At 37.7% G+C, this 140,614-nt stretch overlaps 4 protein-coding genes across 7 annotated transcripts; 3 read left to right on the plus strand and 1 right to left on the minus strand.

The window, feature by feature from the left end:
- Positions 1 to 395: 395 nt before the first annotated feature.
- Positions 396 to 25,715, minus strand: LOC149076768 (NADP-dependent malic enzyme-like). Its single transcript, XM_089242298.1, has 15 exons — positions 25,669 to 25,715; positions 25,447 to 25,581; positions 24,452 to 24,689; positions 21,499 to 21,657; positions 18,954 to 19,084; positions 15,863 to 15,938; positions 12,801 to 12,962; positions 9,657 to 9,760; positions 7,939 to 8,048; positions 7,556 to 7,653; positions 6,624 to 6,737; positions 5,568 to 5,679; positions 2,306 to 2,451; positions 1,398 to 1,568; positions 396 to 599 (listed from the first exon to the last, which is right to left on the minus strand). Exons 1-15 carry the CDS (start codon positions 25,713 to 25,715, stop codon positions 396 to 398), a joined length of 2,007 nt encoding a protein of 668 aa, XP_089098424.1.
- Positions 25,716 to 37,255: 11,540 nt separating this feature from the next.
- Positions 37,256 to 46,919, plus strand: LOC149076769 (fatty-acid amide hydrolase 2-A-like). Its single transcript, XM_089244430.1, has 7 exons — positions 37,256 to 37,589; positions 39,041 to 39,260; positions 40,519 to 40,728; positions 42,396 to 42,515; positions 43,402 to 43,556; positions 44,505 to 44,603; positions 45,180 to 46,919. The coding sequence occupies exons 1-7, from the start codon at positions 37,407 to 37,409 to the stop codon at positions 45,786 to 45,788; spliced, it is 1,596 nt and encodes a 531-aa protein (XP_089100556.1). The 5' UTR covers positions 37,256 to 37,406; the 3' UTR covers positions 45,789 to 46,919.
- A 4,526-nt stretch (positions 46,920 to 51,445) lies between these two features.
- Positions 51,446 to 88,887, plus strand: LOC149076770 (fatty-acid amide hydrolase 2-A-like). 4 transcript variants are annotated; one of them, XM_089244431.1, is made up of 8 exons: positions 51,446 to 51,572; positions 66,283 to 66,481; positions 70,054 to 70,273; positions 73,372 to 73,581; positions 75,500 to 75,619; positions 76,625 to 76,779; positions 79,001 to 79,099; positions 84,500 to 85,215. In XM_089244431.1, exons 1-8 carry the CDS (start codon positions 51,556 to 51,558, stop codon positions 85,097 to 85,099), a joined length of 1,620 nt encoding a protein of 539 aa, XP_089100557.1. In that variant the 5' UTR covers positions 51,446 to 51,555; the 3' UTR covers positions 85,100 to 85,215. The 4 variants fall into 4 exon arrangements, with proteins under 4 accessions (XP_089100557.1, XP_089100559.1, XP_089100560.1 ...); XM_089244433.1 differs by lacking the exon at positions 51,446 to 51,572 and adding an exon at positions 54,749 to 54,860; XM_089244434.1 differs by lacking the exon at positions 51,446 to 51,572 and adding an exon at positions 59,879 to 59,980 and having other exon boundaries at positions 84,500 to 88,887.
- Positions 88,888 to 98,207: 9,320 nt separating this feature from the next.
- Positions 98,208 to 116,194, plus strand: LOC149076771 (uncharacterized). Its single transcript, XM_089244435.1, has 4 exons — positions 98,208 to 98,457; positions 110,660 to 110,817; positions 112,421 to 112,740; positions 115,080 to 116,194. The coding sequence occupies exons 2-4, from the start codon at positions 110,662 to 110,664 to the stop codon at positions 115,312 to 115,314; spliced, it is 711 nt and encodes a 236-aa protein (XP_089100561.1). The 5' UTR covers positions 98,208 to 98,457; positions 110,660 to 110,661; the 3' UTR covers positions 115,315 to 116,194.
- The last annotated feature ends 24,420 nt before the right edge of the window (positions 116,195 to 140,614 follow it).

Genomic DNA, 140,614 nt, shown 5'->3' on the forward strand with positions numbered 1-140,614 from the left:
CTGCCAGGGGCAAAAGGGGGGTGGCAAAACGTTGGGAAGGGCGAAATATCTGAGGCAAAATTTCCGGTACTTTAGGCGAGTGTCTTGTCGACCTGGGTTAGCGCACCCGTTCTTGTCCTTTTTTCAAATATGCAAAATCCCACATATTTCTGCCCGATTTCACACGTAAAAATAATCATCTCGAGCCCATAAGTGGTCATATAAAAGAAAATTGCTCTCCAGTCAATTTATCACATGATAAATTTCTATTGAGATCTTTAATACTTCTGCGCATTCTAAAGTTTCCTAATTTATCGCGCACAAAAAAATGCAGAAATGAAGCGCGTGGCAATTATCATCCGCATCGTTTATTTCGGAACAACATATATTTTGGGGCTCGTGAAATTTTAAGCAGCTCAGTTGTATTTATGATTGTACTGAGTAGACGCCAAGAATTTCTCGAGGTTCGATGGTGTGGGCCAATGTTCCGCTTGTCCCGAATCGAATAGACTTTTCGCTACTTTGGTGGCGATTTTCATCGAGACTTCTCTAATGTCATCTAGAGGTGGATACACGCGGCCTTCGTCCATGTGCTTTTGGGTCACCATCTCGGAAAGTGCCTACGATTGAGAGGAAAAATATGTATTTACATAAGATTAGTATACCGTGAACTGGGGTGACTTGGGTACAGATTTTGGTCGTTTTTTGTATTATCGTCCTTATGACACTGACCAAGAGCTGGAGAAAATAATTTTTTGTTTTACCTAAACATTCCTAGGAAAGTCATTGCTAAAGAAGCGCTACACACATATGGGTCGTAGCGGCTATTACAGCCCATTGTGAACTGGGCATGGAAATTTCTTTTTTGACAAAGAGGGAGCTTTCTCACCTCCTACATCAAGGGTACTTAACCTTTTGGAGGGTGCAGGCCACTTCATTGGTTTGAAAACGTGGCGCGAACCACTTACTGTAAATGTGCCCGCTTGATTCATTTTTACAAAATTATATGTGAGATTGCGGACCAAATGAGATGACTCCAAGGGTCACATTTGGCCCTTGGGGCATGGGTTGAGCATGTATGTCCTGCATAATCTAACGACAAATTGTAAGGAACAAATGAGTCTCGTTCAAACATACCTTCGAAGTATGCAAAAAACGTTCTCCGGCAGAAATTGATAACATACAATGAACTCCTGATAACAATAAACGATTTTTTTTATGGTCTGTTCCGTACTTAGCGAAAGTGGTAACTATACGCAAATAAGATTAGCGAGTATAGTAACATTCGCGCCTATAGAGTCAATTCATGAACAATCACAATTTCACGTGTATATAGAGATACAAAGTGTGTTGGCACGTCCTCTACGTTCAATTGAGTGCATCTAGGGAATGAACAAAACAAAAAAGTAAATTCTCACCTTGGCTGCCACCAGAAACTCGGTGTTTCCAACTTTGGTTGCTTCACAGGCCGTAAGGGCTAGCGCCATCCCGGGGAATATGTATGCGTTATTTCCTTGGCCCGGATGAAAAGTTTTACCGTTCAACGTTACAGGTGGAAACGGGCTCCCACTCGCGAATATGCATCTCCCCTGAGAAATGAACAGAAAAGGAAAAATGAAGTTATTTTTGCGTTCATTAGTTTTCAACAGGAATGGTTGCAAAAACTAAATAAAAAACGTGTGGGGCCGCTTCATTCATTTCAAAATGCGCCGGGGGTCACGTAATTTAGTGATCTCTAGAACAGCGTCGTGGCTCACTGAAGTGCTCTGGAACTGTACCGCGGTGAATCATAAATATGCCGTGGGTCCTTAGTGACCTGGAACTGTGCGTTGGTCAATCAAGTGATTTGTAAATATGCCTCGGATCACTTAAGTGATCTTTAAATGTGCCGTAAGTGCTTGAGTGATCTGCGAATGTGCCGCGGGACAATCAAGTGATGCTAAAAAGGTTCCTATCATTTTCAAAAAATTAGGTTTGAGATCGCAGGCCACATCAGATGACTCCAACGGCAACATTTGGCTCACGGGCCATGGGTTGAACGTGTATGCTGAGAACTTTCATGAATTTTATACGTTTTTCATTAATTTCAGGAACTCAGTTATTATAGAAGATGATGTCACTCTCCGCGCCACTACTACGAATGTTTCGACAGCTGTGGCTGATGAGAAGATAAATTCAGGAAAGAAAATTCAATTTGCTCCTTTGCGGGAATCGAACCCACGTCCTCTCACTTGACACATCTCACTCATCTCAGTTATTTAATGAGAAATTCATTATCTCAAACCACATCTATACAATTAAAAGAGAACGTACAAGTAGGTACTACCTTGGTGAAGACGTAAGCGTCCTGCGCTGTACACTCAGACTTCTCGTTCGGATTGCTGAGCGCAAAAATGATCGGTTGTTTGTTGTTCTCCGTCATCATCGTTTCCAAAACTTCTTTCGTAAATACTCCGGGCTGTGCAGATACACCTGAAATAAGTGGCCATTTTTCATCCTTAACATTATACAGTAATATACGCAGTGGCCACTTCGTTATGACCACCTGACAGTTTTAAGCAATTGATCTATGACGTCTTAGGGGCCGTTCAAGTATTACGTAAGTAAATTTTTAGCCATTTTCGACCCCCCCCCCTTGTCAGAAAAATTTCGTCATCAGCTCTGCCCCTCTGAATCCTAACTCATATTTTCATAAAGGGTGGTTGATGACGTAAGCATTATCCAAAACCTCCCTCCCCCCTTGTCATCAAAAGTCAGCAAATCGGAAACCCCCTCCCCCCCCCCCCAATCGATGATGACGTAATACTTGAACGGTCCCTTACTGTTCATTAATTTCGTTCTGTAATTTTGGGCATGTAAACATAATGCTTGAGAACTCAGACCTTTCAGATTCAGTCACGAATGTTTTTCATCTCCGCTCATTCGCATTGTGCTGCGGGGCTTATTCTCGAAATAATCAAATGACTGCAAGTAATCACAACATTGATTTCTGGAGAATTCTTTATGCTATTCTGAGGAAGTAACTGAAACTATTGCTCACTGTATCGCTGATATATTTCTGAATTTTTGCGACATTCAACTGGAATTTTTATCTTAGTTACAATATATATCTAACAACCAATTATTTATCATTATCTCAAACCATATCTATACAATTAAAAGAGAGCGTACAAGTAGGTACTACCTTGGTGAAGACGTAAGCGTCCTGCGCTGTACACTCAGACCTCGTTCGGATAGCTGAGCGCAAAAATTATGAAAAAATGAAATTGATATTTTCTGCGCATGCGTAATTAGAAATCATCCATCTGAAATGTGCTCATATCTTATCGAATACTGAATTTTTGCATTCTAAATTTCTTTACAGTGTCTTAGAGGGTGTCCCACAAATGGCTTCCCTGACTGTAAAATGAAATAACTTGGAAACGGTAATCGATAGAAGAATAAAAGAAGTAGCGCGTTTACACTTTGAAACCCGCAAAAATTTGATACAAAAGTTTAAGAATTAATTACAAATGCCGCCGACAGTTGACGCTGTAAGCTGTAGTTTCAAACGGATCCCTAATAAAAAGAGCGTTTTGCAACACAGAGCGATCAGTCATCAAGGTCAACATTTTGAATCGATGGCAAAGACTACTCGCAAAAGACAATTAATAGCCGATTTCTCGCACTCCGTAGTGTGACCACAGCGTACAGCGTCACCTGTCGGCAACATCTGTAATTAATTTTTAAACTACACTGTCAGATTTTTACGGATTTCAAACTAAACATACCACTTGATTATTTCTTCTATCAATCACCGTTTCCGAGTTATTTCGTTTTAAAATCAGTTGGTCCTTTGCATGACACCCTGTATGTATAGTGTCAAATTTCTGAAAGTTTCATAAAAATTTATTGAAAACTCCGCATATGTTATAAGCAAGAAACATGACGCTTTAGAGGTGTCGCGAGTTCGATACCTGATTCGTCCTTGTCAGAAAAATTTCCTGACACAGGGGGTACAACAAAAACGACGACATGACCGCAGGAAAAAATTACTACTGCAGGGAGTCCCCCATCCAGGGGTTAGCGCACCAACCCCTCGATAATTATAAAACAAGCCTTCCGTTTGGAATCCGCAATAAATTGTACATAGGTCCCGGTCTAAAATTAGCCCTCGTGTGCAGAAAATGACTATGATGCGACAAAAATGATCAATGAGGAATTTTTGTAAAACATTTCTGTCTGCTAATATATGTGCTATTTTCGTCAAAATGCATGCAAATATAGTAGAGATAAAATAAAATATTTTGTGAAAGTTACATTTGCAGCTTTTTATGATACATACAAGGCTTGATCAAAAAATAAATTTCTAATTTTTTGTCGCCCCCCCCCCCTAAAAACATGCGTGGCTGAAAGTGGGAGTTCAAGTATCATGTTTACATGCCCGAAATTATAGAACTGTGTGTGAATAAATACAAATACAAATACAAATACAACGCCACAACAGGCAAATTGCCCAACGAGGTGGCTGACTTAAGAACATCATGGATCCCCGAGCCATTTTTTGGAGGCCCCACCTACTACTGCTACACCACACATGCACCCCCCCCCCCCGCGGAACCCCCCAACGAACCCCAACGAATCGGTACCTGCGGGAATGTGCGTGAAATTTCGGTTTAGAGAAATTTCGCCTCCGACGTTTCGTCCCAGATATTTCACTCCTGGTACGTTTCGTACCCGGTACATTTCTCCAACTTAAATTTCACCCCTGACCGTGTGAGTGATGAAGTGAGTGGGTGAGTGACACCGTATGGAGTAACCACACTCACTTGGTGTCTCATACGGTCACCCATCCATTTGTTCACTCATATGGCCGCTCACTCCTCAATTGGTCACGCACCCACTCATATATTCACTCACCCACCAACTTGATGTGGTCACTCATACGGTCACTATGAGTGAATGACCGTGAGCCTGTGCAAGTGGGTGAGTGAGTGACAGTATGAATGAATAACCACAAAAGACTGACCAAGTGGGTGTGTGGATGAGTGAATATATGAGTGGGTGCGTTACCATTTGAGGGGTGAGCGGCCATATGAGTGAACAAGTGGATCGGTGACCGTATGAGAGACCAAGTGAGTGTGGTCACTCATACGGTCACTAATGTGGTCACTTAAACGGTCACTCACCCATACAGTCACTCACACTCACTCATATGGTCACTCATGTGGTCATTCACCCACCAGTATAGTCGCTCACACTCGTGCGGTCACTCATTTGGTCATTCACATAGTCACTCACCCAATCGTTTGGTCACTCACACAGTTAGTCTCTTGCTTGGTCACTTACTCTGTCACTCATACGGTCAGGGCAAGAGAAATGTACCGGACACAAAACGTCGGGGGCGAAATTTTCGGATCACATGACTGTAGCCATAGCTCATTTGCTTGAAACTGCCAGGTGGTCATAATAAAGCGGCTACGCTGTGTATAAATCTGTAGTTACAGAACACAGTTTACTCTTTCAATATTTCAAAAATTTCAGTTGGACAATGAAGACTGTAATCTCAGTCCGTTTATTTTTCTAAAGCATGAAACTGAACCACTCACCGATAAGGACCGATGGTTTGATGTCGTACACCATTTTCAATAGCTCTTTCAAGTTCCGATGTTGCTTAACGTATTTCTTCTTGTGACTAGTCAGCGTCTCTTCTGGTCTGTTCTGCAATGATGAACGATATGACTTTGTTAGGAAAATTATAGGTCATATTATTATGGGAAAAATCTATTAATTTCAACTATGAAACCTTGAATTTTTTGTTGATTTCTCAACTTTAAAAAAGGCATACAGGGCGCATGGCTAACAGCACGCATAGCGTTTTACTGAGGAACCTTTGATCCTAGAGGCCTAACTACGACAACAAAAGGTGTTCAAAAAGCGTGTAGAACTCAGATATATAAGAAATTTGTGTTTTGTAAGGGGTTGTACAGTTATTGAAATAAAAAAGTTAGCTTTTACACGGACGACCTTTGATCGAAAACCCAAATTAGAAAGTTGTTACCCTGTATCTCCTGATGCCACCAAAAAACTCACGTTTCTTAGTGTGATATTCATTCACTAAAATATTTTATTTTTAAAAAAAATTGGAAAAAAACAGCAAAAACTAACGGAAAACGCTTTTTATTTTCATTTATGGGGTTCCCCCCCCCCCCAACTTCTCTTCGTTTTTCAATTCAATGAATATTGCACTTTGAAACGTGGAATGTTTTATTTTTGTACGCATGAGGAGAGACAGGGCAACAACTTTTTAATTGGGTTTTTGGGCACAGAATATCCGTATAAAAAGTTATTTTTTTACAACTGTACATGAATGATGTAAAATCTGTGAGTTCCACTCATTATTTGGATACTTTTTCTTATTGGAAGTAAGGGACCAACAGTTTGCCAGTAAAATGCTGCGCGTGCTGTTAGCTATGCACCCTGTACTGTATAACCCAGCAACCAGTGCACAGTGTGCTACAAAATTATGATCATTTAGGCTTTCTTGTGAATGAACTGCTTCTGATACTATTTTCAGAACTGAAACTTTTCAAAATGAGAAAGTACGCACGCATATAATACATGAAAGGAAATAATGTACGTAATTATTTTCATGTTGGACATACTTCTACCACGAGTCCATGCGAGTCTACCAGCCAAATATGTGCGACTGCTTCTTCTCTAGATGCTCCTTGCTCTTGCATTTCCGTGACGAGTAAATCAGCTATTCCCAGTGCTGCCTAAACAAAAATAGGCGTATTATAAATACGGAAGGTACGCATAAACACCACTACTAAACTGCACATGCACCTCGTAAATATTCGTCTCAGGAACTTCAATTGGAGGCCTCTCGGTGTTCTGAGCCTAACGTGAAGTATGTTTCTGAGGAATGCCTGTTATGTGTATCAGAAGTGCTGCAATTCATCAGTGATAAAAAAAAAATTAATTCGAAAATCACTGAAAATGAAGGAAATAAACTAATATTTTTCATAGTTTCTCGAGGACGAAAACTTGGGATCTTTTCCTTGTCGATGAATATTGCACTTAAAACATTGGAATATTTTTTTATCTCAAGAGAGACAGGGAAGCAACTTTCTCTCTAATTGGTATTTTTTTAAGAAAGGGGACTAAATAAAGAGTTTTAATTTATTAATTTTAATAGCAACACAATAATTTGGATATTTTTTCTAATTAAAAGTATGCATGTAGGATCAACGGTTCGCGAGTTATTCGACGACAAAGGAACTTTCCTATGCACCCTTGAAAACACAGAACAGTAGTCAAGCTCTTCACGAACAGATAGCATTAAACTCAATATAGTTTTCAAAATGCTTTTTTCACTTCTCCGTGTTGAGATAAACATTTCCTTTACATCCGAATAAGTGGAAATCCATCTGGGGTGGGTGTTGGGGAGGGGGTGTTGAGCTCGCTATTTCCATGCATAAAATTACAAAGTAAGAATGCGATAAAAAATTAATTATGCGCACGATTACTTCGGATAAAGAATAACAATAATTGTATATAAATAACTATTAGAAGAATGGGTGTAATTTCATACCTCACCAGCACCGTAAAATAGAAAAACATGATCGGAGACTTTCGTGTTCGTGATTCTCGTACCCGCGAGTATTCCAGCAACAGCTACTGATGCCGTACCTTTCGCAAATTTAAAAAATGTCAATGTAAGTAACACAAACTTTTACTTACGTTCTCATTTACATGAAAAAAATTACGCTATATAAAACTTACCGAACGCGAAAAGAAACTTTGTATTTTCTAAGAAAATTGTTAATTTATAAGATTTTTAAAGAAAAGATGCCCTACAATCATTTTTCTATGGTACCATTTCAGAGAAAAAAAAGCAAACAGAACATTCAATCACTACAACCAAATTATTAGCTAATACAACGAAAAATTTCAAAATGCAAAAAAGTTGTATACCTTGAATGTCATCGTTGAAAACGCAATAGTTTTCATTATACTTTTTGAGTAGTCGGAACGCATTTTTGGTCCCTATGTCTTCGAACTGGATCAGGCAAGTGCGACCAAATCTATAGAAAGTACAGTTATATTCATTTTCAATACCGTTCGATTCTAAGAACTGAATTCGAAATGCAAATATATTTATTTTTTTCGAGGTATAAGTTTATATGCATAAAATATCCAATACCTGCACCAAAACTGTATATGAGTTGAGAAGTACGATCCTTCTACCTCGGATTATAAAAACGATGGGATATTGTAAGAATTGGGAAATACAGTAGACGGCCACTTATTGGAATCACGGATAATGTTATCATTTGTATATCATTGTTATCACTTTTACTTACTATGGAACGGACCAATATCCTACCAAAGGAAAAAATTCGTTCACAGTTATCAGGACTTTGGCAATTTATTTTCTTCGGAAGTTTTTGAAGCTAAGGATGATTCAGACTCATTTTTCCATATTAGTTATCGTTATCAGTCTGCGAGACTACGCTTTGACCCATATACATGTAGCACTTCTTTTGCAATTCTTTTACCACTGTGAAGGCATGTGTAAGACTACAGAAAAGTCCCTTTCTTCAGTTTAAGGCCAGTTTTTTTCAACTGACTGTACTCACTGTTCCTCGGATGGAAAACTTTCATAAGGAAATCTATAGAACGTACCGCACTCACATTATAGAAAGTATCGTAATTCGATATGCACATTGAAGTTTTACAGTTTTTATTCTATATTTTCATTTTCCGCTCGATCGGAAATTTCCTAAAGATGTGACCAAAATACCTGACAGAGCGGTTAGCGCACCAACCCCTTAGTGAGATCTTCTTTCTTTGTCTGCATCCTGCGCTGTCGTTTATGGTGATACATGTACTGTTCCAACGCCATCTATGGTTTTTTATTGCGCTAATCATTTTGCAATACATAAAAGTATGTGTTGAAATTTGAATTTTTTGAAATTTTGTTGCTATAACCGGAACCGCAAAAGATAGATTTTTGTTTCTCATTTCATTCTCGAGCACATATTCTCAAAGACCTGTACCTCGAATTTCATTGGCATAAGTTGATTTTCGCGGCCGCCAGGGGATCGTATATCAGCAAAGTTATTTCTCATGCGCACCCTTTTTACAATAACAATACTTATTTTTTTCTTTGTGGGGTAGGAGTAAACCTACTACAACTAAACCTTACATGCACCTCATCCACATTACTCTGTGGGATTTCTAACGAATTGGTACATGTTGGATGTGCGTGTACGTGTTGTGCACCTTACGTGAAATTTGTTACTATGTGATGCTTGTTGTGTGTGGTTCTGCCATCAATTTATCTAACTATGAGTGAAGTGCAATGATTGAATAATCGTACTGTTATAGGCCTGTTGCTCTCTGTAGTAAGACTTTTTAAAAGAAATATCGGATCGCATTCGCGTCTCGAAGTAAAATTATGCTTGATAGGAGTGAACATGAAGAACCTCATCGTCACCCAGGTTCCCATCACTTATATGATTTCGAACCTTTTCGAAAGATGGAACATAGAAAATTTTACCAGCCACCTTGAAACCATTTTACCCACCATCAAGCTGGGATGTTCGAATGCATTGAGAAGAAAAAAAAACTAAAACAGAGAATTAATATTGTATATTATGAAGATTTTTAATTTTTCGTCATAAGGTTACCTGTCAACTACCGCGTTCATGAATTCATCAACCAATTCATCGTATTTCACTCCAGTCACGCGTCTTTGTTTCAGTCCGATGTACATTTTATCTTTCAACAACGCCTGCAAATTACAAAACATAAAAGTTACAAGAAAACTAATGCCAGAAAATAGTAGCTTCTTGCTTCCCTTTTCAAATAGCGGCATGAAATTTGAGCTTGGTACCGGTGCAAATTCCAAGAGATATCTATAAGTTATCAATAGAAATGGAACGAATATTTGGCTGGTATTCAGTATTCTGCCTATTCGGCTCTTTTGCCGAATATTCGGTTCAGCCGAATATCTGAGTAAATCTAAGTACATCAAACTAATTTTAAAAGATTATATTAATTTGAATTTTTCTCACAAATTAAAATTTACTCATCATATCTTATTTTGTGTGGTGTATGTATATGCCTTTCTGTGAAAGAGGTTATGTCGGGATGAATTTCTAGGATAAGGAAAACATGAAACTGAAAATAGAATCTTACTGCAAAGGTGGAAGTGAGCATGAACTACACAAGTCAAGTTCACTAACTGAAGGATTTAACACTTATAACACTAATAACACTTATCTAGACAAGATAAGTGTTGAGCTACTGAGAAAAAGGTAAAAGGGGCATAGAACATCTAAAGAGGAAAAATAAGAAAATGAGTCGTAAATTTTACGAGGCGTTACTAGTCGAGAGTAACTAATGTAGTTGGCATTTTCTTGATTAGGTGCAAAATTGTAAAAAGTGTTGAAATAAAAATTGATTCTATAAGTAATATTAAAATACAATGTATCATTAAATTTGATTATCATTACCATGGCAATGAAAATATTTCAATTTTACTAGTTTTTTTTAATACTTATTTAAATAATAAATTCCATAATTAAAATTCGATATCAATAATTTGAAATCCCCAATAGTGTTGTTTTCCATTAAAAACAATTTTATTTATATAATCGTGATGAATTTTAAGAAAATTTACATATTCGGCCAAATATTAACCGAATATTCGGTATTAAGCTATTCGGTCAAATGACTATTCGTTCCATCCCTAGTTATCAACAAAAGATTGCACAGTATATGAGAGTCATATAACCGCTTTTGTGTACAGGGTGGTTCCATAAATCCCTTTTCCCCGCATTTTACTGGTGAACCTTTGTTCTTAGAGGCATACTTGCAACTAGAAAAAGTATCCAAATAGCATGTAGTACTCCGATATGGATATTCATGTTGCAAGGGGTTGCATAGTCATTAAAATAATAATGTTAACTTTTTATACAAGCACCATGTGTTCAAAACCCCAGTTACAAAGTTGTTGCCCCATCTCTTCTGAGGCCAACAAAAAAATTCCAAGTTTCTAAGTTCAACATTCACTGAAATACTTGAATTCAATTATCTTAAAAAAGTTCGGAAGGAACAGCATAAGCTAACGGACAACGGTTAGGTTGTTCTTTCCTAACTTTCCTTCGATATTCGAATTTGAATATCTCAAGCGAATTTTGCATTTAAAAACTTGGAACTTTTTTGCTGGCATCAGGAGAGACATGGCAGCAACTTTTTAATTGGGTTTTTAAGGATAGGGTGTCTGTATAAAAATTTAATTTCCTTATTTTAATAATTACACAACCCCTTTGCAACATGAATTAGGTACATATGTTCTCCACGTTATTTGGATACTTTTCCTGATTAGAAGTATGTCGCTAGGATGAACGGTTTGCAAGTAAAATGTGGCAAGGAGATTTATTGAATCACCCTGCTTAATGATTTTGTACAGCAGCGGTGCACAACCTGCGACCCACAAACACGTTTTACGCGACCCATGAAAGGTATTCATAAAAGAAGTACCAATCCTCAAAAGAGATATGCGCCAGTTGGTGACCAGTGAGCAGTAATCATCTCGCATATCTCTCAAGCGGACTAAAAAGGCTGCGCACCCTCTGTTGTACAATATCCACGACCGCCACTGTATGGTCGTGCGAACATCGTGCTTGACTCTCATCGTGAGGATTAGGTTCGAACCCCGTTGAAGGCATAATGGTAGCCGGGTGAAGTTGGTTTTCTGCTGTTTTCCAACTTCGAGGTTCGAATACGAGCCGGTCATCCATTCGAAAAAGTCTCTCCACAAAGAGCAGACAGTAGACCTTCTACACGATATTGACATAATATGAAAATGCATGCATCCACCATTTTCGCTTAAAAATATGGAAGAAAGGTGGCATCATACACCAGTGCAGAAAACAATCATAATTTCGAGAACATAAATGCATTAAGACCGCAAAATTACATGCTGTCCAGCAGATGTCTCTGCAACCGTTGACTTTAGAAACATACTTTCCAGTATAAAAAGTTTCCAGTTACTTAAATCTGTTTGAGGGGTCGTATACATAGAAAAATAAAGAAATATACTTTTTATGCAGTCCCCGTGTAATAAAACTTCCAATTATTGGCATGTAGATCCCTCTTTCAAGTCATTTGCAAAAAAAATCATATTTTTAAATGCAATATTTATCGAGATATTAACCCTTTAATTGGCAATCAGTGTAATATCCAGAGGAGAAAAATTTCGATGGGCTATATATTAAGCAAATGAGGTACCCTGAATGCTATTACATAACAAAAGAAATTATTGTCAATATTTTTATCACATCCAGGTTTTGTACGGTTCCACATAAAATGCGACACCGCTTTTAGCCGGATCAGCAACAGATTGCCAAGAAACTCGAGGTTTGAACTAAGCACACACACGATCAAACTAGGCGAGGCAGGCGATGTAAGTAACTTAATTCAACTTTTAATTTAACATTGAATTAGAAGATCTCGGACCAGCCGGAACAAATTACTGAAAAACAAAGCAACCGAACAATGTATGTAACATAACAAAAATCAACTATTTTAGAGAACACTTGACGCATGCGCATCGCACGACACAAATCGCCACAAATCCGCCACAATTTAAAAAAATATAGGATATTGCACTTCACAGGGAACACACTGTATTTATATCATTTACATAGATTTGAATAGTATAAAAAATGTCATTTATTGTTTGCCACCTTACTTTTCTGCACAGTCAGACATTCCATGAATTTCCCCGAATATTTTCCTGGATAAAAGAAAAACTTAAAACTCACCTCGTTATTCGTGCCCACATCCAACATGACAGGCATTAAAGCCGATGGCTGTATTCCGGCAAGTGCGGTGTATAAAGTAAGCTTGCCAATCGGAATGGGCATACCATTAGCCCCAAGGTCTCCCAGACCGAGTATCCTTTCGCCATCTGTCACAACTATCGCCTGGAATGACGAAAAAAAATTGTGGAATGAACCACATCTCTGAGTTTACATTATTTCCTATGGGGAAGTTTCATCCGATAAAATACGGTATATGTACGAGCGATTCAGATTACGAGCACTTTCAAGGAACGGATTTCCCTCGAAATTCCACTGTATAGTATAACACAGCCCCAAATTTGATTTATTTATTTGATTTGATTTATAGATTTTTTTCTGAATTAAGAGGTATCCGAATACGTACGAAAGCATATTTCTATAAAAGGGTTCTGGAGGGAACTTTAATGAAATTTTTTGATAGAAAGTGTCTCAAAAAATGGTGAAAACAATCATAAATTTTGGACTACCTATGTCATTTTCTATGAAAAAGTCATTTTTGTGTCGAAGTTAAAGCAAAATTTGTATGGTGTTCGATTTATTAATATTTCCAAAAAACACTAAGAATGGAATGTTTTGTTATTTTCATAATGCATTCAGATAGTGATGATGCCAGTTATGAAACAAAATTTAAAGGATTGTATGATATGCTTATAAGTTACACTCAAATTAGTTGATGTACGTGCGAGTTTTTTGAAATTTCATTCTAGACATCGTCTATAAAATAGTGTAATTAGACAAATATATGTGATAGACCTTAGATTTTGGTTCATAATCTCAACAGTGTATCATATTGTAATTTTGTAATGATACAATGAATAGATTTTTAGAAATCATGCTTCAAATTCAAGTAAAAAGTCAAAGATAGCATTTTTAAAAAATGATATTTTTCAAATTTTTCAGAAAATTTCTTATAAAATGTGAATTTCATTCGAAAAACTCGTTTAGTTTTTATTCACGGATTACTTCTATGTTAAAACGCAACGCTAAAGTGACTGTAAATTTGATTTTAAGCGTTATATAAAGAAAACAAGGCGGCCTGTTTCGAAATCACAACAAACAGGGCCTTCATGAAAAAATAAAAATCTATATTTTCTTCCAAAATTATGTTTTTAACGTGTAGTCGGGCGCCTTAATTCACTTTTTACAGCTGAACTTGTTATTGTCTTGCTTTACAAAACTCCGAAGCACTTTAAATCGAATGGAACTGATAAACTCCATCCGAGAGTTTGAACCAATATATTCCCATGCAACGTATTGTGTGGAAAATTAAAAGAAAAAAATTACCCCTCCATTTTTATTTCAATTTATCTCACATGTTATCTCAAACTTTTTTGATGTACCTTATATATTGATGTGTACGGGCTCGCAAGAAGTTGTGTGCGCATGTATATATTCTCGTCAAGGGATATAATTGGATCTTGGGGTTGAGTGGCGTATTTATGATCAACGGATGGGTTAGTATAATTTAGGTAAATAATAATAACTCTTGGAACTGTGCCGGATATTCTTATCGCAATATCGACCTTCAGAGTTATGAACGCCCTAAGGGGCAGGTCATGTAACTACTACTTGCTTATCTCACACATCTGAGTTCTCATGATTTCATGTGACAAATGAATGAGAGCCAGTTATTTAAGGAAAGCGCTCGAGTGGTGTGCTGGTAAGATGCTCGTCTACCACCGTGGAGGTCGCGGTCCCAGGTTCAAACGAGAGGGAGGATATGGATAAGAAATTTTCCCTAGCGAACTTGAGGCGACCACCGGTAGATGGCAACCCATCTCATTAATGGCGATATGGCTAGAGTTGGTGAAGTACACTGGTGAAATAAATTAAGAGAATTTGCATATTTTATCGAATTTCATGAAAAGAACTTAACTGAATGTAAAACCACTGCTTTTAGACAAAAATGCAAATCTTGTACGTCAAATACGTGAGCGTGCACGTGTGTGTAAGCGGAGCCAGTAGAGAAACAGGCTTTATAAGCGCCCGTAAGTTAAGACGCATTTCGTTCGCTAGCACACCTCGGCGAATTTCTTGGTGTTATTTTGCAGCAATCGGTTAATTTCAAATTGTAACAGTAAAAATGAGTAACCACCAACGTTTAGATGATGGAATGAGGTGGCGAATTGTGGGGAGGCTAAAAGCAGGCCAATCTCAAGTCCAGATTTGTAGAGAGTTCAATTTAACGCCCAGCGTCGTGTGTAACTTATGGAAACAGTTCCAGGATACCGGATCCCTCCAATGTCCGCGAAATCGACCATTATGGCGGAGGAGGTTTAACGGTCGGGGCAGGCATCATGTTGGATGGCCGCTCACCTCTCCATGTCTTTGAAAGAGGCACTGTGACTGGTGTGAGGTATAGGGATGAGGTCTTGGAGCCCTATGTCGCCTTTTCAGGGGTGCAGTTGACCCTGAGTTCATTTTAATGGACGATAACGCGAGGCCACATAGAGCTTTTCTGCTCGACGATTTTCTAGAGAGTGAGGATATTCGCCGGATGGATTGGCCAGCCAGATCTACAGACCTTAACCCTATAGAGCATGCCTGGGACGCTCTGGGGAGGGCAATTGTAACTCGCAACCCCCCTCCAGGAACCATCCAGGGAATGAAAACAGCGTTGCTGAACGAGTGGGACCAATTGCCACAGGAAATGATAAACTGCCTTATTGCAAGTATGAAATCACGCTGCGAGACCTGTATATCTGTAAGAGGGGACCATACCCCCTATTAACCCATCTATTAACCAATTTTTTTGTTTATTCTGCAACCGCTGTTTCATACCTTCCGACTCCAACGAGTGTTACGCACGATCATGCGTGTATATTACAATTATTGAATGGTTATTTGTTTTGTATTGTATCAATGTATGTACATATCAAATTTCATTAAAATCGGTACAGTAGTTCTAGAGATAATCTGCAAATTCTCTTAATTTCTGGCACCAGTGTAATTATTTAAGGAACGATAAAATGCAATTGCCGGCTGATGAACGCACACGTTCGTATGATTTACCTAAAAATTACCTTGACGTTTTCTTCTGGCCAGTTTTTCAGGACTTCGTCGACTTTTCCGGCGTCTCTCAAAGATATATACATTCCCCTGCAAAATTAAAAAATTCCCCGTGCTTTCAATGAATAAGAATGTCTTTTTCTCATAACTTTTCAATTCGTTTAAGTGTTTAGTTATTTAAAATTCTGTAAGACGGTTCAGCTTATGGATAATTGAGGAACTAATTTTCAAAAGAGAACATTTCCAGTTTTTTTTTTCGAAATTCACTTTTCAATGGTTTCTGAATCTTCGGGATGAATTCTGTCGGATTATACAATAGGATTTATTCAAACATATTTATATAAATTACAATATAAAGTCAGTCGTTTTTATCAAAAGGGAACATTATCACCTCGTTCATTCACTTCGGTATTTTTCATTCAAAAAAGAACACAACAAACGTGTTAACGTTTCCTACTTGTGTTAAGGGACTTTTTCAAAACGGTACATTTTTCAAAAGCGCTTTCGAAGTCGCATTTTACAGTAGAACCTCTTGATGACGGACACCGATGAGGCTGAAAATATTTTTCAGCTAATGACGAGTGTCCGTTGGTGAATAGTAAAATACATTCAGTCCGGTCGACGTAATTCAAAAGAATGTCCGTTATAGTGAGTATGCCCGCTAACGGGAGTGTTCGTTATGGTTCCACAGTAGAATGATCATGTTTCTTATGTTACTCACGATAGGACAGTAAGGGCACCTTCCTTGGATGGGTGAAACCTTCTGGAATCAACAGATAATGTAGAAATTTTCAATTTTTCAGATTTATTACCAGCTCTAATTTGATTGGTCGAAAAGGCAACATTTCCACTAATTTTCTTTTAAACCTGATCATTTTCAAAATTTAAATATAGATAATTCCCCTGAATATTGATCAAGAAAAATATATATATTTAATATTAAAATATCATATATTTAAAGATATTATTTAAATATTCGCTTATACCGCTTCCCATATGCTACGTGTTGTGCTATTTTCCGCTTTTGTAAAGCAGTCTATACCGACAGAATACGTTTCTTACCTCTATTGTAAGTTTTGTTTTTGTGAAAATGTTTTCTTTTGAAAATAAGCTCCTCAATTAGTTTCTGGTATGTTCCTTGTTTTCGTTAAAAATTCTCCAAACATTTCCGAAGAGTATTGGAGGTTCAGCCTATAGTAGCAAATCTTTTTTTAGCATGTTAAAGTAGTAGGTAAAAAAGCCCACCAAACCGTTTGGCCCACCAGTAAAGAGAAAAAATTGTAATAGAAATTCCCAAAGGGTGTGTTGCGGCACCCTGGGATGAATGAGATCGGTCAGAGGCCGTGAGCTGTCTTGAAAATATAATTCTATTGAAAGTAGTAATAAAGCTGTCTGTGATTTCTGAAATATGGAATGAATGATTTCTGCATATTGGCAGTTTTAGAGTTTTGCTTATGTGTCTCAAAAGCAGACAGATTGCCGCTATATATATTTTAAAATTTCCGAGTGACGTGAAAGTGAAAAGTTTGGGAATCCATTCCTCTCGGAATCAGTTCCTTATGAAAATGTTTATTATTTCTTTAAAGTATCCCACCAGAACAAATTTCTAACAAAATAGCCAATGTAGTAAAATCCCTTTTTACCACACGATATTTCAATGGTACTACAACATACATTTATCATATGCTTGTTGGACAGTGTGGCTGAGAATTCAATCGATGATACTCATAAATTCTTGGTAACCCATAAATTCGTAAATAGTGTAATAAATCGCAAAGTTAGCGAAAAAATAGTTCAAAAAAATCATAGAAAAGGATCATTATTTTTTTATCATTTTTGTCGTCGCGCCACGGTCATTTTCTGCACACGAGAACTAATTAGACCAGGACCGACAATTTATTGGCAATTCGAAGCATCAGCCCTTTTTTTATGCTCAATGAGAGGTTGGTGAACTAATTCTCGTTGTGGAACCCCCTACGGTAGCAATCGTTTTCTGTGGTCATATCACCGTTTTTGTTGTACTCCCCCTGTGTCAGGAAAGTTTCTAACAAGGACGACCCGGGTATCGAACTCGCTACAGCTCTAAACACCCTTTGGTACTTCAGCCGAGTATCTTATCGACCTGGGCAACCACACCTGAAAATGGAAGGAATTGGTATACTCGAATATTGTTTCTGAAAAAGTTGTTCTCGCAAAAGGAATTTTTTTTCTTTTAACGGGGGGAAAAATAGTTCGAGTGTTTTTGCCGGTAGATAGCGCTGAATGAAGAAAATCATTGGAAATATGTACATCAGAGTCCTATAAAATGCAGGGTGTACGATTAAAAGCCCATTTCTGAATTTTCTTGTTACTGTCACTTAAGTGGAATTTTCATTGCGATGTTGACATTTCTGGATAAAGCACAATTGGTGAAGTTGTTTTACCTCAGCCACGAATTGCCGGCTGGAGTCCCACAAACGTTCTGGACGCAGAAGGTATTAAAGAAAGGTTCAATCACTCGTGATTTGCTTTCGTACAACGCCTTCTATCAACAAAAATTTTAAAACCAGTTTTTCCCGCCCCAAAAATAATCCCCGCTAGTGGGAATAACTTTTTCGCACAAACGGTATTCATATATACCAATTCTTTCAATGTTTTGAATTTTTAAACTATTTACGAATTTATGAGACACCCTATACCCATACATGCCATTCTTTTTTTTATTTTTAGTGCTAATTCTCAAACGCAAGCTTGAGCTCATAATTCATACACCTTTCACAAATATACGTTCTCTCAATTATTTTCTCCCAAATACTTTTGCAAGAACTTTCGAAAAATGTGTTTCATCAGTTTTTCTAATTAAAATTCTTCCCACTCTTTGAATAAGTTTTAGTAAAAGGAAAACCTAATTATATCCATCATATAACAGTCTTGATCTCAAAGATAAATAAGGACCCATCGTGGCTGATTTCGCTGAGATCAAGTGAAAAATGTTTTGTAACCAACATGATGTATAATCACGTTATGGCCATTAAGACTGTCTGTGTTAGTGCAATAAATATTCCTGGAAACATCGTGCAATCAAAATTGTAGAGACGTTTATAAGTGAACACAAACAGAACTAACCTCGGTCTGCTGAATATTCTGCTGTACTCCATGCAGGCTTGCGCAACAACTGGCGTGTACACGTAAGGCATAATCTCTTCCGTACGCTCGCACAGCAACCGGTAAAAAAGATGTTCATTCGTTTCCTGAAAAATATGAATTCAGTATTACTGTGTTATAACCCCTTCACGAACAGACTTGATTTAAATGATCTGCATTTGAAGTAGCGGCGGTAAAACTAAATAAACTGGTTTCCTTGTTTTCATGTTGGAAATAGAAGGGGAAAAATATTAGGCAGTAGATTTCACTTTCGTGCTCACTTCTTTCTCAACTTCCCCCCATTTGTGTGCTCTTTCCTCTCTCTCTCTCTCTCTCTCTCTCTTTTATAAATATGCTGGGCGATATTAATCTTAATTCCTCTTGCCGCAATTTATTGAAGAATCGTTGATTCTACTTCTACGGACATACTTCCAATAAGAAAAAGTACCCACATAATGTGTAGAAATCAGAGACATCATACATATTGCAAGGGGTTGTTTAGTCATTGAAATACAAAAAATTACTTTTTATACAGACACCCTGTACTAAAAAACCCAAATTATAAAGTTGATGCTGTGTTTTTCTTGAAGCTAACAAAAAAATTCCACGTTTCTAAGTGCAATATTCACTGGGATGTTTTTGAATTCAAAACTCGGAAGAAAAATGGGAAAGAAAAGCATAAATAAGGGGAAAAGAATCGTTGTCCGTAGATTTTTGCTGTTCTTTCCCAATTCTTCTGCAATTTTTCAATTAAAATATCCCAGCCTTTGTAATAAAGTTGCAGCTTCTACAGGGCTAACCTCTGAAGCCTTGGTATACTATTCACTTTATGTTCATTGTCATTGTACATATATTTTCAAAAAAAAATTCAACCTAAATTTTTAAGGAATATTTTCATCCCCAAAGAAAATTTTGAGGAGTATTTTCGCCCCCTAAAAATATTTCGAGGGGTGAAATACGCATCTACATGCGTATTGGCGAACGCTGGTGGCACCCCTTCCTCGTAAATTTGAACGAACAAAAAATAAATTGGCACTCTCTTCCTGTGGTCCAGTACACAGAGAGAGGGCACCAGCCCCCCCCCCCCACAAGACCCCCTACCCCAGTTGTGGTTTTGCATACGACTGTGCAAATATTCAATCGCTATACTTCATTTCACAAATCGAAATACAAATGGCAACACTAACTTCACGCACAACACTAGTTACGCATGCAGACGGTTAGGCATATCATGTATCAGTTAAGTATAGGACATATACACACTTTCGGCACAACTCTGAAAGCGGACAAAATGGTGGTAAATTGCCCAATGACGGTAGACCGGATTTGTGCTCGGCTCAAAAGAAGAACCGATGGTACCACTGTGTATTATTTTGTTAAATATGTCATTAGCGAGGACTGAGGGATTTTCCATTTTTGAAAAAACACAATTTTTTCAAATTATTTCCCCGTCAAACATATTTGAAATCACTGCACACTTGCTGTGTATCACTGTATTTATCGCCAAGGATTGTCTGTAAGCAATATTTGGTGATTTCGCCGACAGTTAGTAAAGAATTAGTTGGTAAAAAATTTTTAGCAAGAATTGGCGATGTCTTGTATTTATGATCCCAATATTTCCCGTACTTCCCTTGGTCAATTATGTGATCAGCATAATCACAACAGAATAACAATTCTATACACAGTATTTGATTGCATCTGATTATTCTTATGTTTTTCATCGAAAATGCCTTGAAAGCGTCAACCTCGGTTGGAACGACGAGTCGGTTACGACAACATTTAAAACAATCTTCGATATCGCTATAACCGACTCGGACAGTATACCTGCCGCGGTGGTCGAGTGGCCATAGTGGTGGACACGCATCACGACTACCCGGGTTGGAACCCAATCGTTGTGACAGTGGTGGTCGGCTGAAGTTTGTTTTCTGTGGTTCCCCAACTTCGAGGCGCGAAAATGCAAGCCGATCTCCTCGTTAAAAAGCCTCGCCACAGAGAGCAACAGTCCTACAACAATAGAATTATTCAATGATTACACTTCACTCATAGTTAGAAAAACTGATGGTAGATGGCGGCACCAATCACACACAACCAGAATTAAATAGGAAACAAACTTCACGTTAGGTTCACAACACATACACGGGCAGGTCTTCGACCACCTGCTAAAATCTCTTCGTTGAGACAGAGCGGCGGGACATGATCTGGTTAGGAGGAGTGAAACGCATATGTTTTATTTGTCGTATTAACAAATGTACGTTTGTCAAACATATCATTTGTTTCTATGTAATGCTTGTTATATGTAGCGCTGCTATCTGCCATTAATTTTTCTAACTATGAGTGAAGTGTAATGATTACATAATCGTAGCTTTGTAGGCCAGTTGTTCTCTGCGGGGGAGACTTTTAAATAGTGTAAATGCATCCGAGCATATATAAATGCAAAATCATTTTTAGTTGAGATTCCAAAGTTTTTTCGATTATTTCCCTTCTTATACTATTCAGATCGCATTTATATGAGTCATTTACTACTCACCTGTAGTTCTCGAAGAAGAAGATATCGACTGAGATCATCGTCTTGTTTGTTCAAGTTTTCGACTGTACTCTCTATTTGCAGGTCTACAGGCCTGACGGCCGCGGGCAGTAAACCCCGTATAAGCAACCTCTCCCTCTCCGCCTCGGTGTATGCCAATCCCTGCGATATTCAAAATTATATTAATAGTTAATACTCATAATAATTATTTAATTATTAATCCATATTTTAATTTTTTAAAAAAACAATTTTATGTATAATTGTATTATATGTAGAGAAAGATGTCCTCTCCACACACTTCTTATCACAAAATACACAAAAAACTGGTTGTTACGTAGAGATGCTGATTTTTGGAAAGAAATATTCATCCCTCTGCCTCTACGGGGACACGGACTGACGCCCTGCCGCATTCCGGACGATTGTGTATATATGTATATTCTAGCTGCTGCTTTGTGTAGTGGTAGCACACTCATCCGGAATGCGACAGAGTGTTTGAGCCCCTGTAGAGGTAGAGGTGAATTTTTCTTTTCAAAAATTAGTATCTCTACATAACGACCAGTTTCCTGAAAATCTTGCAAAAATTACATTACCTTGTAATGTATTTTTTGGAGCGAAAGCACAATAAATACTAATACTAAACACATGTTGGTGCATGTCCGAAATGCACCAACACGATCTTGTGTATCTTACAACATAGCTGTAAAACAGATTTAGCCAGTGAGCCCGAATTCCTCCACCCCCCCCCCCCATACATTATATGCCACCATCTCCATAATACCTATTAAAACATTCGGTTAGAGCCCCCCCCCTCCTCAATATGTTCGAACCCTCCCAATATTTATAGTAACTTTACACCCATGTCTCACAATGGAGGCAGGCTGTGTAAATTGTTAGTCGGTTGATGGCTCGACAAATTTCTGTTAACCCTTTAAGCAGTTTTTTTTAATTTCCCTGACCCGCGTTATAACTGACACAGTGGAAATCACTAAGCCTTCTGAAAAATGCTGCACGTTTTTTTTTAAAGAATAATTATTTTATGATTTTGTGCCCCCCCCCCCCCTGAGAATAATAAAAAAAACCGAGGAAGAGAAATACTTCAGCTTTTTCTATTATGTATTTATAATGTGCGGATATTCCTTTACTACACCGAAGAAAAAGAGAAGAAAAGACACCGTCTCTGTCCTTATATTATCAAACTTTGAAAAAAGATTGCTACCGCAAGGAGCCCTACATCAAGGGGTTAGAGCACCAACCTCTCGATGAGTATTAAAAAAAAGGCTGCCGTTCGGAATCAGAAATAAATTGTATGTCCTGGTCTAATTAGCCCTCGTGTGCACCGTGAGTTCCGTGAAAATGACCGTGGTGCGATAAAAACGATCAATAATCAATCAAACTTTGAACAAAATCTAACTTCACCCACTGGCAGTTTAAAAGGATGAAAAAAATGCTCGTGAAAAACGCCTGCTTCTGAGATCGGCATTGCCGTACCACAAAAAAAAACCAGTCGAAAGCCAGTAAAGTTGACAATTACTACCAAGAAAATACTCAAAGGCAAGTAAAGAGTTGCCATATATTGAACAATGAAGGACCGGACATACACCCCCACATCTCGGGGAGATATCGAAGCAATCTAATGCTAAGATTGCTAAAAAAAAAATCACTAATGGCGGAAAATAAAGGGCTATTCCAAGTCGCTGAGTAAAACAGTAATTCACCAAAAAAATATATCTTACAAATATGTAAGATGGATATATTTATATGAATATAATTAACTATGATAGAGTTCATAATTGTCATAATATAATTTATGAGTCATGAAAATAATCTTAATTCTTCATTTCAAAAATCCAAGTAAGCTGAAAATAAGGAAGAAAAAGAAAGGGACATTTTATGAGAAGAAAAAGTTGGAACAGTCAAAATTATATACGGCAATGTCCCGCGAAATACAAATCATAGTATGATCACTCTGTATATGTGTTACAGCCAAAGCCTGATGTGCGGCCAACTCACGATGGGGCAGGCCACTTCGCGAATTGGCCAAAAGTTTTGGCTAAATTCCGAATTGCAGAAATTAATCGAACTTTGGCCTGCCATTGCACGAAGTGGCCGGAGATCGATGTGAGACGGATAGGTAGGAGCCAAATCCATTTTTTCTCAATCGCCAGTGTGTGGATACATGTCTATATATAGCAACTGTATTGGATTAGCTCCATGTGACGAGAGAAAATAAAAGTGAAATTTGATTCAAAAACTGTAAAAATATAATTACATAAACATATAGTTTCTACTGCCAAATTTGTGGGGAATGATTATCGCATCGTGACTGCGGTTTGATGGGATGCTATAACTAAGGGTCATTCAAGTGTTACGTCAGCATCGAGGGGGGGAGGGGGGAGGGGGGGAGGGGGAGGGGGGGAGGGGAGTCAGTGTTTTGCTGACTTTTGCTGACAAGTGAGGGAGGGGGTCATAAATGGCTGAAAATCTGCTCACGTAATACTTGAATGGCGACTAACATGAACATAATTATCATGAAAAAATACTCTAACTCCGAATGATCCCGAATCATGTTTTTTGTTATCGGGCTTTGTCCAGGGATCATCGGCCACTTTGCGAACTGGCCGAAAAATGTCAAAAATTCGACATTGACCGGGTCAATATTTAACGAAATTTCCCCAATTCGCGAAGTGGCCGGCCCAGTGGCGAATTGGCCAATTGGCAGTGACCAAAGCCCAGTGGCTTTGGCAGTAACATGTATATCATACATCCAGCCCGCGGACTGAAAAAGTTGTACACCCCTGTTTCAAACTATAACCCAATCCGTTTTGTATTGGGTTACGAAATGATTGTAATTAGCAAATAAATAATCATCCCACAACACTCTGCACTCCATTCCACCTTTTTCCCTTGCTACTACAATAGACACCGCAACTGACGGCTGTAATTAAATATAATTTACCTTGAATACTTTCGGGTTGGTTGTCAAAGCATATCCCGTTACGCCTTCCGTCTTAGACTTTCCGAAAAGTATTCCCATTTCTTGTCCTTTTTTTACGCTATACGCGACTCTTACATTACGACTTACATTACATGACTCTTTTTTTATGACGCTAACCAGAGCGATTCTGAACATGATACCGGAACGTTCAGAACTTACACACGAGTTGCAGCCGCTGGTAGAAATGTCTCCTCGAGACCTGAAGGTAAATAACAAATTAGAAATGTTGAGGTCGAAATCCGACAAAAAGGCATCTCAACTGAGAAGGAAAACCGATAAAAAAACCAAAATCAATTATGTAAACTTATTTCATGTCGGGATACGGAAATTCCACCTCCGACATTTTGCAACCCCCCCCCCCGGACATTTTGCCCTTGACATTCCACTTGCCCTGACTGTATGCGTAACCATGTAATTGGGTGAGTGAATGTTTGAGTGACTATATAAGTGGGTGAGTGACTGTATGAGGAACAAGTGAGTGTACAATTGACGGTGCGAGTGAGTAAGTAACCGTATGAGAAACCAAGTGATTGGCCAACGGAGTGACCATATGAATGACCAAGTGCATGACCAAAGCTGTATAAAGATCTGTATAAATCTCGAGCCGCTTTGTGCATGACCGTATTTGTAACCAATGAAATGAGCGACCGCGTCAGTGAGAGAGTGAGCGAGCGTATGAGAGACCAAGTGAATAAGTGGGTCATCATGTGAGTGAAAAAAGGAGCGAGCGAGTCACCTCACCGTATGAGTGACCAAGTGAGTAAGTAACCAAATGAGTGATCAAGTTTGTCGATGTGTGACAGAATGATTGACCAAGTGAGTGGGTGAGTGTTCGTAAAGATGAACCCCCCTCCTCATATTCCCTCAGTTGGTCACTCACACTGTCACTCGCATGCTCATTCAAACAGCCGCTCATTCACTAACTTGGTCACTTATACGGTTACTCACCCACTCACCTGATCACTCTTACGGTCAGGACAGATGAAATTTCCGGGGGAATGAAACGTGCCAGGGACGAAACGTCGGGGGCCAAATGTCGAGGGAAAAGACTCAGAAAGCCTTTCATGCCCAGGGTTGACAACAGCTGTATCCTGCAGTCAAGAGAGAAGGACATATAATAAAAATCGATTTAACTTGAACTGATATTAGTTATCACCGAAAATTTATGAAGGACCCACTTTTGTTTGATATTCGGAAGGTCAGACATGAAAATTTTGACATTCATGTTAATTAATATACTAAATCATCAAAAATTCATTGCAACCAATCAATATGGTTTCCAAAAAAACAAAAATGCGGAAATGGTAATTTTAAAATTAATGGGCCTGATAAATAATGGAATAAATAAAAATAAATATCCACTAGTAGTATTTTTGGACCTAAAACGAGCATTTGACTATGTGGATCTAAATATCCTAACAGAGAAACTATATTTAGCCGGTATAAGGGGAAATATCTTGGAATGGTTTGAATCTTACTAGTACAATAGACGACAAGCTGTCGTAATAGAGAAAGAAATTAACGAATTCCAGGAAGTAAAAAAAGGAGTCCCACAGGTTGTCGGTTTTGGGGGCGATACTGTTTTTAATTTACGTAAATGAATTACGTAAATTAAATCTCAATGGTAATATTATATCTTTTGCAGATGACACAGTTTTATATGTTGAGGATACAGAAATAAACAGTCTGATTAGAAATACAGAAAAAGATCTATCAAAAAGAAATCACTGGCTAATTAAACACAAATCAAAAATAAATGCACAAAAAACTAAATTTATTTGCACGAAAACAATAAATATAAATGTCAGTAAGTACAGAAGTCTACGTAAAACTGTACCCCACTGCCAATCTCAAACTCTATTAAAATGTGATTGTGAAGAAATAGGTAGAGTGTGTGTTTAACTATGAATACTTAGGAATAGTTATACAAGATAATCTAAAATGGAACATACACATAGTGAGAAAATGATTTAAAAACTCAGAATGTGTTCAGGAGTCTTTTATAAACCTAAACACATAAGTTGACAATAATTTCTTAAAAGATATCTTCTATGCATGGGTTTACTCAAATATAAATTATGGAATATGTGTCTGGGGAGGAGCGTATTATGAGAACATACGCAATTTAGACAATCTTTATAATAAAGTAAGGGAATTAATAAATGTTCCCCAATAGGTAACAAAAAAATTCAGTGCAACATATTCACACTGAAACAGAACTACATGTACAGAATTTTTAAATTTATATTTAAAAATGAAGAATGGTGAGTAAAACATGGAAATAGAACCTCGAATAAGAAATATTTGTCAAGTGCCTGAAAGTAATAAAACATCATTTCAAAAAAGTTTTTGTTACATCTCTCCAAAAATAATGAAAACTTCATCTACTCTAATAGCCCCACAAATAGTAATAGAAACACAGAATACAATACCTCTAATATGATCAAAAACACAGATATTAATGCAGTTAGTTGAAATTAATTATTGTCTCATGCATGTTAATAATAATAATAATATATATTAACAATTATATATATATATATATATATATATATATATATATATATATATATATATAATAAATATATAAAAGAGCTGTTGCTGAAGGAAAAAAAATCAATAAAATAAAAATCATATAAGCCTGCTGGAAAGATCTTACCGTCCCTTAGAACCCAGTAATGCATGTAATATATTTGTGTAATTTGTGTAATTATGTTTATATTTGTATATTGCATTTTGTATTTGTATCATGCAATTTGTGTGTGTGTGTTCATAACAGATGAGGGTTCAAATCTTGACAGAACCATGAGTATTTGAACCCGTTTAGAATGTACTTTTAGCTACTACGTGCCTTGATCTAGTTCATCCGTATGCATACCTACAAGCACACTTTACTGAAGAACATGTTGTTAGTCACATACCTAACTGCGGCACAGTCTCGAGGCACGAATGCGAGCTAATTTCGCCGATAAAAAGTCTCACCGCAGAGAGCAACAGACATTTTTTTCACTTCTCGTCGCGACTTCATGCTGTGAGGATGTGTGTGGCTAGCGCTCCTGAGCTTTGGTAAAGAAACGACGATAGTATCATCGAGTGAGAAAAATACTATTTCTCGCGCCCAGCAGCTTAGAGCGTTGTTAGTGTGTAAGTCTCTACTGCTGGTAATCGACTATTTTTCGGCGGCCGCTACGATACGCAGCTTTGCTGTTGTTGGACGGCGGTTTTCGAAGCTGATGGTGAATCGACTCGACTGGGCTGTCTTTACGAGACAACTGTGTCGGCTTGGATATTTACATCTTCTGGAGACGAACCCTGCGGCGGCACAGACATTCAATTCTCTCGACATTTAAAATATAGATGGCAGCACTGACTTCACACAAAATGCTCTTTGCGCACACAGACCGTTACGTATGGACCCACACAAACGCAGTACAACTCACTTGACCCTCGATGTTGACGTAATACTTGAATGACCCCATGTTAAAAAAACACACACACATCATATTTTCGCAATTTAAGTGGTGAAAAATTGAAGCTGAGACTTGGTTCATTTTTTCTTTAACCGTTTTAACACTTCTGGATTGAATTTTTCAGCCAGAATTGTTGAAAATGAATAGCTCAGAAGATTGTGTTATACTGATTGCTCCTCGAGGTTGGGAAAACACATAAAGCCAACGTCAGCTAACCAGCACTGCAAAGATCGAACTCGGGACCATGCGATACGTGCCTATCACGATGTGCCCACGATCACACAATGGCTAAAAATCCAAATGGCACCAAATTCAGACAACAGGCACTTCAAGTAATACTCTCACAGTTTATTAAATAAAAAAATTTAGCGCGAAAATTCGTCGATAGCTGATGCCACCCTTTGAAAAATCATTCAGCGTGTTTAGAATATACCTTCTTCTTAGTTAACAACTACGTTTCAAATTCGAAAAACTGCGTTTTCGGTAGCTGAATGAGTGATTCTGAATTAGAACATGAAGATGAATATTTTGTTTCAAATGCGACAAAATTACGGATTGTTCTCGATGGAGCTCCTTAAAATACCAGGCTGACTCATCCACCATATGATCCCCGCCTGCCTCCACTATTTTCGCAGCTGAAGATGTCTGTCTTCCCTCCCTTCGAAGCTCAAGATATCTGCCTCCACTCTACTCTATTCGTAGTTGAAAATGTCTGCCTCACCTTCATGTAGGAGACGTATATATATATATATTCTTTTTGTATCCTGTGTATATAATATGGCAAGTGTAAGACAACAGATGAGATGGCATGGGGGGGGGGCTCAATTGCTTTATGGAGGTATGTTTTAATACCTCCATCCTAATATGTGTATATTCTTCTTAACTAAACCCCGAAACTTCTCCAACTCCTAATCCCATCTCGTCTGTAATCACCACAAAATTTGTTAATCGTGACAGCACCCAATTGTCCGGGGAAAATATGTTGTAAAAGTTTGTGTGTTTTTTTTTTCTTTTTTCTGACACAAAATAAAGTGTTCCAGACTCTGCCACAATGCTGGGCTGGAAGAGATCTCGGCAACGGGATAAGTCCAGTGGCAAAGTTCTGGCGTTCATTCATTCATTGCCTCATCTTCATTCGCATCTAAAGATGCTTGGCTCTGCTCTATTCAAAGCTGAATAATCCTCTACTTCCTTTCCATTCGTAGCTTAAAATGTCTGCCTCGGCTTCATTCGCATCTAAAGATGTTTGCCTTCGCTTCATTCGCAGCTGAAGATGTTTGCCTCCACTTCTTTAGCTGCTGAAGATGTTTGCCTTCGCTCAGACGCGGAACCAGGAAAGGGAGGGAGGCGATCGCCCTTCCCAAGAGTAGAATAATATGGCAAAAAAATTCGTCTGTTCCCCTTAAAATACGGGACAATCCAACGAACCTACACAATATGTTGCCCCTCTCAACCCATCGCCCTGGATCCACGCCTGACATGAGGAGACAAAAGAAGTAACGGTAATGAGTGAAGTCGAACACATTCATTAAAGTGAGAGTAACGAACGGAAAAGAAACTTTTGAGATATTTAAAGAATAATTATGTTTTTATTTTTTTTGTTAGAAAATAAACATATTTTTTTTCGCACCTTAAACTTTGACCTTTGTATTCACCCGCTCAGTAATAAGATACAAAATACGCGTACTAATCGGTGAATTATCAAACAATTATACAAGTAATATGTCAAACGTCAGGTTCCAATGTCTCTCTGATATGTATCTATAATCATTTATCTTATTGAAATGCCGTTAGAAGGAAAATAAAGCAGAGAAAGAAAACAGCAGAACCGGATTTTACTGATAGCTGAATTATTGACTGTGCGATATCGAAAAATTATCTGTTTTTTTTTCACTTTTCTTTGAAAGATAGCCTGCATTCTTGTGTATATTATGATCGATAGTAATCAAATTTATCGATGGAAGGGAAAAAAAAGAGGACTTCTGTCTTCTTCATCGCTGAGGTCACATAAGGATGCTTGCGTAATTCTGTCTGACAGTCACAAGCTTTCATTATCGTCCGAAGAAGTCATAGTACGAAGGCATAAATTGTACATGATTCATGCGTGAAAATGACGAGTGTGTACTATTTTAGGAATTATTTGCATAATCGAACAAAGTTTATGTTCACTATCTGAAATCACATCTTTGACCAGATATCAAAATATTGAGATCATTTCATGAAACGGAAACTTTTGAAAGCCATATACACCACACCCCGAATTATGTTACCCCGTGTTACGCAATTTTTTGTTCAAATTAACATTTCTCTAATTCGGGCATAATCACAGGAGAATTTCCAAAAAAAATTGATTTTATTCAGTATCGTTAACGGATGTGATAACAGAACGGCACCGAGTCAAACAGGCCCCACTTCAAATCATTAAAAAATATATTTATCCGTAGTTTTTGGTTTTTCATTCCCCCCCCCCATTTTTTTTGCAGTAATTTATTGCCTCGAGCCGATCTCCCCGTGAAAAAGTCTCACCACAGAGAGCAACAGACCTGCTACTACTACTACTACTACTTAACCGTACATGCACCTCGTACGCATTCCTCTACACAATTTCTAACGAATTGGCGCATGCCGGAATGTGTGTTCTGAGTGTATGTGTGGCCCTGACGTATTTATGTTATCGAGTTGCGCTTGTTTCGTGTTCACGCTGCTATCTGTCTTTCATTTACTGAAGTAAAAATGTAAATGCTTGAATTTTCGTGTTATATCAGTATCGTGTTGTAGGTCTGCCTGCTGTCTGCGGAGAGACCCGCTCGCATTAGTGCCTCGAAGCTGGAAAACCAGCTTCAGCCGACCACCACTGTGCCGTCAACGTGGTTCGAACCTGGATCCTCTGAACGAGAGCAACAGGCCTAGAATGGTAAAATTATTCAAGCAATACACTTCACTCATAGTTAGAAAAAATTGATGGCAGATGACTGCACTACACAGAAAGAAACGTCACGTTAGGTTCACTATACGACAAGTACATCCCAGCATGTATCAATTCGTTAGCAGTTCCACAGAGGTATGTGGCGACGTGCATGTGTGGTTTAGTAGTACTTTATTGCGTATAAAAGATAGGTTAATTCGTACGTGAAAATTTTTGGCTTTGTAATCTGTCTACAAAAATCTGTATCCCCCCACTAATGAAATCTTATGATCAACAAATCTATATTTGTTGATCAGAAAGAAATAGTAAAATCATTTTCTCTCATCTACGCGTCATGCGATACCTTTAAAAAATTATTTTTCACGAATTGTTTATAAAAAATACTCGTTTTATTTTTTATTCTAACTTCTTGAAGGAAAAAAGTTCGGAATAATCCACACCGTAGCCTAAAATCTACACAGAAATTCCGATATTTTTTTAATGAATAATCCCTAGATTATAAAGGGTCGAAAGCACACGCACAAGAGGTATCCGTGCAATCTATACATATAAAATAGCATGTCCTGAGCGATTTATTGAGTGACTGATTCATCATCGCTGAGCCGAAACGGCTGAAGCTATATATACGACTTTTGATTAGTAGGTTTATTACTACATGATGTAAAGATTCACTAAGAAGGGGTTTGCAAATTCGAAATCTAAGGGGGTTCATGGAGGATAGGGGGGTTCAGAGGTTATACAAAAAAATCATGCCAAGCTGAAACCGCTGGAGCTATATTTATAAAATTTGGTCAGTAACTTTATTTCTTGATGTGACGATTCACCAATGGGTTTTTCAAACTTCGACCCCTTAGGCGGTTCAAGTTTATACATAGAAATCATGCCGAACCGAAACCGCTGAAGTGTGAAATTTGGTTAGTAATTTTGTTTCATGATTTCATGACATAAAACTCACTAAGAAGGAGTTTTTCGAAAAATTCGTCTCCTAAAGTGGTCATGACAGTTATATTGGGCAAATCATCGCTGAGTCGAAATCACTGAAGCTACGAATATGAAATTTATCAGTAGTTATATTTTGTAATGTAAAAACTAAAACTCCCTAACGAGGGATTTTCAAAATTCATACTGTAAAGGGTTATGGAGGGAAGGGGGTTATTGAAAAGTTATATGGGACAACCATCGCTGAGCCCAAACCACTGGAAGCTATAAATATGAAATTCGGTCAGTATTACATTTTATAATATAGAGACTCGCCAAGACAGGACTTCTGGAAATGCAATGCCCCCCCCCCCCCCAAGAATGTCATGAGAGATTCAAATGTTAATGGAAGTAATCATCTCCAAGCAATTTTCAGATTACCAAATTTACGCGAGCAAAGCCGCGGGTAACAGCTAGCATTAAGTATATGAGTTTTACACCCCTTGTGCTCTAAACCCCTGATATATTTTTTAACATATTAATCGCGAATTATGCACAGAAAATTACCATATTACAATATTGAATTTCATTTTAATATTTGCAATAAAAAATTTAGTGTTTCACCACAAAAATAAATTTTCACAGAAATTGAAAAAGAGACCAAAATTATCTAGTCCACCGGAGACTCTGAATTCGTTAAGACGATTCTGCTCGTATGTATCACCTATTTTCTCAAATTGTCCAAATCATACAAAATGTCCTTTGCGTCTTCGACGGAACACCACGAACACATAAGTCGTATCGATTTTCATTTTGTAACAGAAACAGCAAGAAATTAAAATCCAAAATATTCTAAATGTTCGTAATTTTGAAAGCAATTTGCGCAAAGACCCCAGTGACTACAGGGGATGGTGGGGATCCGCTGGTGTTGTTTATTAAATTTTAATTATCTCGGATGAAAAAAATTATTTTTATGGAGAATTAAAAGAAGATATTTAATCATGAAAGAAACGCCGTCACTACCTTGTTGCTCCATTCCAACAGAGGAATGCTTTCGTAATTATACTCTGTTTTTTCTTTTTCTTTTCTTAAGTGAATAATGCGTGCCATTTAAGTAAACAGATCTTCACATGATATCACATTCAAATCAGAAAAAGGCATTTACGAAGATGCTTTCGTTGTTCAATTTCACTCGTTTTTGTTTTTGTTTTTTTCTTCTTTTTTTTCAAATATAAAATGCCATTGGAGTGAGAGAAAAAAAACAATTTAATTAGTTTCTGCATCGAGTCGGAATTTTTAGCCCAGGGAAAAAAACCAGAAATCATTGTTTAATGCAACTTTTTCTTTTCCCACTTACTAAAAAGCTTTCAAGGAAACGCCATTCCGATCAAGTAATAATCGAGTTTTCCTTTGGTCTTTTTCAGTTCATTTAAAAAAAAAATTTATTTTCTTCTTGATCTTGTGATTATCTCTAGATCTCATTTCTTTTTTTCCTCTCCACTACTCTTCTTTATTCACAGAATCAGATAAATAGTTAATTTTCTTTGTTAATATGTAGTAAACGATAATATTCTCCATTCCGCTTTTGTTTAATTTCTTTCTTTAATGAAATTTTCAGTTTACCTGCCCTCCCCCCAAATCCCGCTATTTCTATACCCGAATTATCAGTTATTGCTCCCGTTAATGCATGCATTATTTTTATTCAGTTATTTTGCATATTCTTTTTATGTAAATTTTATAAATAAATGAGCATTCGGTCCGCGTCCAAGATTTCTACTCTAAACCGATTCAGAAATTCATTGGTTAGCATGCAATTCGTAGTGTGGTTCTAATTGTTATTGCTAGAGCTAGGATTTTCATGAACCGCTGTGGTCGTCGAAGTGATGGACTCGCATCGCGAGTTCGCTGGTTCAACCCCCACTGGTGCCACGGTGGTGGTCAGCTGAAGTTGGTTTTCTGTGGATCCCAACTTCGAAGCGTGAATGTGAGTCTTAAATTAACCAATGGCGATAGAGCACGAGTCCATGATTTCAAAGTCTAAACTTTGATTCAGGAGTCTGTTACAACATCATGGTTGTAGGGGTTGGGGGATACCTATAGGTCAATAGTTCAGAAACCTTTATCACCCACGACTCAATTGCCCTGGTCAACAATGATCCACGGCTTCCCAGAATAGCCTAACAAAGAATCACTTCAAAGCAATGAACAGGCACACACTAATATCGCCAGTTCGCTGCGATGCTCCTTGGCAAAGGTTGGCGACGCTCCCTAGGAACCGCGACGCAAACTTTGAGAATCACTGGTGCAGGGTGTGATCCATCCCTTTTGAAATATGGAGAAATAACTACCATATATGAACATAATCAAGTTTACTGTACTATCAATTTGTTCTCTTCCTGAATGAAAATACTTATTTATTTCCCCCAAATAAATTTCTGGAAACGGTTTTGTATATGCTGTTATTTATATTAGTTCGGCCCATCGTAGATCTCGGAATATTTATGAAGGTAGGATTGACGAATCCTTTGGTTAAACAAGACATTAAATATACTTGTTAGTCAAGAAAATATTTCTAGACGAGTGAAAAAATAGATTGAAATCAAACTTTTTGGTTTAACCCCTTCGAGTACATCTGTTGGCGATAAATTTGAATGATCTGCATGAGACCTATGAGCGATAAATATAGAAGCCATGTTCCACGTTAAAAGGAAGAAAGGGAAAGAAAGAAAAGAAATAAGGGTGGAGAGGAACAGTACATAGATATATTGGATAGAGAGTATTAGTACAGTGCCTTGCTGTTTTCGCCCTCACCAACAAACTTGTTTTGTTGTTTCTTTTTACTTTTTTGTGTTTTCTTTCTCAACTTCTATATGTAGTATATAATAGAAAGATCACAGTTCTGAGAAAGATACATTATATGTGTCTGTGTGTGTGGTGGGGAATGCCGTAGAGAACGGGGGGGGGGATAACGCTGAGGAGAACCACCACCACCATTGTTATTCAGTTGACCGTTATCTCGTCGGTGGTGGGAGAACGGTGGGGAGGGGCAAACACAAAACTTTTTTTCTAGGCCTACAATAAACCTTCGCGAACAGGGGAAAAAAAATTAAGAAAGAGTCAGTTCGATTGAATTTATTCCGCTGGCATTTGGACGCAATATTACGTCCCTGATCGTAAAGGGGTTAAAAACAAACGTTTGAAAGAAAAGATCAGTCCTAGGGAGACTTTATGATGCATATTTTGTGAGAGTTTCCAGCATTTTTGACCATCCAATGACTGATTGAAACGAAGCAGACGTAATTCATCAACTTCCCTGGAAAAATGAATACAGATAATTTGCATAACTCTTACTAAAATTACAACAAATGCTATATTAAACTTTTTGTATAAAATCCATCCTAACAAGGGTGATCATATGACGCATATTTTATTGATTTACAGTAGCTTTCTATTTCCAGTCGCTTATAAATTTTAAACACGGATTGGTAATTTTTCTCAATGACAACTGGCTCTGCGAGTCGCAAATGCAATCCGAACCATCAAACCGCAGAGAACAGGCAGACCTTCAACAGCCAACACGATGCTTACCCAACGTGAAAACTCAGGCATTTGTCATTTTCACTTCAAAATATGGAAGACGGAATACAGCACCAGTATTACCCAAAAAACCAGAATGTTGCACGTCACACCATGGAGGCTACCGTCAGATCCACGGGTTCATTCTCGGGGAAGAACATAGACAACAAGTTCTTTTCCCACCGAACCTGAGACGACCACCGATAGATGACCCCTTCCTTTCCGACCCAACTTAATCGGTAGTAAATTATTCAATGGCGATTTCACCGGAGTTGTTGCGCGGTAAAGTAGTACTATAGTAGTATGCATAGTCCAAAATATGCATAATTCTGAAAACATAAATACGTTAGGGTTAAGACCACGCATGCACTCTACACACATGGCACGTTTTCGGATAAAAACCAATTCTTCAAAAATTCCCCAGAAGAATGTTCACGAGGTGCGTGTACGGTCGAGTAGCAGTAGTTACAAATGGCAGCACTAGCAAGAACATGTAACAAGCACAACTCTAACATCACAAATACGTCAGGGCCACGCATATACATATACAACACATCCCGGCGTGTACCGATTCGTTAGAAATTCCTCGGAGGAATGTGTACAAGGAGCATGTTCGGTCGAGTAGCAGTAGTGACAACTGACAGCACGAAGGTTTCACCAGGTGACTGATGCGAAGGTGAATTTAAGAAAGAAAAAAAAATTCAACTGTCCTTGCAGGGGAAACGAACCCATATCCTCTCACTTACCAGATGAGCGCTTTAGACCCACTACGCTACAAGGGTAACGAACCTCGATCTTTCCTTAGAGCTCGTGACCGCTGAATGGATGTTCAGGTGGTCGTTCCCCGGAAGGGCAGTTAATTTTCTTTCATTACTAAATTCATCTTCGCATCCACCAGGTATTGAAACCTTCGTATGGATATAGCGGAGATTGACATCCAGGGCCGCAACTAGGTGGGAGCAGGCGGGTCTCGTGTGGCGGAACTTCACCAAAGCTTGGCGTTAAAAGTGACCACGCAGATTACGCTCGCCAAGCGACTGGAAGAAGAAAAAATATATAGTTGTTGCGTGTTAGTTGTAAATAACATGTTGATGTCTTTTTGTGTGTGTGAAATAAATTAATGTGGTGATTATTGACAGGGCCGTCTTAAGAGCATCATGGGCCCCCGGGCCAAGTGGTTTTTCTGAGGACCTACCAGGTAAATTACAGAAAATTTCAACCACATCTAATTTTTGTGAGGCCCCTCTTCTGTCGAGGCCCCCGGGCCGTGCCCGGGTAGGCCCATGCGTTAAGACGGCACTGATTATTGATAAGTCGTCTTATAATCAGATCAGAGTGGAGTCAGATATGCGTTATCAAATCAACTCGATCGACATACCAAATTCGAGCCCCGGGCGCTGGACCGGAGGGGGGCGCAAATTTTATTCTCAAACCACTCCTTCAACATTACAAGGGGGTGTCAAAATGAGCACTTGCCCCGGGTGACTAAACATCGAGTTGCGGCTCTGTGACATCATCCTTGGACAACTGGCAATGCCGCCAACTTTCCGATGTGTTTGAGTTTGAGATCTCAAATTTCCTTCTTTTTTTATTTAATTATTTACGAGAGAGCTTCTGTTGCGGAGGAGCTTGAAATGAAGTTGTAGTGTTTTTCCTCTCTCATTAAAATTCAGCTGTTTTTCTAGTGGTGGTTGCATATTTCAGCTACTTTAAGTAAAATATGAGATCATTTCGGCAACAATCGGCTTCAAAACCGTATTTTTCCCTATTGAATATGGTCACAGCGGTGCAGACGGAAATCTCTCGTTCCCACCACCATCCAAAACATCAATCGCGGAAATTGGTAAATAACATTATGCCCGAGTTTCGTTATCTGCTGAAATAAAAATGTCACAACGCTATGTCATAAATACTATCGTTTGTGGGATCGGCGGGACCTTGATCCACTGATGCTGACGATCGACGCCATCAACGACGACGACCTCGCATCATTTGCAAGAGCTTCCTAGAGCAGACGACGACGACGATGATGTTCGTGAAGCGTTTGCTTATGGTTTTCGGTCGCATTTTGCGACTGCTGCTTGATACCGTTTCGGACAAGATCTTCGCGTATTTCTATCGCGACAAACAGGAAGCTCTTCCGCCGATCCGCGATGCCATCTTATTGGAACCAGCTGTGAATTTAGCTGCCAAAATTCGAACCCAAGAGGTAAATTCATTTGTTTATTGTCAAATTATAAAAATATCCTTTTAATGCAAGGGGTTCTCAACTTGTTGTCCCCTGTGTGTCCTTGGAAAGCTTTCAGGGGTTCCGTGAGCTTGGAGGGGAAACAGTCAACTCTCGTTGGTTTCAAGTCAGAGGGTTCTTAACCTTTTTTTTTCAGCCGTGGCTGGAAGTCAGCAAGATCAACTTTGAGTCCCATGAGACCGTACATGAAAAACCCGCGGGATTCTGCCCTTGGAGTCATCAAGTATCCTGTGACCTCAGAACTTACTTAAAATGAACCTAGCGGCAGATAAACAGATCACTCAAGTGAGCCGTTGTGCAAATTCCACATCATCTGAGTGGCCCGTGACATATTCCCAGATCATGTAAGTGAGCAGCGGCGCATTATAAAAATATCACTTGATCAACATTCAGCACAGTTATAGAGCATTTAAGTGGAACATGGTACATTTATAGATCACTTATAAATGATCCCGTATGTGAAAAAATTTGAGTTAAAAGTAAGCAAGGTTTGCCAACCCATGTCCTGCCAGTGTGCTACTGTTAGAACAAGCCTTAAATAATTGTTTTCGCCTATTCCTCGGTTTATATCACTCTTATAGTCTCTCAGTCCCAAGCGTGGGTGGAGATACGGGAGAACATGGGAGGGGGGGGGCATTGCCCTCCCAGCATCAAAGGTGGAGTTGTATATGCGTATATATGAATTGACATCATCATCGTGTCCCCCAGCAATAATGACCGTGCCCCCCCCCCCCAGACTTCCAAGTCTATCTCCATTTATGGTCCCAAGTCTGTGCTGTATGTGGGGTGGGGGGGGGGTATAATTGCTTGCTGCTAGTCAAAAAATTTTATCAGAGCTTAAATTTTGTCTGTAGTAGGTGGTAGCTATGTAGTTTTGCATCTTAACAAAGCAACACAATTTCAGCAGTCAACATGCCGATATGTTTATTTCAGTTCATGCAGCAAAGTTTGGATTGTTCCTAAGATCTGACAATATGCAACATTGTTTATTGTTGTCGCTTGCGGCCCACCAACAAAAAAAACTGAAGAGGGCTCCACTCTTGGAAGCATGAATAAATAGAACAAGAAGTCAAGATGGTACTTTTTGGTTATGAGGTTCATAGATTTTCAGCAAATTAGTTTGGGACAAGTGAGGCGGAAAAGTCGCCAAAAAAATTACAGGCCAAGTAACACTAGTTCAGGAATTGGCATCCTATCAGGCAACATGACTAAGTCTTGACAAAAACATGACCTGAGCATGACAAAAACGAAGAAACAACAAATACAAACTCAAATAAAAAAATTAATCAAAATGTCAAGTAGGTTTTTTTTGTTTCTTTTTTTAATTTGGTGCTTATTTCAAATTCTATAAGTTTTAAAAGAAGAAAAATATTAATTTCTCTAATAAATTAATTTTGTTTCCCACTTTTCAGATAAAAAGTGTGGATGTTGTAAAGGCATACATACAGAGGATAAAAGAAATCCAGCCAATAGTGACTGCAGTTGTAGATCAGCGATTTTCCGAAGCCTTGAGAGAAGCTCACCGTGCGGATGAGTTGATTGGGTCGGGAATAAAATCCATAGAAGAATTGGCTTCTGAACAACCTTTTCTGGGTGTACCTTTGTCTGTGAAAGAGGCTATTGCTGTCAAGGGTAAAATTGTGTTGCTATATTAGTCTATCGCACTGACTATTCTATTGACTTCTAATCCATTCTATGAAAATTCTGACATCTACCATTTTCACTTTAAAATATGGAAATGGCCAGCATCACTAAAACTTGACAGACGTATAACTCTGACAATATAAATTTGTTAAAGCCACTCATATATTCAGAACTCGTGTTCTGGCATGTAGCAATTCATTAGAAATTCCCCAGAGGAATTTTTATGAGGTGCATGTATGGCAACGTAAACACACCAAACTTTAATTCAACAGGCTCGGGTGTGGATTAAAATCTCAGCTTTCACAAAGAAAATTTTGAACAGCTATTTAATACAGTAAAACTCCTCTTAACGGACACCCTTTAGATGCTGTCACTCCTCTTAAGACCAAATAATAATTTCCCCTTATATAATAAAAGTTTGTATTTCACCCCTGAATATGTATGTATAAACCCCTGGTTGATGGTCACCTCTCTTTTACGGATGAATTTTTTTGTCCCAGCCGGTGACGTCAAAAGACGAAGTTTAAGTCTTCAAACTTTCCTATATAAAGTACATTAAATCTACCCACTGTGGTGGTCGAGTGGTCATAGTGCGGACTCGTGTCGTGAGGTCCTGGGTTCAAACCCCACCCTCGCCACAGTGGTGGTCAGCGGAAGTTGGTTTTCTGTGGTTCTCTCAAATTCAAGGAGCAAATGCAAGCCTATCTCCCCTTTAAAAAATCTCGCCACAGAGAGCAACAGGCCTACAAATAGTACAAATGTAATTCAACCATAACACATCACTCACTTCACTTCTGAAATATATATGGCAGCATTGAAAATCAAACACTACACTACATACGCTCTCAGACTTACACACACAGTTACACTTCTGGCACAACTCACTGGGTAGTAAATTGCCCATAGATGGTGATAGACCTGAGTTGTGTTCAATTTGAAAGAAAGAAAGTACATTAAATCTGTGTTAACACAATTATGAGTGTAACACATAAAAATAACAGAATTTGTGAATTCATGAATGTCTAATTTGTGTTTTTTCTAGATTCAGATCAGCGATTTGTATTCTGTCTTAATAATGAACTCATTTTTCCAGAGATGTCCACATTTCAGTTTATCCATTTATTTATTTTTTTCTTAATAGTCAACGTACCGAATAAATGCAATAAAATGACAAGTATCTTTGCTCGCACTGTTTACTCAGTTAATTTTGAAAAATTATACACATTGCTATCTTTCGCTTGCATAGGTTGCCTGTTCACTGTGGGTCTTCCTGCCAGAAGAGGTGTCAGAGCAGATTCAGATTCTGATGTCGTCGCTTTGCTCAAGAAAGCTGGAGCCATTCCTCTCGCTGTAACCATAACACCAGAGCTCTGCTTCTGGTGGGAATCCTATAACACGCTGTATGGTCGCTCAAAGAACCCTTACAACACTACTCGCACAGTTGGAGGAAGCAGTGGTTGGTATTTTCAATTATTAATATTTTTTTAAAGACATTCTTTCTTATACTGATCCTTCTCAGTTATCGTTCTTATCTTCCCCATTTATTTTAACTCCAAATATTTTTTGTTAAAACGAAGTTCATCAATTGTTGACCTCATTTGGGTGCAATATACCCATAAAAAGTGTGATATAGAACCTGGCTTGTACCTGACAGATGAATTTTACCATAGAGTTAGTTTTACTCAATCAATTCAATTTCTTTCATAAATTTTTCTTCACGTTGACAAGTTAAAGATAGGTTGGCACATTGAAAGTTTTGGCGAAGATTGATTTTTTTCTTTTTATCAAATTATGTGTGGCAACCAATCAGAATAGAATGAAAAATTATTTCATTACTTGTTTAGAACAACTACACCAAAACCCAAAAATATAGAAAAAGTTACACCAAACAATATCAGGAGTGTATGGGTAAGTGCAAGCCAAATTACACAATTTGCTGGGACAAATTTCGGGCTTCAAAGTTGGTAACGGGAAGATTCGGATAAGTGTATAGTGAGTGCGAGCCATATGTTACACATTTTGCTTTGCTGAATATTGCTCTTCAATACTGACAGCAAGAAAGGTTTGAATGATTTCTTTCATCGAATGAAATTTTGAACAAAGTAGAGGTGTGATTTTGAAAGTTTATCAAAGAAAGATTATCAAACAAAATGTTCCAGCCCCCCCCCCATAAAACTAGCAGACATATGAGGCCAAGTGCATACAGCTTAATGAAGACTATTTTTGAAAAAACCTCATCCAGTTGGACTCTAACTAATGTAGTTTGTGAGTAGTAAAATCATTCTTATTCCTTTTCTATGACTACTTGTATTCAGAGTGCATAGGTAACTGGGCATATGGCATTTTACTAGTGAATCATTGATAGAGGCATACTTCCAATTAGAAAAGTATCTAAATAACATGTAGTACTCAGATATGCCGTTCATGTGGCAAGGGGTTTTGTATAGTTATTAAAATGGAAATGTTAACTTTTTGTACTGACACCCTGTGCTCAAAAACCCGATTACAAAGTTGTTTGCGCAGTCTTCTGATGCCAACAAAAAAAATTCTATGTTTCTAAGTGCAATGTTCACAGGTATTTGAATTCAAAAAATGGAGGAAAGTTGGGGGAGAACAGCATTAAATGCAAAAAAACATTTTTTACCCATATTTAATGCTGTTTTTTTCCCCAACTTTCCTCCATTTTTGGAATTTGAATGTCTGAGTGAATATTACACTTAGAAACATGGAATTTGTTTAGTTGGCATCGGGAGAGACAGGGCTCTGTACGGAAAAGAAATCTCCCTGCATAAAAATAACTTTTTTGCTAACCGCATTCAAATACACCAATTCCTTCAATTTTTATGTGTTTTCAAACTATTTATGAATTTATGGTACACCCCATATATGCATATCTGTAATGGCCATCTGCCAAGTGTTTCAATTCTGTCTTCATCTATGAAAACAACTGGGTCAATAAATGATCAATATCAAGATTACCATATCAGATGTTAGTATACAAAAAAAAATTTAAACAAGTGGATAATTTTTCAAAAATTTTTGTTTGTAAGTATGAAAATTTCAGCAATTTTTAATTCTAAATATAATTGATATTGATACAATCGTTGCATTTTTCTCTCACAGGTGGGGAAGGATGCATAATTGGTTCTGCTGGATCTGTCATTGGCCTTGCCAATGACATTGGAGGAAGTATCAGAATACCAGCTTTTTTCAATGGTGTCTTTGGCCACAAGCCAACAAGAGGTATTGTCAGCCTAAGCATTGATGTATTTTATATTATCTAACTGTGTATTGTATATACAGTCGAATCCTGTTTTAACAAATATCTTTATAGCGAAAAAATCTTGTTTTAACAAACACTTTTCTAATCCCAGATAAGTTTACATACGAACAGTATAAAAACCTGGAATTCCTTTATAACAAAGTGATTTCTCTGGTCTCACATTATAATGGGATTTGACTATAATATGTAAGCTAATTACTTTTGTAATTGCTCTTTTTTTTATGCTCTGAAATCTTGTGAATGTAATTGTCTATGATCTTTATGGCAGAGTTTTTGAAAATTTTAAAATTGTATGTGAATCGTTTAAGATAAGCATCTGTTATATCGATCTCTGAAGTGAACAGTTTATTTATACCAGATGTGTTGCAGTTACTCATGCAGGTTGCATGCAAAATGTATAATCAATATTATGGCCATATAAGTGCATATATCAGTTAATTTCACATAAGTGGAATGTTAAATTGGCTTCTTTTTTTTTCTTTGCTGATTTGTCTTTTTTTTCAAGTAGTACTCTCACAAGCAATTGCTTTTGGAAATTCACAGTAGTTTTCAATAATTTTGCATATATCTAATGAGACCCAGCAACATAATCTTAAGAAGCATTGGCTGTCATACAATGCTGGGGTGATTTTCTTGTAGTTACATACGTATCAAAGAAAATCAATCAATCTTGTCATATTTAGTAAAGGTGCATTGGATTTTTGGATGCACCCTTCCCTCAGGAGGAAACGCTTTGAAATATCTTCAAGATGTGAAATGAGGTGTTTCCAGTTAATGTCAATGTACATATCATAATCACTATCGACACATGTACAGTATCTCTCCTTTTTGTTTGTTCATATGTAGGGGTGGTAAGCAACGTGGGAGAATATCCATTAGCAGCTCCTGCAATGCAATCGTTTTTGATGACTGGCCCTATGTGTCGTTACGCTAAAGACATTCTACCTATGATGAAAGTTCTTGCTCCTGATAAAAAAGAAAAATTGGGTCTTGATGTGCCTGTAAGTAATTCACGTAAAATTTATCATACACCATGTAACTTTTCATTTCCATTTCTACTGCTCCTTCCTCAAAAATTGAATGATACTTATTTTAATTGAATAGTATACTTATGTAGTTCAAGCAGAGAAAGTTGTAAACAAGATGAGTTTCAAAGTCTGTTTGCAATTTGTATCATTTGATTGCATAAATCATAGGTTCAAAGGTCGGAATTAAAATTCTTTCAAACACCATGATATAAAGAAAAAGCTGTATCTGAAAGATGTGGATTATTACTTTTTTGTAATACATGTTATCAGCCATTGGAGTATTTTAGAATTTTGTGTCATTACTCATGTTGCCTTGATATATTTTATTGGAGTCTCTTGCGTGTGTGATAATACATTATTTTAATCAAATCAACTGCAATTAACAATATTAGAATAATAAATCAATATGTAGAATAGTTATTTCCGAAAACAAAAAGAAAGGTACACTGGTGTAAAAATATTTTAAACTTGTATTGATGCACAAAAAATTTACAATAAGCATTGTTATTTGAAGAATAGAAATTTATCCATAACAGACATTTTAACTCTTTAGCTACTGGATGTATATTTCTCCCAAAAATTATTCTTATTTTTTTTTCTGTCATAAATAGTTTTTATGGCCGCTTGTTCATTCAAAAAAATGTTTACTGTTATAATCATGCAAAGGAATGTGTACAGGGTTTGTGTATGGTTAAGTAGTAGTATCATGCAGTATCAAAAATGTTGGAAATTATACTCGTTTCATGTCATTTTGGTGATTATAAATTTATAGACTATGTTTATTTTCTTGATCAACTATTGGGTGTGAATAAAAGCTCAATACCCGTGGCCTGGTTTTGAGTTCTTAAAATTGTACCTACTAGGAAATATGTGAATGTCACTTATGTTGCGTGAAGCTCCATACTCTGTTTATTTTCGCAGGTTGACATTTCTCAAATCAAAATTTTTTATATGGAAAATGATGGTGGAAATCCCTTAATATCTGCAGTTGACCCTGAAATTGTTAAAGCACTAAGAAGGGTAAGATGGCCTGATTTTCTTATTTTTTCTTGGACAGTGGGTGTTTTCTGTTTTGTTTCTTTTTGTAATCATGCTCCATTATAATGTATAACTGTGTAATTGAAGACAAGAAATGATAAATGCTGTTAGTGGCAAATCACAAATTTTACAGGAGAGCAAAAAACAATTTTCAGGCACCATGGACCATCATGTTAAGTGGCATCTACTGATGCGTTTTTCAACTACTTAGGGTGAGTTGGAGACTCACATTATTTCCCAGGTTAATAACTGGTATTTACTACATTTTGACACGAGAGAAAAAAAAATATTTTGGTACTTACCACATTTATCTCACATTTCCGGTCTTCAATTAATATAATAGTTGTACAGAGTTTACCTGTTAACATTTTAAAAAATTTATAAGTAATTAAAAAGCACATTTAAAAAATTGGGTTTTCAAATTTTTTAAATATCATTTCAAGCAATTTTACTGACCAGATCATTTTCATTAATTTTAACTCCAATTTGTTTGAATTTTTCTTTTCTCTCTTTTTTTTTTTTTTTTTTCATCTCTTTTACTTATTTCATGTTTTGCAGGTATTGCAGTATTTTAACTCCACTTATAATACAGTTGCTGAAAAGGTTTGTTTGCCAAACATGATTCATTCTTTTCTAATCTGGGCTAATGTACTCACTACATCTGGCTTGAAGCCTGTTGCTGAAGAGATGACCGGGAGAAAAGGTGAAATTAGTCTCGTCACTGAATGGCTCAGATGGTTTTTGGGCATCTCCGACCACATTCTGCCAGTCCTATCATCTGCAGTCCTCAATAAATTTGTTACATCAACCGACGAGAAAAAAACTGTTAAATACTACCGCATGATGTCTGAACTTCAGCAGCAGTTTGAAATACTCCTGGATCAAAATAGCATATTCCTTTATCCTACCGGTCCAGACACAGCACTCTATCACAACCAGCCCCTCCTGAAACCTTTTAGTGTTGGATATACAGCAATTTTCAATCTCCTCGGCCTACCCATAAGTCAGTGCCCTCTTGGCTTGAGCAGCAAAGGGCTTCCCCTCGGTATTCAAGTTGTGGGTGCTTTGAATAATGATCGTCTAACCATAGCAGTTGCTGAAGAACTGGAAAAGGCTTTTGGTGGTTGGGTTAGTCCATCTCCGATGGTTTGCACTCCTGTGGAATAACCTTCGAAAAATAGTTATACATAGTTTCATTTCCGTTTTTTTAAACAGAATTCATTTTTCAACACATATCTGTTTCGCTATGTGTATTTAATAATTTATGTATGTTAATAACACATCCAATTTTACTCCTACACGAGTGTAGGTTTTAAAATTTTTATGTTGGTTTTTCTTGATGTCATAGAGAAAATCAAATAATATATGATGAAGTTGTTGAAACACAAAACATAATCTCTATATGGTTCTTGTATTTGCATTATGAAAAGAAAAACAGTATCGGTGGATATGCAGCATGGTTGATTATATTGTTACTTTTTCTTTCATGAAGCATCTTTTTTTTTCCAGCATTTAAACAAATTTCATTTAATTAATATTTATTATACTTATATATTACATATATATATAATATTAAAAATTACTTTTTAACATTTGTTTTCATAACCTATTTGAGACCTGATTTTGCTTTGCTGATTTGAAACCGTTGCTTTCCTTTATGTGTAATTAGTTGCTGCTTTGCTTAAAATATGCACATATTTACAAATTAAACATGAATGCATAAATATTGGCTTTTTTATTACCATTTGAGCAAAACATGTAGCAGTACTTTTATTTCATTTTTTCGGTGTAACTTTAAAAAAAAAATTGTGTTTTGAATACGTGTTGAGTACTTTCATCTGATATTCTCGAGTGTGTATTTTCCAGTCTATGTGTTGTGTTTTATGTACAGTTGAACTTGCTTTGTATGAGTTCACTGCTAACATAAGCATTTCTAAAGCTATCTGCTTCTTCATTTTATCAGTTTGGTGCTTAATTTTATCAAAAAATCATGTGATTTTTCTTTTTTAATTTAAAAGTCCATCAAAATAATCTGAAATCAGTTATTTTCTTTTAAATCATATACTGCATGTTTATGTCAAGGTTCAATAAAAGTTTATAGTGTATGAACCAGGGCTAGACAAATCTCCAGAAATTTACATCCCTCCGACTTGAAATAATATGTTTCTCAAATCTATATTTTGCTAGATTCTGGCATGTGGTTGAAAAAAATACATGACTGATTGAAATTTTTGCATGCCCTGGGCATGTGGGGCAATTAATTTGTACAACCCTGGCTTGGTACAATACCATACTAGAGTGTCATACATTGTAAGTGGATGATGCACTTTTATTTGTGCAGCACCGTTATTTTTTAACGCCATCATTTTTTATTCTTTCTGAGATTTTACAAATAACAGCTAACATAAGTGAATGCTAGACTTTTTTTTTATTTTTTTGTGTTTGCTGTATATACATATATGTATATGTATTCAAATGCTTATTTTACTCTTTTTTTTTTAATGTGACTGCATATTATTTTCTATTTTCACATCTTTTTCTTTACAATGCAATTTTTTGTCTATATACCTGAGGTAAAAGGCATTATGTCCATTTTTGTCAATATTGAGATAATGCTATTAATTTGCAAATTAACTTTGCAAAGGTGTACTTTCGTTACACTACACCAGGGCTGAACAAATCCCAGGGACCAGGTGACCACGGCAACTAAAAAATTGCTATTAGTGCCTGAAGGATTCTTTATGTAGTTACTAAAGTGCAGGCTGAGAGAAACACAAAATGTTTGAAATTTATAGCAACGTATTTTCAAACATGGAAGAGGGTTACTATGCCCTGGAAAAAGTCAAAAGAGCCATTATTTTGGACCATTTTCTTTGTGTAAGAATTTTTTGGAGTCTAGATTCTTTGCGATTTGTCCAGCCCTGCACTACACATAGGCATGGGACAGTCCTATTTCAATAATTGACGGAGATATTCACTTTATAAAACACGCGAGAGAACTATCTTTAAATAGTTCTCTGTAAAATTTCCTTTTTGTGACAAGTTGCCCTTTACCTCTGACATACAAATATTTCTTAGATAAATTGGAAAACATTATTGTTTATGGAACCTTGTACGAGGCAGAAGAGCTTTCCGTTTCATCACTTCGATTCATCTCTTCTTTTCATTTTTAATTCAAGAATATATGTGAAATGTTGATCATGTTATATAAATGTATATATTTAACTTTATATAGTTTGGTGAGAGGTGAATGCCAAATAATGGAAGTATACGAAACTAATTCTGAAAAATACCGGTACTTTGTTAATTGTTACATTAAATTGTGTAATTATAATTATGCGACTAAATTTTTAGAATACTTTCAGATTTCTCAAAATTTCTTATTTTGAAATCGATCATAAAGTGAAAAAAAAATTCAACAAACATGGTTTTTTCAACTAGTCATTAGAATAATTCATGGTAATTTTACTTTTCGACAGAATATTACTTTTTTCAGATATGTAATTATAATTCCTATATATGTTTAAGTGTTCCACACATTGTTTTGTTTGTATACAGAGATTTCTTTCAGAATATTGATGTTCCAGTTTATTGTGATTTTTTTATATTTATTTTACTTTTGATATGTTTCTATGCACAGCAAGCATCAATGCAATTTCGTTTGTATGTTTCATGATTTTTTATGTTTATATATCCTCATTTTTATTTGGTCATTTTACGTTGATAAAATTATATTGTTTCTTCCAATCTCTGTGTGAGTCTTGCTGTTTAAGTTTTCTAGTTGAAGATCTTGTTATATCAAAATTTTCAATTTTCTGTGTGATATGGAAGCATATCACAGAGCTATTCCATCTGCGAGACTGAATAGTCTGTCATAGAGAGGTTAGCATTGCATTGGCGCCCATTAGAGGCATTGGAAATGTTAAATATTTGCATATGAAATTGATACTGCGCAGCCAGAAATTTCGTTCGCTGGGGGACCTCTTTCATTTTGGGGGGGACCAGAGTGATAGAACAATAGATTTGGTCATCTTTTTCCCCTTTTTTCGGTCATTTTCTCACATTTCGGGGGGGGCCAGACTCCCCCCCCTCGCTACGCCCTTGCTACCCAGAACAGTTATTAGTAATACCAAATAGCTATATTTCAAATTAGCATAAATAATAAGTTTATTAATTTTTTTATGCAGTTTTGTGTAGATTTCAAGTATTTTTTTGCCACCAGGGTGTGGAAGGAAAAAGCTTGGCTTGTTCTATTTGGCTTAGAATTTTGAATTTTTCTTTAAAATGTTTCTCATCATGGCCCCTACAAAAGGGGCCCAGGATTTTTTTTGACACTATAAATTTACTATAGAGGGGCACGTGCCAAAATTCCCAGCCTAGGGGGCCCTGCCATAGCTCTAACATCCTGGAGCTGAGCCCTAGGCTGTCAGACCATATAAGACCTGGGCTCTGTCCGTTCCGGGATATAAGCCCTTTACCCATGTGGGTTGGGTCATGCTGGGGCTGAGCCCCGAGGCTGGGATCTTTTGCGTATCCTCAGACCAGACTCTCTTATGCCCCCCCCCCTCCCTCCCTATATATAATGAATTCATATCATGAAAAAACGAAAAATGATAAGAATTGTTTCTGGCCCCGGGGCTGGAGCCCTGTCAGCCCCACCCTTGGGGGGGCCATGGCAATACCTTCTAGAGCAGACAGTATTGACCAGACCCGCCTGCTCTACCGTAGTTGCTGCCCTGTTAGGGGAAACAAACCAAAGTGACAGGAGAGTAGACAACCATGATTCGTTTGTTCACATTTCTTGGGGTGGGCGGGGATGGCGTTGCTACGCACCCTATTATCTTTACGAAACCAAACCTTCGGGCGTAAATTCTGTGGTGTTTGGTCAGAACATGATAGCTCCAGAATCACATTTTTGAGATATAAGCATTTTCATTGTCATTTAAAATCCAAAATAAAGCATACACACAAATACAAATGAAAATATTATACATCAGCATGTGGTTTAGCCGCACGCACGTATTTGTGCATTTATCCCACTTCTAATTAGTTATAATTAGCAATGCTTACTTTTAGATCAAAAAGACATTTTTTGGAGATGATATGTTCTGACCAAACACCACAGAATTGCCTCTTAACCCCATTTTTGACTGCTGTTACAATTTGTGACCGAATCGCACAATTTTTTTTATAATGTATATGATTGATGACTGGCTGCTTAAGTAACACATTTTCGAAGTTTTAAAAAATTACATATCAATTTAGCATTTCTTTAAATAATGTAAATTTCCAATTAATTAACTTTTTAAATAATGTGAACTAATTATATTTGTTTAATCAAAAGAATTAATAATTATAATTTTGGAAAACCTTATGTAAAATGTGGTACAAAAAAGTTGGGGAAAGTTATATTTTTCTATTTTTAAAAAAATTATTTCTGTTCACGGTCGAGGAAAAAAAAATTCAGAAAATCTGAATAAAATTTCTAAAAATTTCATTTTTGAAAAATCATAAAAAATCAAATTTCATTGTAAAAAATAATATGACACACTCATTAGACCTCTTAGTTTCTTAAAATGTTCATTGCATAAAAAATTTTGAATGAAAAGTATTTAAAAAAAAAATTTTTTAAGAAGAGTGTTGCGCAAATATCAGTCAAAAATAAGTTAAGAGTTAGAATATTCTATTCTCTAATGGTAGGTGTCGCAATGGCACAGATTAGGGTTGTGAACGGTCAAGAGAGGAAAGTTTTTGCCTCCCTTGTTCGATGAAATCAGACTTCACAGGGAAGAGACTCTGGCTATTATGCCGAAGCGAACATCGGACAACAAATGTAGTTTTCTCCAATGGAAATCAAAAGTGATAGAACAACAGATCCTCTTGCCATCCGAGACAAGTACGCAAATATCAGTGACGTTCATCGCTAAAATTATCGTAGCATGACCCATTTATTTCATCACACATATATTCAATATCATTCTTGCAGATTTTGCAGCAAAAATATACACACACACACCATCTTTCCAATAACTAACGATAATAATGTAGGATTTCTCTCTTTTAATACAGTAAAAAAAAAATTCTTTTATTCAATGACAGTTTTTTCCCTTGAAAAATAGAAACGTATCCTCATTTTCTTTTATTTTGAATAATCGTATAACCACAATAGGCTTATGCAAGAGGAACATATTTAATATGGGAAGAAGAAAGTTTTCTTTGTAACCTTTCGACTTCATGAGTTATTGTCTACCGTGAATAAATTTTTTTAGGGCATTAGTGTTTTCTTTAGGTGGAATTTTTCCTTTTACGGGATAAATATCCGTATCATTGATGTATGGAACGCTTTTGATGGATCGTCCTATTTTTAAGCCCTTAATTTTGCTGTCGAGGGCATAACCATTGTCCGCCCAACGTTAGCCGTTCCTACATTCGAATGTCTCTCTCCCTCTCTCTCTCTGGGACTGACCTGACACATCTAATTTTGGCTTTTTAACTGACCGTCTGTCTTCGTCACTACATCCCTTTCTTTCCGTTTTTGACATTGATGAATGGATTACACCCCTGTCTGCTTCACGTCATGGTTTATAAGATTTTCCCACGTGCAAATAACCTGTCTAAATGTGAAACTGGTTTTCGCCGCTCTGTTTTCATATTTCACTTTGAACCGCATTAAAAGTTCGATGGGTATTCGATTTTCTTGAATTGCAGGTGCGTCGATGCATCTTAAATGTCTTTCATGAGAAACACAGATCAGGAGTTTCATCCAGGCAGGATTACTGTATTTTTTTCGGTTTTGGTTAAGTAGTATTTTGTTCTGAAAAGAAAATTCATCTGATATATATAAATTGGTTTTGGTTATTTCTATGAACCAAATCGATAATAAAACGTTGTTATAAGTATATCCTGGCATTGCCGGTGAATGTTCAACTGATAAATGACGTCATCCATGAAGTAAGAAAAATTTGACTATTATCGTTGTATACGATTTTACGTATCCCGCCCGCATCATCGTTCTTGGGTCCCATCACATTTTTTATATCATTAACGCTCCTTTATCATTCAACCTTCCCGTTTGGTACTTAGTACGTTACTCGTAGCTACGCAGTAGTGTCAGAGCCGCGCTTAGGGGTGTGCGACAGGTGCGGTCGCACCGGGCCCCGCACCTACGGTAATTTTTATTCATTAATTCTAAATTTTCAAAAATTTTGGAAATCTGCATTTTCATCCAGAGAAAAATACTTCTGGAATTCTGCATCTTCATCTAGAAAGTTTTAGAATTATTTCTTTCATAAATTCTGAATTTTCATCAATTTTGTGAATTATTTCTTTCATTTATTCTGAATTTTTATGGCTTCTGGAATTATCTCTCTGTTCTGTGTGTCCATTACTTCTCTTGTTTTCAATTCATCGATTCTGAATTTTCACGAGTGCTGGAATAGTCTTTGTCAATTATCTTATTTTCAATCATGATTCATCAATAATTCATAATTTAATTTCTTAAATTCATCGATTCTGAATTTTCGTTAGTTCTCAGAAAATCTCTTTCATTGGGTCCTAATTTCTATTCGTTTAGGAATTATTTCTTCCATCAACTTAAAATTGTCTTCTGCTCGAAATTTTATTTATTTATTTTTTGTTAATTAACGTTCGATTGCTTCTATATTTTTTTTATATGGATATTTTTCAGCATTCCTGTATATTTTGTAACAATGTATGAATTTTTGAATGTCGGATTCCCCCCTTCCAGAATATATAAAATCGGGGATAAGGGGGGAGGGGTTGAAGATATTAAGACACTTCTAGTCTTGCTATTATTTTCGCACCTGGCCCCACGTCTGGTAAGGGCGGCCTTGAGTAGCATTTCCCTATTTCAAATGTTTCTTTTTTAGATATCGAGAAATTGTTCATTCCAACTCATTTTATTCTAATTTCTTTGACAAAGCAAATGGTGTGAACAAGTGCCTTTTCGCACCCTTTCAATTGATACCTCTATGAAAAACTTTGTTAAATTCTGTCTCGATACTCGATGAGGGAGTACTTTGAACGCCCCTGCTCATCTGTCCACAGTAGCCACAGCAAATCCCCATTGCCCGTGAACACGGTTATGGAAATGAGCAGTGACTATAATAATTGAGAATCTTAATTGTTCATGGTCGACTAAATCAGTTTAATAATTCGGTGTCTTTGTATTCCGGCACTTCTTCATAAATTGACACGTATTCGTGGTTCATCTGCGTGCATTCCAAGCTAGATGCAATGCATCAGAAACTACAGTTTCTTCTGCAAATTATTCCATCCAATATAAATTTTAATTTCACACATTTTTTCCAAATTTTTCTGCAATGTTTTTAATTTAATTATTTATTGTTATTTTTTTTTACGTTGAGCTGGGTTCTCTTAAGAGCAGGTTTACACGCAGCTCAGAAAACCCGACTTCACCCTGATTTTGCACCCCTACTTTCGCGGCACCCCGTGTGGCCGGGCTCGACGAATTTATTCACCCACCGGCAGACTTCGAGACAAGTTATTTTGGGATAAAAATAATGTTTTTCTTTTATTATCTTTATTAAACAAGAGCCGGTTGCGTTGTTCGTTTCGACCATCCGCTCTGAGGTTATCCGGAATGGGTAAACACGTTGTTAGTTCCGAGATAAGATGGGCCAGCTTTCGACCAGGCGGACTATCTCTATATGTGGATTGATTGACTTCAGATTCACGCGCGACCTGATGCCCCTGTACATAAACAAAATTACAAGGAACCAGATTTGCGATACATGCAGTTTTATTAACTGAGCTATCTTTATTAAATATAATACCAGTCATATAGGCGTACGCAGAATTTTCTCGAGGGGGGTTTTCAGATTTTTTTCCTTCTGAGGGGGGGTCTTACTTTTTTTCCTGCAAAATAACACTATAATCTTGGCTCAGGAGAATCCCTGTCATAACGGCATCAGGTACGTTAATGACAGTAGTTCGGTTTGAAGAAGTGCCAGTCTGGTACATCGTAAAATGCCACAAACCTGCTCTCTAGGTCACTCTTTTGGTCGCTCACATGCTTGCACATTGTTTTAATCACAAACTCTCTAGGTCACTCTTTCAGGCGTTCGCTGACTTGGTCTTTTGCTCCCTAGGTCACTTACATGCTTACAAATGCTCTAGGTAACTCGTGTGGTCACTCACTGACCTAGTTCCTCGCTCTCTAGCAGAAGAAATTTATGGTTTTATCGCACGTAAGTAAAACAAACTTTGCCGCCCTACTGCCATTCTAATTTCCTTAAACGCTCATTTCTCAAAATTTGCCGCCCCCTCCGAATTTGCTACACTGGGCTATCTCGCTAAGCCCCCCCCCCCCCCCCCACGTAAATAAGCATCTGCCCATATGGGCCCCGGATGAGAACCCGCTATCTCAGAAGCAGGCTCAAATGAAAATTTTTTGAATTCGGTATCTTAAATTCTCTAGTCGCTATCATGACTCCAACTGTAAAGTTTTGAACAATAACATTCTATCTTGAGATTCGAAAATCGATTACAAAAGATCGATTAATCAATTCGGAGAATTTTGAAAACTATAGACAAATTTATTTAAGTCCTGAATAATTTTGCATCGCAACAGCGTGGTGACATACGTAATGCTGCACCTACCACGTGACAGCATATTCGTGCGTACGTTCGAATAACTTCTTATTGCGGTCGGAAGGGAGGGGGAAAAAATGAAACAGGCTGATCAACTTTCTTTGTTTTTCTTCTCGATTTTTCTTCTTTTCCCCTCCCCCCTCTCACAATATTACTGTTGGTCACACGAAGCATGGATTCTGTCTTCAGCTCGAGTAGACGCGGTCATCTCTGGCGGCGTTTTCCTCCATGAAAAAAAGAACCCCCTCTCATATACAACAACTTTCTTTCATAACTGCCCGCAGTCCGATCATTTCCTTATATAATGACGAGAAAACAAATTAAAAAAAACGAAGATTATAATATAATTAATTAAAATAATATATTTGTGGTGTGTGTGTGTGTATATGATACGGCGAATCAGGTTTCCAAAGAAGGAAAAATCATTTTCTTAAAGACTATAGAGGAAAGTTTTAATTCTCTTGCGGTTGCAGGTTGAACTTGAAGGGGGCCAAGCCGACCGACTCTTGCAACAGGAGGATAATAATATTTTTATATTGTACTTCATCCTTGTGTGTGTGTGTGTGTGTCTGAGGCTTTGTGTTTTCCTCAATAAAGATTCGAAAGGTAAGTGACACTCTTCACATAAGACGGCGATGTAACTAAATCTGTAAATCACTTTCGTACTCAAAGTGACGAAGGCTTTTACGTTCAATGCTATCAGGGAAAATCGCTTTTGAAACCAAATCATTCAATTTTTTTATTATTGGGGAAAAATTCAGCACCTTTTGTTTTGTTCACTTCGATATGTCCAGTGGTTGACCTAGGCACTCTTTTTAAAAAGCCTCTTAAAAAATAATACAAATACAACGCCACAACAGGCAAAATGTCCAACGAGGTGGCTGAGTGTCACAAAAGTGCCACAAAAAGTGTATATTTGTTCCTGCTACGCATTTATCTGTACTCTCCTCGTCAACTAGCACTACTAAACCACACATACACCTCGTCCATATTCTTCTGCCGAACTTCTAACGAATTGGTACATGTTGAAATGTGTTGTGAACCTGACGTGAAGTTTGTTTCTGTGTAATGCTTGTTATGTGTAGTGCTGCTACGGGGCCATTAAAGTATTACGTAAGCAGATTTTTAGCCCCCCCCCCCGTCAGCAAAATTTCGTCAGTAGCTTAGAATATTTCATATCTTCAAAAGGGGGTGGTTGATGACGTAAGCAACCTTCAAACCCCCCCCTCCCCCCTTGTCATCAAAAGTCAGCAAATCCGAACCCCCCCCCCCCCCCGATGCTGACGTAATACTTGAATGACCGCTATATGCCATTAACTTTTCTCACTATGACTGAAGGGTAATCATTGAATAATTTTATTGTTGTAGGCATGTTGCCCTCTGTGGCGAGCGTGAAATAGCACTACCTCCTACTTTCTTGAATAATATAAAAGGTAATGCAACTGCTTGTCGCAATTTTTGTAGATCATTGTTTTAGACCACGTACTTCGCAGACGAGTTCTGAGAAATTCTCAAAATTATTAAGCAGCTGATATAATAAAACAGAATACGGAATTACTATTCTTTATTCGGCGTCGATTTGTGTTTGTTCTCTAAATTTTACCAAATCTACAGTATGCCTAGATCAGTGGTTGTCAACCTGGGGCCACCTTGCGGTCCTGGGATATTCAAAGAGGACCACGGATGAAAATCATATGAAAAGTGGGGTCATGGCAGGTGGTGAAATGGCCACAGAGACTTGTGAAGAAATAAAGCTTTCCAGTTAAACATGGTGGGAAAAAATATGACTACTTACAGAATCCAGCAGAGCTGTCCATGGAACCAGGGCCATGCTGGCATTGCCTGAGCCTCATGTCCATGGCCCGAGGCTACATGTGTGTAAATATATAAGCTGTTACTTCCAGCTAAATATGGGACCCCAGCGCATCACTTGGCCCGATGATGTTTAGACGTCCATGCCCACAAGCCCACAAGAAGGAAGCTCACTGAACTTTAATCCAGGGCAGACGAAGACCCATGTAGATGCAATTTATTGTGTAGGTTCGTCGGATCGTCCTGTATTTTACAGACCTATTTTTCCTCATACAGATTTGGCTCATGGGAGGAATTATCAATCCCCTCCCTTCAGAAACGTGTCTGGCCCAGGGTCTCAGAGGATCTATCTTATTTATAAAAAAAATTCACTATAAATTCAGATTTTACTGAATTCATTCAATTCAATAAGTAGAAAGGGTGTTAATCCAGGAAGAGGGTGGAGAGGGCCCACAGAGTAAGAATAATAATTATATCTTTATATAATTATTATTCTTACTAATAATTATACCTTTCTATTCTTACTAATAATTATACCTTTAGTCTATGAGAGGGCCGGAGAAGAAGATACAGTCAAAAGAAAGCCACGGGCTAATACAGATTGCGATATACTGGTCTAGATCAGTGGTTCTCAACCTTTGGAAGACCGCGGCCCGGTAGGATTATTTTTTCTGAGTGGAAAGCCCGGTCATAAACACGACTAATGGAAAACGAACAGGGATGTATATGAAATGGTGAATCACTCACGGCCCGGTTTGACTCTTGTCAGGGCCCGGTAGCGGGCCGCGGCCCAGCGGTTGAGAAACACTGGTCTAGATGACGTGAACAATGCCAGCTTTATAATATTGATTGAAACAGCCATTTTCGGCATTCAAATGAAACTCGAAATGCGTTGCGTGATGAGAATTTTTTTTCTCGTGATCTCTCTCAAATAAAATGTCCTTTCCTGCAAAACCGAATCGCTTCAGTGGCTTTTTTACATCCTTCAGTACCAAATTCTTCCAAGTTTAAACTTTCTGCCTAACTTTCTTTTTAGTTTGTTAACTTTGATTTTTCACTTTATTTTTTGATTTGTATAATTTTTATTAGGATGCATTATATGCAATCTTTGACATCTCAATAAATTTTGGGTTTGCTGGGGATGCCCGAGTACCCCACCGAGGCCGAACTGCTTACGTTGCTGCTTGCGACAGAGTCTGGGTATTCTGCGATTTCCCCAGTTCTCCAGCACCCAATACTAGTTAAATAAAAGACAATCTATCGCAACAGGAGTTAGAATGGGGTGCTGCATAACTCAGCCTCTGCGCAACTCGTGTCTTATGCCTGGTACAAACGTTCAGGTTCACCCAATGTTCGCCAATACGCATCTAGATGCGCGATTCATGCACCAAAATTCAATTTTACGTCCCCAAATTTTGTGAGGAGTGAGAGAGAGAGATAAAATACTCCTTCAATATTCTTGATAGTTATTTCTCTGTTTTTATGTTGCATTTGCTCGAATACAAACGATCAGTTCATTGGTTGTATTTTTCAAGTTTTATGAAAGCACTTTTACCAAACTTTTACAGTGTAATGCCGCCCTTAGGATATTAAAAAAATGGTATTTTTTATTCATCATAGAAACCATTAAATTCCTCATCTTACACATGACAGTCACTAGTTCTCGCGTGGCTTGTGGGGTGTTATGTAGATTTGAGTTTTTATAAGAATTGAGTAATTTGTTAATATCAATATGTAATTCACTATGCACGTATAAGGAACTCGTTAATTTTGGAACGCGTCACTTTCATTTCGGGGGGGGGGGGACCAAAGTGATAGAACAATAGATTTTGCCATCTTTTTCCCTTTTTTTCGGTCATTTTCTCACATTTCGGGGGGACCAGACCCCCAAATCCCCCTCCCCCACTACGTCCTTGAAGGAACCCCCCCCCCCTCCCCATTTTTGGGGTAAAAGGGGTTCCTTTTACGCATTAAACTACGGTACGTGTACATGTTCCTATATAAAAGATTCGCATAAATATTTTTTTTTCCACTAAAAACACTTCTTTTCTAAGTGTTTGGCTGCTTATAACATATTGTGAATGTCCACGATTTTTATTTTCCCAGCACATACATAGATACAGCAGAAGATAATACGCGTCTATTCTATATTCCAGCGCAAGATATTAAGCGTCTATCATAGTAGTCAAATAAATGTACAGTGCCAATGGGATACACTCAGAACAAAAGAAAATAGCTCATAAAATATGTTTTCACGTTTAAAAATAGAGTTGGGATTTTTCTCTGCAAACTTAAGGCCCAATGTATCTAATTACGTCACTAGACAAAACAAAAAATGTCTCATCCTTTGCCATTTTTCACATACAAGGTAGCAAATAACGGTGTATGCTAAGTATTTAATTCTTACCTTGACCTGCTTTAACGCACATTTATGGATTTGTTTGTTTTTAATCTTGTTTTTTTTCCTCCTCCTAATTAGGCTGATCTTCTTTAATCCATTCGCGATGCGTCGAATTTCGATGAGTCGAGTATCTGTTCAAGTCGAAGTTTTCATGTATCCCCAGAACTATATGTTATGGATGCCTATATGTTGTAGACATATAGCGTAAAGCCATTTTAAATATTGGGGAGGGACTCGAAAATATAGGGGCAGTAGCTCAAACCCAATCAATATTTCAATTTGTAAATGGGTCAGTGGAAAATCTGATGGGGGACCCAGCCTTGGGCCCCTAATACAGGATGTGGGGGCCATGGCTCGGGCCCATGGGCCAGATACAAGTTTACACCTATGGTAATAAGATAGGGCGATGAGCCTAACTAACGCTAAGTTTTTCGTCGACTGTTGCCTACTCGACTAATCGAGTTTTGGCTCATGTGTATCAAATTAATAATGCCACATAATATGTAAATGAAATTGATCTAAACTCAAGCACACGATGAAATAATAAGTGAAATTATTAAGTGTTCGGGAATTCGCAATTTGACTGAATTTCCTCTCTTCATTGAACGACAATTTATGAATTTCTTTACACAAACCCATTCATCGCATCATTTTTATAGACGTAAAGTATGACGAGACTAGAGGTGGGTTAAAGTCAATTGAGGCCCCGGGCGTAGAAGAAAATATTGTCCCACCCCCCCCCCCCCTCCCCCTTGAATTAGAAGAAAGTGTAAACTTGGTGTTTTTCGGGGCCTTCAGAAGTCGGGACCCAGAGAGCGCGCCCGACACATCCGTCGTTATATCTACGTCTGGTGACGACTGATGAGAAGAAATTTTATGGCAGTGCATACTCATGCTTATATATTATTTCGTATGGAATAGGTAGAACCAGAGACCTCTAAACCAAATATTGTGACGGGGCTTTCTCGTTAACCCCGATAGTATGACTTAAAATAATGTAAATATTTTTTAAACGGTCTTCCGCAAGGACCTCAAAGTTTGCACGCGAGGTGTTTCTCGTGAATTTCACTTAGTACGTATAATGTTTCGTTTTTTTTCCGTGAATAATCGGCCTTGCCTCTTAGCGCCGAGCATTGATTGCAAAGCAAAAACAAAAATGTTATTTTCGCAATCGCGACATGATACCTTTTCCTTCACCTTTTGCTGGTTCCTCTTCTTCTCGTAGGCAAGGTCAAACAAAAAAAAAACACCTTTTTCTTTTTCATTATAGAAATTTTTCATGATTTTTCTTTCCCATTTTTTATTATTATGATTGTCGCAATCGCTAATCATAGCATAGGAAAAAGCTTCTGTCTTCCTTTTTTTTTTTATCACATTTGGTTATCGTTCGTGATAACGAAGAAAGAATGATGTTAAAGTTCAATCGCCGGTTTTTGTGACATATTTTCGTAGTACTACCTCCCTTTACACATTCCTTGTTCGACTAAGATAACCACGGACAGGATTTATTCAGGTAAGGCCGTAAAAAAACGTCCATATGTTACTGACCAAGTCCAAAGTCTATCGTCTTCGTGAAATAGCCGGCTACTTTACGCATTTCCCAGACGTCAGACACTGGCCACTACACAAAGACAATAGACTTCGGATCTAGTTATGTCCATGTTATCTGAGTTTTTGGCATCTTTGCCGCTTTGATTCAATTTTTTTATATTGCTGGTCCGATCAATTGTTAATCGCAGTTTAAAATTTTAGTTAAGTTAATCGACTCGATCAGTTCGATTAAAATTTTTATTAAAAGTTGTGAATTAACTTGATTTTTTTGAAAAAACCGATTAGATGTCTTTTATAAATCATGTTCTATACCGAAAGTTTTGTATAAGTGACCATATTTAAAAATATTTGAATCAATATTTTGATCAAATTAGATTCAACGAAAACTGATGATTCCAGTTTCAAATTGAGTTTAGTGGGATTTTTAGAAGACGGTCAAAATTTATTGTTTACACTATAAACAGTAATTTTTCGTGTTCTTGGAAGCATCAGCTCATCGCACAAATACCATTCGAGAGCAGTTTCTGTTAAAACAAGCAACACACACAGTATAATCGACGAAAGTAGTTTTGAAATCAGTGAATAATAACCGAAACTAACCGATTTTTTTTTAAAAAAACGACAAGATCCAAGTGAAGAAATGACAGGTTTTAGCAATTAATGTTCAGCATATTAAATTGCTTGAAACGGACCGCCTTAATTTCTTAACCTATTCCTATGTTTGTTTACATCTACCGAATAGGTGAGTGAAATGAATGAAATATATTTTTATAGCATCCATTAATATTATATGGTCACAAACAGTGTTCGATTAATCGATTAAAATTTTTTGATTAACCAGTTAAAATTTTGATAGATTCCCAGCCTTATTTTTTTAATGCACGGTATGAGTCGCGAGCACAGACTAAAGATATATACTATTATTACTCTATGGTCGCGAGTAATTTGTGATTACTATAATGTGTCGTGAGTCTGCTGATATCTCTGTGGAGCACGAGACTTCTCCCTCCCAAGGTTGCGGCTATGTGGGCTCTAATCCGGGGACCCGGGACTATTTTTATCACTTTTTTTATTTTTTCACAATATAAATTCACTATAGAGCGAGGCCCGTGAAAAATTTGGGCTGAGGGCACGCCAAAGATACTAGCCCAGCCATGGCCTCCCACATTCTGGAGCAGGGCCCCTATGCTGGGATCTTTAGCGGGGGGCCCCCGACCAGACTTCCACTATAAACAAACATCCTTTGAATGTTTTTTTCAAACTTCGAGTGCTACCTACTAGTTAAACGTACATTTACCTCGTCACCATTCCTCTGAGAAATTTCTTACGATTGGTACATACCGAAACATGTGTTCTGAGTGTGAAACCTGGGGTCTTAGGCTGTCGGTAGCATGCCTATACACATCGGAACAACACTCAAGTAGCATTCCAAGTCTTCATTGGCAGTCACGTGTGTGTAGAAACGAACCCCCACTCCCATAAGCGATTCAAGCGCTTATGCAGGAGGGGGGAAACTTTACACCCGACAACTCTCAACCTCCTAAATGTGTTCTTCATGTCGGCGACTCTGGTGTAGCCCCTAACGTATTCTTGCTGTTATAGTTGTGAGTCTTTCATGTTCTACTGATGCTGTAATCTGGCTTCCACATTTTGAACTGAAAATGACGGATGCCTTAATTTCCGTATTATGTAAGTATCGTGTTGAATGCCTGCTTGCTCTCTGCAGAGAGACTTTTTCAAATGATAGAACAGAATGCTATGGTAAATTTCAGTGTAATAAAATCAGGTTGACCATATTTGAGAAGTAAAATACAGGAAATCAGTTGGGATAAATACGGGAAGATAGAGAGAGAAAGTCACGGGATATTGGACTAATTTTCACACAAAAAAAGATGGCAATTAGGGTAAAACTGCCGATCTATTGCTGAAATCACCGAAACATTGTCAAAAATCAATGTCTTCTATTAACCTCCTCTAAGCTTCAAAGCCTTCACTGAGGGAGGAAAATATAACGTTATCCTGAAAAAAGTAGCATATTATATTCATATATTCATAGTTATCACAATTACTTAATATTTCGTTATCAAGTCATGAAATTATCTATATCCACGATTATAGTAGACAAAAATTCACGTTAACTTCGAGTGGTTGAAATAAACACCACTGTCTACTCAAGGAAATATATAGTCCTCCAACCACGAGATGAGATTTGGCTACGGCACGTCATGTCACGTCAAACGATTCTATTTTATCCTAGAAGGACATGCCAATCGTGAAAGCTCAGTCACTGATGAACTTTTCTCGATGTGCAATCGTTTTACCAAAAACAAAGTTGAATAAAATCATCCGACGTGACGTGACATGGTCGGAGGACTATATATGGACCTTATCTCTGGATGTTATGCCAAAGTGAACTCGGAAAAAAAAGTCATCTGGTCTCCACCGGGAATCGAACTCCGGTCTTCTTGGAGAAAAATGTCTATTTAAATAAACATTTTTTTTTTCTCCAGGCTTTTTCTTAGCCCTAACGGCTAAGAAACTACTGGTTGTTTCTACCGTTGTAGGCCTGTTCCTCTCTGTGGACTGGCAGTATTTTTCAAAGGGGAGATGAGTCCCTGCCTACTTTACGGCATGTCAAATCCAGTCATATCGTCACACGGCAATTTCCAATCAGAGGAGTTGGGTGCATACAATTATTCAGTCATTACACTTCACTCACAGTTAGAAAAATTGATGGCGGATCGCAGCACTACACATAACAAGCATTAATAAGAAACAAACTTCACGTTAGGTTCGCAACACGTACACTCCGGCATGTAAAAATTCGTTAGAAATTCCGTAGAGGAATGTGTACAAGATGTATGTACAGTTAAGTATTGGAGAGTCAAGTGGGAAATGAAAGCGTCATCTACCGGTGGTCACCCCACGCTCAGTAGATGATGAATTTGTTTTCGATGTTCTTCCCCAGGATTCAAACCTGTTGACCATGACGGAGTCCCTATTGGTGGAAGACGAGCATCTTACCACTGCACCACTAGGGCGCATGAGTCCCTACGCGGCAAATCCTCAAAAATATCTCATTTTTGTCAGCCCCTTGCACCCCCCCCCCTCCCCCCGTCTCTTGAGGCCCCCCATGCGTCAAAACGGAACTACATAACATCCAGAAAAGATATCTCTGATTTTTGGATCAATCAAAAGATCTCTTGATTTGTTGGGCTGAATGAAAAAACCGTCTCACTATCAACACTGTCAGCTGTTCCGAGTTTTATGATAGGGGGAAAAAAGACAGTCAAAGCCGACCGTATGAGCTTCCGCTTCCGTCACAACAACAACAACAACAGTTTTCTGTGTATCTTCGAATTTAATTAGTGTGTGGGATTAATTGTATTAAAATGGTTGCGTAACAGGTGCGCGGTGTCACGCCCCGTTACCTGCTCGTGCCGCAACTAATAAAGGAAGTGACGATCTCGCCACTGGAAATGGGCAGGTACGCACTACGTTATGCCGCCTTTATTTGAAACGCGATTGCGGTGCCTTCGTCTTGGAAATCATTTATGTCTGGCAACAACACAATGGCAATCACGTATATCGTTGCACTTTTATTGTTCACAAAAATTGCCAAATTTTTTCCTCTTTTCACAAAATCAATTCCTGTAACAAATTTTCTTAATTAATTGCTCAGTTTTGGTTCTCAAACATGGAAATCAATTTTCTTGGACTTTATATTTTATTAAAAAATCATTTCCATCATGTAGTTGATATGAACAGCCCTGCAACTGGGGGGGCGCCAAAATGCCTGCTTGTCCCGGCTGACCAAGTTAAGGCCCTGGATGTGGAGGTTATTGTATAGATTTGTACGGGGTGTCCCAAAATGGATCAATGGTTTTTGGAATAGGATAGCGAGAAAACGGTGATAGATATTAAAGATATTCTTGCGAAATGTAAATGTACGAATTTAGGGTTTTTTTTTATTTATTTACTTTTGGGTTGCGTTAATTTTCACCAACAGATCCCTAGTAGCGCACTATATCGTTAGTATATTAGGCCAGTAGCAGTGCAATGTTGCCAATGTCATAATGATACCAGTCTGATATGCTAACGATATATTGTTATAGTGTGATACTGGAGATGGGGCTGCAGTACGTGAGGCATACACACAAGTGCTGATCTGGGGGAGAAGTGATCACCGCTCCCAAGAACCCAAGTAATATGGGGTAAATTTGTCTGTCCCATTAAATACGGAAAGATCTGATTCACCTATGCCATAAGTCACTTCTCTGACACATCATCCTCGATCTGCCTGTCACTACACCACTTGCAGATGAAGACATCTGCCACCTCTTCATTTGCAGCTTAAGATATCTGCCTTTGCTCAGGTGCGGATTCAGAGGGATTGGGTGGAAACGATTGCCCCTCCTAAGAGTCAAATAATATGCGCAAATTTGTCTGTCCTGGAAAATGGGATAATTCAACAAATGAAATGATTCAATGAACTTACACAATTCACTCCTCCCTACCCATCTTCCTAGATTGGCACTTGTCCAGAGGAAGTTATCGCCCTACCCGAGAACCAAATAATGTTGGCGGGGGGGGGGGGGAATTTGTCCTGTAAAATATGAGATGATCCGATGCACCTACGCACAAAAAGGCTGGGTTCACACTGGATTGATATATATTCACTGTTGAAGATATCTGCCTTTGCTCTGGATCCAGCAAAGGGGGGTGGGGGCGATGGGAGCAACCACCTCTCTCAAAGCCAAATAAAATAGGAAAATTTGTCTCGTAAAATGCAGGAAAATCGAACAAACACAATCTGCCCCTCCCGCTAAATTCTGGATCCGCGCCTGCATGTATAGAGGCCAGTGAGTGCAAGTAGTGCAAATGCATTTGGGAGTTTGTCGATGAGAAGCATACAACGATTCTATATTATCAAAGTGAAAATTGTTTTGGAACACCATTGATTGGGTGAAACTGAGAGTACAATATAGTAACAAGAAGGTGCTTCCAGAGCAAATTTAATGCCAAGAATGGTCCACACATTCAAATACAAAAATACAGTTCAATAAATTCAAACAAATTGGTAGTTGCAGATGATTTCGCAGGTAAGGTTGGATAGCTGCAGTCTGTCACAACTGTAGCAAACATTTATGCCTTTCAGAACCTTACCACAGCATGTCAGAAGAGATCGGTCCGCAAAACTGCAGCTGCATGCTCATCGAACACTGAAGATGCCAATACATTTAATACTACTAAACCACGCATGCCAAACTACAAATGTGAAGTTTGTTTTTGCGTAATGAACACACTTAATACTACAAAATTGCTTCTAAATTTTCCCGTAAAAGCTCCAGACACTACACTTCTGGCAGTTTTGTGAGATAAGAGACAGACTTTTGTTAACGAAATGCTGAAATTAGTCATCAATAGCAGTATTGATGCAAATTGCATATAGTTTTACAACAAAGCGCATTTTCATTTGGACTGTTATGTACATAAACAGAATTAGGGGATCTGGGGAAACCAGCAATCCTCGTATGTGTGCATTACACTTCAGTCATCAAACTGATGGCACATGGCGTCACCACACACAACAAACATTACGCATAAACAAACTTCATGCCAGGTTTATAACAAGTACACGCACATTTCAGCATGTACCAATTCTTCAGAGGTTCTGCAGAGGTGCATGTGTGGTTTAGTAGTAGTAGGTGTATTCAAAACACTTCAGACACCCCCTAGCAAGAAAGGGGGGGGGGGCAAGGTTGCCATTTGGCTCTCATATAATGAAGGGGAGTTGTTAAAGACACATTCACTGGAATATTCTCACATTCCATTATGTATCAATTTAATTATTTGTTAGAGGAGCAGGGTTTAAGCTACGGTCACATTTTTTGCAAAATGTGAAAGAAAATCGTTGAATAAAAAAGAAGTAGTAGCCACTTTCGCAAAAATTCATACAGGAGGTACAAAACGAGTAGACATCCAACCATCATTCATTACATTAGCATTGTAGCATTTTGCTAAAGCTTTTCCCCCCATTTTCGCTTTTTTGCGAAAGGAATTTTTTATCCAGCTTAAACCCTGTAGAGGAGGCGCAACTACCCAGAGCCAACGAGTTCTGGCTCCATTTGGAGTTGTGCCAAATTTTAAAAATGGGTTTGATTTGATTAGAATTTTTTTTTACTAAATGTGTATATTTCTAAGCTGTACTGATTATGTTAATTAACAAATCAGGACTAATCTTGTATTTTTTTCTCTCCGCAGAATGGAGCCGCGAAGGCCAGCATCATGGAAAACGTTTGTATATCGCATCCTGGGGAAAATCCATCACACTTTCCATATGCTGCTCCACATGGTGTTCAAGGTTGCAAATTGCGGCAAGAAAGAAGAATTGCCTGCCGTCAGCAACTTGCTTCTCCTAACACCTGCAACTAGCCTGGCCATGAAAATTCGGAAAAAGAAGGCAAGCGTCCATCACCCTAGAATTATTGAGATTTAAATGGGCTTTAGCTTAAATGAAAAACTAATGGTGAAGAGCTTCCAGAGGTGGGTACATGCCACTGTTCATACTTGTCAGGGAACTCTTCTTGCTCTCGCTGGTGCTCGTGTGGCCCGAGTCCACACTTTTCGCCGTTACCCATGTGCCTTCAGCTTGAAAAGATTTCATCATCCGTAAAAAAAAACAAGCAGCCAGCTGATAAGGATAACTACCGCTAAACCGCCCATGCATCTTGTAAATATTCTTCTGAGAAATTTCTAACCAATTGGTGCAAATCTGAATGTGTAATGCATGTGTTCTGTACCTGTAGGACTGAGTACTGGGAGGGGGGGGGGGGGGTAAACTGCCCAACGGCTGCAAATTTCTGGAAGGAGCAAAAAACAAAGTTTTAGAATTTTTCAACTAAGAGGTGGCAAAATCACATTTTCCACCACCCCTCTCCCCCACACACACACAAACCCCTAGTTACTGGCCTGTTTGTACCTAACATGAAGTTTGTTTCTGAGGAATATCTGTATATGTGTTTATGAAGCGCTGGCATCAGCCCTCCAAATTTGGAAGCAAATAGCTCAGCAGGCTATTTTGCCTGTTTTTACATGTTGTACGCCTGATTGCTCTCTGTTAACAAACGGGTCTATTTCAAATGGAAAATCAGCTTGCATTTGAGCCTTAAAATTAAAAAACCACAGAAAGCCAACTTCAGCCAATCACAATTATGTCAGAGCTGGGATTCAAATCTGAATCTGCATGATACGAGTTCGTGATGCTCGAACGATTTCATAGCAACATGATACAAGTTCTTCGTGATGCCCGAACGATTTCATAGCAACTTGCTAAGTAATAAATGATTTATGGTTTTGCATTGTCCGCATAACCTAAGAGGCTTGACACAAACCTCTGATGTACTGACAGCAGGTGGAGCATTACAAGCTGCCAATTCATCAGGCATGAGTTGTGTAACAAACCCCATAATTTGTTATTCTGTCTACACTATGCCCATGCTCTGCAAATCACTTGAGTACAGACAAGAATGAAGTTTGCTTCACCCAACTGTGAAGAACATGATCAGCTACTGCATCATGTGGTGAATGGCATTCAAATTTGATTAATTCAAAAGCAAAAAAAGTTCTAATTTTCTGAAATTTCAATTATCCAATGCATCAATGTGCAGTAAAACCCCTCTTAACAGGATATAGAATATAGTCACCCCCTCGTTACAAGTCACCCCTCTTTTACAGATGAATTTTTTTATCGTACCGGTGATCGCAAAAGCAAGGTTTTGCTGTAGTATGAATATACTTTATCATGAAAAAATTAAAAAAAAATTTGATTCATAGAATTAAAGTTCTGATTTTCGAGCTTTAACAGGCATGGCCCCTACAAGGGTAGAGCTGGCTGGGTTTCAACCCTGGGCTGGAACGATTCTTTACTATACAGTGTTATCTCAATTATCTATCTAATTATCTATATTATGTTAACTCAATTATCTGGGTCGATAGTGGGAAAGATGAACATGGAAAATTGAAAAACATGATTAAACCGCCAGGGATAACAAAACATGATTTAAAATAACAAAATTGGGAAAAAAAGTATTTATGTATTTCTCAAATGACTATCCCCTGTGTATATACTTACATCATCTGTGTGAAAAAATTTAATTAGAAAATTACACTTATCAAATGACAGCCCCACTAGTTTACACAGCCACTTAATTTACTGTTTCACACATTGCTGGCAGAAACACAGTAAAACCTTGATAACCCAGGCTAATGTTGGTTGGGAAGGTGATCACAGATAACCAAAGACACAGTTACCTTTTTCCGGTCAGCCATTCTGCACAGTTATAAAAAGTGCTACGAGAATGACACAAACAAGGAATATTGCTTGTCAGGCCGATGAGCTATGCGTTCACTTGACCACATCATTGGCTGAGATACGAGCAGTGCCGTCTTAACGCATGGGCCCACCCGGGCACGGCCCGGGGGCCTCATGAGAAGAGGGGCCTCACGAAAGTTAGAACTGGTTGAAATTTTCAAGAATTTTCCATGTGGGGCCTGAGAAAAATCACTTGGCCTGGGGGCCCATAGTGTTATTAAGACGGCCCTGGATACGAGCCCCCATTTCCAGCGTCAAAGGTGGAATCGTCTGATCGAATGTATCATATGGGTATACATGAATTTACATCATCATTCCCCCCTCCCCAGACTTTCAAGTCTCTTCGCCTATGGATCGCATTCAAATTTATACCATCCTTGTGACTTATCTTTCATTTACAAAAAACATTTTTCGACTAACTTGCTGGCATTTTCTATAATTGGCTGTAAATCTTTAAGTGACAATGTCCAGTTCTTGTGTGTGCATATGGGGGCTGCGGTTTCAATGTGTTGACATGGGAGTTCAGCTCTGAGAATAGCAATGGGGGCAGTTTTGTAAAAGAATGACAAAATATCCAGTTTTACGGATTGTAAATATTTATTTTCACCACAACCTTCACAAAATCTTGCATAAGAAAATGGAAAAAAATTAAAACAGACAGATGAAAACTGAACATGAAATTGGGATTTTCGTTTCACAGTTATCCACTTCCCAGTTAATCCATGCACAGATAATCAAGGTTCTGTCGTATGTTTTTTTACATTATAAATTCACAATTATGGGGGAGGGGGGATCTGTATAAGATCCCAGCCTAAAGGCCCTGCTGCAGGATAAGGGCATAATGTCAATAGCATTATTATTTTTTTTTTTTTAGCATGGCTGTAGCTTCTGCAAGTGTTGGAATAAGGATCTTTGTTGCTTTCTTAGATTTGTTTTTATTCTGTTTGTGGGAAGTTCCAATGTGACTTTATTCTATATTTCTTTTCTATGTCTACATCCATGAGTTGACCACAATTTTTTTTAGAGCGGAACAAGGATGTGTGTGAACCTTGTTTGAGCATGGTGAACAATATTATATTGATATTCCAATATAAATGAACAATGATGCTAGAGAGACATGCATCTTCAACACTTTTCGCTAGAAAAGTCAATAGAATTTCAGTACTCCAGCTTTTAAGCATTCTTTCTGTAGAGAAAATTCCCACACACCCACACAAACGTTACTTCCTGAGTAGGTGCATTTGTATCTGCCATTGTGTGGATGATAATGAAGTCATCCAGGATCTGGTAAAACTCCAACTGCAGTGGGAAGACAACAGCCAATGTGTGAAACTGGTAACGAGATTGTTGCTCAAAACAAAAAAAAATTCACATTTCTTTTATTGAATTTTTTTTTTTTTTTTTTTGTTTAAATGCAGGTTGCATGTTATATTCTGAAAAAGATCAGTAAAACATAAAATGAAGGAAAGGGTGACCAAATTAAAAGTCAAAATTGTAACAGACTTCCGTTTTGGTGGCATTTTGCAGGGGTGGGGGGGGGGGGGCACTGAATTTCATTCCAGCCATGATATGTTTGTCTATATATCCATTCAATTTACGATGTAAAACGTGTTTTTGTTTTAATTTTTCATGTGGATTTTGAACACTAATTTCTATTTCAGATGAAAAGTGCAGATATAGTTGGGGCGTACATTGCTAGGATAAAAGAGATCAATCCTTACATCAATGCTTTAGTGGCTGACCAGTTTGATGCGGCTCTTGAGAAAGCCCATGAAATCGATAGATTCATCGAAAGTGGGACGAAGACTGAGGAGCAAATGGAAACAGATACTCCATTTTTGGGTGTACCTTTCTCTTCCAAAGAATTGATTGCTGTTTCCGGTGAGTGTAGAACAATTGCAACATTTGTTCCATGATAATTCTATTAGGCTACTTTATTAGTGAATCATTTAAATTAGCATGGAATAGTCTTGCACCTTAGTAGTAATACTGCATGTATAATACAGACATTTTTCGAACTCTGAAAATAAATTAGATGCCCTGATTTGTTGATTGAGTCCCATTTCTCCCTCCACATGGATTTTAAATGACTTTGAGGATATGATTTCATAAGCAAGGTTACCGCCAAATTGTTATTTAATTGTAATTCATTTATTTTTTTTATTTTGTCTTTACATTCGAACCAAACAGAGAGCCAAGGCTCTGTCATCATTCCGCAATTCAGCTAGTCCATGCCAAAAACAGAAATAAGGAAATAATAGAAAACCATAATTTGAAAGCATAGCAAATAAAAAGCATAAAAATTTATCAGGGAAAATTGAAAATCTTCCACATAGATATTAAGAAAGATTCAAAATAATTTTGAAACCTAGTCTTGCTCGTGTGTGTGGGCCTTTAAGGCTTATCAAAATCTTTCTTGCGGGAAGAAAGCATACGAGACCCCCTTCCCTATAGGGTTCGAGATGTTTGGTTCCTTCAATATATCCTATTTAAATTTGAGGTCACTAAATTATATGGCACGCTGCACCAATTTCTTTTCGCTCAACAATTCAAGGGATTCTACAGTAAGCCAAGACCAATTTTACATCAGTGATGTATACAAATTGCATTGCATTATACATTATTTTGTGCATGTTTGTTATCTGGACATCCATTGGCAAGGTTTTTTCACTTTTGAAATATAGATGGCAGCACTGAAAAATCAAACACAACACTAGATATGCACTCGATATATAGTGTTAGAGCTTAGTGTTAGTGCTTACACTTCCGGTACAACTCACTAGGTAGTAAATTGCCATGGCGATAGACCTAAATTGTGCTCGGTTGGAAAGAAGGCAAGGTTTTTTCCCCCAACTGGTGCTTTTTAGGGAGCCTGGCTACAAATTCAACATGCGAGCCATCATGTTTGTTGTCTTATAAATATTTAGATAGCTTTGACCAGTGGTAAAAGAAAGATGCTGTGGTTGTCGAGTGGTTATAGTGACAGACTTGCATCGTAAGGTCCTGGGTTCGAACTCCTCCTTCGACGCAGTGGTGGTCGGCTGAAGTTGGTTTTCTGTGGTTCACAACTTCGAGGTGCGAATGCAAGCTGATCTCCCCATTAAAAAGTCTCACCACAGAGAGCACAGGCCTACAATGGCAAAGTCATCAAACATTACACTTCACTCATAGTTCGAAAAATATGTGGTAGAATGCAGCACTATAATAAGCATTACACAGGGACAAGCTTCACGTTAGGTTCACAGCACTGGGACACACATTCCAACATGTACGAATTTGTTAGAAGTTCCGCAGAGTAATGGACAAGGTGCATGTGTGGTTTAGTAGTGGTAAAAAAATATGTGAATTTGCTGCCATCTATGATTTAGACAAGGGCGTAGCCAGGGGGGGGGGACTTGGGGGTCTGGTCCCCCCCCCCCCCCCCGAAATGTGAGAAAATGACCGAAAAAAGGGAAAAAGATGGCCAAATCCATTGTTCTGTCACTTTGGTCCCCCCCCCCGGAATGAAAGTGGTCCCCCCCCCCCCCGAACGAAATTTCTGGCTACGCCCCTGGATTTAGAAATAGTAATAGTTGATAGCTTTTCGTTTGCTTTCAAATAATTGATAGTTAAATTTCTGTGTAGATGGCAGCAAAAGCTGCTGTATTTTGACGTAAGAGATACCTATGTTTGGAAGGGCAATAGCCAATATCACTTTTAGGCAATGTGGGTCTGGGTTCTTCATGGCTCCAACGCATTTTGGCATATACTTCAAATTGCATTTGTACTAAGCTGACCATGTTTCCTTGGAGATATACAAGAGCTTGGGATCTCAAATGTGGAAAAACATGGACAATTGCTTATTGCCACCAAAAATGATGCCCAGAAGTGAACAAAACAGCTAATTACAATGGAAATTCCCTAAAAAAATTAAAAGGAGGAGATGGACTTGAAGGTCTGGGGGGGGGGGTTGGAGATTATGATGATCATGTCAATACATATATGTATACACATATACATATAGGTCACCCATACACGTCTTTTATGTTACCCCCCCCCCCTGTAACTTCGTCGATAGTTTAGTAATTAATGCTTTTGCTCTTTTGAAATTTTTTACTGCTGACTGGAATATTTATCAAATCAATGTGCTATCTTCATCTTGTTATCGCCATGTTTAATTCTTGGTGTCACCGGCATCTTAGCTTGCTTGCGCTCCTGCACATTAGTTAAATATACATCCTTGACTCATTCATTTTATCATTAATGAACATTCTCCAATCTGATGAGAAAATGCTTCAACTTTGAACAGACGTCTATCCGTCTATCTCCTACTAGCGGAAGAAAGCCTTGTGTTTTTGCCCAAAACATGCCACCTAGTGATTGACACAAAAGTTGGTTGTTGGAGAATAAGTAGCCTAAAAAGATGAAGGTAGTACATTGATTCGATAAACATTCAAGTTGGCAATAAAAAATTTTTAACAAGCTAAAACACTAATGGTGGAGATACGAAGGGGGGGGGGGGGGAAGGGCAACACAAAAGATGTATCCAAATATAATGTTCTGTCATTCTTGTGTTGTCCACACGTGTCGTCAAGGAACCAAAACTGGTACCAATTTGGTATCAACCTCACACGGAATCATACCCAACTTTACACTTATGCACTTACACTTATTATTATCAGTCGATGAGTTTCTATCAGCTGACTGACTTTTTAACAGACATCTCCTCATAATGCCAACCACTACTGATAGAAAAATTTTGAAAATAAAATTAACTTGTACCCAGGATGGCTCCTTTACCCCAAGGAAGTATTTTTATTAACAGCAACTGCAAAAACCTGATCAGTTTCTATTGGAAATGTTTATTTTAAATCTTTGAAGCATTTCTCATGCAATGTGAAAAGGTAGAAATGAAGAAAATGCGTTAGTTATGAGTGTGTGTGTGTGGGGGGGGGGGGGAGAATGTATACATGTTTCATCAAACTTTTTTCATAATTTAGGGATGCCAGTGACTGGTGGACTTGTTGTCAGGAAGAACATTCTTGCTGATAAGGATGCTGAAGTTGTAAAACTCATGAAAGAAGCTGGAGCAATACCCTTGGGAGTCACAAACATCAGTGAAATGGCGATGTGGATAGAATCTCACAATAAGGTGTATGGGCGTACCATGAACCCACATGACTTGAGCAGATCTGCTGGAGGAAGCAGTGGTGAGAAAATTGTTGTTTTTTTTTTGGGGGGTGGGCAATTGTTTTCATTGTTTTTTTTTTTTTTGGGGGGGGCATTATATAATTTTGCTGAAAATAAATATTTGTGCAAGGAGAAAAAAAAAAATTGGCATTTTTATTTTGCTTCTTGACTACCGTGAGCCAAGAACCAACTCAAGAATGTTATCCTATTCAATTGCTACAAGTAGTGGAAATCGATCTAAAAATAGGACACTTTATCTCTAATGCAGATAAAGCAATGCATGTTCTATAATTGAAGGGTGCAGCCGAAAAATTGTCAGTGGTTTTTTTTCTGAAACTTTAAAGGAGGCACAATAAAAGTCATCACTGAATTAGGGGAACACTTATTTTTTGTAACATAGACCCTTATTGTAAAACGCCTATTGCCTATGTGGAAAGATAACTAAAGAAAACAATGAATGGAATGGCAGCATAGCAATGACATTTGTTGGTTTCTGTGGGAACTTGCTTAAGGAACATGTAACAGAAGCTACATAGAACATTATTCAGTCAAAAACTGGATTTCACAAAAAAGTAACATAGACCATTATTCAGCCTAACCTTTCCATTAATTGCCATACATAACAAAAATTCTAAATTCACTCAAAACAAGAAGTCATTCATAACGAAAAGTTTTCACGTTATTGTGACCTCTTGTTATAACACATTTTTTCTCATCTTATTTGCCGTACATCAGTGACGGAAAGTTCTGGAAAACCGAAAAGTGGTTGCTTTATGACACAAGTAGTCTACTATTTTTTTTATGTAGCCAAGTTATTTTTTACATTATCTGTACATCTGTGCCATTTGCAAACAGCAATGCTCTATATCAATGCAACAAAATAAATAATAATAGCGCAGCCAGTGAGTCTAACAGATATCTTTCAATGTTGAAAATCATAGTGTAGGTTCAGCAGTTGTCATCAGCAATCATTTATTGCAAATCATGAAAACTTATACTCTTCTTTCAATATTATATTTTAAGTTAAGCGATAAATGGCAGCATCAATATCCATGGGAGTTTTTTTCCATGCGGTCAGAAGTAAGGCGTGATAACCTGTAAACTAACCATCTCCTTTCTTACAAAGTACAAAAGACTGAATATGCTAAGCAGAGATGATGAATTTTGGAAAGAATCTTTACTGGAGGTTATCGACTTACTGCCCCCCCTTCACAAACGGTCCACTATGCATGTATCCCTTGCAGAGACGTTTGTTTTCTTTCTGAAATTCTTCATCTCTGCTAGTTCCCGTTTATTCAAACTATATGAACAGCAAAAAAGTGGCATTGTTTCACTCTGCATCTCTTTTCTCCCTTCCCACTGTCCTAACTACCAATGCTTTTTCTTCCAGCACTTGACTCTCACATGTCAAAACGTATTATGTGTGGGATGGCCATATGACCCGTGTTTTACCAGACACATTTTTTTTTCAATTAATGCTTTTGAAAATATTTCTGTTTTAATTTTGTGAAACTTGTGTGATTAATAGTGATTCAATGACATTAAGTTGGTGTCAAATCCATTTGAAGCGTTAAATTAATTACTTTAAATTTCCTAGGGAAAAATGCTCCCCCAAATCAGAATATGCTGAAAACTGTGATGTACATAAATCTGGGAAGAATTTTAAGAAAAGTGTAGAAAACACTATTATAGGAATTTTTACTGCAAGAACATTTCCAGTCAGTTAAGAGCTCATTGCAGAACATTGCAAAACATTCTGCTTTGGGGGAAATGCAGCCTTGTGCCTGCTAGAAGTCATCTCTGATGCTTGTATACCCACTCACAAAAAACTTTATTGTGTCAATCAATCAGGTTTTAAAATTATTTTATCTACATGAAATATACCTCGTTATTATCTATCTATATATATATATATTTATTTAATTTATGTTTGCACAGGTGGTGAAGGTGCCCTAGTTGCAGCAGCTGGTTCTGTGATTGGATTGGGAAATGATATTGCTGGTAGCATTCGAATACCATCTAGTTTCAATGGAATATTTGGGCATAAACCAACTGCAGGCATGTAAAACACACATGGTTTATTCAGCTTGTTTTTCAGTCTTGAATGGTTGTTTCATATTTTGTGATATATCTACTAATTGGTTTAATTATAAATATATCTGTGTAAGCCAGAGGTAAAGGGCACCTTGTCACAAAAAAGAAATTTTACAGGAGAGCCATTTAAAAAAAATTTTTTTTTTTTTGGTATGTATTTCTATGGAGCTTGCTTGTTTTATAAAGTGCATATCTCTGTTATTTATTAAAATAGGACTTAGTTTCTCTTATATCTATGTGTACTTTTGTGTAGTGTAACAAAAGTACTACAAATTAATAGTGTTATCTCAATATAGACGAAAATGAACATGGTACCCTTTACTTCCGGCATACTGCTATATACAGTCCATTATAATGACAGTTCAACCACAAGGAAAATTTTTGACATAACAGACTTCTCTTTATAACCATATTTCCGCTATTTTGCTATATCAGACTTTTACTGTATATTGTACACTAGCTATAATATCCAGCGCTGCCCAGACTTTCTTCAGTCACTGGGAGGATTGAAAAAGTGACAAAACATTATGAAAGAATAAACTATTATACTTAGGCCACAATACTAGCAGCATTAAAGAAGTGACAAACCATTGTAAAGGCATATGTATGTCCAAACCTCATTACTAGGAAACCATGGTTACCAAAGTAAACATTCTGAAAGTGATTGTTGAGGCCTAGGAACCATTGTTGCCCGACAGTTTTTTTTGCCCATTTCGGGCATTTGCCCAGCTCTGACAAACTTTTAAAGTAGCCTATCTTTCAAGTCGGGTCCTGTTTGGTATATATATGCAAAATTTGGTGATGATAGATCTAAAATTGTAAATTTGTATAGAGAACACACACACAAAATCAATTTTATATATATAGACGTATAAATAGATTTATAAAAATCCCATGCAATTTGAATGAGAAATGAGAAATATGTTTTTGCACTTGTGTTTTATCAAGTCCTTTTCTTTTTATCATTAGGTATCGTATCGAATACAGGTACACACATGACTGTCAATGAAGACTTGGAATGCTACTTGAGTGTTGGTCCGATGTGTAGGTACGCTACTGACATGCTACCGATGATGAAAATTCTTTCTCACAAAAATAAAGAGAATTTGAGGCTCGATGTTCCTGTAAGTTATATGTCTCGTTTAAGTGCATATCTTTGGTACAGTCTGATCTAGTTATAATGAGCAGGAGTACAATAAAGTTCTTCAGCGTCCCCTGGATTTTTTATCAAATGCCTGTGTTATTTTCATTACTTATAGCTAAAACTGGTTTTGGAAATACACATATAATGAAATTTCAACAATCATTTTCCTTCCTTAGAGTGCATTATACTGTACAATACTCAGTCAGACCTAACTCATATAATAGCTTGTAATCAATGACATTGCCCGCCAGCATTGGCAACATACAGAGAAATACATATTAATAGCAGTGAGATGAGTTAGGTCTGACTGTCCATTTGTACATTCTTATTCTGCATGACACCTCTTCTGATACAAGAAAATGATTGATCGCTTTCATTTTTCCCAGAGACCTGTTGAATTTCTTTTCCAAAATTCAATTCCACATTGTATCTAGAGAGTTGTCAGTATCTTGCGTGAGTGGCATCATATCTCTGAACATTTTTTGTACTATTTTTGAGCTGTGAAATCATCTTTGTGCTTTTCTTTTTAAATCTTATTTTACTAGCCGGTAACCGTGTTTTAAAGAATTGGTTGGCCTCAGCCAATCAAAATAGATTATGTTCAACTATATATACTACAACTTATTATTTTTTCAACTTGTTATTCTTAGATTTTTGTGTTGCTTCCTGTACAGATAGAGGACAGTTTGTAAATAAGTGTGCAATACTGTGGGGCGGCTCACACCAGAGCAATGAAAATTTAAAAATATGAAATGAATAAATATTTCTTAAAATTGAAACAAAAAATTTTAAAAGAATAATAATGTGTTCTAATTAAAGAAATAATAATAATAATAGTATTTCTTTGAAGAGTGTGTTAAAGTATCAACAATATTTGCTGAAATTAAAAATCGAAAATGTATTGGTTAAATAGAAAAAGTATGTGTTAATGAATAGGAGCAATATGCCTTAAAGCACTCAGTATGTGCAGATTTCTCGACGTGTTGAATCCTGAAGTAAGAGTCACCAAACATCATCACAACAGGACACTCCAAAGATGAGTCATCACCAGCAGTAGATCGTCTCCGAAGAGCAATCGCATGACCTAGTATAACCAATAGGAGCCTCAGAATGACATGCTGTATGGGAAGAAAATACCCAAAGAATAGCGTTTTTGGAACAGTTGAGTAAGAACGGCAACTTAGCGAGGATGAGGAAGTTAGTGCATCTTAACGGGGTCACTGTAAACCCTGCTCTTTATCGTTCGATTGAAAAGTAAAAGGTAAATTCCTTGCCTGAATCCAATTAAATGTAGTCTCATCTGGAGAATATCGCCCATTTCATGTCAGCAAATCACTTTAATTATGGTGGTAAACGTCACTTATTTCTCAAGCCAACGAATAGCTTTAATCATGGTGCACATATCGTCATATCAACTGATCCCATCTTCATGCCTACTGCAATACTACTGGGAGATCAGTGCCTTTCTCAAGTCAACAAATGACTTTAATCATGATGGAAATCTTATCATGTCAACTGACGCCATAGCCGTGCATACAGTAGTATCATAGTACCACCGGGAGATTGACGCCCTTCACAAGTCAGCAAATGACTCTCATTTGTGTGTGGAACTCTCCTCCTCCAGAAATCGGCGCAGTTTTGAAGATCTGCTCCACTGGCTGTCCAAAGCAAAATTTGTTTCAGTTTGGCCTAGCACGAAGGTTCTGCAGGTCAGTAAATCTATGTGTGTGCAGGGCACATAGCTCATTTTTACCAGAGTCGTCCGATGCATGTCAGGAATCACCTAGCTGAAACAGTTAAGTTTTCTTGATTTTTTTTTGGGGGGGGGGGCACTGTCATTCAATAGAGTAATTTCTCTAAGTCAGGTACACCTGTTATCAAAATGTTATGTTTTTTTATTCATTTTTATTTTATAAAAGTAGATTGAGTAAATAATATGCAATATGTGAAACCCTTTTCAAATATTCAAAAAAAAATTAAATGCATATTCAATAGTAACAGAAAAAAATAAATGTCCCCTTTATAATACTCATGGACTGACTCTTGGTCACTCAATGTGTTCGAGTTTTGATAGTTAATTTTCTTTTCACAGCTTTCTTTTTTCATCCCCTTTTCACTGCCACCTAATTCGAACCTGAGTGTTTATGGACTCTCAGTTTAAGTGCACGTAAAGTGATAATTTTACGTCATTTATTTTGTAGGTGAATCTTGAAGAGCTGAAAATATTTTACATGGAATGTGCTGGTGATTTTGGATGCTTCAGTAGAGTTCAACCAGATATCAAAGATGCTTTAGCAAAAGTATTTCTGTTTATCATTACCATTTTATAAAATTATTTTTATCACTTTGTCACTCAATTGTCATTTTATGCATATAAGGGATAGTTAGTCCAGGCTTTTTAGTTAAGAATTATTCTCAGAATATGTTATTCTTCTTTCACTTTAGTCCAGAGCCGCCCTTAGGAGTGTGTGTCAGGTGTGGTATAACCTGGCCTGCGTTTTGGGGCCCGGTGATTCATTCATTCTGAATTTTCATTAATTCTGAAACTATTTCCTTCATTTGCTGAATGCTTTCGAATCCCCTCTCTCACAGGATAAAAAAATCTGGGCTAAGGGACCCAGCTATTATTTTCACACTGGACCTCGTGCCTGGTAAGAGCGCCCTGCTTTGGTTCAAACCCGTTGGACCAATACCATTTAACTATTTGAGTCAGAAAAAGGCTTTGAATATATGTTTAGAAGATTTCAATGAAAACCACCAAGCACCATATTTCTTGGAATGTCTTCCACAGCACACTTGCATTTTAAAAATTAATTTTACAGCTTCTAGACTTGTGTTTATTTCATTTTTATTTCTAGATAAACTAACAGGAAAAAATATAAGCATTTTCAACTTTCTGACCCATTTGTAACATAAAAATGGTTATTAACAGTGTCATTTCACAACTTCAGCCTGTTCATAACAGACACAGATTCCTATGGGGAAAAACACGAGGAAAACTGCTTCATATGCTGCTTACTATTTTACATGCTTCATATTTTAGCTTAGCTGTTAGAAAGAGCTGCATTTTACCATATACACTTGTAAAAATACTCTTTCTAACAAGTAAAATAATAGCAACCTTTTCAACAAGGACAGTAATACACTGACTTATGCTACCCTGAGTTACACAATTTTTTTGTGAAAAATTCACATTTTTCAAATTCAAGTGTAATCACTGGATAAACAAACTTCACGGAAGATTCACTATATGTACACGCACATTCCAACATGTGTCAATGTGTTAGAAGTTCCGCAGAGGAATATGGATGAGGTGCATTTCTGATTTAGTAGTGCAGCTGGGTATTTGTTGAAGAATAAAACTTTCTATATATTTTTAAACTTTCTATATATTTTTAAACTTTCTATATATTTTTAAACTTTCTATATATTTTTAAACTTTCTATATATTTTTAAACTTTCTATATATTTTTAAACTTTCTGTAAGTGGGTTAGTGATTTTTAAACAATTTTCATACATAGTAGCCATCATATTTTCCTTTCTCTTAGAATTGAATGTTTTTATTTAATCTGCACTTTTTATAATAGAGTTGAACCTTATTAATGCCAAAATACTTACTCCAAGACTTCCAGGGTGAAATTTATGGGTGTGAGGGGTTTTTGGTGCTCTAGATCCTGGACAAGTGACAACCCAAATACTTTCTTTGCTTTTATATGACCACTCTCGAAGAATTACTTGATATTTATAGGGAGGTCTTGACTGCAAGTCCACGGGGGTGGCGAATTCAAGGAATGAGTGGGTCAAGAGAATTAGTAGAATTGAAGACGGATGGCATTATTTGTACACCCCCACAGGTTGTAAAACTACTAGAGTGAGGGACTAGGTCAGTGTGCGACCAAACAAAAAAAGGTGGACTTCTTAAAAGTTTGTGAGCATAGGAGGGACCCTCCTATACGTGTGTATTTTTGGAAATGATCAAGATAGCATGTGAGCATGGCAGTGACCAAAACAGTACACAAGCATGTGAGTGATCAAAAGAGTAACTTGAAAACATGAACGCATTTACAGGGTGGGACAATGGGGGATATAATACTGGGCAGCAAACAGGAGGAATGAGTGGGCAAGAAAATTAGAATAGAATTATTATTATTATTAGAGTAGAAGGGCAGCTGAATTTGTGCCGCCCACAAGCGTCAAAACCATAAACCTACCTTTGGGGGAACCAAACTGCACACTTGCCCATGTGTAATAGAGTCCATTCTTATTTTGTCCCCAGGCCCTACCCCTAAGTTTTCAACATTTTTGTTGTCAAGATGTCTCAAAAGTGTGACAGCATGTGGTGTCGTGACTTTTTATAATTCCAAAATTTCAAAAATTTATATTTATAAACAAAAGCCTAGGCTGCCGCTCAGGGAAACCATACTCCTTGCACCCTTGCTTAAGGCACCCCTGAGCATACCACTGTTTGCACCGATTTCAGGAAATATGGACTTTTTCAAGAACTGGTTGCGGCTGTGAGGCAACTTAGATTTTATGTAGCCATCATTATGAGAACAAGTTTTTACTTTGCATTTAGTACACTCTGCAGAAATAACTGTTTTTGATTGTAATTTCCACCAAAAGATAGGTGTTTTACCAAATTTTGGCCTCAATCAACTGGTATTTATATGTCTTTGTGTGCGAAACCATACTCAGATTTATGCAGTTATCATCGATCCCACTATCGATCCACCTATCGCTTAACTCTGGTGTATTACTGTATTCCAAATCATGTGAAAAGCATCACACTCACTGAAGCAGAAGACGCTGTGAATGATTGTTTCACTACTTTCAAAATATTCACATATTTTCATCTGGATCAGTAGTTTGCCACCTTTTTTAGATCATGTCCCCCCCCCCCCTCCCGCCGTAATCCTGAGGTCCCCATGGTAAAAAAAATTCCCCTGCTGTGTAAAAACTTTTTTCCTTTACATCTTTAAATATTGCAATCCAGAAGCTCTTTGCTCCTCTCCCTAGTTCTGTCCCTTTTTCCCTATAAATTGAAGTTCTTGTTATTCAAAAAGAACCTATTCATGTTGAGTGTTGAGGCAGCCAAAAAGTTTTTACTTAGTTTAAAGCAGCTGTTCTTTATCGCAGGACTTTGGAGAGACTTTAAGAGGGTCTGTGAGCTTGGATGAGATAACAATTAACTTATTGTTTTTATATTGCTACATACAGAATATTATTTTGTAAAGGTGTCCCTGGCTTGCATATTTCTTTTTTTTATTGGCTCAGTGAACTTCATCTCACTGGCAACAAATTGTCCGTGGAACACAGAACAATAAGTAGTCTTGGTCAACCAGTCAGCTGTCCAATTAATTTCTCCCTTTTCCTTTCCTCTTTTAAAAGTTTAAAGGTAATGGAATGAACTTTTGAACTAATATAAAATTAGTAGAAGTTCTGCAAAGTCTTAACAAAAACTCATTTTCATATTCCATCCCTAAAAAAACAAATTGCCCACTTTGGGGGCATGAGCCCCACATTGAGAATCACTGGTCTAGATCGAAAAATTGGTGCTGGTCAAAGGTCTAAATCAGGTGGTAAAATTATTCATTACCCCCCCCCCCTCCATTAAAAAGAATCGCTAATTTTTCCCAGGCTCCTTGTTCTTACACATAATAAATTAATAACTAATAAATACTTTTGAATTTTGGAGAATCAGTGACAGTTTTTTTCCAATGATTTTCATTGACTGAGGTACTTATTCCAAAAACACAATAATTAACCATAATCTACTCACACTAAGTTATTTCCGAGCCCTGCTTGTACACGTTTTAGAGATGGGTCTAACCTTTTCTGAACATAAGTCACTCCACATGGGATATAGTTTTTGGGCTATTTATTTTTTTCTTCTGATTCATTAAATATACTACACTAGTAGTTGTGTCGCAAGAGTAGGTTAATAAAGATTTTAAAATAGTTACTGTTCCCCCCACCTCCAAAAAATTTATCATGGCTTCTTAAAGCAGTGTTTTGCAGCTACTTCAAATATTTTCAAGCTTTTATTATTGTTTTTAGTCTCAAGTATTCAAGTTCATTTATATGATGTCAATATTGAGATAAATTTAGGTATACAGTGAAAATAATTTTTATAACAATACCGTCTATAACAGGGGTGGCGAACAGCTGACCCATGGGCAGCATGTGGCCCGTGACAAGGTAAAAGTACCGTGAAAAAATTAAATGTGATCATTATCTGAACTATCAGTTCCAACAGCAGATTTCTTGATTAACAAACTGCTTATAAACTTCTTATTTCTAGTGATGAAAATAATTTAATAACTAACTAATTAATTCAATTAATAATGGAGCGGCTTATACATCGAATTTGCACCACTCATGTTACCCGCGACGCTATAGCTGACCATTATGTTGGCCCGCGAATAGAAAGAAGTTGGCCACCTCTGGTCTATAACAGTAATTGCCTATATAAGAATATTACTCCCTAGTCCTGATGCCCTTTCCATATTGTTAATATATTTCATCCATAACAATAATTATTTACAACTATACATTTTTTCTCTGGTCCCTCGAGTATCGTTATATAGGGGTTTAACTATAATTTAAGAAAAAATTCAAATCACACATACTCGTTCATAACAAAATCAAACATGGCTGATTGAATAGGAAATTAAAAATTTGTGTACCACATGCCCTTAATACATGTATGCATGTGGTGTAATATGGTAGGGTGCTGTTTAATCCTTTAAATGATATTTTTTTCCCCTAGCTGATAATTTTTTTCATAGTTACTGACACATAGAAAGCCTGAAAAATCATTGAAAAAAAAATCTATTTTACATTGTACTGGTTATACAGCTTCGTACAGAGGGTGTAAATTTGCATTTCAAATAAATGTATTGAAGTATAATATTACTTTCCAAATATATAACTACCTCGTCTGTGATTCAAAACTATAGTAAAAAAAATTCTTATTGCAAACGTCAAGGTAAAACCAAAAAAAGAAATGCAAATAAAAGATTTTAACAAATTAGCAAAACCACAGCCACACAGGCTTTGCAACAAACAGAAAGTTGTCATTAATTGGGACAACTACCAGCAATTTCAAAACATAAAATGAGAAAAATATGACTTCGCCTTATGTGCAAAGGCAATTCTGACTTTCTATCTTTAAACTCACTGCAGTAATAAACGTTTAAAGGACCCTTTGCACATATGCAAAGCTAAGCATTTAAGGGTTAAGTGGACCACAGTTTGCTTCTTCTCTTATGACTGGAATGACTTCAGCCGGGAGCATAGGAGAGACAGAATAAATGAAATAAACTTTGCCTATTAGGAGGATCTTTACTCAAATCCAACATGTCCCCAAATTTAAAATGCACCATATTCCTCAGACGTAGATATGCATATTATTACTCAACATATTCTGATTTGCACCCATTTAGAGGTTTAGAGGTTGAAAAAACGTGCGTTAGAGAGATTCAAATAAATAAGGTGATTGATTTCTAAATGTGCTCTGATAAATTTGTGTTAGATTGTATCAATTCATTTTATAAAATATTTGAGTTATTTACCCCTCTCTCTCCCCCCCCCCCCCCCCATGTTTTACCAGATATTAAAATATTTTCCTAGTTTGTATGTAGCAATTGGATGAAAGATAATAGAGTGTTTGACATCACATTATATTTTTATTTCTTAGGCATTACGACATTTTGAAAATGCATATAAGATAAAGCCACAAAAGCTAGAGGTCAAGGCCATGAGACACGCCGTTGACATTTCATTTTCATGTATGGGTGAGAAAGGAGGATTCAAGTTGAATGAGAAAGTATGCGAGAGCAGAGGAGGTCGTATCAACATCATCTTAGAGCTCCTGCTGTGGATCATTGGACAATCAAAGCACACTTTCCACCTACTTTCTCTACTGATCTTTGAAAAACTCACCCCCAGGATCATCAAGAACAAGAAAGCTTCGATGCTGAAGAAATATGCCGAAGCTCTCCAAGTAATGCAGGGAGAGCTTGGTGAAAATGGCGTGTTCTTCTACCCTACATGGCCAGAGGGGGCACCCCACCATAACGAATCTCTTTTCAAGCCATTTGATTTTGCATACACTGGTCTCTTCAACATCCTGGGCTTCCCGGTCACTCATTGTCCACTTGGATTAAACCGGGAAGGCTTGCCGATCGGTATCCAGGTAGTCTCCAATTTAAACAACGACCGCCTGTGTTTAGCAGTTGCTGTTGAATTAGAGAAAGCTTTTGGAGGTTGGGTTTGTCCTAGTCCTGTGGTAGAATAGACAACGAGCTAAATCTCTGCCCCCCCCCCTATTTAGATGGCTTTTAGGCTTTTTTAAATGATTTTAAATGTTTATGATTCACTTCCTTTTATAGTTACATAATGTGCCATACTTTAGTATGGATATATATGTACAGTGAAACTCATATATAATGATGCTCGATAGACTGGAGAAAAGTATCCTTATAAAGGGAATATAATAATACACTATAAAAAAGTGTGCTTGGCTAGAGAAAAATATTGTTATATAGGATTTTCACTGTATACTGTCTGAAGTCTGGACTTCTTGCATTAGTGAGACTAAAGACAGACAAGTTGCAAACTGGTTGAGAGCTAGTGGGTCACTTCAGGCTCTTAAGTTTGGACACTTTTAACATTGGACAACTGGAAAAGTGGCCAAGAACTGGCAGACCATCTCAGGAAGGCCCCAGACTTTGGACATTGACAGTAACATACAGGATGTCCATAAATAAAAGTTGGCTTGCTCTTAGCTGTATCACCTTCACAAAGATTGGGCTGACAGGGCTAAAGTCCAGGGGGCCCAAGATGATTCCTAACTTTTTTTCACTATGGAGCAGCTCATGACAAGTCTGAGCTGGAGCCTAACAAAGACCTCAGCCGTAGGGCCTCTGCTGTGGGAAGTGAAGGGTCATGCTCAGCTGGCTACCGTCTTAACTACCCATCAGAAAATTGTGACACTTTAGGAACATCTTGGTGGAAGAATAAAAATTTTTGAAACTGCATAGCATTTGGAGCAAAATCTTCATGTTCATAAAACAGTTTTACTAACAGAATTACTGTGGAACCATGTTATATAACAATCCCGATATAGTGCCAGAAATTTTCTGTAAATGAATCTTCCATACATAGGGATAATAACATGAGTTGACAGTGATTTGATATAACTACAAATTTGTTTCTGCTCTAGAATTACGCAAAATTTATACTGTGGTATCAAATTGAGATTCTGCTATAGGTTCTTGTAAACTCAACATTATATTCTTCAGTGAAGAAATTAGAATGAAAATGTTTAGGTGCCCTGCCACGAAGCTCAAGCATCTTTGTCACATTTTTGCAGAAAATTAGCATGTGCAGCACTACAACTCCCTGCAGTAGTGAATGTAGGAACCTAATTCTATTTATTAATTCTTTCCTATCCCATCATTAATATGTCCCCCAAAGTTTCACAGCTTTTTGACATCTAATTAAAGCTGTAGACAGCTCAGGTCATGCGAACTTTAATAGTGGACACCCCGTAGACTAAAATGTATATACAGAATATAAATGTGATATATATATGTTTTATGTTTTGTACATACGTGTATTATGATGAATGTTTTATTCTTTATAGAAGTTTTATATGAGACTGAAGAAGAGAGATCAAAAGAAAGGTTCCTATAACCATAATATCATAACTAAACTAATTTTTGGGGCCTTTCATAATGTTTTTACTGCAGTGAGAGAAAAAGAAAATATATGAGCAATAATTTTCCCACGATTTGAAACAACAAGGTCATTTTGTAGTTTTTTTTAAAGAAGTTAATCCTAATATTTTTGGGGAAATTTGACCACAAAAACGCTAATTTATTCAAGTACAAAAAAAATTAGTTTCTCAAATAAGGTATGGAAATGAAGCTGAAAATACAAATATAAAATTAGAAACCACAACAGGCAAATTGCTCAACAAGTGGCTGGAAATAGGAGAAAATGAAAATATATAAATAGTACTGGAGAAACGCCCTTAAAATTATGGTTGCGCAGGCCTAAATATAGCTACCTAAAAATAATAAGCCAGAAAAAAAACAACTTAAAATATCTGCCCATTGCAATTTGTCACTCGTTAAATATGGATAGCTTCTGAATTACTCCCACCCATCTTATCGTATTTCCTCTTGAAGGTGTCTATCGTGGGGGAATTCACTACATCAGAAGGTAAGCTATTCCATGCATTTACAACCCTGTTGGAGAAAAACTCCCTGTGCCACAACGACTTAGAGTTATTCCCTAACTGATTGAAACTGGTACTCTAGAGTCAAAGCATTAAAAAGGCGGTGTAACACTATTACATAATTCACCGTATCTTCCCCCCGAAAATCTTAAATACTTCAATCATATTTCCGCACCTAAATTGTTTGAAAGAAAACATATTCAAATAATCAAGTCTCTCTTCATAGCCCAAGCCTTGCGTACCCTTCAGTGCTCTAGTGGCTCTTCTTTGCACCCCCTTCAGCCAAGTCTATATCCTTCTGAAGATAGGGACTCCAAAACCCATATGATGTACTCTAGGCCAGTCCATTCTAAGCCTCGGAAAAGTGGAAGGATGACTTGGAGAACGTGAAGGGACCTTTTTATACAAATACAAGGCCGCACAACAGGCAAAATCCCCAACGAGTTGGCTGAGAAAAAGCTGCCCATAACAAATATGTGGATGTCATATATTTCTAAAAAACAGCTCATTAGCTTTTTTAAGAATCAAACCGAGCATTCTATTTATTTTTTGACCACAGTGGAACAATGTTCAGAAAACCTAAGCTGAAAGCAAACATATAAAATCCCTTTTATAAAACTTGAAAATCCAACCAATAAAGCTCATAGGTTACATTCGAGCAAATGCAACCGATAATCTTATTGGTTAAATTTTTCAAATTTTATAAAAGAACTTAAAACTTTTATAGTGTAGTCCCGAACTTAGCCGAGATATCACTAAGAGTATAAATATGCGCCCGCATTTTCTTTTCAGCTAATGTTTGAAACATTTTTCATACTTTTAATAATTAATACTATAGAGAGAAGCTAAACAACAAGGAGGGAAAAAAATCTGCTTTTTTGGATATAATCTACACACACACACATATATATATACCATATTTTTCTGAGAGAGATAAATTTATGGTAATATATATATATGGAAATAAATTTAAAAGAAAAGGTAAAAAAAAAATGTATCTAAGAATTTTAATTTTTTATGATAAATGTTTTGTATTGTAGAAGTTATTGTAGAGTTTTTAAATGCCTCACCACCCTTCGCCTCTTAACAGCAGAGAGAGAGAGAGAGAGAACCCTTAGGATCGAGTCTTATCTGTAAGCTCCATGATATACTTGCTATGCATTGTGATTCCATAATTGCCCTTGTACCGCATTTAGCTGGCGTACCGTCCATCCTTACGGCACATACTTCTGCAATTTTCGCTGAAATATTTGGATTCAAAAATCGCAATATCGTAAACGAGGGAAAGAAGCTTTGTCTGTTAGTTTATGCTGTTCTTTCCCAACTTTTCTCCGATACGACGTATCTGAGGTCTACACGTTGTATATTTGGATACTTTTTCTAATTGTAAGTATGCCTCTAAGATCAACGGTTCGCTAGTAAAATACAGCAAAGGGGAATTATGGAATCACCCTGTAGAAAAACTATGCAATACATAGTCATTTCATGTCTCCTTTTATTTAATGCAAGATCAATATGTTAATGTGATACGTTTTGAAAATTTTAAATCATATCAAATTAAAATTGAAGTGCCAAGATAAAGTTGATCAAAACTCATACACATTATTACTCTAGCATCAAAACAAAAACAAAAAAATGCAGCTTTTTCTTTTATGCTATATTTCAGTTTATTTTCGTTGTTACACGTATTTCTAGGAACACGTTTTAAGTGATTTCGTGCGTGTTTTTTAAATATTGTATATGACATGTTCAAATGTTGTTGTTAGGCAATATGGTTATTTTAAATTTGTACGATGTATATGAAGAAAATGAAAACCAATTAAAACATGTTTTGAATGTTACACATGTTTCGAAGTCATTTTTCTAGATAGTACGATTAAGATCCAGTGTTAATGTTTCTTTTTAATGATTTAGTTACGTACAGGGTAACTCAAATATCATTAGGCATGATTGAAAATGTTCATAAAGTGCCTTTGTAAATTTCCAATTCTCAAAACTTTGTCTCGTTGTTTTTGATGCCTAATTAAACGAAAAAGTCATTCAACAGCCGGCTAACTGAATCTGCCTACCCCTCATTTACACTAGGGGTGCGGTAGCCCAGGCACTACCTCCTATATACTCTTGTATATAGGAGGTAGTGGCACAGGTCGATAAGATACGTTAAGTACCAAAGGATGTTTAGAGGTGTCGCGAGTTCGATACCCGGTTCGTCCTTGTCAGAAAACGTTCCTGACACGGGTACAAGAAAAACGGCGCCTTCCGCAGTAAAAAAATTGGAGAAGGAAGTCCCTCATCGAGGGATTATCGCACCAACCTCTCGATGAGTATAAAATGAGTATAAAAAACAAGCCTGCCGTTCGGAATCGGCAATAAATTGTAGGTCCCGATCTAGTTAGCCCTCGTGTGCAGAAAATGACCGTGGTGCGACAAAAATGATCAAATGATTGAAGTTGATCATTTTTGATCATCCCATCAAATGATCATTTACACTAAAGCGAATTTGATTTTTTTTTTTAAGGGGAAAACCGTTTCAGTTTCCACCACTAGGGGTTAAAATGTTGATGTTTGCTAAATATGGCTTCCGAAAAGACAAAAATTGCCTATTACCTATCCATAATTATTACCCATATCACACTTATGCATAAAGAAACAAAAAATTTTAGTGCCTTTGTGGTGAAATATCTGAAATTTTTTTTTCTAAATTCAAACTCCCATCAATAGTATCTGCATCAAATGCGGTCGAGTTCGGCCAAACAGATAATTTTACACCACCTTTTCTTTAGTGAATGTTCCATGATTGAAATTCGTGTTTTTATAAAGCAAATACACACATACACACCAATCCTTTTTCCTCTCAATTTTTCTCGCGAAATAAAATGTATTCCACTTCCTCAAGCATCACTATATGATTTGCCGCCGGCGTTTGTACCTTTCTGTTGTTATTCGGTATGCGTATGAAATTGACAAAAGATAATGATATTACATTATTTGTTTATTAATAGTAGACATACATCATCATCATCCAAAATCAAATCTCGGTGTTTGCCAGTCCGAGACAGACAAACGAGACGAAAATAATTGGTTGTTCGAACAAAACAGAATTTATTATTCCTCCAGGAACGCATCTAAATTGTTTTACGAGACGTTACGGAATTCAATTCCTGTGAATATGCAAATTTGTTCATCTACAAAGACGAATGGCCATCGCGAACTGGTTCATGGTGATTTTCTTCACTTGATGAAGAAAATCACTGTGTGTGTCGTAATTTTATCTCTATTTTTATTTATTTGAGAAAAACCAACCGGTAAAATAGGAAGAAAATCACAAGTTGTAATATGAGCGAATATACCATATCAGCCAGAGTTGCTTCATCTGAATCTTAACTTACAATAAATTGCTTTGTGATTATCAACCACGTATCTCTATGGCAATGGTCTTCAATTTCTCAAGATTTGTGAGACCACCCATGCCTATCATCAGAAGGAGAGCACCCATATTGTGATTCTGGCATATGCTCAAAGGCTAAGTCAAATCAGCATAACGAGAATTTTTGAGTACAACCTATATAAGTACATATTCGCGAAATACATCTTAAGGACACAACTATAGGACTGAATTCACCCTTTCCTTTCTTTTGACTGCTCGTTCAATTTTTGCAGGAGAGCATTGGCGTACGCCAGGGGTCTCCGGCGCATGGCCCGCGAGCCACATTTGCCCTCTGAGCTGTTTTCGTGGCTCACTGACCATAAATTCAGTTTTGAAAGAAATAATTTCAGAATTAGTAAAAAATAACTTGTACGTATATCAATGAGAGAAATAACTTCACAATTTCTAATATAGAAATTATTCCGCAATTTGTAAAAGAATAATTGCATCATTATTGAAAGAAATGATTTCAACATATATTGAGAAGTAAATGATTTCAGAATTATTGAAATACATAATTAAAGAATCATTTAAAGTGTTTTCTGATTAAAATGAATCATAATCAATTTAATTGATCAGTAGTTAATCAGAAACTTTTCCAGAACTGGTGAAGAAAGTGATTTAATCAGTCTCAGAACTAATCAGAATTGTCATTAATAAAATAAATAATCCCAGAATAAATAAGTCTTCAACTATTTTTGCCCCAATACAACTCAGGACCCCCATTGGCGCCTACTAACAAGATGCCATTGTAAATCACATAAGCAAGTCCTTGTATAAATCGCGGGATTCTTCTCACAATTATAAATACCTCAGTCTGAGTTGGTGGCCCGCGGACTTCATGAGGAATTTCAATCTGGCCCACGGTCTCTGAACGGTTCCAAGACCCACTGGAGTACGCAAAGTGGGAGGGCGACTTAGAGCAGTGGTTCTTATCCTTTTTTGCCACCCCGCTTCCCCAGGGCAGTAACAAGGATTTTGCCACCCCCACAACTTTAAAATTCGATAATTTTATGACGGTGTTGTTCTCAGTGCCGTCTTAAGGCATGGGCCCACCCGGGCACGGCCCGGGGGCCTCAAGAGAAAAGGGGCCTCACAAAAATGAGATTTAGTTGAGATTTTCGAAAATTTGCCTGGTAGGGCCTCAGAAAAATCATTTGGCCCGGGGGCCATGATGCTCTTAAGACGGCCCTGGTTGTTCTTTGTTCCCACCTAAAATTGCCGTCCCTTAAATTTTGCCACACGGGGCAGTTGCCTCCCCACTCTAGTTCCGGCCCTGCGTTACCCCAATGCAAGACGATTTTTACCTTCTCGCACACCCTTGGATAATGTGTTTCCTATTTGTTAGAAAATTTAGTTTTTTTTATAATTAATTACATTAATTTCCATTAATTAATTTTAGGTTATGGTTGATAGTTTCAGCTTTTTCAAATTAATTAAAAACTAAACTAAGAACTACGTATATTATTTTTTAACATTTTTTGAATTTTTGGAGAAAAAGATTCAATGACTGGTTCTTCACTTATTGATTCCAGCAGAACAACAATATACATATCGTCCACCCCCCCCCCCCCCGAAGCACGAATGCGCAATGTCCTTAGGGGGAAAAAAGAACGTATGAAATGGCGTTTAAATGTTTACTGTACCCATGTTACTCTAGGGAAGTAATTTTCCTAAAATGTTTTGTAAAACTCGTGTTTCAATACGGATACGCATTCGTGTTTCAGGCAAAACTTAGATAACAAAATAAGGGGTCAACCAGCTGATAACAAAAAAGGGAGAATTTGCACATTCGTGCTTCTGGTCGATTTGTTGTTGTTGCACATGATTACATTTTTGGCGTTTTTCCTGAGGCATACTTACGATTGAATCAAATCCAAGCGCAGAATGATAATAACGCGTGGTACGAATGTAAACAAACTGCAAAATATTTTAGTATTAACTGTATTTTGCCTCGATTGAAATGAAAAAGTGTGATTACTGATCAAAAAAGAAACTTTTGTGGTACATATGTGGTACATATTTTGTAAAAAATGATTTTGTTTGCACAATCTATGCATATTGTAAGAAATTAATTTTTTGTGTGTCTGTTCTCTATACAAATTTACAATCGATCGAGCGATCGTCGCCAAATTTTGTATATATATACTAAACAGTACCCAACTTGAACGATAGCCTACTTCAAAAATTCGTCAGTCTAGGCCAGTGTTTCCGAAAGTGGGCAATATCATCCCCTGGTGGGCGATGGAATGGTCCAAGGGGGCGATAGAACCTACTGATTTATCCTATGGGTTTACGTGAGGTGGGGGGCGATGAGAGGAAAAAATTTCTGATGAAGGGGGCGATGGAACAAAAAGTTTGGGAAACTATGGTCTAGGCAAATGATCGGAAAAAAAACTAGGGCAACAACGGTTCTTGAGTCTCAACAATGACTTTTGGAATGTTTACTTTGGTTACCGTGGTTCCCTAACAATGCGTTTCAGATATGTATATGCCTTTATAATGGTTTGTCACTTTTTAATTCTGCAGTACATGGTAGAAACACGGGCAATGCCGTGTATTATAGCTAGTCAGAATGTTATCGTTTTTTTTGTTTGTTTTTTTCATCTCCCCCCCCCCCCCCCCCCCGCCAAAAACAAGTGCTGTGCCGCACCCCCGGTTAAGAACCACTGGCCTAAAGGGAGTTCTTTAGCTTTCGGAGCAAGGTTTCTTAACCAGGGACACCTCTTGGAGGTAGTTAGAAAGCAACACAGTAGCCAGAGAAGGGAGACCTGGAGGTTTGGTTCCCCCCCTCCTCGAAATGTATGAAAATGATTGAATGTGTATGGAATCATTGTCTTGGGAACACAAAAGTAGAACCTCTGTTTCAAAGCAAGTATGCTTAGGTAACCATGCGTCCGGCATTTCCTGGGACATTCCTTCATTTTCATGGAATTTTGGCCATCCCGACTTTTTTTATGAAAGTGTCCCGTTTTTTCATGTATTTTCAATAATGACAACTCGAATTTTTATTTTTTATTGAAATCTAGGATTAAAATTGTTTTTCCAATTCCTAATTATATTGTGATAATTATGACTATAAATGAGAATACTCATCTCACATACTTTATGATTCTAAACGTTTTATTTCGTGGAATTCATTTCAATCCACTGCGATTTGCAGTGGATTAAAATGCATCACTGTGCGTCGCATCGCATCACTGCGATATTTGCGGTGATGCTTCATTTTCCACCACTGGCGATTTTCCAGTGATTTTAGCAATAGTTGGCAACTCTTCTTACTTTTGGCGATAATGTCCCGTATTTGGAATCTCAATATCCCGTATTTTTCTCGAGGAAATAAGGAGCTCTCAACACACACACACAGAGTGGAGACAAAAATTTATTGAACTTTTATAAGCAATAAAATACTTTTTTACTCCTTTTTTCAACGGGGAAGTGTTATTATATACAGGCATTGGAAATGGCTCGAATCAACGTAATCGCAATCCATAATTGACCAGACAAGATATATAACTTGATAAACGTGATATATAAATAAACGCGAACGGAAAAACACCAGAAAACGCTATTATCTGAGAAAATCGAGAAGTTTGATTTTTAAAGATCAATCAAGCTTTATTATAGAAAAGAATAATATACTCATACTAATATAGTATGAAAGTATATACTCATTACTTTTTGCTACGAGTATAGCAAAGTAATATACTCATGCTAATCTGATAATGGACTTGGAAGTAAAACGGGTAATAAGAATTTAGGGAAGCAAGAAAAAGGGTATCTCGAGCAAGGCTGACAAACAAACTGTTGTTATGGCACAATCTCATGGTTATATCTATGGAATACTTAAAACTTATTATAAGAAACACGGAAAAATCGTCAATGAACAACTCATTTATTTCCAGCTCAATAAGCGGAGGTAAATCATTTGTCTTTTAATAAATTCACCGTCTTTTTTTTCGTGATGAAAACAATTAATGATGTCCGATGAGAGTGGTGTGGGGAGGATCTTCCGTATCTTGCAGACGCTTATGATTATAATTTATTAAATATCTATCTTGTGGTTCCTTGGAGGAATGAACCACTCCAGGGAGACACGCATCAACTGATCTGGAACAATTGCCGAAAGGAAAAAGAAAACTCTTATATATGACACGACATCTATCATCTCAAAATAAGTTATGGTGCAGAATTTAAAAGGAAAAAAAATATATTAAGAAAAATTCCCACGACCGTTATAGCAGGGCGTGTTTTTGTTTTTCCTCGTATCTACAAAGAATTGAGCTTGGAAACCGCTCAATTTCATTTGACTAGTACGTGAGGCACATCCAGAAACACAATACCCGAGAAGAAAAGAGATTTCAATAAACTATCGAATATATAGAGGGGAAAAAGGATGCACAGTTAAGGTAAGTCCACACTCATATACAAAGTTGGGCAACAAATCGGAAACTTTTTATCAGGAAGTCAATGTCGCGGAACACGTCCACACTCATATACAAAGTCGTGCAACACGTTATTCTGTGATCTATTGCTGAACTTTGTATATGACTGTGGACTTATACTCAGATCGATAGGCTTTACGTGAACACGTTTTTGCTATAAAATTTCACTTTACCCTTAAATGCGTAGCTTTGCGTGTGTGCAAAGGGTTCTTTAAACGTTCATTACTGCAGCCAGTTTGAAGATAAAAATTCAGAATCGCCTTTGCACATAAGGTGAAGTCACATTCTTCTCATTTTATGTTTTGAATTTGCTGGTAGTTGTCCCAATTAACGACAACTTTCTGTTTGTTGCAAAGCATGTGTGGCTATGGTTTCACTAATTTGTTAAAATGTTTTGTTTGCATTTTTTTCTTTTTTTTTTTTGGTTTTACCTTGAAGTTTATTTACAATAAGAATTTTTTTCCTCACTATAGTCTGAATCACAAAGAAGATAGTTATATATTTCGGAAGTAATATTTGCTTCAATAAAGGCCTTACATAAGCAGTACAATTCGAAATAGATTTTTTTAAAAATGATTTTTCCCGGTTTTCTTTATCTTTAACCATAAAAAAAAGCTCGAAATTGAGCATTGAGAGTTAAACCAAACAACATTTTAGCATTTCACATGTATACTACACTAGCTATATACTCAGTTCTGGGCCTTGGGGCTTTCTTCAATTACTGGGAGGATTGAAAAAGTGGCTAAAACCATTATAAAGAGAATGAACTATTATGCATAATACTGGCAGCATTAAAGAAGTGACAAACCATTGTAAAGGCATATACACGGCTCAAACGCATTGCTAGGGAACCACAGTAACCAAAGTAAACATTCCGAAAGTGGTTGTTGAGGCCCAAGAACCATTGTTGCTCGACAGTCTTTTGCCCATTCTGGGCATTTGCCCTGCTCTGACAAACTTTTAAAGTAGCCTATCGTTCAAGTCGGGCCCCATTTGGTATATATGTGCATATACACATATATGACAATACATATGTACCCAAGAGTGACTCATTAACGAGGTTTGACTGTATATGTGCAAAATTTGGCGACGATCAGTCTAAAATTGTAGAAATTTAATTGTAGAAGTGTATAAAGAACATATACACAGACAGGCAGACAGAAAATCAGTTCCATATATACGTAGATTTGGTAGTTTTTTAGGAACAATCGGCAATTATTCTCTGACGGCAATAGGCAATGTCCCATATTTGTTTTCACAAAATCCCACATTTGTCTCCATGAAATATGGTCACCCCGTTTGTGAAGAAAAATGGATGCTCATAGGCGAAAATTATACGATGATTGCGAAAGAAAAGGCCGCTTTTTTTTAGCTACAAAAAAAGTGGAACTTGAACTTTTATAAAATAACATATGCATATACAACTTCAATTGGTATTTTTTTTATTATTCCACAAATACAAACATATAATACATAAATATACAAACACATATGTTATAATATAAACAAACACTTTGTGGCCTCAAGTGACTGAGAGGTCTTTCCAACAGGCCTAAATGAATTAGCAACATGTAAATCTGATATGTTTAATGTGTGTCATCATTCACCTTTTTTGTAATGGTGAATGGTGTGATGAATGCGGAAATGAATAATCCATCCGATTGAGAATTCCCATTCACTAAGCAGATATCTTGTCACGAGACTTGACAAAATTCAAGTATAAACCAACACATGTCCCGTGGTACAATTCCAGAGCATTTAAGCGACCCGTAGCACATTTCAGATCACTTAAATGACCCGGGACACAGTTCCAAAACACTTAAGCGATCCGTGACACATTTAGAGATCCCTCGAGTGACATGTGACGTAGTTTTACAGCGCTTAAGGGGCCCCCAGTGCGGTTCTACATCACTCAAGTTACACGCGGCGCATTTTCAGATTATTTAAGTGATCCCCGGCATATAATTACGGATCACTTGAGCTATGCGTGGCACAGTTTCAGAGCACTTAAGCGGCCCGGACACATTTCTAGATCACTTGGATCCGCGAAACATTTAGAGATCACTAAAGTGGCTCTGTATGTAGGGCACTTATCAATAGGGGGAATGTTAGTTCAGGTGCCCACAAACTATCGAAAGGATTTTCTCGTTTTGGGGACACCGAGTAAGATGCCATTAAGAATATTTCATATTTTCATAAAGGGTGGTTGATGACGTAAGCATTATCCAAACCCCCTCCCCCTTGTCATCAAAAATCAGCAAACCGGAAACCCCCCCCTAACCCATCGATTCTGACGTAATACTTGAATGGCCCTATAGGGTTACAACAAAGCTTCATGATCAAGAAAAGAGGGAAAGAAAACAGGGGAAGCTAGAATGCATTTCTTCCATTTTCGTTGGGCGAGATATTTCGTCCCTGATCTTTAGGGGGGTTAATGTCTAGAAAGTCTCTCTTTCTTTTACGTGCTGCAACAGTATATTCTTGGATCACCTTTGTCATTCCAGTAATTTTTGCATAGGATCATTGCGTAAAAGAGTAAATGAAATTATATGTTCAACACGAATCCACACAAAGATGCCCATTTTTCCGCCGACCAATGTTACATCACTGGCCACATTAAAGACAATTATTTATTTTCCCTTTCGGTCGAATAAACATCAAACCATCGAAGCTCGAATTATTATTCGCCTTTGAGGATTTGATTTATTGCTTTTTTTTGTCCGAAGCATCTCTTTCCTCTCCCGTGAGAGAAAATAATATGTTTCCGAACCATCTTTTTGGCAGAACGAAAGAGACATTTAGATCCGTTTCCTTTTGACCGCTTCCTGTACTTAACACCTCTTTTCCGTAGTAAAAAAATTTTAAGAAAAAAAAAAAGGTGCAACTTTCTCATCAGATGATGGAAAGTGAAGGAAAGGGTCGATCGGTATTTCGTTGTGTACCAGTTCACAAAAAGACAGTTTTTTCCCTTCTCCTTCGTGTACAGCAGCCATTTCGAGGAATAGGTTAATGGATCAGATGATGTTTGTGTGCAGATGATCGGTTACGGTTTCATGGACGCGAAAAAAAAGAATAATAATGTTCCGAGGAAACATTTAGCGAAAATAAAATTCAAATGAATAAATAAATGAAATGCTTTGTTCCCTCGTCGTCATGAATGAGTGCTTTTTCGAACAGCTCTTTGGGGCATTCAACACGTATAATCGATTATCTATTTTCCCTTGATATAAATAAGTTAGTTTTCCTTTTATTCCGAGCAAACTTAGGTGTGACGTAACGTGACACCCTATTTCATTCTATAATCCAACCGACCGCCCAGTCTTCTTCTTTTTCTTCACTTCTGAAAGAATGACATTTATTCCAAAGATAAAGCTTGCTTCGATCGACTGATTCAGTCGTTGGAATTGTTCGTATTGTCAGTTGGAAATTTGGCCATTCTTCTCTCTCTCTCTAGAGGTTATTCTGATGTTGTGATGTGATACTTGTGTGTGAACCACGAGCTACAATATCACTCGGAATATATTTGCATCTGCAGATAAGTGCGTTCATTTTTCTTAAATATTCAGTTTATTCCACATAAAAAAAATTGTTAAATTCATTTTAACGAGTAGGTATGTTGTATAACCTAAAATTGTGTAAAAATTTTCGGTTAATCATAATTTGCGGTGAATAAGCCGCACATCCAAAAAAATTGTTTCATATGAAAGACCGAATGCAACTAGGGTCATCGATTTGGGAACTCTCATTGACGAGCGGCTTAGGTTCTCTGAACATTGTTCAGCGGTGCAGGACCGCAACTAGATACTTGGTCATCCGGGGCAAGTGTGCATTTTGGCTCCCCCTTGTAATGTTGAAGAAGAGGTTTGAGAATAAAATTTACGCCCCTCTTGTGTCAAGCGCCCGGGGCACGAGACCAACCTGTACCCCCCCCCCCCAGTTGAGGCCTCGCAGCGGTTGCCAAATGCCAAAGAAGCGAACAGAATGCTCGGTTTTATTCTAAAAAAGGTCTCTTCGCGTTCTTCTAAAGCAGCGGTTCTCAACCTTTTCTGACTCGCGGAGCCCTTTTTTTTTTCAAATCAAATCAAATCAATTTATTCATTTCCAACATACAGAGATTTATATTAGTTTAAAAAAACATATTTATCATCCAGAGGCTGTGATGCCTGTACGGATGATTGAAAATTTACATGATAATTAATGAATAAAATTTATAAAACATACGACATGAACAGAAACATAAAACAAAAAAAAGAGACAAATATACAACATAAAAGACACAAAATTATCACTGTCAAATAAAAAAATACGTAAAGATAAAAAAAATCAAGAACGAAAAAACATACACAACACAAAAAAAGACAAAGTTCTTAATGCACGACGAGAAATGTGAAATAAAACAAAACATTATAGATAAAAAATATATGAGGGGAAAAAAATGAAACTCGCACATACATACACAAACACAAACAATTTTTTTTAATTGTTTTTAATAAAAATACACATAATTGAAGTGGCAAATAAATTTTATTGCTCCTCGTAAAGGTCAAAATAAGAGTCTACATCGTCTATTGAAATTAATAATTTGAATAATCATTTTTTAAATGCCGCGTATGTGGGTATATTTTGTATTTCTAGTGGTAGTGAATTCTATAATTTCGGAGCTAAATAATAAAAATGTTTACGAAAAATTTCTTTCCTAAAAGTAGGAATACGGTAAATCATATGAGGTCTTCGCTCGGAAACATTATCTTTTAAACTGCATAAGCCTTTATTACGGTTTAGGAACAGAATAATACGAAAAAGAGCATTACATATGGCGTAAAGGAAGTAGATTAAGGATTTCTAAAAATTGTAGAAGAATGAGGCTGACCCCGATTCAAAATTTTGAAAACTCTTTTTTGTATTGAAAATAATAAATTAGTTTTATAATCACCACCCCATATAATTGCACCATAATTTATAAGTGAATAAAACCAAGCATAGTAAAGGTCTTTTAAGAAATTAGCGAAAACTTTCTTACTTATATAATAAAAATTATATAAAACAAAACGAAGTTTTTTAAGTAGATCATGAACATGAGATTTCCATTTTAAATTGCTGTCTACATTTAAACCCAAGTATTTAATACTATTTCTACTTCTTGAATTGCATCGCAATGACAATGAGGTTAAAAATCACAAGCGAGGGTATGAAATTTAGATTAAGATGTAAATCAGATTGCATAAGATTGAAATTAACGTATTTTGTCTTCTGTAAATTTAATTTTAAATCATTAGCATAGAACCATTTTTGAATTAATATTAGATCGTGGTTAATATGATTCTTAAGGCTGTCAAGATCATCACATGAATACATTGAAACAGAATCATCGGCATAAGTGATCATGGAACCGTCAAATTCTAAAATACAAAGATCATTAATGAAAATCAGAAAAAGTAAAAGTGCTGAATAATAGGATACATTCAGCCGTAGTGAAATGAATATCAATCTGATTAAAAATCAGATTTTTCCGTACAAAGACTGCGATTCCCCCCCCCCCCCCGAGCTGCTATTTTCTCTGCAACAGAAAAACGAGTTGAAATTATCCAACTTATTATACATTTAAGTTCACTTCATTACTATAAATCCAAATTTCAGAAAAAATTAATAAAGATATTTTATTCAAACAACCTGAAAATTCTGCTAAAAAATTATCATAGGTAGCTCGCAAACTCTGAATATTTGTATGAAATATATTTAAACTATACTTGGTGGGTAAAGACGTAAAAAATGCACTTATATCATCGAGACCTGTAATAATTTTACAATCATAATCAGGTTCAGTTATTATATCAGTTAAGAAATCGAAGGTAAATCCTTTTCAGAGTTTATTCGTATGACTCTGGATGATTCATTCTTTCGCAAAAAAATTTTGCCGTCACGTACCCAACCAAACTTATAGTCATGCTCAGCTTTAGATTTTCGTACATGGAAAAACAACTTCTTCAGCTCAGGAGTTAAATGTTCATTGAAATATACCGGGATAGTAGAGAATCGTGAATTGATTTGTGATGCACTTACTTTCTTATCTTTCAGTTTCTTCAACACCTGATCACGCACCAGCTTGGACGAGAAATGAACGATAATCGGTTTAGGTTTGTCTTTATTCATACTAGGCACACGGTGAGCGACCATTATGCTGTTGATCATTTCACATTCAGCCAAATCTTCGATCTTAGATAAGATCTGGGACAGATTCTAATTTTCTGATTCCGGGACATTAGTAATCTCCATGTTAATACGCCTTGAATATTGCTTCAACTCAGTGATGCCATATTGCAGTTTCCTCATTTCGGATTTGATCTCCATATTTTCAGTTGCGAGAGTTTCATTCCTTGTTTGCAATTCCTCATTTTTGTTCTGTAGCTGAATTATAGAGTCCTTCAGGTCTTTTATGACAGCATTATTGAAATCGATCACTTGCTTGAATTCTTCCAACTTGTTGGTTACGAAGAGGATAATTTCAGTGGATAATTTCTATGGCGGAGCCCTAGGAGCTCTGTTTAGTACATTATTTATATGGCGGTACACTTTAGGCCTCTTTCTTTTGTTTATTTATCAAATTTATTGATTTATTTTATTATCCTCGAGTGGCCGCGGAGCCCCTAGAAAGTGCACACGGAGGGCTCCGTGGAGCAGCGGTTGAGAACCGCTGGATTCTTCCGCTTTTCCGAGGCTTCGTTCGTCCTGGACTGGAGTATGCTGTAAGGTTTTGGAGACCATACCTACGGAGGGACATAGGCTTGGTTGAAGGGGGTGCAGAGAAGAGCTACGCGTGTCCTCGTTGGCTTTCAAACCGAGCACAACTCAGGTCTATCACCATCTATGAGCGATTTACTACCTAGTGAGTTGTGCCGGAAGTTTAGCTGAGTGTGTACCTAACAGTCTGAGTGCTTATGTAGTGTTGTGTTTGATTTTTCAGTGAATGTTGGCTGAAAAGAGACTTAATTTTTTCAATATGTTTTCATTGGATGAACACAGTTGTCGGGGAGATATGATCGAAGTGTTCAAAATTTTCAACGGTATGGATAGGATGGACCATGTTTTATTAATTCGCAGTCAATCAACTTTTACACCAATTACAAGGTGACACCAGTATCGTTTGGTAAGGTACAATTCCAGGTTATGGTGTCACAGGGAATTTTTCTCTAATAGGGTTGTTAATAAATGGAATAGCTTACCCCCGGAGGTAGTAAATTCTAACACAATCGACGCGTTTAAAAAGAAATACGATAAACCTGTTGGGGGTAAATCGAGAAGCTCTCCATACTTAGAATAAGACAACCATAAGTATTCTTTATGGGAATTGTATAATATTTTATCATGCATTCATATATATATATTGTTTATAATTTTTGTGATTGCATTTTTAATTGGGTTGCTGTATTTTATAAATGTATGAAATCTATATTTATTATGGGTATCTTCTTCTCAGTCACCTCGTTGGGCATTTTGCCTGTTGTGGCCTTGTATTTGTATTTGTATACAGACAATATTAAAAAATACACTGGCTTCCAAATGTTAAGATCGGTGTATTGCTATAGTAGCCAAGAGGAATCGACGAGAGACCTCCACAACTGTTACATCCATGGTTGCAACATCACTTGATAAAACAATATCTACCAGTACCGTGCTCCCAAGGATCTACATGAAAGGACTGTACGCCCGAGTACCAAATGTTTGTGTTCCACCAAACCGTCCAACCGAGAAGGATACGATTAAAGTGGCGTCATTATGGTGTACAAGCCATCGCGTACTTAAATTTTGGAAACCAGTGTAATTTCACTGATAACAAAAATAGTAGGTTATCCAAGTCATAATAGAATGCAAAACGATTTTGGCACCCCCCCCCCCTCTCCGAATTTTCTATGATGAGCCGCCATAGATAGAATGTAATTTAATTTCCATCTTAAAAACTTAGATTTTCATTTGGTTAGATACTCGATAACCTTCATTTGACATATGGAAACAATTTTTTCCGTTTTAATTTCCTTCATATTGTTTTTCTAGCTTACATAGTCGGGCCTCGATTTAACGAATTTATCAATTCAATTAACTTCATAATTTTTTTTAGAAGTTGCTTTTTATATATTTGTGTTAATCTCAACCCCCAATGTAACGATTTTCCTAGATTAAACGAATACAAATTTCGTTTGACAACATAACCTGTTTTTTACCGATTCATTAAATCGAGGTTTGATTACCTCATAAACCTGCATATTACATATAAACACTTCTATCCTTTCCTTTCCGATTGCATTTTGATTCAAAAACCTCTTCGATTTTATAGTAGAAAAAAAAAGTTAAGGTAAATAATGTTCAAAAGAGTAAATAATGCGTCGTTGTTTGTTACGTTGAAGAAGAATAATTGTCTCTTTCTACTCATAAAAAACTTTCCTCAATGTCATTGAATGATTTCAACTGAATACTAAACTGGTGTAGCCTGTGTGGCTATGGATTTTTTCCCCCTTTTTGTCGTTCAGAATTTGTTTGAAAGCGAATAATGTGTCTGCCAGACTTTCCCATTTCCTCGACACTATATATATAAACTCCTCCGACTTTTTTTCTTCAAAAGAAAATGTTTTCCGGAGCTATTGTACGGAAAATTGTTTATCAACATCTAATATATATCACTAGATAAATTTTTTTTTTACAGTTTCTCTTCATGCGAAACAAAAGTCGTTTCTCATACAATTTAGTGTGCTGAACATGAATTACACCTGTGTTTCCCATATTTTTTAAAGTCGCGAATCCCTTCTGTAGTGAAAGTCAATGCAACGCGGACCCCTCGTGATGCTGGTCAATTCTCCAAGGATCCCTGTAGCGTTAGGAGGTCAATTTTGATGCCCACCATCTCCCATATCCCTTTAAGACAGAGAAATTTTTGAAAACGTGAATGTTGTTAAGTATTTAATCCTCACTATCGTTTGAGCTCGGGTTTGAAGGGATAGAATCCAAATTTAAAAAAAAAATTAATAAATTACAATTTCAACAACACAAAATATGTCATTCATGCAATGGTAGTAAATGAAAATGATCCTTTGGACCTTTTACGAAATATCGTGTGTCCACTGACCACAGGTTGGGAAACACCAAACACCGAATTCGACCATGAAAAAGTTGAATCGGCTGCTGTTTTCACTAAAATTGTACATGTAATTCCTGTATGGCAACACAATGCCAATTCTTTTAGAAGAACAATCTTAGAAGAATGAGCATAAATATATATATATTGCTTGGAATATATAAAAAAAGCTTTGCGGTTTGCCCCCCCCCCCCTGCTGCCACCTATCGAGAGCAAAACTTTTTGTTATAAATTCTTCAAGTGATATTGACTATTGGTTTTATAACAGTGTGCAGCATGAAAATGAACAAGATGCGGTTGCACCATATACAGGGCGTCCATAATTAAGGGACCCTATTTTAAAGTAGCCAATAGGCAAAACTAGTCATCAGAAAAGAGTGTGAAATTTTGTGGAGGACTTCATGAAGTGATGGGAATTTATTTCGGATTTCGGTGAGGGGGGAAAGGGAGGTTAGTTGCACATGTCACCAGCAGCTGTTATAAAACCTAGAAACATTCGCGGAGATCTTGTTTCTCAATGTGTTTGCTGCTAACAGTGACGATAAATTTACGAGATCGCGCTTTCTTGGTCAAATTGTTTTACCAAAACAGCGATTCCGCAATAACTGCTCTACGGAAATATCTAGGGGCGTAGCCAGAAATTTCGTTCGGGAGGGGGGACCAAAGTGATGGAGCAATAGATTTGGCCATCTTTCTCCCTTTTTTCGGTAATTTTCTCACATTTCGGGGGGGGGGGGAGGACCAGACACCCCCAGTTCCCCCCTCCCCGCTACGCCCTTGGAAATATCGGACTTAGAAAAGGATTCCAAAAAGTCCAATGAATGTTAAAAACCTTCGGAGTATGATAACGAAATTTGAAACCACAGGATTGTTGTCTGTGCGTCCTGGAAGAGGAAGAAAACCCGTTTCTATAGACGCAGTACACGAGGTTTCACTTCAGGTGGAAGTGAACAGTGCTTCAAATTCTCGTGGTAACACTAATGTCAGGCGTGTAGCACAGGCGTTGGATAGGATACGTTCAACTGTCCATAAGATCATGCAGAATATCCTCCGATATTATTATCCGTACAAATTTTCACTTGAGCAGCGGTTGCTTCCACATGATTATAACGCTCGCCTCCGGTTTTCACTGCAGTTTCTAGCTCACGTTGAGACGTTAAAAAGTTTCACCACAGAGAGCAACATGCCTATACACAACAATACAATTATTCAATCATTAAACTTCAGTCATAGTTAGAAAACTTAATGGCAGATGGAAGCATTACACAGAAACAAACTTCACGTCAGGTTCAACTACATATACACACACATTCCAACATGTACCAATTCGTTAGAAGTTTCGCAGAAGAATATGGACGAGGTCCCTGTCTGGTTCAGTAATAGTAGCAGCTCGCGTTGCGGTCGATTCAAAATGGCCTTGGAATAATCCTCTGGACAGACGAAGCGCATTTTCACTTGGATGGTGCAGTCAATACTCACAGCTGCCGAATTTGGGAACCAGAAAATCCGCACGCTATCTTAGAGATTTCTTTGCATCCATTAAAAGTGACGGTATGTTGTGTATTTACTACATCATTTATTCTCGGTCTCTACTTTTTACTGCGAGAAGTTACGTTCTACAGGTCCGGTGACATGTTCGATCACCGAGAAGTGATATGCATTGCTGTTACAGAACGAAATTGTTCCGGCTCGGCGAGCACGTCACTGCCTTGCAGACACAATCTTTATGCAAGACGGAGCTCCTCCACATATTTCAGTGTGTGTTAAGAATATTCTTAAAACCATGTTACAGAAGAACGTACCATCAGCCGGCACTTGCCTAATCTATGGGCCTCCCCGATCCACGGACCTTAATCCATGCTATTTTTGGCTTTGGGGGCATTTGAAACGTCTGGTAAGCCGTGTTAATCCAAGACATCGAAAACAGCATGAAATCACATGGTGTAAAAAATGAAGTGTAAGGGATTTGTGACATGATTTTAATATAGTGCATTTACATATCATGTTTCAGTTTTGAAAAATTTGCGACAACACATATCGAGAAAGCGTCACGAACTGGTAAGAAATTGGAAATTATTTCATGATGACGTCTTTCCTCACCCCCCGCTTGTGGCTACTTCTATTCAACAATATCTTGGTGAATGCAATATTAAAATCATGCCACAACCTTCTTACAGTCCGGATCTCGCACTGTACGATTGTTGGCTGTCTCCGACGTTGAAGAAGAAGCTCTATGGCCGAAAATTTAATGAAAATGCTGAAGTTATTTCAGTTGTACAGGGTTCACTGATCCAGATTCAGTAAAAAGCCTTATCTACTTCCTTTGAAAAGTGGACTGAAAGATGGGACCATTGCATGTCCTCTGAAGGGAAGAACTTTTTGAAAATGAATAAACTGCTTTTGCTGCGTCTATTTTTATCGATTTTTTATGATTTTACTCCAAGTTCTTATGAAACGCACCTTGTACTGTATTTACTCTCGCGCCCCCTTCCTCCAGGCGGCTCATTTGAGGGAATATCAAAGTGACTGACGAATAGCCCACTTCACGCTTTCGCAAAAAATTTATACAGGATATCCTGTAAGTGCTAATTCGGTCTTTATCTCATGAATCGTTACGTTCATCGTAGAGGTATGATTCCAATTTAAAAAATGCTTAAAATGTGTTCAAAAATTACCCTGTACCAGTTTTAAGAGTGAGAAAATACAGCGAGTCACAAAACAAAAAAAAGTCTAAGTTTTTCTTCTACGGTCTCTCTGTGCTCTAGCTTTTTTCCAATTGAAAAGTTATTGCCCTGTCTTTTCTGAGCTCAGCAAAAAACAAAAAACAAAAAAAATGTTTTTTTAACTGCAATATTCACTGTGATATTCGAATTAAAAAATCGGAGAAAAGTTGAAAAAGAACAGCAAAAACTAACGGACAACACTTCCTCTTCTCCCATTTATATTGCTCTTTCTTCGACATTTGAATTCGAATGTCTCAGCGAATATTGTACTTAAAAAACAGAATGTTTTTCTGCTCAGAAAATACAGGGCAACAACTTTCTAATTTGAAGTTAGAAGACCGGGGGGGGCCGTATAAAAATTTAGATTTTTTTTTTAAATTTTGTAACACGCTATAATCCGCATTAGCACATGTATATATATATATATATATATATATAGAGAGAGAGAGAGAGAGCGGTTCGATTTGGGGGGGGGGAGAGTTGGCCCCCTGGCTTTAGAAATTACACTAGCAATAGTATATATATATACAGTCAAACGTCGTTAATGAGTCACTCTTGGGAGAGCAAAAATATCACTTAGTAAGCGGAGTGACTCGTTAAACGGAGTGAGCCCTACCTGTGCCTGAGGACAATTGGGACTTCCAAATAGTGACCCGGTAAGCGGAGTGACGTGCTAACCGGATGACGCACTAACGAGGTTTTGACTGTATACATACAAATATACATACATATATTGAGTACATGTTCTTTGCCCCCGCCCCTGGTAAAAGTTGAAATGACGGCCCTGGTTCGAGAGTATGTTTGCTAAAGAGCACTATTCAGTCGCTAGAAGAGAATTTTCCAAAGGACATTTCCTGTATATTTCATTTAAATGTAAAAGAACTGAAAAAAATAAACAAACAGCAGCAGGTTTTATTCATTATTTTAGCGTCACCTTTTGCCCTGTTCCGTATCTTAGATTTTACGAGAGAAGTAGGCTCTCCGAAAAAAGTTCTCTTTCCTTCAAAAAAAAAGATTCAACGGAAAGACGTAATATATATTTTTTCTTTTTTATAATTACTGTCCTTTTTCATTTGAACCAGACGTTTTCTGTTTACGAAGCTAAAAACAAACCCGAAAATAAATTGAAAAATATTTGCTTCACGGGGTAGAATTTGATCGATGTATTGAAGAGAAGAGGCGATATTTGGCCGATCCATTATCCGAAACTACAATTTAAAAAAAAATAATAATAAATATGTTTTCGAATTATTTCATTTCCTATTTGAATCCCACAATAATCATGGAACTGATCGGCCTCAATCAATTAATTATAACAATCGTTCCACTTTTTGTTCAAAATTTTCCTAGTCTAAAAACTAATGGCAAATAAAAATTCATACATTAAAATGTTAATAATTATCTATATCCAGTTATATATCGATTGTTAAATTTATAAAAAAAAAGAAATCCTTCCAAAACATCAGTTACTTCAACCAATTCTAAATGAGAAAAAAATTTCAATGGTAATTCAAGTTGTGGAATATTGTACGGCAAGAGAAAATGACGCTGGTTATGTCAGCCATACGTCTAGTTTGGGGAACTTTTGTTTGGGTGCAATTACAAGTTCTGATTGCGATGTAATGATGGGTAATTTAAAGTATTTCAAGAACCATATGAAGTAATTCTTCTGGGTTTAAGCCGTAGTACATAATTCAGACCGAATCTAGACGTTTCATCTGCAACTGCTGTAGAAATCTTCAGCGAATAGAAAAAAATCAGCAAATTAAGAAAAAAAAAATGCAGACAAGAATCTTTCTTTCCTTCAATTGAAATGTGCTTCAACTGCTTTTTTATTGCGTCACGGCATAATTTCTCAGAAGAATTATATGGTTGTCGGCAGGGGCGTACGTGGGATCGACATTTACAGGAGGCACAAGGAATCTCTTTTCCAGAAAAATTTTGAGTCACTAACCTTCAAAAAAAAGCATTTTAATTAAACATAAATTGATCAAGATAAGCTTATAAAGGAATTTTTTCTTTCGATGTGTTTTAATTTTTTTATATAACTTTTTCATCACCTTCAGCGGGAGGCATGGCTCCTACATCCTGCAGCAGGGCCTAGGTGTTTATCTTTGGCGGGTCCCACTACAGTGAACTTAAGAGTAAAAAAAAAATGGTAAGAACCGTTTCGGGCTTCCAGACTGGAGCCCTGTTCCACCCTTGCGGAGGGGCCATGGAGCCCCCCCCCCCCTATTTCCCAGCGTACACCTCTGTTTGTCGGAATCACTCCAGCCATGAAAATTTACACGTGAATAAAACCAATTGCTCTTGTACCAGTAGATGAAGATTAGCTGTCCCGCTTCCGTCTAAAGAAATATGGTAATGGTGATGAGCTGGACACTTAGCAAACTCCTTAATTATGTTAATCAACAGTGCAGCGTATCTAGATAATAACCAAGTCTTAGAATTTGTAGGATGATAAATTGAGTGTTATGCACCGTAATAAAGCAATAACAGTAAACCAAATACTCGGATCAGTTTATTTAGAAACTACTATTAATTTCATATAGAAATGTTCTCTCCACTTGTCAATATAAGATTCATTGAAAAACTGGTTATGTGTGGAGATGAAGATTACAAGGAAGAAAATTCATCACTGCCCCACGGGGACTCGAACCCCGATCTCTCGCTTGCCGGACGAGTGCTATACCATCTAAGCTATGGAAGTAAATAGAACCTTTCAACTTTGGAGCGTATATATATGTTGAAAGGCACCGTACATGGACGGCGTCAACAATCAATAGCTCGTGAATGACATAGACCAACCAGATGGCCACATGCATATAGAAATGTCCTCTCCACTCCAGTCTTTCAATAAATCTTGTACTATCAATTTGCCACTAAAAATCCGTTAATTTAATATAGAACGATCTAGCAACAATGAAAACTACTGGGAAAATTTTTCTCTTACCCTAGTTGAGAAACTAATTTTTCAAAATTTGAATCGTAATCGATGCATAACACAAATATGGGATCTGATTAGTGTCTACATTTCTGTAAGGTACGAAGAATATAATGATCATGTATGTCATTATGATGAAGTTAAATGAAATATAAATTGAATCACAGACTATTTACCCCTTGTGTTTCCGTTCTTACGTATTTGGCAATTACATTGTCTCGGTGACATCTATTAAAAAGAACTTCTAGAAGAAGGTCACGCTCCCGAAACTCATGGCCAAGGTTTGTTTGTAATGGAGGACGCCAGACACTTCGAACTAAAATAATGAGCAAATTTATTTTTTCAATTTTGTTTTCCGTTATTTCTCGAGAGAAAAGATAGACACCCTTCTTTTTTCTTGCCATCATATATAGCTGTCATATTGGAGCTTGAAAAGTTTTGAGAAGGTATTTTTGTGGCGGATTTTCCTGATTCGCATGTCCGACGATGGCCGTTGCAGCATAATGGTCTCCCTCTCTCTTGTGAGCAAACATTTCTTCCGATAGAAATATGCTATGATCACATAAGCCTCTAACAGACCTATTTTCAAGGGTGTTTTTGTTTACTCGTGGTCAATGATTTCCAAGCTATTTGCAATTGAGTTATTTTTTCCCCCTCCGACTTGTCAAAATGACACCCTATTTAAGTGGATCTTTTCTTTAGTTTCAGTTTTGATTCTCTCATGACTGTCTCTGTGTGTTTCTATACATATAATACATATTCATAATTTTTTATACATGTTTGTTTTTATATACGTCGGGCTACTTTTTAAAACGAGCTCTTTAAAATAAGGCGGACTCATTCGACCATTGCTCTCTGTCTTATGCGTATGTGAAGATTTCCGCTATCCGTTTTCTCGTTAGAAAATTCGTTTTTTATTGTGTTTCTAATACCTAATTATCTGACTGTAGGAATGAACCTTCTCCGCGTTCTGCTGATTTGTTTCTTACTCGTGGCGCAATGTTTGTACTCTCAACAACAGATGCTGGTTTTCTATAGACCTCTGGGAATGACTAACCTGTTCCGACCGATGAGGACTCTCATGGCTCTCGGGATGCTGCGAAGACGGGTGAGTATATCCTGGCGTAAACACACACACGCATAATTACACTTCGGCGATGCCCTTTTCTTGAGACGTTAATTAACGATCGCCCTTCTCAATAAGACCTGAACTTCAGAATTATCCCAACGACGTGATCGTCAACAACGTAATCGATTATCAGATAACCGCTGTGTACCTTCAGCGTATCAGACCATTCTTTTCTTTTTTCTCGAAAATTTACAGAATGGCGCGTATGCATGATTTACTACATACGTTGACAGTTGGAAATTGGGCAATAATTATATCACGGACCATCTGACGGTATACATTGCATGAAAATCCATGCCATTGACATGAGAAGCCTCAGACGAAACAAAAGGTTGCATGAGTGGGATTATTAAAATTAAAACGATAATTACAAAATCAAAACGATTCTCATTTGATTTGAATAATCTGATTCAAATATAGAATGATTTCATTTTATTGATTCATTGATTTCATTCCCTAAGGCCGGGATTATACTATAAAAGTTTTCTAAAAGTTCTTTTAAAAAATTTGAAAAATTCAACCATAAGGTTATGGTTGTATTTGCTCGAATGTAACATGAGTTTTATTGGCTGAATTTTTCAAGTTTTACAAAAAGGATTTCATCAAACTTTTATAGTATAATCCCGGTCTAAGACTTGCCAGAAACGCCTGTATAGTCAGAGCCACCTCTTCGCTCAACGAACATTAATTCTTAAATTTTATTGCGATTGTGATTAGAGTTCACAGCCATGGCTCTGAGATTAGTTCGGGCATCACATAGCCTTTACCTAGAACATAGGGGAAAATAAAGATAAGACGATGAGCTTTTTTTTTTTTATGAAATAATATTTCTCATCGTAACGCATAACAAACAATCTACAAAAAGAGATTTTTCTGGATGCAATGATGATACGAACCTTCGGACAAAAAAGTTAGTTGTTTCCTCCGGCAAACGAACCCGACTCCTCTTGTATACCGAGCAAATGCACTAACTTATAACCCGCGTTAGTAGTGTGATGCAAGAGAACCCGGATTCGATTCCCGGAAGAGAATTCCCCCCCCCCCCCGGGCAGCTGAACGACGACCCAATCACATTCCAAGGAGATTATAGATTAGATAACTTTTCTTCCCAAAGGTTCGCGTATCCGCATAACATACGGAAAATTCTATTTCCTAATGTATATCGAGCAGAGAAAACAACATCATCTTTCACTTCACCAAAAAGTTTACATTGCTGTTCGATTAGCATAACACTATCGTCTTCAATGAAACAAACAAGACTTTCGTGGCCATCATGTAAAGTAGAGAACTTTGAAAAAATCGAAAACTTGTAATTTTACTGTCGTCTTTGTCTGCTGGAAATTAACCCTTTGCGGTCATTTGTCGAGATGAAATCGACATCAAGGGTGAAATTACTGCCTCGAGTAGAAATAATATCTCCTGTTAAAAAGATAAATCTGACAAGGACTGAGCGGTTTTGAACCCACTGATAATAATTGAGTTGCGAATGGACTACAAAGAGTTCATGTAAAATTCGTAAGTGACCCTGAAAAGTTTGTCGCCTCCTATTTTTGAATCTCATGCAGGTGATTTACTGTTCCAGGTGAGGGTCACCAGGCGAATGATGAGATTAATTGGCCGCCCCCTGATAACGGTGCGTAGGGAAGGCGATCAGCCACTCGCACAAACGGGATCTGCAGCAGCAGCGGCAAGAGGTTTGGGACTAGTTTTGTCAGGAGGAAGAGGAAGAGACAGGACACACCCGAATTTGCTCATTCCCACGTACAACGACGAAGCCGTTTTTAACACGATCAGGAGAGAAGATCCGTCAGGTTGTCTCCTACGTTTGATTTGCGAACTGCATGCTTTGGGTGACCACAGGCTGAGAAGCGAAGCCGAGCTCTACATCATGGAAGTTTTCAGGTGAGCTCAATCTCCTCTTTTATTTTTCTCCTTATGTAAATGAACGTCAAAAGAAAGAAAAATACGACATATCTTGAATAAACCCAGAAACAACATATTAAAATCAATACAATATATGTTATATTAACGTCACCAAAATATTCCCGGCTAACCTCGCGTCGATTTAAATCTGTGACAAATGAGCTTGGGGAGTCGTCTACACGCCTATACACCAGCGGTTCTCAACCGGAACTCCGCGGAGCCCTTGGTGCTCCTTGTGCACTCCAGGGACTCCGCGGCCGCCTGAGGGGAAAAAAAACAACAGTATAATTTGAAAAAATAATTACAAATATTTTTTAAATAGTAAAAATAAATCAGTAATTTTGATGAATAATTAAAAATTGGCCTACGGGGCTCCACTATAGAATTCCCATGAACAAAATTTTTATGCGTCCTTTCTCGAAATTCCGGGTAGCGCGTCAGCGGCATCCCTCCTAGAGCACGTGCAAGAGTGATTGGCCAAAAAAGTGTGCGAGCATGTGTCACTAAGAGTGACTTAGGGAGTGTGTGTGTGAGAGCATGGGAATGACCTAAATAGGGACTTCTTTAAAGACATAGGTGTACTTGCAGGAGTGGGGGAGACCAAGCACAGGGTGGTGAATTCGAGGAAAGATTAGTCAAAAAAACTAGAATAGCATGGGAGAACGGCGGCAAAACCATAAATACGCCTCTGGTCATAGCTCACGAAAAGGGGAGTAGGAGCAGACAGGGCTCCGGGCCGCCAATGTTGTTTTTATTTTTTTATTTACACCGTAGATGCACTGTAAATAACCATGGCTCTATTTATCTTACATATATATTTAGCACTCAATTAAATTGACCAGAGTTGCCCTGGGGTGTGTGACAGAAGCGGCCATAGAGGGCCCCGCGCTTGAGGGAGTCCCACATACGTGTCAATATAAGAAAAACTAAATTTTTTTTACAACAAAAGAACAAATCAGCTATATGTTCTTAGCTATAGAAATGATAATGATTATACCAAATAATACAACAAGCGAGAATGATTCGCAACTCGAGGTAGTCCCGCATATCATTTTCTCTACGTGCTCCCCGTCCGCTAATGGTGGCCCTGGAATCGGCCCAACCCTGAGGGTCCACTAACATTTTATTTTGGGCTTGAAATCAATTTAACTTCGATAATAATGCAGTTATTATAAACTATAATTAAAGCAGTAATCAATTTTTCAGCTGGTTTTTGGATCATTAACGTAATTTATGGAAAAAAATGTAACTGAAAACTTTTTTTAGAGCCTATTTTAGGCATTTTTAGTGCTTTATATTGTGCCAGCCTATTTCGATCATTTTTAGTGCATGAACTTCCAGGCTCGACTCATTACCAGCATGAAATACGAAGTGCCCTTTACCATTGATTCCCATATGACTCGATGCCGTAGGTATATATATATATATATAAAACTTCGATTCTTCAAGAAAAATTTTATTTCCTTGTACCTGTACATAATTTACCGACTCTCTTCAGGTTGAAAATGAAGACTCGCGAAGCACGAGTAAACAATTTGTTAAACTTGAAACCAGCAAACGTTTGAGCACGCAGCTTAGTACAACACCGAAACGATCATCAAGAAAGCCTGCACCCAGCGGCATCGGACCCGGGGGTGCTGCGAGTGCTCACTGAAGTATGTAGAACGGGTCCGAATACCCCAGATTTGATTCACAAATCAAAATTTCCAATATGAAACTCAAAACGAGGGTCCACAGGTTAGAAACATCGAGCTTATATTACTAGAGGGAGCATCCAGACGCCGCGACGGAAGCGACATCGAATGCAAGGAAATCACGTGACTCGTTGAATAACAAACAGTTCCTGCCTGACAATTTCCCTATTGAAATGTACAGTTCGGTCTCTAAATATTGCGTTTTAAAAGATTAAAAAAAAAGGATTGAAAACTCACATCTAATATAAAGATGAAAAAGATATATATAATACTAAAAAATAAGTATTTCATTTTATATAATAATTTCTTTCATCAATTCTGGAATTTTCTTCCAATAATTCTGGAATTATTTCCTTTATTAATTATTATTTATTTCATTAATTCTGAATTATTTCTTTCATTTATTTTTTAAACTCCTATTTATGCCATAAGAAAATAACGGAGATCACGCAGTCATGTGATCTTCCGACGACTGATGTTGCGGACAACGTTCTCAGCACTACCGAGGCGAAGACCGCTGACGTCATACTCCCACCAGTAATATGAGCTCGATGGTTAGAAACACTTCCGACGCTCCTGCCTGAACCCGAATTTCGATATCAATTTTCCTGTTTTCTTTTCCAGGGACCACAGAACGAAATCCAACAGCACGTCGTCGGCGTTTTTCGCAGCATCGGAACTGGGAAGACGGACGAGGGATGTCACGAGATGCGCTTCCTATTTCAATCAATGCCCGTTCACTTCTGAAGAAATGATGAACACCCTTACTAAAGCCGATCCCGTGTCTACTCAGCTTGAAACATCCGAATCGCAATATAACCCCAACTTCATAGAAATGAGAATCAATTTCCATGTTTGAAAACCCCAACGCAGAAATACTAGGGATATTTTTCTGCCTTCGACGGCATTTAACTTTACGGAAATTCGTAAAATTTTGAAAAGTAGTTTTAGACATTGAAAAGACCGATTATATCACCGAAGATATTTCTTTGTCAACATATAATACCGCAATTGATGTTGAAATCAGTTTCGAAATTCCAACAGATTTGATCGAAAATTATTTTTTTCCTCATAAAAAGAAGGCATGGAATGCCTGTGTAGGTTACAATAGTGGATGGCCAAATAGAGATTTTTTTCCCTCCAGTCTAGCATTCAATTACGACTCATGTATGTTCTAATGAGATGACGTTAACCATTGCTAGTAGCGTATAGTACATTATCAACTTGAAGAAAAAAAACCTCATTCACGCGTGCAACGTAAATTGCTTTTTGGTGTCGGAGAAAGAACGTCTCGTCCGCTGCGTTCACGGAAATTCCGGAGAACCCAAACATAATGTAACGATGAAGATATCGTTATAAAACCGTTAAAACGTCAATTTCTGACATCAGGGTGACGAAACGTCCCTTGAAAAGTATTTAATGAAATCTATTTCCGGATTAAGAAAGTAATAATTTATTGATGTTAAACGTTAACAACTGTCTGAACGAGGAAATCGGAATCTTAAATTACCTTTCAGTGATATTTAGTAGAGAAGGAACCGTTTCCACAGGTCACTTCCGTAAATCTAACATCTGCAGAAACGAGAAAATCCATTTCACAGCCTTCGATAGATCAAATTGGCGAAAGGATCTGGAAACTTTGACGAAGCAGAAAAAAAATCGTATTACATGATCGAATAAGTAAACGATGATTCCAATCTTTATTTATAGAAAATGATAAATAAAAAATTTTTCAACCACACGTTGCACACATATCATGTTCTTTTTCATCAGAAGGCACAATTTCATTTATTTTGTCATCCGGAACACTGCTGAAGACTTATATCCTCCAAACAGAACATAATGTAGTGAGTTATCAACTACCCACTTACAAATAATGAGCTGTCAAGTGGAACTTGTAAATTTTCTGGATATTATGCTGAGGTAAGCTCGGAAAGAAAAGTCACATCTTGGCTCCACTGGGACGGTGGATTGTCCTAGATGACGTTAACTTATTGGGTGTAGTAGGGAATCGTAGCGATAGAGTTGCCTCAGACGAACTCAAATATGATTGAAGCAAGGGCAAATGAATGGAACATGACTTCCAGCGTGGACAAAGTACGTGATCGCTCATTTTGGTTCGAATAAACCCCTTTTTCACTTAAGAGTTGAATGCCATAACTATCCCCGATACAACTAGGATTACCGATTTAAGAATTTTAATGTTTTTGAACATTCTTCAGCGGTGGTGAAAAAATAGAATAGAATGCCTGGGGTGGGGAGAGTTCATTCTTAAAAAGATCACTTCGCGTACTCCTGAAGTGATCACCCTATTTTTTCGGGGCTTGGTTCCTCCTGGAGCCTTGGGAGACAATGCTTGCAGGGGAATATAAACTCGGAAATCGTTGAGGGGGGGGGGGGTGTAGAGAAGAGCTACAAGAGCTCTTGTTGGCACATGAGCATTGAGCTATGGGAAGAAGGAAGGTGGCGATATGATCAAATGTTTTCAATTTTCAACGGGATGATGGACCATGAGTTATCAATATACCGTGAATCGAGTGTTTCGACAAGGGAACACTAGCAGCGTTAAAATTGAAAAATAAAATTCACTTGTCCCACGGACCAGTGAATACGAGAACCTACTGGCCCGCAGACATCATGAGCGGTCAGCTAAACGAGGAAAAAAAAAACAATTAGTGTAGTCAAACTTACCAAGAAGCCAACACTGTTGATTCTGCGACTTTATCGATAAACAAGGGTCCGGGCAGCACACTGCCCCGGGCGGCAAAATTTAGGTGGGAACAAAGAACACCGCTATACAATTATGCAATTATCGAATTTTAAAGTTGTGGGGGTGGCAAAAATCCCAGTTACGGCCCTGCAAGTGTGGAGGGTTGAGAGGCGTTTCTTTTTAAATTACATTTTCGAAAAACATTTTAATCAAGATTAAAACAGAAACATTGACTACGAAATAATTAAAATAAAATGCCTCCAAATATGCAAGTGTTTCTTTAGCGCATTCAGCAAAAAAATAAAGGCATTCTCATGTGCCAAACTGACCGGCGATTTCGCTACTGGTCCCGTGGGCTACCACAATTTTTTTTATCACTGGTCTATCACCAGTGAACCACCAATGATTACGATCGCCGACTGGTATCGATTGATAAGGAACAGCTCCAGGTTGTAGTTATCGCCCGAAATTTCTCTATAACAGGGTACTGAATAAATGAAATAACTTACCCCGGGTGTCGTGAATTCCACGTTGTGGTGGAATCTACACGTTGAAAAAGAAATACGACATTGACAACTAGAACTTTTTTTATGAGCAGCAGCAGTAAATTTTAACAATGATTTTCATGTGATAATTGCTCTTATCTTCGGTTGCTATATTTTAGTTATATTTGACAGCCATATATTTTATGGGCATCTCTTTCAACCAGTTTGTTGAGCATTTTGCATGTTTCGGCCTTTGCAGACAAGGTGATTCCATAATTCCCCTAGACGAATTTTACTGGCGAACCGTTAATCCTAATGGCATGCTTCCAATTAGAAAAAGTAATCAAATAACTTATAGGTCTCAGATACGTCATTTATATTGCAAGGGGTTGTATAGTTATTATAATAAAAACTATCTATTACAAAGTTCTTGCCCCATCTTTCCTGAGGAGGAGGAGGGAAAAAAAATATATATATATCCACGTTTCCAAGTATAATAATATTCGTTCAGATATTTCAATTCAAAAATAGGAGAAACGTTGGTTGAGAACAGCATAAATGAGGTAAAGACGTGTCCGTTACTTTATACCGTTCTTCCCAACTCTTCTCCGTTTTTGAATTCAAATATCTCCACGAATGTTGCACCAAGAAACGTGGGAATTTTCATTTTAATAACTATAATCAACCCCTTACAATATCAATGACGTATCTGAGATGTACACGTTATTGGGATACCTTTTCCAATTGGAAGTACGCCTCAAGGATCAATGGCTCGCCAATTAAATACAGCAAGGGGGAAAATCATGGAATCTCCATGTATATACAGTATTTGTACTCATAAATGGAAGACAGACACTTAATCACGTATTTTCCATATATATATATATATATAGTAAGAAACGATTGGGCACATATATATATATATCTTTTTTTAAAAGACGTGTGAGAGCTATGCTATCCCAACTCAGAGTTCGCATAAATCCCAGATCGAGATCCCGGTAGAAAAAAAAGATTCAATAAAAGCAATTCATTAAAAAAAAGCAACACTATTTCACGAATAAATCATGGTTATTAATATTAGTGCCTACGAAAATGCATTAAAAATATAGTGCATTGATTGCCAAAGACAACCTCTCTTCATTCCTCAGAAAACAGGCCTTTTATTACGGGGAAATTTAAAAATATAGGAAATTACGAAAACAAAAATTATATATATAACCTTTCAGTGGTAAAACACAGAATGAAATTGCCAATATCAAAATTAAATAACTGAATGTTAGAAAAAAAAATTTATAAAAAAAATTGTGAGAGCGAAAACAATATTTTTTTCAATGAGTAAAGGTGCCCCCCTTTTTTTTGACTAAGGGCAGTGGGACCAGGCCTAGTTGTCTCATCGGCGTGGGAGTTAAACATCTTACTGATCCTTATTGATATTAATATTTTTATTGCGGTATTCAATTGGAAACATCACACCATTTGGATTGTATTATGACCTGTATTCATCAAAGATGAATGAGCAGCCTTAGTTTAGACCACCAATCCTAAATTCTATATCCTATAATAAGCAACAACCGTGGCCGTGAAGAAGTGATTCGTAGTACCGTAGCCTTTGCAACCACCATTGTGAACAAAAAATAGCTCCTCACGTTTTCTCAAAAGTTATTCTTTCGAGTAATGTGGTTAAGATTTACAGCCAGGTTATATCATGTATTACGGAACAGATTTTACTCCATTTTCTGCGGAATACAGGGTTATCGAAATTAAACTTACCCAACTCTAATGGTCCAAATGACGCGAAGTTTGGACAAGACACTTCACGATTCGCTCACCACTTGATAAATAAATGAAAAATATTACAAACATTCGCCGAAAGGTGGCGCCACTACAAGGAAAAAAAAAGAGGGATTTCGTAATGGGTGATTTTAGGTCACTCTAACGCCTCGACGTTAGTCACACCTTCATGCGACCACCAGTGAAGTTGGTTTTCTACGCCGCCACTGGTCGAAAAAATCGGTTCACAGCTGTTCGATATGCCCACCTTGGGTTTAACTAACGCTTTCTACACTCGCAGGTCTGTAGAGAACCCGTAACCCTATCACATCTGAAAGATCTCATTCATCGGCATATTTTAGGATTGGATTCGACGATGACTTACTGGTTTCAGATATGGAAACAACGGTTTTCTGAACACAAAGCATTCTTGAAATCCAATGGCGTCATATGGGGTAGGTGGAGGAATATCAGGCATCAGTAAAATTGTTTGTTGAGAAAAAAAGGCACCACCTATCGGCGAACAGTACGCATATTCACGTAACTATAAACATCGCTTTTAAACATTCCAGTTTTCTTCACACGTATTTTGCTTATAGCAGGTGGGGTTTTCAACCAAATTTCACAACATACTAGAAAAACATTTAAGTGGGATTCGAAATGGGAATAAAAAACAATATTCGATGTGATACGAGAATTCAAAAACGAAAAGCATTCAACTGCGCATACGTGTGAAAGATTAATTTCATATTTTCCATAACATGGTTGCCAACTATATAGTGCCCTTTATACAAAAATTCCAGTTGAATATCGTAAAAATTCGGAAAGATGTTGACGATATAATGTGTTGTATTTAAGAAATTTTCTGAACGTAGCAGGATGATGAATTGATTTCCCATAAATCGCCATTTCGATCATTCTTTGTCATTTCATTTTTTAATTTTAATATTAAATAACCTCGAGGTATGCAAATAAGCACAAATACACGTAAGACTAATACTCAAATAGTGTTTCATTTTTCTTATATGGCATCAAAGACGATTTTTTACTTATCTGAAGAGTATCGGAAAATATTCTTGAATTTTTTTTTAAAATCTAAAATGACAAAAATTCTGACAAAAATGATCAAAATAACGATTTGTGGAAAATCTCAATTCATCATTCATTGAGCAAAATATTGATTATTTCTTTGACCAACACTCATGAAGGCATAAACTGTAATTCAAAATATTAACCCTCTAAAATGTTTTTCAACTTTAAATAAATGTTCCCCTATTATCAAATATTTTACTATTGCGAAAAAAACTTTTCATTTCCCTGACTTTCCAGATCGCTAGGAAGCCTGTACTTTCAGAAAGTAACTTCAATAGAAAGGTTATGATTATATATCATCGACATACACAATTTTCAGGATTATTGAACTGGAACTTTTATGTACATTGCGTGGAAAGGTAAACTTGGCTCGGCGAACACCTTGTAGACAGGAAAAGCTCACTCATCACACCGGCTACGCATGAGTATAAAAACACGAGTAAACGGTGAACTGTGTTGATCGAGGTTCAACTGTATTCAAGTTTAAATTACAATGACAAACAAGCATATTTCAATGATACACAGAAAGCAGTGCTTCCAAAAGGGTGCGATATCGCCGCTAGGCGTGTATAAGGGTTACTACACATGCTTTACAACATAAGATGCGAGATCTTGTGTGTAGGGTTCCCCAAACTTTCTATTCCATCTCTATTTCGTCCTCTCCAGAATTTTTTTCATCGCTCCCAAACAGAAAGGATCCTATATTACAACCATAGCTTCTACCGCCCTCTTGAACTATTCCAACGAGAGCGGTATCATCCACTTTGGGAAACACTGCTATAAGTTTAAAGAACACATTTTCACCAGGGAAAGGAAGTTCACGATATTGTGAGCACCCACAGAGTGGAATAATCCGTTTGCACACTACGTAAAAACGTGTTTCTTCATCGGTGCTTGGTGATATGGAACAGTTTATTTATATATGTAGCGGATTCAGAGAGGAAGGATATATATATATATATATCTGTATAATATCATCATAATATAGTATATATATATATATATCTGTATAATATCATCATAATATAGTATATATATATATATATATATATATATATATATCTGTATATTATTATATATACTATATTATGATGATATTAATCTGTAATATATATTATATCTCGATTCGCTATATATATATACACATAGCGAATTCTCAGAGGGAGGAGTAAAAGTAAAACTCCAGTATCTTTCTCATGAAAATCCAGCGTTTACGTAAAAAATCGGCAGATGTACTTTTGAACGGTTAAAAAGTTACCGGTATGAACCAAAATTCAGTAAACCTGTCTTCAACAGAATCGCAAGAGACCGAGATTTTTTCCCGTTGAACACAGGTTTCCACTTAACAAAAGGTTTAGTTGACGTGCAAAATTATGTAACGATATCGTATGTAAAATGAAATAAAATAACAATAAATTAAGTGAAAATAAAACGTCATCACTGCACTGTTCTTATGAAATGACATTTACGTTCTTCTTGACTTTCTCTAAAATTTCAAATGAGGATGTCAACATGTATCGTGTCAGTTTTCAGTTTGCACATTGTAATTTTTGTTATCTTCCAACATCAGGGCCTTAACTAGAATTTTTTGTGGGGGTAGGGGGGCAACATGATTTTTCCACCCCTAACACAGTATAATTCGATGATTTTATAACGGTGATTTTGTTTCCCACCCTTAACATTTGCCACCCGGGCAGTTGCTTCCTTCGTCTCCCTCCGATTCCGGACCTGTTCAGCACTGCGATCACGCAAAGCAGCTTGCATATAATTTTGTAAGCATTGTACATTATTTGGAGAGAAATCAAACCTTTATTTTGATTTTTTTCTAGCAGAAAAGCCTGCTTTTTTTATGAAAAAATTTGTTATAGCGGGGTGGGAAGTGACAAAGCCCATTTCGGAGCAGCAAATTCAGGATTCGGAGCAACAAAATATAGGATTCCGAGTAGATATTCACAAATTGGAGCAGTGAAATTAACAAGAATATTTTAGTTAACCCTCACCTCTTTTCAAAATATAAGAACTGCACCGTCTTTTGTTATCAAATATCTTTTCATCAGCTTGTTTTTTGTTTTTGGTGTTTCAGGCTTTTGACACGTTGTTTGAAAGAACGACTGTCATAAAATTTTTCACACCAGTCTATTTGAGATGATTTTTGCTTACTGAGGGCACTATTTACTGTCTGGAACAGCAGTAGTACAAATGGGCTAAAAATTTTCTATAAGCTTTCAATTTTTTTATACTCGGAAAGAAATTGTAAAATGGGAGAGAATTACGGAAGAATGAGCACGATGTTTGGCTATTCAGCACTCACTAATTAGGCAACATTGGCAATTTAACGCTCTTTATTCGGCAAAGTTTCTGAATTAGCATTCGTAATTCAGCGGACATGCTCTTTTTACTCCAGGAATGAATTTTTTTTTTTTCACGAAACATCGGGATTTGACGCAATGACGATCGACTACAGTAATTTCTGTTGCTTCCAGTGGCAACTTTTTTTTTCGAAAGCGGAAACTGACACATTTGCGCTTTAAAGCTGAAAGACCATTGCAAACCATCTTCAGTTGCAAGATCACGGATATTATCGGGGTTTCGCTATGGAAAGCCCGATAGTTGAAATAAGGCGATAGTTCAAGTACAGTGGAATAAAACACGCTCTTCTCGGAAAGAATCGTTTCGTGGCAAGTAGGAACAAAAATTTTGTGGCGTCCTTTCCGAAATTCCAAGCATACTGAAGCAAAATTCGCTATTTGGCGCAGAAAATTACGAAAATACGCTATTGGAGCAGGATGGCGCAAGATGTTAATTTTGGCGCAGTGCGGCGCAATCGCTGCAGAGTTCCCATCCGTGTTATAAGTTTTAGAAAGCAATTGCTTTACTACATTTTTATCAAAACCACAGCATCTAGTACGGAAATAGTTTTTGATAATCTAAGGATAAATGATGTATTATCATGAACATCAGCAAGCAGAGATTGCATAAAAAATTTTGGTAGAACACTAATATTTTGTATAACCCTTTTGTCGCGAAACGAAGTGTTTGTGAAATTTTTCGTTAAGCGCATATAAAAGCTTTCCGTTTCCACGTACAGGTTCCGTTCAATCTAGGTTTCTTAATATGTATTTTGGCTTTGAAATCACGGAACCACGATTTTTTTCCCCATTGAAGACAGGTTTTATTGTGCGAAGTAATACATAGTGACCATATTACCCATATTTTACGAAACAGCCGTACTTTTCGTTATCATTTGGCGTCCGACTATTTTAAAGAAATGCCCAGTTCTTTCAACGATACTTCCACGAATTTCTGATATTTACTGGACAATTTCGTTACGTTAAATGCTTTTGTTTTGGGGAATCATTCTAATGACGGATCCAGACTCACAGAAAACCATCGATTTCCTGACCATCGGCAGTTTTTGTTATAAATTAGGAATTTTGCCCATAACTGGCGATGCCCCGTATTTTCCAGTATATGATCCCGATTTTTTGCAATTTCGGTTGCGAAATATGGCCAGAATAATAAATAAAAAAATATGGTGATCGAATCATCTCCCAGCCGTTTTACGATGAAAAACGTTTTCTACTTGAACGGGCGTCCATGTTTGTGTACGTTCATAGATTTAGACAGCTTTGACGAACTTTCATACAGGCTAACACACCTGGAGTCTAGGTGGTGTATGTCGCAAGAGCTTTTTCATGTTATGAAGTGGGGAGGGGGGTGGGATCACTTTCTAAAAAAATATTGGCAGCAAAAAAACAGTAAACTCAATATTTCTTTTCTTCGTTTTTTGTTTTTTATGTTAATGGCAATAATCGAAAACCGGCAATGCGAATTCATAGTCTGGAAGCCCGTGAAATCCAGTGTTACCGGGTTAAATCCGGGGAAAGTTGGCAGCTTTGGGCACATTTTTCTGAACCAGGAATAAGTCCTATAAGGGGTTGGGACGAAACCTTACATTAGTTTGACATGAAGAATGGTTAATTCGATGAAACCAGCAATTTTTATGCTTCGCCTGGTGTGGAAATTTTTGATGCTCAAATGCGTTTTTTTTATCGTTTTCCCCAACGGCACTTGCTTGTCAGTATGTGTCATAGAAGTAAAGCCATTTGAAATCGCGTTCGAAGCACATGTACACTACTATACATGATTAGCCATTAGATCGCAAAGCCATAAAAATGATACGTATACAGTAGGAACCAGTGTTCGCCAATACACATCTAGATGCGTGATTCACGAATCAAAATTCAATAATACTCCTCCAAATCAAGCAGCAATAACCCTATTGGTTACATTCGCTCGAATGTAAAAAATTTCGAACGTGACCTTGGGGGGGGGGGGGAAGACGACTTATTATATATAACTTAAATTCAATTCGCGTCACTGCATAGATGCAGTTTTATTTTTAAGTTGCACTTTATCATTAAATAAGCTCGATATAGTATGACCACGGAAAGATGGCCTCTGACCTTGTATGACATTCAAAACGAAAATAAGAGGGTTCATTCTTCAGCGGAGGGAATGTGGGAAAAATGAAAATAAACATCCTCCAGGGTTGCTGCTGGAGTTCCCTTCCCCGTTTCTCCAACTGAAGAATGAACCCCCTTCCCCCTCTTTTCGTGAAGAAGGTCATACAAGATCAGAGGGCTATCTTTCCATCGTCACACTATGCAAACGTCTGCTTGTAATATGCCGTATTTTACTTCGTATAATCTGCGATCTACCACTGCAATCTGTCGGAAATTATGTTATCAGCCGCTAATAGATGGCACAAACAGTCAAGAGTGACAAGATTTTTTTTCTGCAGCTGCTTTATATCCAACCCGATCAGAAATTGTGGTGCTTGTCTTTCAGTCATACCTGGCAGTTTGACTAAGTTGTAGCCATTAGATTCAGGAATAAACAGATCGTTTAAAAGCAAACTCGGAGCCCATTGGGAAAAGTTTATTCACTGAAGGAATTCATTCCTATAAAAAACGCGGAAATTTACGCCGAGCGTCCTATGATCAAGAATGCCAGTGGGTTAGTCATGCCTGGAAAGAGGTGACTATAAAAACTAACGTAGAGTTCATTCACACAAAATGTGGACTTCAAACTTTGGACTCCAGTGATCTATGAAAATAAAAATCCTCTTGATTTCCACTGACTCTTTCGAATTAGATGAACCGTTGCGCTTATTTAATTCCGATTCAGATGGGTCTGAATAGGAAGGGTTTTAATTGTACTGTAAATTTTGTCCTGTTTGTAAATAATGCTGTTGTTTCGTAAATAAATTTCATTTATTTGCGTACCAATAGATTGATTATTGAAACAGTTTTTATTTATTTTATTTTTTTAAAACCTGCGGATAATACATCACCCATTACACATTGTTTCTTTATTCTTTCTTCAAATTTCGCAGGCGGATTATGAGCAGGAAAATACGGTTACTCATAGGGGTTTTTTTTTTTTTTTTTTTTTTTTTTGGAATAGGTTAAAAGATTTCAGTTAGGAACGTTTTGTGACCTTGGTTTTTGGTTTACTACACATGCACGAATATGAAGTTTTGTATGCAGAAAGTGTAAGACCGTGGTTTCGATTTCTAATTTTTCTATTCGCACCATTATTGGAATCTCATTATTTTTCCAGTGCTGTTGCTTCCGAACTAATTTAAAAATGTTTCAAGAATGACTCAATTGATCAAAAAAAAAAAAACCGCTACTGGAAAACCCACCCACCCGCTATTTCTATAATAACCGAAATCACATTTTCCTTTGATCCTTTGTGATGGAGCTTAAAAATCAGGCGTCTTCAACGCATGGCCCATCGAGCTCCATGGGTGTCTACCAAGTGCAAAATTCGGTGACTTTTGTCATTTGACAAAACGAACCATGCTGGACTGTTCTTATATCAGTGGTTTCCAAACTGAGTAGCGACATCTGGGGGCTGGGTTGGGTTAATAAAATAAGGGGTCTTAATGGAAGGGATAATGCGAGTGAATTTAAAACATAAAAACATTTGATCAGAAATCAATTATTTTAATCCCTCGAAACTCTTTCCTCAAGAGCACGATGAAGATGTCAATGCATACACATACAGAATGAAGCCTCTCAGTAGTGCTGAATGTTGAGCTCAACCACGATGGGGGGGAGAGAGAACAACCTCAATTTTTAAAAACTTTCAAAGATTTAAGTACAACACCCCATAGGAACTGGACCCTAAGGCTCAAGCCACAACCTGTAGCCGTATGCATGCTTTTGCGGGGGCGGCTTGTTTCCCGAACGGGGAGACAAATGTCCACCTTCTGCTCCCGCCTATGCCAATATTTTTTTTAATCGGGGGCGAGCATCCCTATCTCCCTCCTTCTGTATCCCCACAAATGCCTTCAATCAACTTGGCGAGGTCGCCTAAGCCCTCAGTAGATCATGAATATCCAATGCAATCCATCCCAGCATGCTCCCTTGGGTCGTATATAAGGACGTCTGGCAACCCTAGGCCCCCTAATGTTCTTGTCGCGTATCGAAGTTCCTTCGGTACCTACGACGAAACTTTCTAAAACACGCTCCAAGGCGCGTCCTGCGAATTCAAAACTGCCGTGCGCACAACAGCCACGCTGCGACGCATAGCAATAGTGGGCTCAAAACAGAGCAAAAAGAGCCGAACAACGTAGAACGGAGCGAGATTGGTTTGTTCGATCGGCGCCGACTGTCGGAATCGGCGCGCATCGCCAGACAGGGATGTGCATCAGAAGAAAACGTCTAAATAGAATATGCACCAATGAGCCCATTTCTTTACTGATTGTATTACCGGGAGCAGACAAAACATATCGGTGCAGGTAAAATAAAAAAAAATTGAAAGAAACGTTTCTTATATACGAGCCGAAACCATCGTGTAAGGGTACATAGTCCGGCCAATTCTGACAATCAATGCCCCATTCGCCCGAGCAGGGAAGCACAATAGGGTTCCAGCTCGGGACCCGAGATAATGCTCAATTTTTATTTTTTCACACTATCAATTCAATATACGGGGCACGTCGAAGATTTCAGCTTCGGAGTTTTACTGCAGGATGTGGTTCACAACCTATGGAATCCTGCGGCACGGTTGATTTATGTTTCTTGATTGGAAGTCCCGGCCATACACACGATTAATGGGAAATAAAAATGGGTAAAAATGAAACAATAAACTACTCCCGGCCCGGTTTGGCCGATGTCAGGTCCCGGCGGATGAGAAACTGGGCCTTCGCAGATGTTCATTTTTTCCCTCTTACTGGAGTAAGAGAGGGAAAAATCACGAGAAGGCCCCGACTAGACCAACCCTTCCGAAGGACGGATTCCACATATTCCTTTTCCTATTCACATTTTTCGAAGTCCGATATTAGACACTTGTTATTTGCCTTATAGTCATGCTTTGTCGTCGGCCGGCCTAAGATCGCAAACTTGTCACCGTATTCCCATGGTTTTCTTTTGTGAGCTGCCTCCCTTGCGTAATTCGTGGGTTCATCAGCGACGCATGTTCATGATATCTACAGACAAAATGTTCGGAAGCTGTTCCCTGATTGGTTAATTTAGTAGAGGGTGGTCAGGCCTGGCCATTTATCGTTGGCGACAAAATAATAACGTTAGCAAACATACCAAGGGAAAAAAATACTTGAAGAGGAATAGCAAATATTGAAAAGAAAAGCCCCCCCCCCCCATTTTCATTGGATTTTTTGTGATACGAATATTAATTTCAAGAAATAATCATTTTTTCTCTTCCTTCTTTATTGTGTAAAAAAGCAACAATATGTGTATATGCAAACGATGGAACAGATGCGCCAAGCTAGGAAAATACAAACACCTAGCATAATTAAGTTTTTTTACGTTTCTGCCGACCGGAAATGGTCCTATTCGGTTCACGCGGATTTATTAGTGCAAATTATATAATGTGAAAAAAAAATTCCCTCCCCAAGTTGAGGGGTGGGGGGTTATTTAATGTCTTCTTTGCCCAAGGCCATGGTCCTCACATCCTGGAGCAGCCCCCCCCCCCGGTCAGACTTTCCACGGGTCCTTCTATAGTTAATTTATAGCGTGAAAAAGCAAAAAAATTATGAGAATTGTCTCGGGCCCTAGAGCTAGAGCCCTGTCAGCCCCGCCCATGTGAGGGCCGTGGTTGCGGCCCTGAGATCCCAGCCGTAGGCATATACACTGCTCAAAACAAGTAGGGGAGCAAGCAAAAAAGTGAAGAAAACCGTGCGAGAAAGCCACGTATTGGCATACAATGGATAGTACACGCGTATCAATGCACAATACAAAAAAAAGTCTTTGAAAAAACATGAAAAGATGATTTAGGGCAACAATTTGGTTACATGTAAACGATAAAAAAAAAGTACTGTTCAGACATGATGCATGAGTTTTAATAGGGCGTGTGGTCTCCTCGAACAGCTAAGACTGCTGCACACCTGTTTGCCATGGATGCGATGAGGTTATCGATCAGACTTTGCGGAATACTGTTCCACTCCTCAAGAAGTGCAATCTGCAAGTCTCGGACAGTAACAGGCGGCCTTGGTCGCGCAGCAATGCGGATTCAGGTCAGGAGAGCACGCTGGCCATTCCATACGCTGTATTGTTTCAGCTTCAAGCATGTTCTCCACCAGACGAGCTCTATGCGGTCGGGCATTATCATCCTGGAAAACAAAGGAATCTCCAATGGCTCCAGCGTAAGGGATGACATGAGGTCGCAGTATCTCGTCTGCATACCTTCGGGCCGTAAAAGTGCCATTCCGAATGATATGCAGGTCCGTACGTCCGCCTATACTGATTCCACCCCGTACCATCCAACCAGCTCGTCTGTATTGTGACCTTTCACGAACGAATGCGGGGTTATTTCGAGTGCCCCTGTCCCTCCATACCAGAACACGTCGGGTGTCACACTCCAGACTGAATCGGGACTCGTCTGTAAACAGCACTTGGCTCCAATCATGTTGCTCCCAATCTCGATGTTCAGCAGCCCATCTTCTTCGGGCCGCACGGTGGCGTGGGGTCAACGGAATGCAGATCATTGGCCTACGTGCATAGAGCCCTCCCTCATGAAGCCGATTACGTACTGTTTGGCTGGACACCCTTCGTCCTGTTGCCAAGAGCAACCGTCTTTGCCCGGTTTCGACGGGCTGTTAACCGTATATACCGGTCATCAGTTGCTGTAGTGGAGCGTGGCCGACCTTGCCCTGGTCGACGTCTAACATTTCCTGTTTCTTGGAATCGATTCCACAGCCTTGCAACAACACTACTGGCGACTCCAACAGCGTCCGCGACACTACGTTGTGTTTTCCCGGATTCCAGTCTGCCTATAACACGCCATGCCATGGATTCCGGTAAATCACGTTGTTGAGACATTCTCAAGTCACCTTGTCTCAAAAAAAAAATACTGCGCAATCGAATTTCACAGTAAAACAGACGTTTCTGCAACATCCCGATTTCTGCCGAAAAAGATTATCTCCTTTTTCTGGTTTTTGACGTCATGAACTTTGATTTGCATATGAAGTTTTCTTCTTCCGTTTCCTGCTAGGCTTTAAATTATGGATGATTCATTTTATGTTACTTATCGGTATACATCTTTGCGTTATTTTGTTAAAACCATGTGCTCCCCTAATTGTTTTGAGCAGTGTATATATAATATATGAATTGACGTCATCGTGTTCTCCCGGATGTTCAAGTCTATCTCCGCCTATGCTGGTGACTCATGTCCACCCACAATTGCGGGTCTGACAGAGCTCAGGATGATTCTTTTAACTTTTTTATATTTTTTATTTATATATTTTTTTAATTTACTGTGGGGGATGCGACGCCAAAGATCCCAGTTTTTTCTGCGGGGGAAGAGAAATCTACCCAAAGCGTATTAAAGACGCTTGAATAATTATTAATACGCTTTGAATCTACCCCTTTAATGACCTTGCTTTGACTACACTCAGCATAATTCTTGGAAGTGATTTCCAATTGGGCTGTTGAACAGCACTCTTGGGTGCTAGCAAGCAATAGGTGAGATGAGTTTTAAATCATTAATCTATAGGGAAATTCAAAGGCATCTCGTTACAGCCTTCGCTCCTCTGGACCATTTCATCACCCCCTCAGAAGTTATTGGTTGACAAGGAGGAAAAAATTTAGTTTGGGAAACTGGGCTGATCACTTCTCCATGGTGTCAGAAGTGTTTCAATCATGTGGGTCAGCGGTTCTCAACGTTTTTTTGACCCACGGAGAGGCCCTTCCCAGGATATAATTTCTATGGCGAAGGCCTATTTTTTATTTATTCATCAAAGTTACTAACTTATTTTTAGAATTATTATTATTATTCAGAAATATTATTTTTTTCAAATTTACTGTTTTTTTTATTTTCCTCGAGCGGCCGCGGGGACCCTGGGAGTTCACATGGAGCCCTTAGGGCTCCGCGGAGCACCAGTTGAGAACCGCTGCTGTGGGTGATTGTCTTGAGCTTCACATAGAAATTTTTTTATTTCTGAATCTATTCTGGAATTATTTATTCTAATAATTCAGGATTCTCATCAATTTTGGAATTATCTCTATCATTAATTCTGAATTTTCGATTAGTTTTGGAATAATTTATTTACTGAATTTTAGATGTCTTTCATTCATTCCTAGAATTATTTCCTTCATTTATTCTAGAATTATTTCCTTCATTTATTCTAGAATAATTTCTTTTATAAATTCCGAAATTACAGTATTTATTTCTTCTTGCATAAATTCTGAAATTACTTTTGATTTCGAAATTATTTCTTCAATTAATTCTCTGGAATAAATCGTTTTGCAATGTTTTCAACTATTTTCAGAAAATGATCAGCGGGCCACACGTTGAAGACCCCTGGTATAACGGAATGTCTATACAGAGAGTACTTACCATAGCGGTTTCTTTGTTTCTCACATCTTTTACTCTAAAAACAACGATTTTTCTCTCCTCGTCATTTCTGATTACTTTACAACAGTAATTACTGGGAAGATCCTCCATTGCGATCAATGTGATTTGGTCCTGAGAAGCGCCTTTTGTTAAATTAATAAAATTAAGCGTGAGATTAAAAATTTAAAAGATAAAAATCGAAAAGGGGAAAAATAAAGTGAGAAAATTTGCCGAAAGAAATGTATAAAGAACGTGATGGTAACCTCTCTCAGCAAAATTTCCCGCAAAAATTTACCTTTTGACTAAATTTTTTCATTCCAAAAAATGTGTTGCCATCTACCGGTGAAAGTCACATACATTACAAGTCAAGTACATTACAAAAGCACATCATTAATTTTTTTTATTTTTTTGAAAAAATTCTTTTGCTGGATGAACTCTCAAAATTTCCCACAAATGCTAAGAAATTTTCCACGAGTTACCATCACTTTAAAGAATGACACGACATGGAAAGAGAAACCAGCCAAGCAAAGGGAAAGTAGCCAAACAGACAGCGCTCCGGCAACCTTCGTTTCACCCAATCAGAGCGCAGAATCTGGACTCTCGAACATTTTGTCTGTAGAGATATATGGTGAACTTGCATCAGGCATCAGATCAGCGACTCCCAAAAGTTTGGCAAATATTTTCCATACAAAATTCATGCTTTGAAGAATCGCTTCAAAGCATGAACATAGGCGCCACGACGCTCCTAGGAGCCGCGAAGCAGCACACTTTTAGAAACACTGGTATTCCTTTAAATTCGGCCTAAATGTTGCGTCGCAACACAATTAATGACGAATGAGTCCTATATTTGTCTTCTCTTGAACACTCTCGTTCTGTCACACGCGTATACTGTATGATATCGTCGTTCGCTATAGCTAGTCGGTGAAGATCGATGCGATTAAAAACACTTTCTTCCTTCGCGGGGGGAAATTGGTGCCTCTTCACCTGGTTCCCCCCCTCAAGTATAGGACTGACAGGGTTGCAGCCACAGAGTAAGAATAATATAGAGCGTGCGCGAGGGGTTACAATGTGAAGCAAAGATCCGGAGTCACGTGACAATGGTCAAAAGGCTGGTCAGGGAATCTCGCTTTCAATGCTTTTCTTATGGCTATTCGTATGACGATCTACACGCGTAATATTATGTAAGCTGCGAATTCTCTAGAGCGGCGTTTCTCTTAACATTTTTCAACTCAAGGACCACTAAAATTTCTGAAACATTTTAGCTTATTTTATCGTTCGAACCTATATGAATATGACTAATATTACTTATATATCATGGAATAATTTTCGTTTAATCAGGATTAAATTTTCATGATTGGCAAAGAATCACTTTTGGTCCGCGTACCCATAGACTAAGAAACGTTTTTCCTCTCTCGAGGTAGGACCAGGCCAGTCATTTTTGAAAGGCCCTGGATCTTGAAAATGCACTAAAAATGGTACACATATATATATATACACAAATATATATATACATACATTGAGTACATGTGCTTTGTCCCCCCCCCCCTGGGAAAAGTTGAACTGACGGCCCTGGGTAGGACCGATGTTCATGAATCCAAGAAAAATCATCAGAGATGGTGGTTTTGATACGTTATCAAAAGCCAAGAAATAAAAAAACACAAAATCTCGGTTTTTTTACAACCACTTCACGTATAACCGTTTGACAATAAATTTGGATTATCTATTGTTTAACAAAATCGGCGATAAATCTGGTAAGCTTGTCCTAACCGCACCTTATGTATATAGTAGAAAGATGATTATAAAGAAAGGAGGGAAAGAAAAAGGTACTTCCGTAGATAATAGGGTGGCTATAAAGCTTCGCGATAGTGAAGGGAGGAAAAAGAAAACAGAACTTGTTTGAATTTATTATACTGATGTTTGGACCATGGGCGGAGATAGGGGGCGTCAAAGGTGGAGTGGGCAGATCTAATGTATATGTGTATATACGAATTAACATCATTCCCCCCCCCCAGACTTCCAAGTCTATTTCTGCCTATGGTTAGGACGCAATATAGCCGTGATCGTAAAGAGCTTTAAAATAAATCACTTCAGGAATGTGATTTCTATTTTCTGGAAGAGGGGAGGTAATTTTCTGATTAGCTCCGCACTACCCAGCCAACATAATCATATTTTAATGCTGTTACACAACCACCAAACCTGCAACGCCTACGACATGCCAACACTGGCATGAAGCCTGAAGTAGCGAATAACGTTGAACTTTCCCATGAGGGTGGGGTGCCACCACAATCACATTTAAAAATAAGAAGCATTTCAAATTGAAAGTTCGTTTGAATAAAATACCTAACACTGGAACCTAGGGGCTTAAGCCACATGGGTCCCCATTCCCCAAGTAACTTTGCGAAGGCACCGAGTCCCCCAATAATTCATGAATATTAAATGCAATCCATCCTGCTTGCGCTCTTTGTGGGTCGTACATACGGACGTATAGCAACCCTAGAAGCCTTCCCCCCCCCCAAAATGTTTTGTTCCTACCAGAGCTTCTCTACGACACCTCGAAAATACGAAATGTTCTCTCCAGAACACGCTCCGCGGGCGCATTGCAAATGTGTCCCGTGCATGCAAAACTACCGCCGAGCCCACAGACGGCGCAGAAAAAAATAGAGTTAACGTTACTTATATACAAGTGCCAAAATCATTATAAAGTTGCCATTTGCGTTGTTTTTCCCACCAATGGAATACTAGCTCTCCTTGCTTTAGTGGAGCACTACAAAAATACAAACCCCCCAAATTCGCCCTGCAAAATTCGTCTAAATTCTCTATTGATCGGCCCTGAAACAAGTCGTCGTTGATTTCGTGGCTCCACAATCACCTTTGCCAGACGTGTGGACCGGTGCTAAAATAATCACGGGCCGCTTCGAAGAACGAATATTTAATGTATTCCTCATATTTTTCAAAATCCTGATATTAGATAATTATTTGTCAATCGTCACGCTCTGGTGTCAGCCTGGGTATCATCGCCTTTAAATTCGGCCTAAATATTCTTTTAATGACGAACGATGCGTATATAAATTTGATTACCGACCCTTTCCCAGTCTGTCTTCTCCCGTTCTGTCGCATGAGTATAAGAATTTGTTGTTACGGTAAGGATCGACGCGATTTCAAAAAATAAGTCTCGCGGTATTTTACTCAAATAAGTAAACTCTAAGACCTAAAGAAAAAAAATATTTGGTAGTATCGAGAATATCTTTTCATGGCTTCAAAATTGAATGCGGCCATCCGTAGCAGTTGACAACCTCTGAGAACAGTAATAACAAACATCGTAATCTGCGCGCCACACAGTGAATGTCACCAATGATCACATTCATGATCATGTGATCATTTTTTTCGCACCAGCCATTTTCTGCACACGAGGGCTAATTAGACCGGGACCTACAATTTATTGCCGATTCCACGCGGCAAGCTTGTTTTTTTATACTCGTCGAGAGGTTGGTGCGCTAACCTCTCGATGGGGACTCCATGCGGCAGCGCAATTTTTTCTGCGATCATGTCGCCGTTTTTGTTGTACCCGTGTCAGAAAAGTTCTGACAAGCACGAACCGTGTATCGAACTGCGACACCTCTAAACATCCTTTGGTACTTTAGGCGAGTATCTTATCGACCTGGGGCCACCCTTTTCTCAAGAAGATTGAAGAAACAAGTTTCGACCAAACTGCATCAAGAGCCGCATTCATTTTCAAGCGGCATGTTTTCGACCGTACAGAAATGACCTTGCGAGCGGCGACTTCCATTTGCACCGTTAACAAAAGCAGCGGAGAACAACGCATCCCTATCGATGACATAAGAAATGAAGTTACAATGCAGTGGCCGGCGGCAGAAATTTCTTTCGGGAGGGGATGGGAGTGAACAGAACAGATTTAGGCGCGCATGTTATTTCAAAAAAATCAGCCTTTCTCTAACATTTCGAGGGACTGAAACCCCTAATATCCCCCTCTCGATACGGCCTTTCCCGTTGTATTAAGGGGCAAGCTTTAGAAGAAAAAACTTCATGGTTGCAGTATGGCCCCTAACTTTATATAAATGAGAAATATTTCAGTGAAAATTGCACTTAGAAACGGATTTTTTTTTCTTTTTCGGAGCTCGGTAGAGACAGGCAACAACTTTGTAAATGAATGTTAAAGGACAGGAGATGGATGAAGGGGAGGGGGGGACTGTATAAACAACCGAATTTTGGTGCATATACAGCGCCTAAAAATAAGTAACAACTCAGGACCAGATGTGACGAGCCCCGATGCAACGAACGTTTTCTGAAATGAAAATAAGTCAAACCCCTTTTTACCGAATAGAACGTTTGATATAACAATTTTTTTATAACTATATAGGGTGATCAAAATTGGAGAGTTGTACTACGAATAGTTTTCTCAAAAGCTGTTCATCCGTACACAGCCAAATTTTCAGGACATCTAAATGAGACCATGGGAGAGATTTATATGCAGTGTTTAAAAAAAATCAATTTTTTATGAAAAATTTTATATGAAAAAAATATACAATAAAACCTCGATAAGTCGTCACCTCAAGTTATCGAAAAATTATGACGGCTTAAGCGGAGTGTCGTCAGTTTTAATGTGCAATGTTGTGAAAATCGTATAAATTTAAAGTAATATGAAATTTATTAAAGTATGAATCAAAATAACATTAATAAAATTTACAGATTGCGAAAGAAAAAATAGCAGTTTTTTTATCTTTTTTATTACTTAAATTATTGAGGTAAAATGTACTGTACACTTTGATTTATATACTAGCAATTTTTAATTTAGACTAACAGAGCAACTGTTAGTCTAAAGCTATAAGTAGCTTTTCTTCATAATAGAAACTCTATTGCACATTAATTTTACATATACACATCAAATTTAATTTTAGTGTTTTAATTCATTGTAGAGGGGCCCTGGGCAGGGAAAAGTACACAAAAGACCGCAACTTGGGAAAGAATGACTGATTTTTTTCAACAAAAATATTTTGTTTAAATTTCAACCCCTAAATTAGTAGAGTACATGCTTTCCATGATAATTTATTATCCGTAGCCGTTGCACTTTGACTTAATTTGATTCTTAGAATTACATAATTTTTGATTTCTTGGCACTATATGTAATCTTTGACGTATCAATAAATTTTGGTTTTGCCGGAGATGCCCTGGTTCCCCCCCCCCCCCGGGGAGGGGGCGGAGTGCTAACGTTGTTTCTTGCGACAGAGCCTGGGTGTCTTGCAGTTTCTCCATTAGAGCCCATGCAGAAATGAGATCTAACTTGAACAGTCCCCAAAAACCTTAGTCGGCAAATGAACTTCCCCAGCGTAACTTTTTTTTAGTTAGGCCGGAACCTGACTACGGCGCGGTTGCAGGCGGTTGAGGTTGGGGGGGGGGGGGGAAGGCATCATCTATAGTTTTATTCTGTCAACGCACAGATACAACTGCAACCGCTGAGCGCGGTTTTTTCAACCGAGAAAATCCACATCTTTTTGGACGGTTGGGGTAACCGGAAAGCTGCCATCATGTATTGCAAAGGTTTGAACACCCTGATGACGGTTCGGCTGGACCTGCGGTTGCTGTCTTCCATTGTCTATTACGTGGTTTGACAAGGAGGGTGATGGGATTTCGGATGCACTGGACAAAGGAATTGCTCCCCTTCTCAGGTTGCCATAAAAATGAGGGGAGAGGCCCAACCATTTCTAATAAATTCATAAAAAATTATCAGAAATAAAAATAATTAGACATCTGAAGGAATAAATTTTTATATTTGCAAATTTTCCGTATCAAACTTTTGAAACATTTATTAAAAGCCTAAGTATGAACCGGGGAGGAAATATGTCCCTAAGAGCTGCATTGTGTGTTTTGCTTTCATTATTCTGTCTTTTTGGTATTTATTTTTGTATCGTATATGAATGTGGCTGTCTATCTGTTGTTTTTGCAATAAAAAAAACCATCTAGGCCTGCGGTTCTCAACCGGTGCTCCGTGTGAAGTCCCAAGGGCTCCGCGGCCCTCGAGGAAAATTAAAAAAAAAAACCCAGTAAATTTGAAAAAAATAATTATTAATATTTTTGAATAAAAATAAATCAGTAACTTTGATGAATAAATAATTTAGGCCTACGGGGCTCCGTCATAGAAATTATATACTGGAAAGGGCTCCGTGGGTCAAAAAAGATTGAGAACCGCTGATCTAGACAAAACGTTGTATGCGGGTAATATCGAAGAGTGCACTAAGACAATTTTCACACCTACCGTTCTTTTCCAACAGTTTTTGATTTACATACACACACACAAAGCCGCAACTAGGGAGAGCGGGTCCACTGTATTGAGTGCTGAACTAGAGGGGGCACCGAATTGCCCCTTTAACACCACTCCTTCTAACCTTTCCTTACACGGGGACGCCAAAAGCTTGCTAGCTCCAGTTAAAAAAGTATCCAGCTGCGGCCTGTATGTACCTTAAACCTTGCAACATACATACTGATGTATAGGGCCACAACGACATGCGTGGTCAGCCGGGGCAAACACGCATTTTGGCGCCCCCTTTTAATATTGAAGGAAAGATGAAAGGTTAACATTTGCGCTCCTGTCTGGCTCGGAGTTCGGGGCATCAGTCAGTGCCACCTTAACGCATGGGCCCACCCGAGCACGGCCCGGGTGGCTCAAGAGAAGAGGGGCCTCCCAAAAATTAGATCCGATTGAAATTTTCAAGGATTTACCATGTAGGGCCTCCTAAAAACAACTTGGCCCGGGGGGCCCATAATACTCTTAAGACGACCCTGGCGCCAGTCCCACCTGCTCCTCTCTAGTTGCGGCCCTGATGCCGTATGTACAGGGTGTTAAGCGGGCCGGGGTAGCAAGTTCAGAGGGGCGGCAAATTTAAGTAATTCTTTACAATAGAGATTTTTCTTCAATTTCTTCAATAAATTTGAGTCACGCATATCGGAATAAAGTTTATAGAAATAACTTTTCGTGAAACGTTGTCTGGTTAAAGGATGAACCCAGTACCTATGAAAGCGTCGGCGTCGCTCATTTCTCCGATTTCTCACGATTAGGTAAGCAATATAAGCTGTCGTCTCGAAGTCCATACTAGAAATAAAGTAATGCATATGATACACACACACATAACAGGTGTAGAGGAAGGTGGGATCACGACAAAGATCTAAGGATTCAGGTTATCTCTTAATGTCACGCATCGCTTTTTGCCAAAAACCGTCTTGGCGCAAACATTTAGAGTGCACAATGTATTTTTATGAGGTTTTCCTTTAATCCCATTTTTGACTAACGTTGCGTTTGTGCAATGCTTTGTTTAATATTTTTTTTAAATATTTTTCACGTAGATGTTTTTATGAAAGGGGTCATTCAAGTATTACGTAAGCACATTTTCAGCCATTTTTGACCCCCCCCCTTGTCAGCAAAAATCAGCAAAACACTGACCCCCCCCCCCCCGTCAGCAGCTTAGTGTCATATATATTTCATATCTTCAAAAAAGGGGGTGGTTGATGACAAGCAACCATCAAACCCCCCCCTCGCCCCTTTGTCATCAAATGTCAGCAAATCCGAAACCCCCCCCCCCCCGATGCTGACGTAATACTTGAATTACCCCAAATGAAAATTTTTGGGAACTAAAAGGTCTAATGAGTAATCATGTTTTTTAAAATTTGGTTTTTTACAGTTTTTAAAACATGAAATTTTCAGAAATTTCATCCCGATTTCCTATCTGAATTTTTTTTCCTGACCATCAAAAGAAATATATATTTTTTTCAAATAGGAGAAAATAATTTTTTCCTTGCCTTTTTTTGGTCATATGAGGTTTCCCAAAATTACAATTATTATGCTTAATTTCCATTAATTAGAAATTTAATTAATTGGAAATTCACTTTAATTACAAAGAAAAACGTGCTAAATTCATGGCCAATTTTTTTAAACTTCAAATATATGTTATTTAAATTAATTATGATGATTTGTGTCATCATATAGTATAAAAAAATTTGTGCGATTTGGTCACGAATCGTAAAAGCATCAAAAATGGGTCAACTTTTAGGCTGTCTTTCTTCAACTCTGAATTTCAAACGGCAAATATTGTTACAGAAAATTAAATTTCATTACATGAATATTTTTATTAGTATATACAGGAAAACCCCTCCTTTTTGTGAACACGGACAGGACAAAAAAATTAAATCCATGTAAAATGGGTGACCGTTAAAGAGAGGTTTGAAATTCATACTTTTATATATTATGCAACTGTAAATTATTTGTCCGTAAAAGAGGGAGTATCCGTTAAGAGGGGGTTTTACTGCAATGCAGCTTATAAGCACGAATTTGCATGCTAACTGGAGCCAACTTCAGCTTGGCGATAATAATTTAGCCAATCCCGAGATGTCACGTGACATTAAAAAATAAAAAACCCCGGTTGCTAACAGCAGTGTTTTTCACGCGAAATTCCACGGTTGCTGATAAGATCAACCGCACCAGCCGAACCGTAGTGTGCAGGCAGCCTTAAACTGTTCCGTTTGGGTATATAGGATTTTATGGTGACTTTTAAGCAAATGGCAATGTTGTTAATAAGCTCTATTTTCAATGGGAGCCATAAAAATAGTCTGTTCCTCTTTTCCAAAGTGACGAGTTAACCGAAATTAGCGACGAGTAAACGAGGGTTAATAACATTGTCTATGAAAGCTGGAAGGGCTTGAAGAAAAATTACGACTTAACCGGAGTGACGACTTACCGAGGTTTTACTGTATATAAATTGAAAAAGAAATCAATTTTTTTTACCACCAGGTGAAAAAGTGGCGCTTTTTATTGCATTTATCCCCTATGGGGAAAATTCAAGTATTACGTCATCGATTGGGGGGGGGGTCCGATTTGCTGACAAGGGGGGTTTGGATAATGCTTACGTCATCAACCACTCTTTATGAAAATATGAGTTAGGATTCAGAAGGGAGAGCTGATGACGAAATTTTGCTGACAAGGGGGGGGGGAATGGCTAAAAATTTGCTTACGTAATACTTGAACGGCCCCCATGGTCCACATAGCGTATATACAAAGTTTCAACGGAATATGTCCACTTTGATTATAACTATCCTGTGTATATAGTACGCTCTCAATTACTTTTTTCTCTTATTTCTAGTCACCCAAAACCACATTCCGAAGATTTGTGACCTTTGGCTTCACTTGAGAGAGAAAAAAAATGAGAGTAAAAATCTGTTCCTTTTTGAGTACACGA

Source organism: Pholcus phalangioides, unplaced genomic scaffold (genome assembly GCF_987345545.1).
Source record: "Pholcus phalangioides strain wild (caught in Gottingen) unplaced genomic scaffold, Ppha-v1.0 ptg000015l_1, whole genome shotgun sequence".
In the NCBI taxonomy this organism is placed as follows: Eukaryota; Metazoa; Arthropoda; class Arachnida; order Araneae; family Pholcidae; genus Pholcus; species Pholcus phalangioides.

Coding starts and splice junctions, on each gene's coding strand:
- LOC149076768 (XM_089242298.1), bottom strand. CDS start 25,715: ATGAATGTCAAAATTTTCATGTCTGACCTTCCGAATATCAAACAAAA. Junction 24,690..25,446: donor CTGACCGTAAGAGTGATCAG/GTGAGTGGGTGA, acceptor ATTTACCTTCAG/GTCTCGAGGAGACATTTCTA. Junction 5,680..6,623: donor CGCATGGACTCGTGGTAGAA/GTATGTCCAACA, acceptor TCATCATTGCAG/AACAGACCAGAAGAGACGCT.
- LOC149076769 (XM_089244430.1), top strand. CDS start 37,407: ATGATGTTCGTGAAGCGTTTGCTTATGGTTTTCGGTCGCATTTTGCGA. Junction 40,729..42,395: donor CACAGTTGGAGGAAGCAGTG/GTTGGTATTTTC, acceptor TTTCTCTCACAG/GTGGGGAAGGATGCATAATT. Junction 43,557..44,504: donor AATTGGGTCTTGATGTGCCT/GTAAGTAATTCA, acceptor TTATTTTCGCAG/GTTGACATTTCTCAAATCAA.
- LOC149076770 (XM_089244431.1), top strand. Junction 76,780..79,000: donor ATTTGAGGCTCGATGTTCCT/GTAAGTTATATG, acceptor TTTATTTTGTAG/GTGAATCTTGAAGAGCTGAA. Junction 79,100..84,499: donor TCAAAGATGCTTTAGCAAAA/GTATTTCTGTTT, acceptor TTTATTTCTTAG/GCATTACGACATTTTGAAAA.
- LOC149076771 (XM_089244435.1), top strand. CDS start 110,662: ATGAACCTTCTCCGCGTTCTGCTGATTTGTTTCTTACTCGTGGCGCAA. Junction 110,818..112,420: donor TCGGGATGCTGCGAAGACGG/GTGAGTATATCC, acceptor TTACTGTTCCAG/GTGAGGGTCACCAGGCGAAT. Junction 112,741..115,079: donor TACATCATGGAAGTTTTCAG/GTGAGCTCAATC, acceptor TTTCTTTTCCAG/GGACCACAGAACGAAATCCA.